We start from the raw sequence: 144,179 nt of genomic DNA on the forward strand, positions 1-144,179 counted from the left end.
GTTTTGGTCATAGTATTGGTGCATGAGGCTTTCCATCTTCATGGAATCAACAAGGTCTCAAGGAGCACAAAGAATATAGTGTACCAAGTCTCTCTTTATGGGAGAACATATAATACAAAATCCCTTTGAAGGGGGGACTGGCTCCAAGTAAATTTGGTCCTCAACTGTTATCAATTTCTCTAATTCTCTCTCTTTTACAAGTATTGTTCATGCCAAGCTAACTAGGTGTCATGTTATATTGCTATCTTTAATCAAGTACTCCCTCTCTACCTTTATTAGGAATTTTCTTAATGAAGTGCTCAGTACTGCCATTTTAATTCCTCTACAATCAATGTTATTAGCTTAATTACGTTACAGTATTAGTGGTGCTTCTAGTCCTGACATGGCTTGATATCCACCCTCTTTTGTGTTTAGTTTTGGTGTTGCAAACTGCTCGAGCCATGCTTGAAATGATAGTGGTGTGGTTTGCGACTTTTGAGGGTTGGGCAATGACGATCTATTTGATTGCGATGTGGTGTTGTAATCATTTTAAAAGGGAATTTTATATTTTCTAGGGGTTTATATGGGCTTTTGCTTCTCTTTAGAAGCCCGTGCCAACAACTTTGGCATAATCACTCTCCCTATACCTTCTGGGTGGATTGACTCATATTTTTGTTCATACTTATCGACAAATATGATATGGGTTCCAGTTTCCAAATCATATGAAAACAAGTACATGACTTTGTCTTTGCTTAACTCATTCACATGGGGTTCCATGCAATGGTATTAAGAGATTACTCTCCCATCCCCGTGCTTGTAAATCCTAATATTTTCATGAAATGTGGCCACTCTTGCTACACGCTTGTCATAAATGTAGAAGGTTGCAGGGAGATTAAGCTTAGGAGGTAGTTCTTGGGTCTCCATAACCATCTTCCCTTTTGCTACGTAATCTCCATAACGATTGTAATTTTTTGGGTCTTTGACAATGAGGTAGTGGTTTCCCTATCACCATCAATGTTTACTAGGATTACTGTTAATCCTCTAGCTAGCCGTTTTTCAATATAGATGCATTGACGTCCTCAACATCTGCATACACTAGGGCTCCATGAGTGTTTTTTCTTTTTAGGAAGATTGTTGTGTATTTTTATATGTGTAAGTGTTTTTGGAAAGTGTTATTCCCAAAGTCCCTTGCTATTGGAAGCCTCTAAGTTGTTGGTTAGCCATCCACTAATATGATTTGTTGGAAGAAGTGTCACTATCGCTGCCCTCTTCTATTATTGATGCTAAGGGATCTATTTTGGCTTGGTTTACATTCTCTTCTGTTGATACTAGACTCCCTTGGTAAGTCGTTACTCTACAGTGTCTTAGAAGATACCTGCCCAATTTTAAATACATGAAAAAAGACAGATACACTTCTGCAAAATCCAAGCCTCTGACTTGTGAGGTTAGTTAACTCCTAGTGTAGCTTTTGCTTTTGATACCATGGATACCTATATACACAAGATTAAGCACTTTGCATCTTGGTCTCTTGAGTGATTCGTCCGAATTTCTCCCAAAAATCTTTATTGAAATTCAATATTTTGTGAAATTTTGAAACCTAGGTCGAGAATCTGCTGACAATTCAAAGCCTAATCCCTAATGAGATCTTTTCTGGTGATTTAGGAGTCTGTTTTATTCAACCAAGGTATTTTTAGAATCCTGGCACGATGGCCTACAAGCTGGTGGGGTCAAATTTCCCATCTGGACCAGATGGCAGCTCTTGTGGTAGCTCTCGCTGGTGAGCTTTTTGAGTCTAGTCACTTTTTGTTGGTTGTTCTTTGCCTGGTGGGTCTTTTGACACCCTCCTTGAATTGTTTTGACACTTTTTGATGTCTGTAGGGTTAATTATCAAAAGGTTTTTGTAGACCTTCAGTTTCTAGGTGATTAGAGGGGCTTCTATTGGTCTAAATGAGTCAAGGATGGTATATTTGGGATCCGTGAACTACCAGGAATCAGATGACGCCAAGATGGTCCTAGTCTAGCATAGTTGGCAACTACCATGGTAGCTGGATTTTGTGAAATTTTGGACTTTAACACGTCTAGCGGTTTTGTTATCACCTGTGTAGTCTTTTGCACCTATGTTTCACCTGCAATTTTCGGTTTTGTCCTATCAAAAGAAAAGTTAACTCTCTAGGCTTGGTCACTTAAGCAATTTTTGAACTTTTTTGAACTAAGGAAAGTAGATTTGGCAAGTAAAGAGTCTCAACATCCTGATGGTATGTCCAAGCTCCAAAAACATGGTAGGTAGCAACAATTGTGTTAGCTGCCATTGGGGTCTGATTTGAGCCTGGTCACTTCCTGCTGATTTCTTACCTCTAGGGCGTCCCGATGCCTTGTATGACTCAAAATGATCAATTTTTTGTCTATGTCCAAAGTTTCAAGTTTGGCTTGGTCAATTACTTCAAAATCTGCTTTATCTCACAGATGATGACTCAAGTTTTACTCAAAATTTATAGATATGCTCATCTTGAGTGTATGCAAGTACACAAGCTAGAATTCCTGAAATCACACACTTTGTTTTTTAGTCATGCATATTTCTTGCCTTTTCAGTCATTTTTGCCAGCAAAAGTCGCAATATGGCATTCAAAAAAAACTTTGGCTCGTTCAAGAAAGACTAGAATGTAACATTAACCTAACTACTATTCCTATACTAATCTAAAAACCAAACAATAAAATATTAAAAAAAATGAAGTAAAAAAAAGTGATAGCGGGGTAGATAATTGTGGGACGCATGTCTAACCTCACCATCCTATCTTATTGCAGTATTGTTACCATATACATGTGGTAGTGATGTGTGTGAACACACTAGGACCGCCGGGGCATTTTTTCCCTCTTTAGGAGGTTTTTTCCCCCGTGCATTGTATATACGCCCATCACTCTAGGGCTATCTATCTTTCCATTGCACACTAAGGAATACACTCTCTATTGTGTGCCTTGAGCTTCCTTCGTCTTCTCCAAGCTGTGTGTGTTTCTCTGCAACCCTAATTCCAACAATTGGTATCAGAGCAGGTCACGTCCTCCCGGGCTTAGTGGTCAGCACACGCCTGCTCACTTTCTCCGATTTCAGTGAGCTTTGGCAAGCGTTCGCAGGTCGACAAATATTTTGGGAGAGCTCGAAGAGCTTGGGCTGCTCAGAATTTTGATTTGGGCTCATTTCGGCCTCCGTTTCCACTACGGGCAGTACTGCACAAGCTATTTCGTCATTTTGTGCAGATTTTCTGTCAGTGCCGTTTTCTGCATAACAGGTGCCTTATAGTCTTCTACGGTTTGTGCTATATAGCACAAGTTATTCCCGCTCCATTTCTCCTATTTTCGGGCAGTTTTCACATCAGGTGCAGCATTTACCATGGCTGACAACAACAACACAGATGTGTTCAAGATGTTTGCTGCTGAGGACAGGTTGGATGGGGACAACTACCCTATGTGGGCTTATATGATGCAACACGTTCTTGTGTCAAAAGGTGTCTGGAACATTGTGCAGGGCATTGATGTACGTCCTGGTTCTGAAGATGTAGGCGATATTGAGGATGTTGCAGGTCTTGCTGCAAGGATTGCAGCTGTTAGAGTTGTTTTGCCTACAGCAGAACAAGCTCGTTGGGATGTTAAGGATGCGCAGGCTCATGCATTGATTGCGTTGTCTGTGAAGCGCACCATTATTCCTCACATCCGTTCAGCAAAATCTGCAAAACAGGCTTGGGATATTCTAGCAGGTCTTTATGCAAGCCGCAATGAGGCTAAAATTGCTTTGCTGCGTAAAGAGCTAGAGTCGAAGATTATGCATGAGGAAGATGATATGGACACTTTCCTTGCTAGTGTCAAGGATATCAATGAGCAACTCATTTCTGCAGGTGAAGTCATTTCTGACAGTTCCCTTGTGCAGACTGTTCTTGATGCCTTACCAGATTCCTACCAGACTTTCGCTAGTACTTGGAGACTGATGACCCAAGGAAATCCTGAAGTTGTCAAGTTTGATGCATTATGCACATTGCTGTTGCAAGAGTCACTTTCTAGAAAAAACAGGACTAGGCAGCGTGCAGTTGAACAGGCTTTTATTGCTTCTCAAAGAAAGGGTGGTAACAGTAATGCAGCCACTTCTTATGGTTCTGCTGCGAGTGGCAAAATTTCTGTTCCTAATGCTTCTGCTGGCAGCACTTCGTCTGGCAATTCTGGTGATAAGGGCAAAAAGAAGATGCGTTGCCATTATTGTAAAGCCAATGATCACTTGATCAAGTCGTGTCCTAAGTTGAAGGCCAAAGAGGCTAAGAAGAAAGAGGGTGGTTCCACTGCAAATGCTGGTTCCACTACAAATGCAGCCATTGTTGAGTCTTCTGTGAAAGGAGATTGTGATGCTGATGTTGATGCAGAATGGGCTTTTAGCGCAGAGTGCACTTACAATCCTGCTGTCCATGATGCATGCTTGTCAGTTGCTACAGATTCACATGTGTGGTATTTCGACAGTGGTGCTACAAAGCACATTACCTCACATCGTGAATTGTTTACCTCTCTCGAGTCTGTCCCTCATGGGAATTCAGTCACTTGTGCCAACAACGCCTCTTATCCAGTTCAGGGAGTTGGAAAGATTGTGCTCACTGCTGCTAATGGCAGTTCCTTCACACTTGTTGATGCACTTTATGTACCTGGGATCAAGAAGAATCTCTTGTCTGTATCCGCACTTGCTAGACTTGGACTTGTAGTCAAATTTGTGGATGACAGATGTACAGTTCATGATCTCAGTTTTGGTGATGAAATTGTTGCATCTGGGCTTTTGTGCCGTGGGCTGTATAAGCTCACTTTGTATGACAAGTGTGGACAAAATTTTGCAAATGCTGTTGCAGATTCAAGGGCTATTTCAGATGCAAAACTTTGGCATGCACGTTTTGGTCATCTGAATTTTGCCAGTTTGCTGCGTTTGCAGAAATCTGATATGGTTGCTTCTTTGCCGCCTCTTGAAGCACCTATCAAACATGTTTGTGAAGGCTGTATTCTGGGTAAAATGCAGCGTTCTAAGTTTCCAAAGGATGGTTCAGTTAGGGCCACATGCAGGTTGCAGCTTGTGCATAGTGACGTTTGTGGGCCCATGCAAACTCCGTCCTTGGGCAATTACCTGTACTTCGTGACTTTCATTGATGATTACTCCAGGCATGCATGGGTATTTCCGCTTAAAGCAAAGTCCGAAGTTTTTATGTGCTTCAAACAATTTTTGGCTATGGCTGAAAATGTCTCAAAATGTACTATGGGCACCCTCCGTTCCGATCGAGGGGGGGAGTATATGTCTCATGAATTTAATGCATTTCTGGCTAGTCGTGGGATAAAACACCAATGTACAGTGCCTTATACACCTCAGCAAAATGGTGTTGCTGAGAGGAAAAACAGGTCACTAACGGAAATGGCACGATGTATGGTCAAAAGTCAAGCTTTGCCGCATTCTTTTTGGCTTGAGGCCATCATGTGTGCCACTTATGTACTTAACAGGTGTCCTACGAAAGCTTTGCAGTCTATTACTCCATATGAAGCATGGCATGATAGAAAACCTTCTATTGAGCACATGCGTGTTTTTGGCTGTTTGGCATATGCTTTGGTGCCACAAGTGCAGCGCAGAAAATTGGATGATAAGGCTGTCAAATGTATTTTTGTTGGTTATAGTGCTGAAAGCAAAGGTTACAGGTTGTATCATCCGCAAACAAAACGTATTTTGGTTTCACGGGATGTAGTGTTTGTGGAAGATTCTGTTCAACCCTTGCTGTCATGTACTAGAGACAGTAATGTAAGCTCACAGGACATTTATGACACTTTGTTGCCTCTTTTCAGTGGTGGAAATACGAATGTAAGTTCCAATGAGGCAAATGTACAGCCTATGGGGGTTTCTGAAAATGTTTTAGAACAGCCTATTACTGATGCAGATGTACATGATGTACTTGATGAGGAAAGGGCTGAAAATGAGCAGGCTAGAGGTATGCCAAAATGGCTGGTGCACACTTTGCGTGATAGTAAATTGGATGCACCTTTATCTAGTCGTACTCGTTCAGGCTCTCGCCATGCATCTTATGCATCAGATTGTTATGCTTTGGCTGTGTCTAGTTTACATGATGTTGAGGAGCCTCTGTCTTTTGATGAAGCACAGAATTCAGAAAATTGGATTGCTGCCATGAAATCAGAATATGATGCACTTATAGAGAATGACACATGGACTTTATGTGATTTGCCTCCTGGCAAAAAGGCCATTGGTACCAAGTGGGTTTACAAGTTGAAACGCAAGCCGGATGGTGAGATCGATCGCCATAAGGCTCGACTTGTTGCAAAGGGTTATGCACAACAAAAAGGCATAGATTATGAAGAGACTTTTGCTCCCACTTGTCGTATGACTACTGTGCGTTTTCTATGTGCATTGGCAGCTCATTTTGGTTGGGATGTACATCAATCAGACATTGTTACTGCTTTCTTGAATGGTGACATATTTGAGGAAGTTTATGTAACGCAGCCTCGCGGTTTTGTCATAAAAGGACAAGAGGACAAAGTGTGCAAATGTAAGAAGGCTTTGTATGGGTTGAAGCAATCTCCTCGTGCTTGGTATGAGAAAGCTGACACTCATTTGGTTAAACGAGGCTTTCGTAACAGTCCAACAGAAAGCACATTGTATGTAAAGCGTGAGGATGATGTATTTCTCATTGTGGTTCTTTATGTTGATGATTTGCTGATCACTGGACCAAATGAGAGACATATTGCTGAATTTAAGGCTGATTTGAATGCTACTTTCAAGATGAAAGATTTGGGGCTGTTGCATCATTACTTGGGTATACAGTTTAAGCAGTGTGATGGTGGTATTGCCTTGTGTCAGAAAAGTTACATAGAGACATTGCTATGTAAGTTTGGACTTGAGGATTGCAAACCTATTGCCACTCCCATGGAAACAGGTTTGAAGTTGAGTCTACATGATGCTGGCGATCCTGCTGATGTCACTCTTTACCAAACTGCTGTTGGCTGCCTCATTTATGTATGCAACACGAGGCCAGATATTCAGTTTGCAGTCTCGCAGGTCAGCAGATTTATGCATAGCCCAGGGTCTAAGCATTGGCAGGCTGTCAAGAGGATTTTCCGCTACCTTAGTGGCACTTTACATCTTGGCTTATTTTATCCCAAGGGGGGATCATTGCCGCCAGACTTACATGCTTTTTCGGACTCAGATTGGGCTGGTTGTTTTGACACGCGAGTGTCCACAAGTGGTTTTTGTTTCTTGCTTGGCAGTTCATGTATATCATGGTTGAGCAAGAAGCAACCTACTGTGGCCACTTCGAGTTGTGAGGCTGAGTACAGGGCAGTCTTCACAGCTACGGTTGAGTGTGTATGGCTCAGACGCCTTATGGCTGACTTGGGTGTTGGACAGGACACTGCCAACACTATCTACACTGACAGTCAGAGCGCATTGGCAGTTGCGAGGAACCCAGTTTTTCATGCTCGCACAAAGCACATTGAGGTGCATTACCACTATGTCAGGGAGAGGCTCTCAGCAGGAGAGATCAGCTTGGCTTATGTGCCAACACAGGACAACCTTGCAGATCTTTTCACAAAGGCATTGTCTCGTGAGAAGCTTGAAGCTTTCCGCAAAGCTTTGGGCTTACTCCCCTTTGTGGACTGATCCTGTCCTCAGGGCATGGCACTTCCCTTTACTCATGTGCCAGCTCTCGTTCACCGCATCACTCCAGGGGGGATTTGTTACCATATACATGTGGTAGTGATGTGTGTGAACACACTAGGACCGCCGGGGCATTTTTTCCCTCTTTAGGAGGTTTTTTCCCCCGTGCATTGTATATACGCCCATCACTCTAGGGCTATCTATCTTTCCATTGCACACTAAGGAATACACTCTCTATTGTGTGCCTTGAGCTTCCTTCGTCTTCTCCAAGCTGTGTGTGTTTCTCTGCAACCCTAATTCCAACAAGTATTAGTGAGAACCACGATTAATTTGTCAAACCATGGGATGAAGCTGACTCGACTAGTGCATAGAGGCTACAAGACGTTGTCAATCTCTTGGAAAACAACTAACAACTCGCATCTAACTCAGGCTACACCCAAGTGACTGAAATCACCAAAAGCCAATCGCTCATCGACAAGCAAATCACATCCGTTACAACATCAAATGACATCCAAACGTAATGAAACTTCTAGGACAAGTTTATAAGACCTAAGCACACATGCCTATGGTCTCAAACCCCACTTTAGGTCAAGTTCCAAAATCGCGATTATTAACAGCAGTGGATGTTTGACCTAGTCGTTTTCGACCCAAAATGCATCTAAATGCTTAGCAATGATGCCCCAATACCCCACCTATGCGTAGTTTTCAATTTAAAAGTGTAAATTCCTAGTTATGATGAAATTAGGCCGCGGATTGACGATGCCAAAAGCTACGAAATATTGTGAATGGCTCACGTCAATGCGTAGAGCTCTTACCTGCGGGTTGCAATGCAACGAACGCAATTGCAATGTGACAATTGGAGAGGGAGTAGAAAGCACGAGAAGGAGAGAAGTGAGCGCCATTAGCTCACGCTATGTATTTCTTATCCAAAAACTTATTAAAAACTTACAAAATTTGTCTTTTATACCTTAGCCAAGGTTTTTGGGTGGTCAAAACTAATAATATGGAGTTCTACCAAAGCTGGGTGATGACTGGCTGATACAATTTGGAAGCTTGTAGCCCCGGCTCATTAATTACAGAGTTTATTCGAGAAAGTAGAAGTTACAGTATTCCCAATTTATCAAAATAATAAATGTTTTACAAAGAGAACTCCGAAAAATGGTGTCCGTGTTAGCTTGCTGCTAACATCCCCCCCTCCTCGCTTGTGTCGTCCCTTGACACAACTTTATGGACTGAAATAGTCTTCGGGTTGACGGCTGGCGAGGTGGTCTTCAAGCACGTCTAGTGCCTTCTGGTATCTGATTCTTCGTTCTTTGTCAGACACTTGCAGAAATTGCATTTTACCTGATTCTTCAGCTCCAAGTTGAGTAGCCTACAAACCTCGATGTTAGGTTACTGATCACCGGCGCAAATATCTTCGTTCACCAAGTGAACAATCCTGTGTAGAATGCTTCTTCAAAAGCTAGCATATTATTCGATGGCAGGAACATGCATCTGGCATAGAATCCGTAAAGGACCTCTTCTGAAGGTTACCCACTCAGATCGTAGCAAGAGATGATAGCCATGGGGATCCTGTTTTCTCAGGCTCATTCAAAACTTGTATACATGTTAGCAACATTCTGCAGATTTTATACAACATGGCACAGGAGAGATCTGGCAGGATCTTGAAGAAAGACATGGCGCCCGTTAGGGTTTTCACCATGTATTCCTCTGTCGCTTGGCCTCTCTCTAGAGCTAGCAGCCTGGGGAAGTTAAGCAAAGTTGGCCTCTTCTTTTTTAGTGCTTCATGCGCTTGCCATGTCCTTACTCTGGGTACAAGACAGAAGGTTAGATCTCTTTGAAGGGCTGCAGGTGCTCTTGTGAATAGAATCAGGTATCTCGGATTCTTGTTCAGCTAGCTTAACCTCCACTTTGGGTGGTCTTTATCTGCGCCATCTTCTTGCATATCCTTGTACAGCCTTTCTTTCACCTGTAATAGTTCTACTTTGATGAGAGGGCACGGCAAGGATTGTTGGTGCCATTGAGCGTTGATCTCATGTGGAGTGAGTTGAGTGATGTTGACAGAGTGTAAAACTCTCAACTCCCAATCCATTGTGGCTTTCCACTCCTCATCCACCTCTAAGGTGATCTTCTCCTTCAGTGTGTCTTCTTCGGCTTTTGACAGCTGGACCATTGGCATTGTGTTTGCATCTGTGATGTGAACCTGAAAATCCTCATCACCACTCGGCTCTGTTGTGTACTGTGTCTCAAACTCACCAAATGAGACCGAGGGTATGTCTATCTATGGCCGCTCTGAAGTGTCGGCCTCTTCCTGCGTGTCTGGTTTCCCATCTCTGAGGAGTTGATTAATTCGCTTTAGTTCTGGTATCTCCTTTAGAAGCACCTCCTCTCTTTGAGGCCGCATCAGTGCCAGGTCCCTCCTGCGTTGTGATTGTTCTAACTTTAATTCCAATTCTAGGTCTTTGTTTTTATTTTCAAGTGCCTTATACACTTCGTTAGTTCCTTCGATCGAGGCCATGGCTGGATTTTCTATGATTTTCCCTAAGAGAATGGCCTGATCATTGATCCTCTGTTCAGAATACTGCAGAGAAGCGTTGGCAACATCTAATTGCACTTGAATTTTTTGAGCTGACAGAGAGGTCGTAAGAAGTTCATTCGTAACTTCTGTCAGTTGCTCATCTTTTGCTTTGCAGGCATCAGATAATTTGGTAAGTAGATCACCTAATTCCTCCATTTCTTTTTATTGCCTATCTCCGGCTAACTGATGTTGTTCCGCTTCTGCCTTCAGCTCTTGCACCTACCTTTGGAGATCAGTGATGACAGTCATCTTGTCTTCTAACTCTCCTTGGAGAGCACCGATCACCATTTCAAGTTCCTTGGCCTTGGTGCTGCGTTTTAATGCTGCTGAACGGAGTCTCTCCATCATTCCTATATCTGACGTACATATTCGTTGACTTGGACTATTACCTCGTTGTTTGACTACCACTCCTCCTCTCGTGCCAGTTGAGATGTGCCTGCAACCTCATGTGTTGCTTCTTGCTGCGTCATAATTGCTGGTGGTTCTTGTGTGGAGGTAGATGGTCGGGCGGTCTTCTTCTTGGCCATCCTGAGGCTTTGATGCCTTGGCAGTTTCTGGCTGAGTAGAAGTAGAGGGTGTTGTCTCAACCCTTGTTGTCTCTTCAGGTGCCGGCCTTTTTTCCTTCTCTGGCTCAGGTTATGTCTCATGTGCAGTGGTAGACTCTTTTCCCGCATCTGCTTCTTTATCAATCTCTTGTTCAGATCCATTTGCCTTTTCCTCTTCTGGCTTTTAAGTATCTTCTACTTCCTTCTCTGGTTCCGGCTCGTGTTCTTTTTATTTTTGTGATCGGAGTGGTCAATCTCTTGTGCAGATTCTGTTTGTTGGGTGGACTCGTAATCTTTCTCTTTCTCAGGCTCTGCTTCTTCATTAGTGTCTTTGCCTGCAGGTGATGGTGGTGGGCTAGGCATGGGATGGTCTTGTTGTTCTGTATGTGGTGAGATGGGTCAGGGATATCCATGACTTTGCTCTTGGCTAGCCGTTTCCTTGGTTTGACTTTGGTCTTCCTCTTCCTTGGCTTTCTTTGCAGTTTCTCCTCCCTCCTTCACCTTTAGAGCTTCAGCTTCTTGGTACATTCTTTCTAAATGCTCCGTTGGATCATCCGCCTCTTTTCTTGTATGATGCTTTGCTCGAGGGCCTTTAAGTCTTGCAGGTACCCATTTTTCTGGGTCCTTCCCTTGTGCTTGCCTACTATGCTGGTACGCTTGTTTCTGTCTTTCAAAGCGCACTTGTTTTTGAGCTGGCTCTTCTTGGTGTGCGGCCACAACTTTTCTTTTCATCTCTTCTCTCCGAGCTCTCTTTTCTTCGTTGTCAGAGCTCTCGCTTTTGTGCCATTCCGGTGTGTTGTCAGCTAACTCATCATCAGATTTATATGATCTTTTACCTGACCTTTTAGCTCTTTGAGAGGGTTGTGCTGCCAATATCCATGTATTCTGATCAGGGGCAGGTGGTAGGTTGTTGGTCATGCTGATGGCATGATATGCTATTCGATTCAAGACCTCTAGCGCACCCAAGTACGTGATTTTGCCTTCCTTATTGGTGCCCTTCAAGGTTGTCAAGACATACTGCACATGGTCCACGGGCTGTCTTGTTGTCGACTTGAGAACCTGAGTGAATGTGGTGGCCACGGCGTGATTTGGTGTGGTGTACCTTGGTGGCCTTTTTGCCAGAAAATGGAAGTGTTGGTGGTACAAACGAGCTAGCTCTTCCACCTGTTTGTGGATAAGATCGATGGTTGTAGCCGTGGCTGTCTCTTTGGTAAATGTGCCTGCGGTCTTCTTGTCTCTTGTCCGCATGGTCATTCCTTCAGTGGGCAGTCTAAGTGCCTCTGCCACTATCTCTTTGTGATCACTACTTCAACCTTGTTCCCTTGGGTGTCTGAAATCTGTGCGGTTCCGTCTTCTTTGATGGTGGATAGAAGCTCGTAAGATTTCTGAAAGTCCACTTCGCAAGGCTCTTGTTCATAGAAATGCTTGAGCCCCAACCTGCGGTTAGCCTCTTTTGTCTTTGGCTTGGCAGCTATATCATAGACTTCTTTGGGTAGGAGTTGCAACTCCACCTGATGCCCTTTCACTTTTAAACCTGCCAGTGAAAATTGTAGTGTGGTGCTCTTCTAGCTCTTCTCTAGAAAGGTAGGATGCCTTTGCTGCTTTGACTGACTCGGGGTCTAGTTGACACGCGGGCAGTTCTTGTAGTTTCTCTTTTTGGTTTAGCTTCTTCTTGGCCCTCTCTACTGCTTGCATAGCTCCTGTTCAATGAATAGGGTGCAAAGTTAACATATTTGTCAGAATTTTCTTTCAAATGTCCTTTTAGACTGAAATGATGACAATTTGGTCCAATTTGCTTCAAATCAATTTTTGAACAAGCAAAGATGCATAAAAACATGCAAGGAACAAAACTATATGGTCAAAACAAAAATTTGCAACCAAAGTAAATAATCGCGATTATTTATAGCTGAGGAAAATTTTCAACTTTTCGCAAACTTGGCTTTATAGGCTTGAACTATATACCAAATACATGCTCTGAGTGAAATATGGGCTCATTTGGATGCACAGGGTGAAAATGGTACCAGATTTTGGCTTTAGGTCTCTCAAACAGTAGATATAAAGGAAATTTTGAGATTTTGAACTCCAAATTGATTCAAAATTGGCTAGTGGGCTTAGCACATCATGTACTTTGGATGTAAGATGACAAAATATCCAAATTCCCCAATTTTTTATCAGAAAGTAAATAATCACGATTATTAACTTTTCTTCCAAAATTGACAATTTTTTGTACAAATTGATTCTAGGCATTGTATGGACCTTGGATATGAGATATGAAGTGATTTGGATCAAGAAATGTGGTCCATAACCTAGATTTTGGCTTTGCAAAGACTTCTTTGCGTTTTTTGACAATTTTACAAGTAATGGGTGGTCATCTTGGCTCATACTTGATTTTTGGCATGTAATAGGTGTATACACATGATAGGTGAGATGATTTGACAATTTCCAAGCAAAACTGATGCAAAAGCAAATAATCGTGATTATTTACAACAGTGATAAAAACTTTGCAAAACCTACAAATTTTGACCTAGACACGTTTCATACACCTAATACAAGTCAAAAATTGAATTTGGTCAAGTTTGGTCATGCCGGCATCACTTTGTGCTTTGTCAACTCTGAAATCCCCGTTTTTTGTGACTGCTCTATCTGTTGGGTTGGTCGGTCAACTTTAAGGCTTTGGTCTTGTCCGTAACATAGTCATGAAGCAACTCGTCCAATTCTGGCTCATTTGGAGTCAGTTTGACCTCGTATGTCGAATTTGACGCTTTGTAACCTTCGAACCATTTTTTGCTTTTCGAGGGCTTTGCTTGATGGATTTCACCAAAACAATCATATACATTGTATATGGACGTCACTAGTTTAGTATTTTCTAATATATTTTTCATGTATATATATTATTCCACCCTACCAAATATTTTATTCACTAGTTTTCATTTTCAAACCTCAACCCCACTTTCAAATTTCAATAATACCTCCATCTAGATGATTGCCAATCTTTTCAAAACTCTAGGTCATGTTTTCATACACATGAAGGAGCTTACACTTGAAGGCAAGAGAGAAGTCCACTCAAAGGGGACCACCAAAAGACCTTTGCAGCCACAAATAATACATTATTTGGCTGAATTTTTTAAGTAGAGAAGAACCCCGAAATTGAAGGAGCGTTCAACATGAAAGATGTAGCTCGTGATCTCAACTTTTAGCTTAATTTTTTTCAGAATTTTTGAAGTTATAAACACGAAGATATGATTTTTGTAGTGGATCCCATTTTTCTCGTGTAATGGTGACACAGGCCATCCCCAATTTTCTTCCCTCTAGAATGGCTATGGTTCTACAAGTCTTCAAGCATGATTACAAGAGACAAGGCTCTTTTAATGAGGTCTTGGCAAGTCTAGAGTGATTCTATCACCATTTTTGGAGGATCCATCCTCATCAACAACTATCCACCTTTGACAATCTCTCTTGTAAATTTCTTACCTCTCTCTTCTCTCCCTAATAAGCTTATGTCTAGCCAAAGCTAGACTATTGTAAATATCTCCTATCCTCTACATCCTACCCACATTCTCTCATCTTCTCTCTCTATTGACTCTGGTATTTTAAATAATGAGGAGACAAGATGGGAGCCACAGTCACCTGCACCCCATTTTCCTAGTCACTAAAGTGGGACACTCACCTCAAACAGAAATATTGCTAAATCCTCCCCTCCTTCCCTATATAAGGAGGCCATGAGAGCTCAAAAACACACACACACACACACCTATCCATACACACTCTTGTGCTACATGCTTGTAGCATGAACCCTAATCACATAATCACAACACCATCATCATCACCATCACCATGCACAAAAGATGAGCACCACACCTCCACACCACTTGTAATTAAGGGTTGAAGGCACAATTTCAAGAAGAAGAAGGGTGGACACACTTATGATATTCCTCGCCATCAACTCCCATCTCTCCATTATGCCTCCTACGATCTTGTCCCCTTCTCATTTTCCTGCCACACGCTACCTATTGTATTCATCTTTTGCAAGCAATCAACGCACTCCATCTTGGTGCCATACTTTGTGTCGCTTTGGATACATCTCATTGTGAGTATGGTATATGCTTGTTCCTTGCCTTTTTTTTCTGCTTATGTAAAGGTGTGCGGATTTGCCACCATACACACACACACTCTCTCTCCCTCTCATATTCCTATCATCTTGCTACTTTCATCTTGAGGTGTGCGGATTCGCCACCTCTTGTATGATGAGTGAGCATACTCGCAAGTTTCCCCTACCTCATTATCTTCCTTACTAACATGTACGAGTAGCAAGCCCATTCTCACTCATTCACCACTCCTCTCACCTTATTCTCCGACCACCCCATTCCACATTTGGGCGTGGATCTTGAAATTGTTTTCCATGGCATGCTTCATTGTGTATATGTATGCGTCCTAGCCGCATATCTTGCTAGGTGGTGCCCCTATTGCATATTCCCCATGATGAGGCCATTGTGCATAGTCTTGGTGTAGAGGCCACCGGGTCTATTTTTTCACTTCCGCCTCTCACCTCGAATTCTAAAGTTGGTGGTCCTTCTTTTGCTAACATATTTGGGATTATGGTGTTTACTTCTAACCCCCATTTGTTTATCACGTCAGGGTTTTTGACTTGTAAATACTGAGTTCCGTTTTGATCCATTTACATTTTTTCTTGTTTGTTTGCCCTAATCTCTTCTTCGAACTCAATACCATGGTCATCAATGCGAATAGCATACTCCTCGTTAGGGTCCAAGTAAACCTGGGCACCATGACGGTTAGTCTTGTAAAAAGATAGTATATGCTTATAGCGCACTGTCGTTTTGGTTTCCGAGTGAGTCGAGTAAGAAGACATTTCGGATGTTGAATCTGAAAAAGTGTCTGAGACTTCTTCAGGAATTGTGTGCAAGGAATTGCCTTAATTCACGCTTTCTTCAGTAGATACTCTACTGGAGGTTTCTACGAGTATGCCCTGATTTCCTAGTACCCGACCGGACCTAAGGTTCATATAGACTTATGAAGCCCTGGATAGAGTACTCACCTTTGGATTGACTTGTCGTCGATTTCCACTTGATTCAATTGCAACTTTCTGTCAAGTCATGGATTCCTCGTCTACAACCTGATTCCTGTACAAACTGAATCAAGTTAGCTATTCTTCTATAAAAACAGTAGAGTTTTTGCTAACTCTCATGATTGGTCTCTGTGTATCACTTCAAATCGAGCTATGAGAGTCAAAATTTGACTTTCAAATTTGACTTTAGCAAAAATTAAAGGTTTGATCAGTAACCTATAAAATGAGTGTACATGTATCAATTTTAATCCAATTGAACCCAAAATTTCCCTGTGGCTTTATATCATGTTGGTCTATCACTCTATAAGTTCAAAAGTAAAAATGATGTCTCTGGATAGCAGAAGTAAATAATCGTAATTATTTACTTTTGTCAATTTTTTGCACTTTTTTATTGGTTTGGCAAGTATACAACTAGTTAAAGTCTCTAGACAAGTTTTATCAAGTTTGGACAAAATCTGATCAAGTTTATCAATTGTTTGGTGTCCGCAGACTCTGATTTCGAGAATCTGGCTTATGTCTCATTTTTGGGACCCAAATTTCACCAAAATAGATTTGTGAGGTCTACTTGATATGCTTGACCTTGTGATGCACTCAAATTTGCAAAATCATCAAGTTTTGAAGCAGATATAAATAATCGAGATTATTTACTCCAGCTAGATTTTTGCAAGTTTTTGCCCCAACTTTGACACAGATCTTTTAAGCACCTTAAGTTAAGGTCACTAGCCAATTTTCATCAAGTTTGGACAATTTTTGGTCAAATGGTGATCAATTATCTGTCTGCAGACTAACTTTGCAATTTTAGTTACAAATTTCACTCCAATGGTTCAAATCTTACCAAATTTGGTTTGTGGGCTTATTACAACATGGTGAAACTAGTGGTATGCAAACTTGATCCAAAAAGTTGAAAAATAGGATAGATGTAAATAATCGTGATTATTTACTTCTCATAAATTTTTGCAAATTTTTGGTCAACTGAGCATATACACATGTTTATCACATCAACATAAGCCTATGGAACAAATTTCAACAAGTTTGGATAAATTTTCCCCAATTTATACTCAAGATTCAAAAAGTCAGTACAGACTTTAGTTTTTTCCCAGTTTTTTGCAAATTTAGTGATCCAAATCTCTTGGGCCTTTACAAAAGTTGTTTGTACACATGCAATGAGTTAATGGTATGAACCTTTGGCCAATTTAGAGCAGAAAGTTAATAATCACGATTATTAACTTTAGGCTTAAAATGAGCACTTTTTTTCAATTTTCTCAAAGACAGACTTTATATGATGTATTTTAAGCCTATGAATCAAGTCAAAACTTAATTTAGCCTAAAATGTCAAGAAAAAGTAAATATTTTGAGTTTTGGCCAACTCTTGAATTGTTTTACTTCGAAGTGTCTTTGAGCTTACCCATTGGTTCAGACACTCTTAGGCTTACTCTCCAGTCGGATTGAGTGGATTCGAGTCTTTTCGAGATATTTCTAGCCGTAGACCTGAATTCCTGCAACTTCCAATAACAACTCACACTTGATTCTTTCAGAGAGAGCAATGTTCTGAAATCCACCTCGGATCCTACTTACCTCTACTCCTAGATTCTCATGCAATGGGGTTGTGGAAAGTGTCCACAAACACTCGTTTTCTTGTGTTTTTTATGTTTTCCAGAGCCTTGATCTTAAGACTTGTTTCTTCTACCAATCATTCTCCAAATCCTAATCTAAATAAATCTACAGTCCTACAATCCTAAAGGTACTCAGCAAGTACGATTACTTCCAAGCTACCTCTACACAACAAAAGACGACAATCTTAAGCTATGCGATTTCTAAAAGAAAGTTTTGAACTCTAGGTGAACCTAAAGAAAGTTAAAGGATAGCTACACAAGACGCTCGTGTTTTTCCCTAGTTTAGGTTTCTTCAATTCCCGGCAACGGCGCCAAATGTGCGACGCATTTCTAACCTCACCATCCTATCTTATTGCAGTATTAGCGAGAAGCACGATTAACTTGTCAAACCATGGGACGAAGCTGACTCGACTAGTGTATAGAGGCTACAAGAGGTTGTGAATCTCTTGGAAAACAACTAACAACTCGCATCTAACTCAGGCTACACTCAAGTGACTGAAATCATCAAAATCCAATCGGTCATCGGCAAGCAAATCACATTCGTCACAGCATCAAATGACACCAAAGGTAACGAAACCTCTAGGACAAGTTTATAAGACCTAAGCACACATGCCTATGGTTTCAAACCCCACTTTAGGTCAAGTTCCAAAATTGCGATTATTAACAGCAGTGGATTTTTGACCTAGTCGTTTTCGACCCAGAATGCATCTAAATGCTTAGCAATAATTCTCCAATACCCGCCTATACTTAGTTTTTGATTTAAAAGTGTAAATTCCTAGTTATGATGAAATTAGGTCGTGGGTCAGTGACGCCAAAAACTATGAAATATTGTGAATGGCTTACGTCAATGCGTAGAGCTCTTACCTGCGGGGTTGCAATCCAACAAAAACGCAATCGCAATGTGACAACTGGAGAGGGAGTAGGAAGCGCGAGAAGGAGAGAAGTGAGCGTCGTTAGCTCATGCTGTGTATTTCTTATCCAAAAACTTACAAAAATTGGCTTTTATACCTTAGCCAAGGTTTTTTAGTGGTCAAAACTAATAATCTAGAGTTCTACCAAAGCTTGGTAATGACTGGCTGATACAATCTGGAAGCTTGTAACCCCGGCTCATTAATTACAGAGTTTATTAAAGAAAGTAGAAGTTACAATATTCTCGATTTATCAAAATAATAAATGTTTTACAAAGAGAACTCCGAAAAATGGTATCTGTGTTAGCTTGCTGCTAACAATAATAGCAGAAGTTTTGAATCTTGCCTCTTCTTACCACAGTCGTCTACTAAACACAGTTTACACAAGACTCAAAGCACAGACTCAATGCAAAATGCACTAAACCAACAACTAAGGTCGACCTAACCTACAAGGTAACCAAAAGAGGACACACGGCTCTTCAGTCTACGGGAGAAATCAACAAGTCTCACTGATTCTCCTACCAAAAGATAAATTTAATCAATGGTAACACTTGGGAATTGAGTAAAGAAGAACCTCACCGCAACCTCCTCCACTAGTGTAAGTCCTACATCCCTAGCATTGGCGCCAATGATGGCAGATCGCCGCAATCAGACAATGTAGCTTAGCAAGAACTCAAACCAACATAAATTTCTCAACGCGAGGATGTAGCCGACCTAACTAGTGCATGGAAACATTGAATGAAATGCCCAAATAGCAAAGCATTAAGAAGAGAGTTGTCACCCTCAAGCAAGGAAGCAACTAAGTGGAAAATACCTATGTCTCATGTGTGGTCTAACTAACACTCAAATGGTCGTATGTTGGGAAAGACAATGTTCTACAACATCGAAAGCAATCTTGCCTTTTTCACTAGAAGCAAAGGATGGTGGCACACACAACAAAGTACATTATGTCTTCATCTCAACAAATGCACAAAGACATGTGCAAAAAGTGGTGTTTAGCCTCCTCTAGAGAGGTAGCTACAGCAGAGTCTCATCTCCTTCAACAATGGTGGCGTAATCAACATTGCATGGATAATAACATCCCCTCAATGGACTCCTGGTTGCGTTGGTGGGAGGTGCGTATTTTACATTGGATGAGCATTGTACTGATGGGGCAAATACTCCAAGAACCAACTTGGCCAAGAGTAAGCATGGGAGCTGGCTTGCAGGCAAGAGATTTGAAAAAAAATCTCATTGTATGATGCATGTTGGCGTCGCTAAAACCGTCGCTAACAGCGTCGATACGGGAACTTCGCTATGAGCATCGCTATAGCTGTTGCTATATAGCAATGCCTATAGCGACAATCATAGCGATGTTTACAGGCCACCTATAGCGACGTTTATAGCGACGCTGTAGAGCCTTATATAGTGACGGTCATAGCGACGTCCGAGAGAAAAAAAAAATTGATGGCAGGGCATTCAAAAAAATTTGGTGGATGCCCTACCACCCATCAACCATATTGAGTGTTTCAATAATTGAGTAAACCTAAATGAATCCAAGATAAACCCAGATTCACCTTTGAAAGAAAGTGCAAGCTTAGATATAGACCCAAAGTAGTCACCCACGAGACAATATAACCATTAACTCCATTATCCATAGTATTGTTTGCAGAATAAAGATACAAAACTAACAAAAGTAAATTGATGAAAGTAAATCAATGACAATTGTACACATCATTGGCAAAATCACTTCATTATTAAACTTTGCAAATGTAATAGTTACAACACCATTGTCATTATTAAAAAAATATACATGGTTTTCCAATAGTTACAAAAAGACGTAGAAACGTCATCTCACGATAAAAAGAAACTAATGCTATCTAGCTACGGCTAGACTAAGGTCGTCTATCATGAGATGACATAGAAACGTCATCTCATGATAAAAAGAAACTAATGCTATCTAGCTACGGCTAGACTAAGGTCGTCTAATCAGACGTCTCATCGCGTCCAAGCGATATATCTGTCAAATTCTGTTTAAAAAAAAAACAATAAGACAGCTTTCTGTAAGTATAAACATATAATTTATAAAACTATACAACAAATAGAAAAGAGTAAACCCTAATGCTAACCATGCCGCCGTGAGAACTCAAAATGTCCACCATCAGGGCTTTTAAGCCCTTCTTGCCTGCGAACTCGCGCTCGTATGGTGTGGGGTCACGTCTTGTCATCAACCACTGTCAAAACATACAAAGAATCCATTATGTTAGAAATTAAAAACCCCTAAACCCTAAACTATCAAACCTAAAGAGCAATGCAAAAACACTTACAAAATCGGCCTCAAATGATGCCCACCCGCCCCTCCCCAAGTGGTGCGAGCTCCTTGCCTCTACTCACGCTCTGGCTGCCTCCTTTTGTTGCTTCCACTTGTCGGGATTCTTGCGCGCTGCTTTCTTCGCATTCTTTCAATCTTCTTTGGCCAGCCAATCTGGTGTGTTCCACCCATGCTTTATTGCTTTTTGCACTCCTGTCAAAATCCATGGCGCTTTAGGGAGTTCTATCGATCCATCCGATGCTGTCTGCGGCCAATATTGCTCCATACGATCCACATTTCTAAGGTCAATCCTAGCTTCCAAAGTATCTTTCTTACCGGTCAGATGGTCCCATAGCAGATTACCCACATTCTTGAATATGTGCATTGGATCGAGCAAGTGATTGATCATGAGTCGGGGCCAATATGGTAACTCGTACCATAGAGAGAGTCTCTTCCTCCCTGGGGGCAAACCGTCATCACACATCTCCTTATGCTCTAACCATGCTTGTGCAAACATCCTCAGTGGCTCTCTTTCCAAAAAATCGTCGCGTAACACATGATTCTCTAGAAGATACGCTTGATGACCTTCGTAGGTTTGCTTCTTCAATGAGGACGACCTGCATTAAGTCTAGGTCCACATGTGACACATGCTCTGTATCCGCTTGTTTGAAGCCCTGCATGTATACACATGATAATAGATAAGCTTGAGAAAAAACTAGATTTACAGTGTTTGATTTTAAGTGTAACTCACTTGTGCATTCTGTTAGTTCGAGATAGTCATGCATGGTCCACATTAGAATGCCTCTGATCAAAGCATTCCGTCGACCTGTGTGTCGGCTCATATCTACCACTTCTATGCCAATCCACAATTGTTGTATATCTTCCAATAGTGGACGAAGATACATATCCATATTCTTCACGTTATACCGCCCTGGCACAATCAAGCTTAGCCATAGGTGCCCCTTCTTCGTAGTCAACCACGGGGGAATGTTGTAGTTGACGATTACAACGGGCCATACACTGTAAGATGTTGATCTTTGAACAAATGGATATACGCCATCCATAGCCAGCAGACCTAGGCGCAAATTTCGAGCTTCCCTGGCAAAATCCGACCATGTTTCATCTATATGTTTTCAGGTTGTGCAATCTGCAGGAATCCATAGCACACCATCCGAAGATTTATTCTCCTCATGCCATGATGCTAGGGCGGCCATGGACTTACATTCGAAGAATCGCTTGATGCGAGGAAGCAGAGGAAAATGTCCCAAAACCTTTTGTGGAATTTTTGTTCCGTGGAGATCTACTCGATACCTCTCGGAATCACATTTCGTACACTTCTCCATGTCTATGTATTTCCTATTGAAAAGAATGCAGCCGTTAGGACAAGCGTGGATCGAATTGTAATCCATCCCCAAGTTTTGCAAGATCTTTCTTGCTTCCTCTCTGGAATCTGGCATCACATTATCAGATGGCAATATGTGCTCTTTGAGCAATCTACACAACGAAAAAAATACGGTACAATTGTGTAAAAATATATCAGATCATTATACATCTAGAGTTTTTTTTTACAGTAAACACATTGTTGTCGATCACCTGAAAAGCGCTGTGACGCTAGTGTCACTCCATCCAAAATTTGTTTGCATGTTGAGAAGAACCAAGAGCACCTTCAATCTAGACACACGTGCTCCATCATACAATGGCGTATCGGCTTCACTTTTCATATCATCATAGATAAGCCTTTCTGAATCCATGATTGTCTCAATCATTTCATCAATCTCGGACTCAAACATTGCCTCATTGGGAATGTGGTCTGCATGATCATCCCCCAAGCTATCAGAGGATACATCTTGTGGCCTCACATATGCTGCTTGACCAAAGCGCCTGCGAACACATCTATTGGGTTGCAAGATTGCTGCCTGCTGGCCAGTGTCAGAGTCCAACGAGTTATAATTGGCAACAACTCAATTATAATAGATGGATCGTACTCGCCAAATTCACGAATGTGCTACAAAGAAACGCATCTTGTCCGTCGCACAACATGCTTGCATTGATTACAAGGACATAAGATCCTCGTTGAGAGATAGGTGTTTCGGTTGGACGGCCCCACATCCTCGTCACTACTCATAATGAGGGTAAAAACCTTATAACTTGGACAACAAATTTAATCTTCTATTGGTATTCTCCGTCTTTTATCTCTCTCTCTCTCTCTCTCTCTCTCTCTCTCTCTCTCTCTCTCTCTCTCTCTCTCTCTCTCTCTCTCTTTATTCACACTATAAACTACCTCACATTCTCTAGTCATGTCCAATACCCGCACACACCTCGGTCTAGAGGTGCACGGAGATCAGAACCACCGGGTTATAATCTCGTATTTATTAGTCAATGCCTATATTTGTGGGTACAAGAAATCTACACACCCACGTCTACATGATAGTGCATGTAGTGGACAAAACCCCTTTGCCTCTTCTCTAACTGTAGCATTTCACAGCATCTTAACATCTTTTCAAAGTAGATCTTTGTTCGAGGGTTTACTTAACACATTACTTGTTGGCCTCCAATCTGAGTATCATGCCGTTGAAAGCTTTCCAGCTTAAGGTCGTATCCGTAGAGAGGAAGAGAGGGATCACCGTTCGTCTAACTCTAATTTTTTTACCGTAATCTTGAAGGTAGACTCTAATATAAAAACTCAATCCAAAATCTAATCTTAAATCTAACTTAATTGAACATGTGGTGATTCGCTCCATTGAAGGGTAAAAGACATACCAATGGGGCTACTACCTGCGTAGATGTGAATGGGCCTCACTTCATAACACGATTTTAAATTTCAAATTCGTCGTTTGCTCTCTCTCTCTCTCTCTCTCTCTCTCTCTCTCTCTAAATTGAATCTTCTATTGGCATCCTCCGTCTTATCTCTCTCTCTCTCTCTCTCTCTCTCTCTCTCTCTCTAAAAAAAGGTAATCCATCGAACATAAATCTAGATCTAATTTAATCTTAAACTCAAAATAAACTTAAATCTAATTTAATCTAACGTAAATAAACCTAAATCTAATCTAACTCAAAATAAACCTAAATCTAATCTAACTCAAAATAAACCTAAACTAATTTAATCTAACCTAAATCTAAATCTAACCTAATCTTAAACTCAACATAAACATAAATCTAAATGTAATATAACCTGATCTAATTTAAATTTTAACATAATCTCTTTCTCTCTTTGTTTTTTTCCCTTACCTCTCTCTTTCGTCTTCTCCCCCTCTCTCTCTCTCTTTGGTTTTTTATTCTCTCTCTCTTTCTCTTTGTTCAACAGTCTTGATTTCAACTCCTGTCGGGGCTAGATCTTTAAGGTCTCCTGGGATAGTTCCCTACTACGTTAAAACTCTCTTCTTCTCAGGTGTGTGTGTGTGGGTGTGGGTGTGTGTATGTGTGTGCCAATAAAAAGAGAAAAATGGTATAACCTTTCTATCACCCAAGTGTGGTAGATTGGTTATGCCATTTCCCTCCTGAATAACAAGTCTTGAGTTCAACTCCTTGTCGGCTAGATCTTTAAGGTCTCTTGGGAGAGTTTCCTACGATGTTAAAACTCTCTTCTTCTCGGGTGTGTGGGTGTGTGTGTGTGTGTGTGTCAATAAAAAGAGAAAAATGGTATAACCTTTCTATCACCCAAGTGTGGTAGATTGGTTATGCCATTTCCCTCTTGAATAACAAGTCTTGAGTTCAACTCCTCGTCGGCTAGATCTTTAAGGTCTCTTGCGATAGTTTCCTACGACGTTCAAACTCTCTCTCTCTCTCTCTCTCTCTCTCTCTCTCTCTCTCTCTCTCTCTTCTCTCTCTCTCTCTCTCTCTCTCTCTCTTTTCCTCTCTCAATGTGTGCGTGTATGCATTCTTTGTTTATGCATGTGAGTGTGTGTTTTGTTTATGCATGTGCTCTCTCTCTCTCTCTCTCTCTCTCTCTCTCTCTCTCTCTCTCTCTCTCTCTCAAATATAATGTGTGTGTGTGAGAGAGAGAGAGAGGGGGGGGGGAGAGAGAGAGAAAGAGGGGAAGGGAACATGAGAGAGAGGAGAGGGGAGGAGCATACCTAGCTCTCCTTCCTCTCCTCGTGTGTGTGTGTGTGTGTGTGTGTGTGTGTGTGTGTGTGTGTGTGTGTGTGTGTGTGTGGAGAAAGAGAGAGAGAGAGAGAGGGAGAGTGCGGGTTACCTCTTTGCTTGCTTGAGTGCCGAAAGATCTGAGTTTCTGGGCGCTCTCGGTTTTTTTAAACCCCTGTCGGCGTCGCTATGGGCATCACTACATGCGTTGCTATGTTACAAGTAAACTAGCGATGCCCATAGAGACGCCGTGAATTTTCACTTTTAAGCGTCGCACTACGAGCATCGCTAATGTGAAGTACCTCTTGTAGTGATCGCTTCAACAAAAGCAAGTAGTAGTGGTTTAATACGGCAAGATGTCATAATAGTCAAAAATTTTACTTCCATTTCGGAGGAGGCATCAAAGAAAATTGGTTTGGCTCTTTGCTTAAATTCTAAGATGCTTGAAGAGAAATCCATCGTAGACAATGTATATGAAGTGTTCAAGGTGGAGTCTCCTGCAAGAGACTGTGGGGGTGTATGAGATGCACATCAAGGATGAGCCCTACTACACATGCCCCAATTTCATCGACAAGGAGTCCAAGACAAAATCTTATTTGGCTTGCAAGTACTTGTACTTCCATTTTCTTGAGAATGCTTGGATTGAGCCAAAACGAAAGCATGTTCATACATCAGTGTGTGCTACGTAAACTAGATGTCTACAATGCTCTTAGTCATGAATGCACATATCCAAACCTAGAATAAAGCTCCATATTTGGTTAATTTTGTGACAATTTTTCCACCATGTGTTGAATTTGGCAAAGTTGATTTGGATTGTTTTGGTATTGGAACTAGCGGGTGATGATTTGGATTATCTACGTTTAGCAGTTACTCTATCTCTCAACTTGTTAGCATTAATCAAGTGGTGAAAAATGATTTAGGTGTATACTTGTCCTTGTGTGTGTGTGTGTGTGTGTGTGTGTGTGTGTGTGTGTGTGTGTGTGTGTGTGTGTGTGTGTGTGTGTGTGTGTGTGTGTGTGTGTGTTGGGGGGAGAGAGAGAGAGAGAGAGAGAGAGAGAGATACTGAGAGATTGTGCTTGTGTATGAGTGTACATGAATGAGGGAGAGAATATCTTGAGGTGTAGCATTGTCTAGTTGGTGGTTGAACTTGATGATCGACATAGATTATAATGTTTGAGAGAGAGAGACAGAGAGAGAGAGAGAGAGAGAGAGAGAGAGAGAGAGAGAGAGAGAGAGAGAGAGAGCATGCGCAATGATTCAGGTCTATTTATGTGCTTGTATGAGTGTACATGAGAGAGGCAAAAAAAGAGGGAGATTTGTAAATGATCGAGGTGTGTTCTCCAAGGGAACAATTGTGTGTGTGTGTGTGTGTGTGTGTGTGCACCCGTGCGTGGAGAGAGAGAGAGAGAGAGAGAGAGAGAGAGAGAGAGAGAGAGCCATAGGATGGGGCGGAGGGAGGATCAAGCGACAGAAAGAAGGAGTGGATCCTCAACTATGAAGGGTTGATAAAGGAAAGAGCATGTCTATGGAATGCCACACCTCACCCTTGGCATTGGAAGTATCTAGTTTCCCAATAAACTTTCTAGCTAGATTCCCATGCTTTGCGTGTTCATTGTAATCAAATCTCTAATATGTGGACCCCCATTAGGGATGACATACTCTAGGACCCTGCTCAAAACTTGTATTATAGTTGGATGAGAAGGTATATGTATTTCTTCCTTATCATGTAAGCTTTGAGCTTTCAACTTTGCTACCATTCTCTAGCATTTAAAATCTTTGCAGATTGGAGTGACATCATCATCATTTAAATAAGTCTAAATTGTGAGCTTCTTTTCCCTTCTCATCAGGTGAACATGTGGACTCAGTAATTCACTCAAGATAAGGACTTGGATTGGGTATCTAAGTCCTTCTCAATCTAGACCACTTTACCTTATCCATCTTTGCTAAAATCAACGGTTTCTATGTCTGACAATCTACTGTTTATGAGTCTGATTAGGTTTTTGGCTTGGTTGTCTAGAGCTGGTTGTTTCTACTTTTGAGGTAGATCATGCTTTGGTTCATCCTATAAATGATCACTATTTTACCTTCCTAATAAATTTGACATTGATTGCACTACTAGTTACAATGAAGAATATGGCTTTGTCTGATTATTTCATATGATTTCTATATATTAGGCTGAGTCTTCAACTTTTATGGTTGCTAGAATTTATGTTTATTGTTTTTTAGATCAAATCTTACTGAGAATAATTCAAGTGGCTGAATTTCAAAATCGGATTGATCATTGGATTGTGCTAAAAGATTTTCTAAATCCAAAAAGTATAAGTTAATTTTTGCTCCATTATATAATTTGGGTAGAATTAATCAAGACAAGTCCTTGAGCCTTACTATACCATTAAAAATTACCAATTCAACCACATATGGTCTAAACCATGCAATTTTTAAATTTCTCTTCTTAGTGCGAGTTTGGACTGATAAAATAAGGTTAAAGCCCCTTTTTGAAATTCTCAAACCTTCAACTTACTATCATGCCATTAAATCCTTCTTTGTTGTACCACCTCTTATTTTAGCATTCCTCATTGTCTGATTTTTTTCAACTTAAGTAAATCCTCTAGTGTCTTCTTTAGATTGATGTTCTAATCTAGATCAAACTTAGCAGTGACTCTTATACTAGGATCTATGAATTCCTAGTCTCAACGGTGACTTTGAGACTAGGAACTATGACTCTGAGACTACAAACTATGACTTCAAATGAAACTACAACTTGTGTCCCATACGCCATTCTGAAAGGTATCATTCTAGTAGTGATTTTCTAGGCCGTTCGGTATGCCCTTAACACAATCTAAAGCTTGAAATTCTAGTTATGAGGGTCCTTGTAAGCTTGAAACTCTAGTTATAATTTATGATGCTTTATGAAGAATATCTCAGTTGGAATATGAATAGTTTTTTTATGAAATGGCCTCCCTTGTATGAGACTATTTCTAGAGGACAGGCATGTTGATAGATGATGTGTTCATAAATGAAACATTCAATGGATTTTGGTGTAATTTTTGGAGTACCTTGGCTCCAACCCATTTTCTTACATAGTACATTGCCAGAACTATGTACTTCTTGAGGGTTCACTTTATGTAGATGTTAGAGAAACTACCTACACTACCAAAACTACCTTGACAACCATGGACTACCATAAGTAGATACCTAACCTTGTCTTTGATGCTAGAGGTGCTTGACGTAGCCCCAAGAGTAGTCAATGCAGTTAAAAGAGTCCCAATCTTTGCCTCAACAACTAAACTTCTGAATATGTCCTTCATGCTAGCTTGTAGAGTTTGCAATTCCATCGACTGGCCTTGACACATAGCATCCAACCAAAGAGGTGCCCTCTATATTCCACATGCTCTGGCTTTTCTCTTGTAACTACACTTTCACTACATCTAATGTGCTTTTTAGTGTAAGTAATATAGTTTTTTTGGAAATCGGCATCTGCTCCACTTTAGCCATAACCTGGAGGTTGATAGAGAAGGAGCCCTATTTGTCTGAAGGCTTATAATAGTTGGAAAACATGTAATTGAATCCCCCATGCTTTGGTCTTGACTTTGGAGTGGAATACAAGGCTTCAATCTATGGCATGGAAGAGAGCTCATTGCATTCAATCTAATTCTTTATCTTCTTGTCCACTTTGCTTGGGAGTTTCTGGCAATACTCAAGGACTTGCTCGCATTAACCAAAGACCATGCAAATTTCAAACCTCATGGGCTCTGCATGGGAATTAGGCATCTCTCATAAATGAATAAATTTGCAAGATTTGTTGTAATCTTCATGTTCAAAGGCATGCCTTGGTAGAAATTGTGAAATAGTAGCCTACACTCTTCCACATGGTGGGGCCGCAGCATACGCAAGAAGATCTTTCACCCCTTCTCCCTTCTTCTTGTGAATATCTCTGTAGCTAATCCTCACCTTTCACATCATCATCGGAAGAGTTTTGGTAGATCTTTCCTTCCAAGCTCAAATCGTACTCTCATGTAGCTCATATCTTGTAAAGCAAAATCATTTTTTCTTGGGATACTGAGACCTTCAATTAGGTAATGATGGGAAAATCAAAATCAATGAGACAAGGATCAACGAGAAGCATATCTTTAGACATATGACTGAAAGAAAAGGTTATAGGTTATACCATCCTAAAATGAATTGTATCTGGTTTCACATGATGTTATGTTTGTGGAAGATTATGTTTAGCCTTTGATGTCATGTACTAGAGACAATAATGTGAGCTCACATGACATTTATGACAGTTTTTTTCCTCTTTTTAGTGGTGGAAGCATGAATGCACATTCAAATGAGGCAAATATACATCCTATGGGGGTTTCAAAAAATGCTACAGATCAGCCTATTTTTGATGCAGATGTACATGATGTACTTGATGTGGAAAGGGCTGAGAATGCACAGGCTAGAGGTATGCCAAAATGGTTGGTGCATACTTTGTATGACAGTAGATTGGATGCACCTTTGTCTAGTTGTACTTGTTTAGGTTCTCACCATGCATCTTATGCATCAAATTGTTATGCTTTTGCTATTTCTTGCTTATGTGATGTGGAGGAACCTCTGTCTTTTGGTGAAGCACATAGCTCAAAAAATTGGATGGCTTCCATGCAATCAAAATATGAGGCACTTATAGAAAATGACACATGGACTTTATGTGATTGGCCTCTTGGCAAAAATGCCATTGGTACAAAGCAGGTTTACAAGTTGAAATGCAAGCTGGATGGTGAGATTGATCGCTGTAAGGCTCCCCTTGGTGAAGGGTTATGCAAAGCAAAAAGGCATAGATTATGAAGAGATTTTTTCTCCCACTTGTCGTATGATTACTGTGCATTTTCTATGTGCATTGGCACCTCATTACAGTGGGGATTCACATCAATCAAATAATGTTACTACTTTCTTGAATGGTGACATATTTGAGGAGATTTATGTAACGTAGCCTCGCAGTTTTTTCAAGAAAGGACAAGTGGATAAAGTGTGCAAATGTAAGAAATATTTGTATGGAGTGAAGCAATCTCCTTGTGCTTGTTATGAGAAAGCTAACGCTCATTTGGTTAAACGAGGCTTTTGTAACATTCCAATAGAAAGCACTTTGTATGTAAAGTGCGAGGGTGATGTACTTCTCATTGTTGTTCTATATGTGGATGATTTTCTAGTAATTAGTCCAAATGAAACACATAATGTTGAACTTAAGGCTGATTTGAATGTTACTTTCAAGATGAAATATTTGGGGCTATTTCATTATTTCTTGGGCATACTGTTTAACTAGTGTGATGGTGGTATCGCCTTGTGTCAAACACTTTACATAGAGACATTGGTATGTAAGTTTGTACTTGAAGACTACAAGCCTATTGCCACTCCCATGGAAACAAGTTTGAGGATGATTCTTCATGATGTTGGTGACCCTACCGATGTTACTCTTTACCAAACTATTGTTGGATGCATTATTTATGTACGCAATATGAGGCCAAATATTCAATTTGTAGTCTCACAAGTCAGCAAATTTATGCATAGCCCAAAGTCTAAGCATTGGCAGGATATTAAGAGGATCTTTTGCTTCTTGAGTGGCACTTTACATCTTGAGTTGTTTTTTCCCAAGGAAAGATCATTACCGCCAGATTTACATGCTTTTTCAGACTCATATTGGGCTAGTTTTTATGACACATGAGTGTCCACAAGTGGTTTTAATTTCAAGAAGCAACCTACTATGGCCACTTCTAGTTGTGAGTCTGAGTACATGGTTGTCTTCACAGCTATGGTTGAGAGTGTATGGCTCAGATGCCTTATGTGACTGATTTGGGTAGAGCGCATTGGTAGTTCCAAGGAACCATCAGTAATGCACAGAGCTTAGCAAAGAGTTGTTTTGACAGAAATTTCAGATTTGCATAGAACTAAAAAGCAAAATTTTCATATTTACACAGAACTCAAGCAAAAATTCGATTTGATAGAAAATTAAAAATGCCAGTGCAAACATAGATCGACAAACACAACCACACACACACACTCTCTCTCTCTTTCCAACCTTTCTCTATCTATAAAGGAAAATTTAACCTCAACAATGCAGTATGCAGGCTATAGGCGAAGCTTGGCGCAGAGCATTTCCCCAGCAACAGTGCCAAAAATGATTACTACTAGGGACTTGCTATGCGCTGTGTGTCAGCCACACGGCTACAAGCACACAACCTGACAGATGCAAACAAGCTCTACGTCTGTAGGGCGGTGTGTCACTCACCTCCTACATTGCTGCCGCCAAGAAACTCCGTGTGCGCGCAAAGAAGAGGAAGCCATCGCGTCGTCGCTCGTCCTTCTCCATGCCGCCGTGCTTGCTGATGCTCTCTCTCTCTCTCTGTCTCTCTCTCTCTCTCTCTCTCTCTCTCTCTCTCTCTCTCACACACACACACACACACACACACACACACACACACACACACACACACACTCACAGACTAGCAAGAACAAGTGAAGCAAGAGCAAAGCTTGCACGTTGAGAATAATTAAAAACCCTAGTTTACAGCTTTCTCTAAGGCTTGTCGTCCTTTTCACATACGGGCGTCCATATTTTGCCAGTCAGTGCTAAATGGGTATGGTGCGTCTTTCATCAATGATCACCAGCCTTTTACTATAAACCTCTTGGACCAACAAGTGTGGCCCATGACTAAACATATACACTAAAGAATAATGGCATAATCATGGGTTAATAGGCACCTTGGCAAGGCATATTGGACCCAAAAAACCACATAAAGCACACATCCAGTGCCCTTTTCATGCCCTTGACCTTCATACCTCCTTCGCCACTTTAGCATGTACCTGTAAACATATATAGTTTTGCCTTGCACACTTCATAACGTGGACCAACTTTAGCTGCATTAGCGTATATCCACACAGTCTTGCAACATTTTACTATGCAAGGGGGGAAGGCTTCATTCAGTACCCCAATGCAAGTATATGAAAAACTTAGCAAGGATGATGCTCCCAAATTCAATGCTTGGAAGCTAAAATGGCAAAGGTGCCATACTCTTTCTCAAGAGACGTATATCCACACAGTCTTGCAATGTTTAACATGCAGGGGGGGAGGCTTTATTGATTCACCCAATGAAAGTATATAAAAACTTATCAAGGATGAGGCTCCAAAATTTTGCTTAGAAAGCAAAAATGGCAAAGGTGCCATATTCTTTAGTAGTGGGCAGTCAATGTACGCCATGGTAGCCACCATACCAGACATTGCATTTACAGTGGAAGCAGTTAACTCATTTATGAAAAATCTTGGCAGAAAGCACTAAGAAGCAGTGAAGCACATTTTGAGATACCTTAAGGGTACAATGAGAAAGTGCTTATGCTTTAGGAATAGCGATGCATACATAGCGAGTTACACACATGCAGACTATGCAGGTTATGTGGATAGTCAAAAATCCACATTTGGCTATGCATTCTTATTTGTTGGAGTAGCCATTTTGTGGAGGTCATGTCTCCATTGCAATTTCTAATGCTCACAAGAAAGTTGTATGGTTAGCTCATCTAGCGGGAGATCTTGCATTCATTAGCCCCAGTGCTACATTGTGATAGTCATAATGCTATAGCATTAGCTAAGAACCATGTGTTTCACTCAAAGTCAAAACACACAAAGTCAAGTATCATGTGATACGAGATATATTGGCTAGCAAATCATATCAAGCTTGTCAATGTCCATATGGATTATAACCCTGTGGATGCTCTTACAAAGATCTTAGCCTCAAGAGGGGTTTGCACATTGCATTGAGATGATGGTGTTAGGCCAAGGACCAGAGGCCAGGGGTAGTCTCCACCGAGCTTGGGGGTTCCCTATATAAGGGAAAGAGGTTGGGAGGCAAGGGAGGTTCTAGACATCCTAGTCTCATAGTGGTATCAGAACTTATTTAAGCAAATCAAGTTGTGGTCCTATTTTTAGCAAACTTTTATGTGAAGCCATAGTGGAGAACAAGTCAATAGGGAATGCAAAACGAGAACAACCGCTTGGACGAGGAGGAGAGCTGGAGGCGACTTGCACAAAATTGGGAGCTTTTAACTCGGTGGTTACACGCAATAGAGAGGAGAAAATCACACTTCATTGACTCTCTCCCTCAACCTCTGTATCACATTGTGCTCTCTCTCTCCCCCCCTCGTTGTGCTACCAAGCCTTGCCCACCATCGTTGTGGGCAATGTTTTCAAACGAGCCACCCAAGGGGGTGACCTTTTCCATGAAAAAATTTGTATAAGGGAGCATGCCCACACGGTACACCCCCTTGTAAAGCTGGAGATCAACACCAAAGATGTGCTACAGAATTTTAAAAAGTTAAGAAAATTTGAAAGACAATTTTTCGCCTTTGTTCATCTCTTTCTCAACAAAGTTTCATACTACGCTAAAGTCGGCTACACCTAGCAAGTGAATTGAAGGTTTTGTCTCCCTCAAAATTGACATGGTCTTTTTTGAGGGGCTTTCAAAGATTATCAATAAGTTTCCAACTAGACGGCGACTTTTGACGTTCACCGTTCACAATTGACATCGACAACTAATTAAAAATTGAAGTTTTTGATTTAGCAAGGCTAATTGATTTTGTTTGCGGTTGCTCATAATTGATTATTGGTTGATTTTGCTAGGCAACTTTACCCGCAAGGTACATCTTTTTTTTTGTTAGCACGGCATGTTATTCAATGAATCTAGATATTGACATGCAGCATACATTTGATTTTGAGAACCCTACACCAATTTTGCATGTTGGTGCCCCGCCGTCAGCCACTCTCATGGAGGGTGCCCAAGTGGAAATGGGGCCGGATGATAGCATTGAATTGCTAAGATTTTGTTGTAAACATGTATGACTGTTTAAGAGTCTAATTTTGCACAATTAAATGAAAATATCACTAAGATGTCTGACATGCTTGTGCAATTCATGCAACAATCGATCAAGGGCCAAGTTAGTGAGCAGAATAGGTTTTCTATGACACCTGTGCTAGATTGTAGGTGCAAGGGTCCAATCTAGAGGGGTTGCACCTTCGCTCTCAAAAAGAGGTGGATGACTTGTTAAAGATACCAAGTCATCAATTTTTCAAGGAGAGGAAAAGGAGTACAACAAAGATACGATGAATATATTCCTGAGCAAAGGGGATGTGATTTATGATCTTAGATGCAGTCAAGGCAGTGCAAACAAGGGTAAGGTTTACAAATGATGGATGTCGTTGAAAGTGAAGGGTATCATACCACAGACTTGGGCCTTCAAGGATGTGTTCAGAAAGGAATTTTTGCCTACGAATGAAGCAGACAAAAATTGTTTTTCATGGGACAAGTGCTCTATGCATCAGCATAAGACACTATTGGAGTATATCTTGCACTATCATGATCTGATTCTCAAGCTCGAGGGTTTAGAAACCTTTCAGCAAGTGGATGGGTTCATCCATGGGTTAACACAAGAGAGTAAGAAGCATGTTAAAACCCAGGATCTCAAGACACTTGAGGAAGCCATAGTGCAAGCGCATATACACAATGACCTTGATGAAAAAGTATTGCATAAACAAAAATGGGCATAATAAAAGGAAATTTATAGTATCTACCTTTGATGCATCTACGAAGCCCAAGGAGACCAGGTGCCATCTGTCTGGTGAAGAGTTTCAGAAAGCTAAGAAGGAAAATTTATAGTAGCCATCTTTGATGCATCCAAGAAGCCCAAGAAGCCTAGGTGCCGTCTATCTAATAAAGAGTTTGAAAAGGCTAAGATGGAAAAGCTATGTTTTACATGTTTAGGGAGTGGACATTAAAAAACAGATTGTCAAAAGGGAAAATCTACCGCCTAAGGTAAGACAAAAGCAGTGCACATGGTGGAATTGATGCCTCTTGAGTCTTCTTCTCAATTTTTCAATGTAGAAGTAACACACACCAAAGCGAATCACGAGTGTTGTATCATGGACTGAATGTCGCAGCCGACCTTTGGTCCACATGAGCTGGTGTGCATGCATGAGTTTATCTAAGGTCACAAGGTGAGAATCTTGGTAGACAATGGTGCTTTTCACAACTTCACTAACTATAAGTTAGTAAAAGGGATCAATTTTTACCAGACTCCTAGTTCCCACCGTTATAAGGTAGCAATGATTTAAGTGCCATGATGTCGAGGTGTGGGGTATTCAAGTAAAGGATGTACCACTAGAGATTAAGGAAATCACACATCCTTAAATTTCCAAGTCATGAATATGGATCCGGTAGATGTGGTCCTTAGTCGAGAGTGGTTACATGGGTTAGAGTCATCATTGGAACATAGCTATGAGCATAATAGTTTGATGTTCAAATTCAAATGCATGCACGTACTGCTATTGGGGAAGAAGGATGCTCCTTCCTCACCACTTATTTGTACAATCAAGCTTATGAAGCTTTCTTCTAAAGATAAAATAGAACCACCACACTTTGTCGAGCCCAACAACTCTGTCCACTAGACGATGCCCAAGGCACCAATATTATGGTCAAATCAAATATATCCTAGCCAAACACAAGAGAGACGATATCAAACACCGCAACAAGATTTCCGGGGCCCCACCTCATACTCAATCTCATGGGCTGCTCATGGGTAGAATTCCAAAAATTTGGCGCTTTTAAGTTTACAGATCTTTCCTCTAATTTAGGATGTTATTTTCAATTTTTGATGATGAGATGACAGGATGCATGTAATACATCAGCCATGTAATTTGGTACTTGTGTCACAAGCCACAGAGGCGTTTCGTAGGAGATTATATATCGTTCTTCCTTCATTGCCTCCATTCCACAACTCCTTGGATGCACCCTCCCTATTTCTTACACAAACAGAGATCACTAGATTCATACGTCAGAATCTGATTCAGCTAGATACCAAGAGAACATGGATACAATCGGCACAAGAGTTGGGTACGAAGATGGCTTTCTATAGAGAGCATCTTCTCCAACTCACGTAGATAGCTTTGTGACTAGGCTCGGATACATGGCCTTATCTTGGGATACGATGTGCTATTGGCCAGATACACACATCCTTGCATCAGCTTCAGATTGAGATTGGCAAATTTTGAGTACCAGCAGAGCTCAATATGTCACTGATGTCGTATAGAGCCAAAGACAGAGCTACACTATATATGTCACTGCCCGGTGTACTATGAGATATGAGGCAACTTTCACTGTCTATTCAAAGAGGGTTTTGGACCACTTTCTAACGTCATGTGATACGAGGACCAGAGATGTCTCAATTGTTTTTACTCAAGCTATGTAGATATATAGAGAGCTTGCTAAGGACATCAGGGGAGAGCCAGTCTCACAAGCAAATCACAGATTTCTTTACATCAACCAGTGGGTAGCTAGAGGAGCAGTTGTCACACAAGATTTTAGATCTCACCCACACCAGAGATATGTTGATCGATTGAGTGATTCAGCTAGGGAGGTCAAAGTGCCCACGACCTCGGGAAAGAGGGGGGGCGGGGGGGGGGGGGCGCATCACGAAGGCTGCATGTACTCATGTACTCGGACATTGTTTCAGATTCATCACTTGTAACTTTTGGGTATGGTAGGTCACTTTGGCCTTTTGAAGACATTAATATAACATTTCATCTCATCTCATCTCATCTCTCTCACTCTCTCTCTCTCTCTCTCTCTCTCTCTCTTTCAAGTGTGTGTGTGTGGGTGTGTAAGCTAATAAAAAGAGGAAAATGGTATCACCTTTCTATCACCCAAGTGTGGTAAATTGAATATGCCATTTCCCTCTTGAATAACAAGTCTTGAGTGCAGCTCTCCTCATCGGATAGACCTCTAAGGTCTCTTGGGAAAGTTCCCTACGACGATAAAAATCCTCTTCTTCTTCTTCTTCTCTCTCTCTCTCTCTCTCTCTCTCTCTCTCTCTCTCTCTCTCTCTCTATTTCCCGAATGATTAGAGCCAAGGCCTCAATACCTCATGAGATTAATAGAGCAAAGCTAGTTGCCGCTCTGGTGGTGATTGAGGCACTTACTAGATCGGTCTCTTTCATACATAGCTTGTGGTACCTTCCTAGAAACAAATACTCTCGACTTGCTCTTGAGTCTTCCCGACAATTGGCCTTACTGGGAGAGACGGCCTGCTGGTATGGACATATGACTTCTTGGTTCCATATGCATGGTTCTAGCATGGACAAAGTGTCATTCTGACCAAGGCTTAGGTATGTCATGTATACCATAGGGAGCCATAGACACAATTTCATTACACGTCATTGCTCCGCATAGAATGAGATTCACGGGCAATTCCATTGCTTATTTAGGGAGGGTTTTGGACCACTTTCCAGAGTTATGGGATACAAGGATCAGAGATGCTTGGGTCTATTCTTGCTTGAGTTGAGGCAACCAAAGAGAGACGCAACGGTAGATTATATACTATTTGGAGCTAGTCATTACCACTAGACAACTAAACTGATAGGTTCCTACGATAGAGTTCAGATCCCACCTTCACTAGAGGCACACTGATCGACCGTGCAATGGACCTAGGGAGATCCAAACATCCACGATTAGAAAGAAGGGCATCCCAACATAGACAAAGATTGCATAGGAGGATTCGGATTATTTAGACACCACGCGACACCCAATGAAGGTTTTGACCATGGAGGACATCGAGGCAATCCGACACTAGCCAATGCTGGATTTACTCTAAGCTAGGGGATTATCCCCTTCTAAGCAACTTAGGTTTCTTACATCCCTTAAGAGTCTCTAGTCTTTCCCCCACTTCGACATTCACTACAACATCTTTCTTTCAGCACACAAACTTTGTATTAGATTCACCAGTTTCACTTGTTGGTCCCATAGGTCATTTTGGCCCTTTGTAGATGTTAATAAATTATGTCATTTCATTTCATCTCTCTCTCTCTCTCTCTCTCTCTCTCTCTCTCTCTCTCTCTCCCCCTTAAATTCATTTGCGTGTAGCACCATGAAACCTCACACTACTAACATGGGCACCACTTACTGTGAGAATCTGACATTTCCAGTAACCAACAGTACCCCAAGGCTATTTTTAACACAAACAGAGTCACCATAAACTTCAATATTGGTGTGGAAAGGGAAACTAGCTGTTCATATTAACACCAACTGTTCACAGTTCCTGTGACATTGTGGACAAGATTACAAACTGTTTTTGAGCTCCTTTGCAGCTCAAAACTTCAACATTAATAGGCCTTACCTATGACGCACATGCTAGATATATAAGCACATTTCGATAGTGAAATGTGTGAATTTCACGTGTGCTTACACCAAACAAGATGAGTCGTTGCTTTTCTCACAGAATTTTAAATCATCCACAACTCTGCTTCATTTCCAAGGCATCCATAAGACGCTAACAAGCTTACTTTAGCCAGTGCCTTTTTAAAAGTAGCATGTCAATATTGCCTCCAACTGCAGAGAGCCATTTCCACACATAATCAAATATTGCTTCAATATCAGACACTCCATACATGAACCCATGCCCACTATGGCAGAAGAAGAAGAGAAAATAAGTTGTTAATGTCGTAGGAACAATCCCAAGAGACCTCAAAAGAGCAAGAAACAATGACAGTTTTACACATCTTCCAGCCACAAAACTCGATAGAACAATCGAATCAAACAATCTAGTAGCAATGGCCATACATGGATACAAAACAAAAAAGCTTTACAAAAGAATGCTTTGTAACGCCATCAAAAATCAACATCAACCATCTACCAAGAGACTTGAATTCGCCTTCCTTCACATCCATTGATGTATAAAACACTGCTCCGTATATCAAGCAATCCTTCATTTGCAAAAGGTCAAAATACATGATCAGGATGTAGATAGCAGATAGGTATTGCAGAATTTCCAATGCAAATGAATGGCTAATCTAAGCTCTCCCGACAACAGCTGCTAAGCTCATGCCGTGACCATGCTAAGCAATAAAATGCACCATGCCCATTTGCCATGACACAATCCTAACAAGAAATCGAGCAGGATGAGAAACTAGTCAAAAACACCAGAGCACATTGCCCTGCATCTCATCACAACTCGTGGACCTGTTTCCATACGCTTTCCATTGCCATGACAACGGTAAGCAACCAACCCGAGTGCGCAGCACGACCCAAAAGTTGTGACTGCACAATCATTTCACCTGATATGATGGCCTAAAGATGTAGCTTTTATAACCAAACTGTCAAAAAGTACATGTACTACATCAGAGATTATTGCAATCACCAGAGGGCCTTCATAGTCTACATAAGCTCTGCAAAGGCAGCCTTGAAACAGCAAAGCATCCACTCCAAACCTCTCAATTGCAACTTCATGCCTGCAAAAACAAGAAGCTTGAGAACACAGATAAGGCTGGAAAACAACATGAATATGAATCCCGGAAACCATGCTAGTATGTGAATGTGGAGTGGTCTGCTTGCAAATTAGGGAAGAAAATCATACTGGAGAATGAGACTCTGAGCGTGATTTTGACAGACTGCGACTCTTGCTGCGCTCCTTTTCCCTCTGCACCCATCATCCATAACCAGTTACCACAGTGCAAACGCACAGGCTCAGGTCAATTTAAGTCATTAAATAGTACACAGGTAAGTACAATCTACCTTGTGAGATGGGGACCTTGAACGAGATCTGAAATGAGCAAACATTAAACCACAAATAAGCCGCCCTGATTTCTGTAAAGAAATGTAGGCTCTCTCTCAACAACTCTCACCTAGAAATTGAAGGAGATTGAGAACGCGATCGCGGAGAAGTACGCCTGCGAGATCGTGACCTTGACCTTGATCGTGAAACAGAGCGACTGGCATGATAGAACAGAGTGATTTGATATCAGTCACAGTAACAAAATCAGCTATTCTAGAAAACTTATCTGAACTGTCATTAAAAACCTACACTAGAAAGAGCACAATTTTTACGGCATCTCATTGAAAGGCCATTTACAAATCTTGCCCAGCAGACTACTCAAGTTGGTTAACCCTTTTCTGTGGCTTGCCAAATCATTACGCAGGATGCGGCGGCAGGAAGTATACCTTCGACTAGGGCTATGCGTGCGGCTCCTTTGAGAAACGCCGTCTCTGGTTTCATGCACCTGAAACGTTTACGTGCTTACTTTTCAGAGCTTCCAATTGATCCACGAGTAATTTTTGTAGATTAATCTCAAGAGAATCTCCACACACACATCCAACTTACTCTAATATATGCACGAGTGTAACGATTGCGAAATTCTGAATCATCCAATTTTCGAATCTGGCCCAATAATGGACATCATTAGTTGACAACACTAATGACACAAGTTGATGTGGCAGGCACCAGAGTCTTACTTACAGCATACTTCATGTCTTCGTAGTTTGTATAATCTACCAAACCCTTCATACCTGCGTGCAGCAACAAAAAATAGAAGGCGCAGGGCTTCATGTGTGCACTGAGTCCTGAATCAAGTAGATTGCCTCCCTCATGTAAAACCACTGAATTGAACGGAAGTACTCTACTCTGTACCAAGTGAGGCCACATTAGATATATGCCCATAAGCAATGCCCAGAGTTTCAGCAAAGTGGTCAGAAAGGAGATTCTCCGTAGCTCCAAGATCGAAAAAACCAAAGCTTTTTCTCCTCAACTTGTCCCCATGCTCTACAAACTCTCGAGACTCATCAGTGATGAAAGATCCAATCATATCAACAATCAACCAGATAGAGGGTTCTGATGATTAGGAGGTTCAGGGTTAGGGGTATATTAGTTTGTCGATGAGTAGGGCAAGTATGTATGCCTTGTTTCAAAACATTGGTAGCATTGATTCTCTCTTCTCAAATCTTCCCGTTGCAAAGCAACCAATTGTAGACATTGAAAAGCTTGTCGATTTGTGCGAGGAGGTGCAGCTGGTGTAGTGGTAGAAACAGAAAGAGTAGGTGTAGGAAGAAGAGGTGCAGCTGTTGAAAGAAGAGGAAACTTTTGCAAAATTAAGCATTTTGACCATCATCTTGTAATCAACGCCTACCTGATCCATCAGTTCTTGCATGCTAGAAACTTTAATGCTAAGGCAATTTTCCTGCAATGGGGAAGGAAGTCCACAACAATACTTGCATTGAACTATCTTTGAAGATTGACGCGGGTAGGTAAACATCTCAAAATTCTTTAGTGTATTCATCGAGGGTCTCAGTAGGATACATCGTCAACTGCTTCCAAGCAGAGAGAATCTCCAATTCAAAAGCACCACTCAGATAATTTCTGGCACAAGCAGTCTTGAATTGTGCCCAAGTCTTTGGGGCTCCACCATTGCCAAGCCTTTTTGTTGAGAAAACCGGAAACTTAAGAAAGTTTATACTCTTCGGTGTAGTAGCTGTGATTGAAGACAATATCAAATTGTTCGATAAACTGTAGAGCTTTTGAGCGGTCCTGATGTAACCAGCTTGGACACTCCAAGCGAGAAATCAATAGCAGCACACGTGGGAAACTGTTAACAACAGAACTTGAAAGAGAGAGAGAGAGAGAGAGAGAGAGAGAGAGAGAGAGAGAGAGAAGGAGAGTTTTAACGTCGTAGGAAACTATCCCAAGAGACCTTAAAGATCTAGCCCACGAGGAGAGTTGAATTCAAGACCTGTTATTCAAGAAGGAAATGGCATGACCAATCTACCCCACTTGGGTGATAGAAAGGTTATACCATTTTCCTATTTTTATTAGCGCACACACACGCACACACCCCAGAGAGAGAGAGAGAGAGAGAGAGAGAGAGAGAGAGAGAGAGAGAGAGTGAAAACGCGAAGCAGAGGCTACCGGGAGATGCGCACGGCGAAGGAGTGCAGGATTGGGCCGGCTAGAGCCAGGCACAGATACAGGAGAGCGCTAGCACTAGGGATCAAAATCACAGAGAGAGAGAGAGAGAGAGAGAGAGAGAGAGAGAGCACGTTTTTGGGGAAAACTCAATAAGTGAGTTTTTGGGCTTTCCCACTTTTATTATGAGTGACTTTAAAAAATGTTTCCAGGTTCAGATAAAGTATAAAAATGTACATAAAGTGTACATAAGGGGTTATTTAGAGCCTTTAACCCAACAACCTCCCACTTAAAGGCATAAATGACGCCTTTAAGTTAACCAACTCCCACCAGCTGTATGCAATGCTCGCGTTAGCCTTAGCAAGACTCTTGGTGAGAACATCTGCAGGGTTATCCTATGTATGGATCTTAGTCAAAGTGACTAGACCATCCTCCATTACCTGACATATGAAGTGGTAAAGCACATCTATGTGTTTGGTACGAGCATGAAACACGGCATTTTTGGCTAAATAGACAGCACTTTGGCTATCACATCCCATCACGGGAGTATGAGCACGCATGCCAAGTTCTTATGCTAGTCTGCCCAACCAAATGGCTTCCTTTGAAGCTTCTGTGGCTGAAATGTATTCAGCCTCAATAGTACTCAATGCCACAATTTTCTGCAACCTAGAACACCAAGAGACTGCACCACTAGCAATAGCAAATACATATCCACTGGTAGATTTCCTGGTATCCATGTCACTTGCCATGTCGGCATCACAATATTCCTGCAACTTTAAATCTCTTTTACCATAACAAATACACTTTGATTGTGTACCTTGCAAATATCTCAGAATGCATTTGACAACTTCCCAACGCGCTTTGCCAGGATTCGACATGTATCAAACCACACTCTATAGCTCATTTCATCTTCTTCCCCATAACCAAGGAAGACTCTCTTAATGGACTTCATATCAAGCTTTATTCTCAAGTCATTGCGTACGTGAACAAAAGCTTCGCAGCCAAATACTCTCAAATGATCATAAGAGGCAGGTTTGCCAGACCCAAACCTCCTCTGAAATGTCATTTTTCAACGTACTATTAGGAGAGCGATTGCAAATATGAACTGCAGTTTTTAATGCCTCTCCCCAAAACTCTTGGAAAAGATTAACGGTGGACAACATGCAACGCACTCTCACATAAAGTACGGTTGTACCTCTCAGCCACACCATTTGAAGAGGATAATAAGGGGCTGTCAACTCCCTTTTAATCCCATTATCATCACAAAAACGCTGAAATTCAACAGATACATATTCTCCTCCATTGTCCGACCTGAGACATTTAAGCTTAGCACTCTTTTGAGTAGTAACAAAAGCATGAAACTTCTTAAAAGCATTAAGAGTCCTACTCTTACTTTTCAACAAATGCACCCATCCTTTCCTAGTACAATCATCAATGAATGTAACGTAATACAATGCACCACCAAAAGACTTAACATGCATAGTACATACATTGGAGTGAATAAGATCAAGAGGATTAGCTGTGCGAGAGACACTAGAGTAAGAAGATTTCTTTTGCTTTCCATACAGACAATCGTTACAAAAATCCAAGTTTCTCTGCCTTTTACATTAACTCTCTTCAGAGAGGAAAGCACATCAATATCCTTTTGGCTCATATGGCTAAGTCTCTTATGCCACAATTCCGTATGTGAAGCAACTTCAGCAACAGCAAGAAACTTGTCAGGCAAAGCTTTACATCGAAGATAGTACAAAGTACCTCTTTCAAACTCTTTTGCAACAAGCATAGAGCCCTTAAGCAACTTCCATGAACCCCCAGCAAAGATGGTGGTAAAACCATGTGCATCTAACTGGCCAACAGATAGCAAACTTTTCTTAATACCTGGTACGGACCTGACATCATTCAATATAAGCTCTTGACCATTATTAAGAGCCAAACGCTACATGGAAAGAGGCACCTGAATATACTATCCAAGATTGAGATAGGCCATCATTAGCACTAAGCAATGCATCAATGACATCTTTCTTCGAAATAAGCATGTCTTCTGTATTAGCTATCACCAAATCTGAGAAACATGAAGCCGCAACCAAAATTTCATCAATGCCTGACAACTCCTTAATGACCACACTAGAGGATACATTTGCATTTTCAGCATCCTTGGAGGAATCACCTGCTGATTTTTCCCCTTTCTTCTCATCTTTCTTCTTCCTATCCTACTCTTTCTTGAAATATCTGCAATCGGGTTTCTTGTGACCCTTTCTACCACATTGATAGCAAGTGACATCCTTATCCTTTGTCTTGCTCTTACTTCTATTTTGAGACTTGTTGCCCGCATCACGCTTTTGATTTCCACCTCTTGCATTGTAGGCAGAACTGCCACCTTCTCCACTTGACTTGCGTCTAATCTCTTCATTGAAGAATAGACCCTCTCACACCGTCATACGTGAGATTGGGACTGTTACTCAAGGAGACAACCAATGTTTCCCAAGTAACTGGCAATGTCATAAGCAAGAAATTAGCTTTCAGCTTATCATCAAATTGCTGAAGCCCACTGTCCTGCAACTGACTCAACACACCTGTAAAAGCACTCAAATGCTCAAAAGCTAACTTCGAGTCATCAAGCTGCATATTCACCAACTTTCGTATCAAATGCACCTGCTTTACAGGCGTGGTGTTCTCATAATTTGACTTTAGCTTTTGCCATATTAGGTATGCAGAGTCCAAACGCTTGATGTCCGTCAAAATGTCATCATTGATAGACATTTTGATGTAGGCCATTGCCTTCTTATTCAACTTGGCCCACTCTTCGTCAGACAAACCTTACGGCTTATTCTCTTCCAATGCATCTTCACTTGCCAAAGCTCGAAGCAAGAGATAGAAGCCATCTTAACTCAACCACAAGTGTATATAAGAGAGATACAATAGGTTGAAAATTTCAGCAAATAGGAGCAACTACAGACTTTGCATATGATAGACCACAATTTCTTTACATGAAACTGTCCAAATCTGAATTTTCAGCTGAATATGCGATTTAGATCACCTGTACTCAGCTTTTCACTCAAATCCTCGCACAAAACATCAATACATGTGATCCCACAAATTTGGTACACCTGTGTATTGTTGTTTTAACATGTAATAACCTGTAAATCACATGTTTTGACCTAAAAACAACCTGTTTTGGGCTGTTTTGGCAGTTTTGGTGACCTTGAACCCGGAAGCGAGGGGCTTCGCGATGGAAGCGAAATTGGTCGCAAGAGTGCAAATTTAACTTGTTGTCCAACAGACTTCACAGGGTCTGTTTTGGACCCTAGGGCTCTGATACCAGTTGAAAGCCTGAAGCAAAGGCTACCGAGAGATGCACGCAGTGAAGGAGTGCATGATTGGACCGGGTAGAGCCAGGCACAGATGCAGGAGAGCACTAGCGCTAGGGATCGAAATCAGAGAGAGAGAGAGAGAGAGAGAGAGAGAGAGAGAGAGAGAGAGAGAGAGAGAAAGAGAGAGCTCGCACGTTTTTGGGAAAAACTCAATAAGTGAGTTTTTGGGCTTTCCCACTTTTATTATAAGTGACTTTAAAAAATGTGTCCAGGTTCAATGTTTCACATTGAACCTTTCGGTACTTCTTTGTTTATTGCTTCACAAAGGTACAATAGCCGGGAGGGGGAGGCTCTCACTTTGCTTCCGCAACTGGAATGCCACAGTGAGACCCCCAAGGCCGTATTTAAAGGCCCTTGGCCTAAAAGCTTACAACACGAAAAGCTTCACATCCAAAAACTCTTAGCTAGCACCGCTATTCTACAAATCATGGAAGTTCCGTACAGATGCCACGTCAAGAACTGGTTCGCTTTTGCGTTGATCCATACAATTGTCCACGTCAGCAACGTGCGTATCTTGGTTTAGGCCCCTCAGCCGACAAGTCCAAAGTTGTTCGGGTTAGGGTTTTTAATCCCTAACTCCATGTGCAACGTCACTAACTTGGACATACCCCCCTCTTGAAAGAAGAGCGATTGCCCTTTCGGTACTTCTTTGTTTATTGCTTTCGGACACCCCTTTCGGTACTTCTTTGTTTATTGCTTCACAAAGGTACAATAGCCGGGAGGGGGAGGCTCTCACCCCTTTAGGCCCCTCAGCCGACAAGTCCAAAGTTGTTCGGGTTAGGGTTTTTAATCCCTAACTCCATGTGCAACGTCACTAACTTGGACATACCCCCCTCTTGAAAGAAGAGCGATTGCCCTTTCGGTACTTCTTTGTTTATTGATTTCAGACACCCCTTTCGGTACTTCTTTGTTTATTGCTTCACAAAGGTACAATAGCCGGGAGGGGGAGGCTCTCACTTTGCTTCCGCAACTGGAATGCCACAGTGAGACCCCCAAGACCGTATTTAAAGGCCCTTGGCCTAAAAGCTTACAACACGAAAAGCTTCACATCCAAAAACTCTTAGCTAGCGTCGCTATTCTACAAATCATCGAAGTTCCGTACAGATGCCACGTCAAGAACTGGTTCGCTTTTGCGTTGATCCATACAATTGTCCACGTCAGCAACGTGCGTATCTTGGTTTAGGCCCCTCAGCCGACAAGTCCAAAGTTGTTCGGGTTAGGGTTTTTAATCCCTAACTCCATGTGCAACGTCACTAACTTGGACATACCCCCCTCTTGAAAGAAGAGCGATTGCCCTTTCGGTACTTCTTTGTTTATTGCTTTCGGACACCCCTTTCGGTACTTCTTTGTTTATTGCTTCACAAAGGTACAATAGCCGGGAGGGGGAGGCTCTCACCCCTTTAGGCCCCTCAGCCGACAAGTCCAAAGTTGTTCGGGTTAGGGTTTTTAATCCCTAACTCCATGTGCAACGTCACTAACTTGGACATACCCCCCTCTTGAAAGAAGAGCGATTGCCCTTTCGGTACTTCTTTGTTTATTGATTTCAGACACCCCTTTCGGTACTTCTTTGTTTATTGCTTCACAAAGGTACAATAGCCGGGAGGGGGAGGCTCTCACTTTGCTTCCGCAACTGGAATGCCACAGTGAGACCCCCAAGGCCGTATTTAAAGGCCCTTGGCCTAAAAGCTTACAACACGAAAAGCTTCACATCCAAAAACTCTTAGCTAGCGTCGCTATTCTACAAATCATCGAAGTTCCGTACAGATGCCACGTCAAGAACTGGTTCGCTTTTGCGTTGATCCATACAATTGTCCACGTCAGCAACGTGCGTATCTTGGTTTAGGCCCCTCAGCCGACAAGTCCAAAGTTGTTCGGGTTAGGATTTTTAATCCCTAACTCCATGTGCAACGTCACTAACTTGGACATACCCCCCTCTTGAAAGAAGAGCGATTGCCCTTTCGGTACTTCTTTGTTTATTGCTTTCGGACACCCCTTTCGGTACTTCTTTGTTTATTGCTTCACAAAGGTACAATAGCCGGGAGGGGGAGGCTCTCACCCCTTTAGGCCCCTCAGCCGACAAGTCCAAAGTTGTTCGGGTTAGGGTTTTTAATCCCTAACTCCATGTGCAACGTCACTAACTTGGACATACCCCCCTCTTGAAAGAAGAGAGATTGCCCATTCGGTACTTCTTTGTTTATTGATTTCAGACACCCCTTTCGGTACTTCTTTGTTTATTGCTTCACAAAGGTACAATAGCCGGGAGGGGGAGGCTTTCACTTTGCTTCCGCAACTGGAATGCCACAGTGAGACCCCCAAGGCCGTATTTAAAGGCCCTTGGCCTAAAAGCTTACAACACGAAAAGCTTCACATCCAAAAACTCTTAGCTAGCGTCGCTATTCTACAAATCATCGAAGTTCCGTACAGATGCCACGTCAAGAACTGGTTCGCTTTTGCGTTGATCCATACAATTGTCCACGTCAGCAACGTGCGTATCTTGGTTTAGGCCCCTCAGCCGACAAGTCCAAAGTTGTTCGGGTTAGGATTTTTAATCCCTAACTCCATGTGCAACGTCACTAACTTGGACATACCCCCCTCTTGAAAGAAGAGCGATTGCCCTTTCGGTACTTCTTTGTTTATTGCTTTCGGACACCCCTTTCGGTACTTCTTTGTTTATTGCTTCACAAAGGTACAATAGCCGGGAGGGGGAGGCTCTCACCCCTTTAGGCCCCTCAGCCGACAAGTCCAAAGTTGTTCGGGTTAGGGTTTTTAATCCCTAACTCCATGTGCAACGTCACTAACTTGGACATACCCCCCTCTTGAAAGAAGAGAGATTGCCCTTTCGGTACTTCTTTGTTTATTGATTTCAGACACCCCTTTCGGTACTTCTTTGTTTATTGCTTCACAAAGGTACAATAGCAGGGAGGGGGAGGCTCTCACTTTGCTTCCGCAACTGGAATGCCACAGTGAGACCCCCAAGGCCGTATTTAAAGGCCCTTGGCCTAAAAGCTTACAACACGAAAAGCTTCACATCCAAAAACTCTTAGCTAGCGTCGCTATTCTACAAATCATCGAAGTTCCGTACAGATGCCACGTCAAGAACTGGTTCGCTTTTGCGTTGATCCATACAATTGTCCACGTCAGCAACGTGCGTATCTTGGTTTAGGCCCCTCAGACGACAAGTCCAAAGTTGTTCGGGTTAGGGTTTTTAATCCCTAACTCCATGTGCAACGTCACTAACTTGGACATACCCCCCTCTTGAAAGAAGAGCGATTGCCCTTGATTACGCCTGCAAAATAGAAAGAACATAAACTAACTCAATAGACACTAACTCTAAGTACCCGTGCACTGTACTACACACATTCACCACTTGCACAAAGGAAGCAGGCACTGAACATTCATATCACATTCACATCATTATCCCCGTGAGATCTCAGACGAGAATCATGATCATTGTAACTTATTTAGCAATCACATCTAGGCCGCGCTGATCTTTTCACGGATGTTTCGATCCACTAAATCTCGTTACTATGAAATTCACATCATTGGTCATGTGAAACAGATCAAATGTTGCAGTCATTTCATCTTTTCGACTCGTACTCAAACAGTACACACATGAGCGGACACATGTAACAAGTTCATTTTAAAGATTCCCATTTCAATGTGCATCTTCTCATAAAGTCATTCAGTAAAAAAACAGTCAACCTAGCAGTATCCCTAAAATCTCATAGAGAAACTAGTGACTTCATTCCTTTCTAGAAAACGTGCGACAAGGGAGTGGAAAGGCTTCCCTCTTGTGCAGTCCACACTGCACCAAATTCAACATGCTGATTCATTGATCACTTTCAAAATAGTCGGTGCTAAATCAAAAGCCTCAAGGTGAAGCTGTATTATTTGCTAAGTCCTCCTCCTCCATCCACTTTGCATCAAGAGCGGGATAGTTCCTGAACTTGATCAAATATCAATAGACCAGCTTACTCTTCACTTTCCTTTCCTTGTGTCACAAACTAATGACGTGGCATGACCACCCGCGGACAAATGCTGACATATGGACAGACAACACGGTAGCTGATATGGCAGACAATACGAACGTCCGAAAATTGCACTGACATGTTGTTGACGTGGCAATATGGACCCCTGTAAAACGCATTGCTGACGTGGCAAACTGTACAGAATTCCGCAAAAAGCACCAAAGCTTTTGAGTCAGTTTTTGGGGATTATTGCTTTTGGATCCCTCTGCTTTTGAGTTTACTGCTCTTGGGGCTCTGCTTTTGGCATCCCTTCCCTTGTAAGAATAAAAGGAATCCAAGGGCCTCACTCTTCAGAGCATCTGGAAGCAGAGTCTAAGAGCCGAGGACCCGTGGGGGTTGTAACTATGATCAAGCATTAATATAAAAATAAATACCGAAAGGGGTGCCAGTCTTTGGGGCCAATACCTCTGGGCACGGAACTACACCGGGCCGTATCGACTCAAATTGTGAAACTATGATAAAGTTTTGAAGTATTTGGAGTGATTCTCTCGTGTGTCGTGTCAAATTCTCTGCTTGGGGTGCCCAAGCCTGTGACACCTTGTGCCCAAGGATCTGTTCTAGAACGAGACTCTCTTTCGCCTCTTCTACTTCTGGTTGCTCCTTAGGCAGCAGGCTCCCTATCCTTTGGCACTTCACCTCTCAAAGGTCTCAATAGACTCACATGAAATGCATTGTGAATCTTTCAAGTATCTGGCAACTTCAATTGAAAGGATACATCTTTTGATCTTTTCTTGTATCACATACTAAGCTTAGGAAAAACCCTCTCCTTACCCTTCCTCTTCCGTAGGCGTGCTTTCTCAAACTGTAGTAGCACCCAGTCATTCTCCTTCAACTGTAAGCCACGTCGATCCTTGTCTGCTAGCTTCTTATGCCGTGCTTGAGACTTCTGCAAAGCCTTCTCTACCTTGGCAATAGGAGTGTCTAGATCCTGTGTGTACTGTTCAGCTTCGAAAATGCTTGGTGCTAAGAATCGATGGAACCTTTCTGTCACCCTCAACAATCTCAATCGGCCTCTTCCCCGTAGACGTGTGAGCAAATTTGTTGTAAGCAAACTCCACCAGAGGCAAATACTTGCCCCATTGAGTCTTATGATCAGAGACATAAGACTTCAAAATGTCCAAAACCACTGAGTTGGCTATCTCCCATTGCTCGTCTATCTGTGGATGAAGACAATGAGAATTTAAGCAAAGTGTCTATATTCTCCTACACTGTTCTCCAAAACAAACTCGTATATCGGTATATCTGTACAACCCTCACAAGTCTAGAGAACATTCTACTGTCGCAAGCTATGGCATGGCCTTCTTGCATTAAGACTGTTCCAAAACTGCTACCACAAGCATCATAGTAAAGTTCAAAATGCTTCTACAAATCTGATAATATCAAAACATGACCAATCGTCAACTTTTCCTTGAATGTATTGAACGGTGCAATTTTTTAGGGTCCCCAAGTGAACGGAAAACCTTTCTAAGTCAAGTATACAAAGGCAAAGCAATCTCCGCAAACATTCTAAAGATCCGCTTGCAATACGAGGACAAACCCAACAAGCTGCGAGCTTCATGAACATTCTTTAGTTCTCGCCAATTCCGAATAGTCTCTATCTTGGATGGGTCCATCTGTACACCCTCTGTTGGGTTAAAGGCCCAAATGGCCCCCTTTTAATGTATATTTTAAAGGTTACTAACCTTTGGCCAAGTTCACATTGAACTTGGCCACTAACTTATTAAATTGTTCCTTATATAATAATAAAGGGATAGTGAGTTTTTATCAACTCACTCACTTACCCCCTTGAAAACTAATGAGCGCTCTCTCTCTCTCTCTGCTCTTCGTTCTGCTAGCGCCTCCTACACTGCAAGCACTCGCCCCTCTCCAAGGTGCACACCCCGCACACTCTCGCGTGCTCTTTCACTTGCACACACCGCCGCGCGCTCATCAACTGGTATCAGAGCCCGATTAGGGTTTGCCCCCAAACCTGCAAACGCTGAATTTCAGCCAAGAAGGTCAACTTTCACACGAGCTTTTGCAATTTCGTCGCCAAAGGACTCGTCCCCGGACACTAGAGAGCTCCTGGCAACCCAAATTGACCCAAAACAGGCTGAAATTAGGTCAAAAACAGCAAATTACAGGTTATGACAGCAAAATACAGGTTTTGCAAATGATGTATTAAGGTGTGGGAACACTTTTGCTAAGTCCCCGCTACCGGAAAACACTGAAATTACCGAAAAACAGGTCCTAAAACAGGTGTTTTCAGCAAATTTCAGATTTACGCAGGTTTTCGCAAGTGTTTTTATGATGCGACTACATTGGGGAAAGTGCAAATTGATGCAATCTACGCACGTTTGACAAATTTTGGCTATGTATGACCATTTGTGGTTCAATTTCATGCAATTTTGATGCTACAAATTGGGGCTTTTGCTCTTACATGCTTCTAAAGGTTGTGTATCGCTCACTGAAAATTTCCTGCGCATAAATTTCAAAAATTGATTTTTGTGCCCAAATCGACCTATTTTGCCCAAAATTGCTCATGTGACCATTTGGAGCTGTAGAGCACATCTCTGTGAGGCTATACTCCAGTTTTTGTGCATTTTGCCCAAAAATTCAATGCATTAGCCCTCTTATTCGTGCAACTATGGACTCATTCTTCGGATGTGAAGAATCTCTTCGAGATTAGGAGGTTCGATGGAACATGCTTCGACCTTTGGAAAGACAGGATTCAGGGAATCCTATTTTTTAAGGATTGTGAAGGGGCACTTAAACAGGTAAAGCCACAGACTATGACGGATGAAGCATGGGTTAGCCTGAACAGGAAGGCTGTTACATACATTAACATGGTCATGACCGATGAGACAGTCATTGATGTGAAAGGTCTCACAACTGCTTTTGATGTGTGGGAGAAGTTAAAGGGAATGTATGAAAATACAACGCCTGTCAATCAAGTGCAGTTGATGCGAAAACTTGTTGGCATGCAACTAGATGAGTCCAAGAGCGCTGCAGAGCACTTGTCGTTGTTCCCAGGTACTTTGTCGCAGTTACAAGATTCAGGCTTGCCCCCTTTTGATGATAAGCTGAAAGCTATCTTCTTGCTTATGACCTTACCTGAGTCATGGGAAACTTTGGTGGTTTCATTGTCCAATAACCCCAATTTGACCTTTGACGGTGTTAGGGGTTCCATCTTGAATGAGGAAATCAGGAGGAAAGCAAGTGGAGAGGGAGGCAGCTCTGCCAACATGGTTAGAGGCAAGACAGAAAAGAAGAATGCTTATGCACAAAGGAGTAAGAGTAAGAGTAAGGAAAGAGGAAATGCCAGCAAAGGCAAGTGTGATGTGACTTGCTATCAGTGTGGCAGGAAAGGTCACAAGAAACCCGATTGCAGTTACTATAGAGCCGAGTTAGAACGGAAAAAGAATGGCAGAGACAAAAAGAAAGAGAAGAAGGAAGTCAAGGCAAATGCACAGGATAGCTCAAAGGACAAAGAGAAGGCCAATGTGGCTTCTAATGTTGTGATTGAGGAGCTGTCAGATGTAGAGGACATCTTGTGTGTCACTTTGTCAGATGATGATGCTTATGACTTTGATGCCTCTCTAAATGTTCATTCACAGGACATGTAGATCACCAAGAGTGATCTTATTGATGCTTTGTTGACTATCAATGATGCATTGTCCCAGACTTGGATTGTTGATTTCGGTGCTTCGTTTCATGTTACTCCTATCAAGGAGTGTTTCTCTACTTTTGATGCAGGAAAGCGTGGCCATGTATACCTTGGAAACAATCATGCATGTTCCATTGAGGGTATTCGCACTCTGCATCTCTCCATAGATGGCACAAATGAGCTTGTCTTGCATGATGTTAGATATGTGCCAGGAATCAAGAAGAGTCTACTTTCTGTTGGTCAGATGGATATGCATGGTTACAGCATCTTGTTTGAGAGAGGATCATGGAAAATGACCAAAGGCTCAAGGCTGATTGTAAAGGGCACAAAGAAAGGGACACTTTACTGCATGCATGGAAAGGCCGTGTTGGGCAAGCTTATTGCATTGGTTGAAATTAACTCACATGGAGTTGTGGCACAAGAGGCTTGGCCATATGAGCCAAAAGGACCTTTCTAAACTTTGTACTTTGAACAAGCTAGATGCTAAAGGCACAAAGCTTGACTTTTGTAATGAATGTCAATATGGTAAGCAAGTAAAGCGTTCTTATTACTCTGGTGTCTCTCGTAAATCTTGTGTGCTTGATCTTGTACATTCTGATGTATGTAGCATGCCTACTAAGTCTATGGGAGGTGCATGCTATTTTGTCTCCTTTGTTGATGATCATTCTAGGAAAATTTGGGTTTATTTGCTTAAATCTAAGGATGAAGCCTTTGTTGCGTTTAAGAGATTTCATGCATTTGTGACCACCCAAACAGGTAGAAAGCTAAAATGCTTGCGTACAGACAATGGGGGGGAGTACACAAGTGCTGAATTTAACAAGTTTTGCGAAAATTTCGGCATTAAGAGCGAGCTTACTGTGCCATACAGCCCCTCTTCTAATGGTGTGGTTGAAAGATTCAATAGGACACTTTGTGAGACGGTGAGATGCATGCTGTCAACAGCTAATCTCTCTCATGGATTTGGGGAGAAGCTTTGAAAACTGCAGTGCATATATGCAATCGATCCCCTCACATGTCTTTGAAAGGTGACATCCCTGAAGAGGTTTGGTCTGGCAAGCATGCTTCACATGATCACTTACGCATTTTTGGTTGCGAGGCTTTTGTGCATATTAGACCTGAGTTGAGGAGCGAACTAGATGCGAAGTCCATTAAAGGCCTCTTCATGGGATATGGTGAAGAAGGCGAAATGGGTTATAGGATTTTACCTCAGCTCAAAAGGGTTGTACACAGCCGCGATGTTGTTTTTAATGAGGCAAGGCTGCTTCAAAACAATTGTGCCTCAAAGCATGACCGTATGTTAGGTGCAGCGGAATGAATGTTGTATTTTCTCAAGATTAGTGATCTTTATTGCTCAAGGTTCCTTTGAGTTCTTTAGGGAAAGAGAGAGCTTTCCGTCTTGTAGAGTGTTGTGGTCACGAACAAAGTGAGTGGATATTGTGCGTGCAAGTGAATGAGACTGAGAGAAGGAGAGAGAAGAGATACGACACCCGAGAGGTTGTAAAACCCTCCTCCGAAGGCCCCACTCTCGTCCGGGAGAGTGGTCTACTTGATTGCACGAAAGAGTACAATGCAAATGCAATGGACTGATGCAATGGGACTATGCCGATGACGACGACGGTGATGACGACGGTGACCTAACGGCTGAAATCTGAGATCTTCTAATTGCTGAATTTCGGGACTGTTTCGGTGGCTGAAAATGACTGTTTTGGCTGCGTTTTTATGGCTGAAAATGGGGGAACATCTGCAACCATTCGGGGGCTGATCTGCTACGGTACCATAGGCTGAAAACGCCATGTGTTTGCTGCAGATTTGGGCTGAATATCAAAAACGCTGACCTGCTCCTGTTCTTGCCAAAAACGCTGGGCTGTGGAGATGCAAAAACGCTGATGGGCTGCTTGTGAAAAACGCTAGCAAAGCTGAGGTTTTAGGAGCAAAATCGTTATGGACTTGATCTGCTGCTGATGGTTAAAACGCCAGCAATGCTGAGGTTCTGTTGTGGATGAAAACGCCAAGGGAAGTGGGAGGATGGCGAGGATCTACTGCTAAGGGGGGTACTACTGAGAAGTTGCCTGTTGAGCGGGAAGCTCCTACTGCCTCTTCTGCCAGAAAGTGTGAACTTGGGTTTGCTTATATTAACTTAGCAAAATTGCCCTACCTACTTTTGTTGGAAAGTCACTTAAAAATAGTAAGTGAAAATCCCAATAAATAGGAAAATAGGCTAAATGCACTCAAAATTCCCCTAACTGATGCTAATGGATTCTGATGGGAATTCCGATGATCATGCTGTGTGCAACCGGAGGATATGCATCTATGCTAAGTGACTGGGCATGCACGGTCTACGAATAGACTCACAAAAGTGCCAGATCACTGCTAATCTAGACTTGACTGAACTGACTGAACCCTGCTGTGGTGTAGCTTGTCCACGGACACATAGGGTTTGGATGTGTCACGTGACACCATAAAAGGGTCAAATTTCAGCATGACCAGCCACCTGTTAGGCCTATTTTTTACCCTCAAGATGCACCACAAATGGCTGAAAATGTAGATTATCCAGTGGTGTTTGAGCCAGATGATGTTGGACAGCAAATTGAGGCTCCTCAAGGGCATTTGCAGCCAAGAAACAATGCTGAAAATGGGGCTGAAAATGATATACAGCAGCCCATTGTTGATGATTTTATCGTGCCACCTGATGTAACCCCATTGCCAGATAATGTGGATCATTGGGTGAGGCGGTCTACTCGACAAAGACGGCCTGTGAGTCGATATAACCCCTCTTTGCACTACATTATGTTGACAGATGAGGGAGAGCCTCTTACGTATAAAGAGGCAAAGACATGTGAGCACAGCAACAAGTGGGAGCTTGCTATGCAGGAAGAGATTAAAGCTTTGCATGCTAATCATACTTGGGATTTGGTTGAATTGCCCAAAGGAAGGAAGGCTATTCCTAACAAATGGGTCTATGAAATCAAGACTGTTGATGCAAAACCCAAGTATAAGGCAAGGCTCGTTGCAAAGGGATATGTTCAAACCAAGGGCATAGACTTTCAGGAAGTGTTCTCCCCTGTTGTGAAGATGACCACTTTGCGTGTACTGTTTGCCATAGTGGCTGCTCTTGATTTGGAAATGGACCAAATGGATGTACATACCGCATTCTTGCATGGTGATGTGGAAGAAGAGCTTTACATGAAGCAACCCGAGGGTTTTGTTATCCCTGGCAAGGAACATTTGGTATGTATGCTCAATAGAAGCTTGTATGGGCTGAAACAATCATGTAGACAGTGGTACAAGAAGTTTGATCGCTTCATGCTTAAACATGGTTACAAAAGAAGCCATGCAGACCATTGTTTGTATACCAAACGTGATGAGGATGGCAGCCCTATCATTCTTGTGCTCTATGTAGACGATATGTTGATAGCTCCAAAGAAAAGAAGCACTGTTGATGCTGTTAAAGGACAGCTGAAATCTGCGTTTTCAATGAAAGACCTTGGGGCAGCTGAACATATACTAGGAGTGCGTGTTACACGGCAAAGAGACAAGCGCCAATTGTATTTGTCGCAAGAAAAGTACATTGAAAAGGTGCTGGACAGATTTAACATGGCTGAAGCAAAGCCTCTTGGTGTGCCATTACAACCATATGTCAAAATCTCCAAGGATGATTGTCCCAAGTCAAAGAAAGAAGCCAATGACATGCAAAGTGTGCCTTATGCTTCAGCTTGTGGTTCACTTATGTATGCTATGGTTGCTACTAGGCCTGACATAGCCCATGCAGTGGGAGTTGTGAGCCGATTTATGGCTAATCCAGGCAGGTTGCATTGGGATGCAGTGAAATCCATTATGAGGTACTTGAAAGGGACTAAAAACAAATACCTCTGCTATGGTAAAGGACCAATGGAGTTCAAGAGATTTTGTGACTCTGACATGGCTGGTGATGTGGATACACGGAAATCCACAAGTGGCTATGTATTTACTCTTGCGGGAGGTGCTGTTTCATGGTGTTCTAGATTGCAAAAGCTATTGCATTGTCTACGACAAAGGCTGAATATATTTCAGCTACTGAGGCTTCCAAAGAAGCTATTTGGTTAGCACGCCTATGCAGTGAGTTTGGTTTGCTTGCCAAGGCACCTATGCTTGGTTGTGATAGCCAGAGTGCTATATGTCTGGCAAAGAACGCCATGTTCGCACAAAGCATATTGATGTGCGGTATCACTTCATACGAGAAGTGCTTGAGGATGGCCTTATTACATTGGTTAAGGTCCATACATCACAAAATCCAGCCAATGCTCTCACTAAGTGCTTACCCAAAGCACATCATCATCTATGCATAGAGATGGTGGGAGTCACGTAGATTAAAGGCACCATTTATGCCTTTAAGTGGGAGGTTGTTGGATTAAAGGCCCAAATGGCCCCCTTTTAATGTATATTTTAAAGGTTACTAACCTTTGGCCAAGTTCACATTGAACTTGGCCACTAACTTATTAAATTGGTCCTTATACAAATAATAAAGGGATAGTGAGTTTTTATCAACTCACTCACTTATCCCCTTGAAAACTAACGAGCGCTCTCTCTCTCTGCTCTTCGTTCTGCTAGCGCCTCCTACACTGCAAGCACTCGCCCCTCTCCAAGGTGCACACCCCGCACACTCTCGCGTGCTCTTTCACTTGCACACACCGCCGCGTGCTCATCACCCTCTACTGAGACGATGCGTCCCAAAAAGTGTATCTCTAGCAGGAAAAACTCACCTTTTTCCCCGTTGTTCACCAATTTGTGTTTCCATAGTGCCTAAAAAATCTGTAAGAGAGGGTGTCTATGTTCTGCTTCGCTCTTGGGAAGCAAGATGATGTCGTCGAAAAAGGTGCCTACAAATGACTTGCACTCTCTAAAATTCTTGGCCATCATCTTCTAAATATTGCGAGAGCATTTGTACAATCCGAAGGATGTTTTAAGCGCGGCCTTGTATACATCTCCAAGAGAGATCCTGATCTGATGATAGCCAATTTTCACGTTGCTGCTGCCAAAACACAAAGACCCTTGTAGTCTGTCAAGCATATCATCGATAGGTGTTGAAAACCTATTCTTGATGGTAATTTTGTTGAGAGCTCTCTGGTCAATGCACATTCTCCAAGATCCGTCTTTCTTCAAAACTAGAAGCACTTGTGGACAAAAAGGCGATGTACTAGGTTGAATTGGACCCTTCAAGAAGTTCTTTTACTTAGTTCATTCTTTCCTCATTTTGGGCATGGCCTGGCCACTTCGGTCACGTATGGACGGGGATTAAATCAATCGTATGTATCATCTTCATGTCTCTCAAGAGGTAGCTCTCAAGGCAAACCCTTCGAGAAACACTAGGCTTGGGCTTGCGCAAATTCTTGTCATTCTTGTTCTAACTCTAACAAATTTGACTTGTTATGTTCTTCGAACTCTCTCAAAAAGATTGAATAAACAAAAAAGTTGGATTTCATTAATTTAGAAATGGCCGAGGTGTCACAAATGCGGGCACCACGTGCCAATAGAAAAGAACAGACTGAACAACTTTAAGCACTTCAAATAACAACTGAACTGAAATGGAGAGAGACGACACGCGACACGGAGTGGCGGAATTCCACCCCAGAGAGTATTGGCCCCAAACCTTGGCGCCCCTTTCGGTATTTCTTTATATTGCATCAACACAGTACAAGCCGGTACTCCAAACTCTGCACCTTCGTACTGAAGCATGCCAGAGAATGAGCCCTAGCCTCATATTTAAAGGCCCTTGGCCTGAAAAGCAGTTTACATGAAAAGCTTTCAAACTCAAAAGCTTATGGTCCAAAAAGCAGTTTACATGAAAAACTTTCAAACTCAAAAGCTTCTGGTCCAAAAAGCAATGCCAAAAGCTGCCAGCGCAATTTACGGAAATCCGTACAGCCTGCCACGTCATCATGTCAACGCAATTTTCGGAATTTGTTTGCTGCCTTAGGGTTAGGGTTAGGGTTTTTGGCAGAAATTAGGGTTGCAGGTTTTAGGGTTAGGGTTTCAGCAGTTAGGGTTTTTGGCAGAAATTAGGGTTTGCAGGTTTAGGGTTAGGGTTTCCAGGATTAGGGTTTCAGCAGTTAGGGTTTCTGGCAGAAATTAGGATTTGCAAGTTTTAGGGTTAGGGTTTCCAGAATTAGGGTTTCAGCAATTAGGGTTACCACGTCCTCACTCTGTGACACTTCTTCTACTGCTTCTTAGGGTTTAGGCCCCTCAGCCGGCATCTGTAAGTTGGCTCCATTCTTTAGGCTTTGACACGTCAGCAGTTTGTTACACGAGGCGATACAACTGGGACAAAGATTTTACATCTAGAATGATTTTTGTCTTTCTCGTTCTTCAATGTTGCCTTTCTTGCCCAATAATCTACCACAACATGGTTCTTGTGGAACCAAGGTACCCCCAAGAGCACATCACACTCTTCCAATGGCATGCTATAGAAGTCCTTGTGCCCTAGATATCCATTGCAATGCAACCGCAGTTTGCAAATGACAATGCCTCGGTGTCTATGGTCCCATTTCTTCAGGCATTATCCCAAGTCGAGCCGCCAATTCAAGTGACATGAACTTGGCCTTGCCACCTCCATTGAAGAATATAAGAATTTCATGGTCTCGTACTCTGTCCAACGCTTTGCAAAGCTCAATACTCTCATCCTTCTACTCTAAGGTCGCTCACACAAAATCTGAAACCAATCAAGCCTTTGTCTTTCCTTTCTTTGCTCGCTCGTCTGCCGATTCGAAGCTTCCAATTTGTCCTCTTCTTCGAACACTTTGCAACAAGGATGTGCCCTTGTTCCCTACAACCGTAACACTTGCCCTCTTTGTAGTACTCTGCAGCACGCTGCTCTAGTCTCAATTTTGGGCCCTTGGGTTTCTTCTTCTGTTGATTGCCCTTCTTCTTTTTGTCGTCCGAAGACGCTTTCCCTATGGAAGTGGTAACTGGTTTGTCCAGGGTAAGTCAAAGAGCCGAAATGTCACATGCACATCTAATCCTATGTGCATGTGAACAAGATAACTCCTACTTCTAGGGTTTAGGACAGTCTTGGAAGCGTTTTGGCACGCTTGTGAGCCTGTACGTAGGACATGCATGTCCAAGCCCTTAGATTAGTTGCATACCCTCTGATTGTACCATGAGCACACCCAGTGTCTGCTAGGTGTAGGCACTAGGGAGTGTCCCCATACAGTAGCATAGTACCAAGCCTAGGTAGTTTCCCTGCATGTGAAGCACCTCTTATAAAGTAAGTTAGATACTTCTTATTAAGTGACATTTAGCATTTTACTAGCAGGTCGTGGGATATTTCTATAGCCCTGCTCGACCCAAGAATAGGCGTCATCATTACACACATTGTATCAACATGTGTGCAACCTAAAGCAAATACCTCTCTAGAGATAGAGAGGGGGGGGAGTTTGGGACCCCATCCGGTGTTAGTCTTCTTCTCTCTCTATCACTCATAGAACCTTCACTCACAATATCATTCTCTCTTCTCTCTCTAGTCTTCGCACATCTCTCACATGAAGTAAAAGGAACCGTGAGTACGCATTGAGCACCCACTTTGAGCATTCACCATAAATCACTTCCACTACACATAATCTAGATCCATTGTATCAACATTTGTGCAATCTAAAGCAAATACCTCTCTAGCGATAGAGAGGGAAGCCCTAGGAGGCGGGTTTGCGACCCCATTTGGTGTTAGTCTTCTTCTCTCTATATCACTCTCAGAACCTTCACTCACAGTATGATTCTCTCTTCTCTCTCTAGTCTTTTGCACATCTCTCACATGAAGTCAAAGGAACCTTGAGTACGCACTGAGCACTCATCTTCACCATTCACCATAAATCACTTCCGCTGCACATAACATTGGGGTAAGTCAAAGAGCCGGAATGCATAGCAAAGCCATCCTTGGTGTCTACAATAATCTTCTGAATGCTATGAGACTTTTCCTTCAAGCAATAATGCCGGATCTCTTTTGGAAGACCACAACAAACCGCTCCATCTACTCTAGAAAGGCATCTTCCGAAAAGAAGCTATCGGCAGAAATGCATCCCAAAACAACCTGCAATAAGTAGCCACAGTGTCGTCCTTCCTCATCCTTAGATGATTACAAGCTGTGATGACACACTCTTCATACTCCTCCGTTAACCATGCCAAGTGAAGAGTTTTAAACTTTACCCATGACTTAGGGGCTTTCTTGTGTAACACCAAGATCGACCACCATGTTTGTGCATTACCTTAAAGAAAAGGCGCCGCCTTTCGTACCTTGGAGGCTTTCGAGAAATGACCTCCAAAAAAAGCAATGTCAAACTGCTGTATGAATGCAAGGGCTCGATGAGTATCCTTGACGCCTTAAAAAGTGTCAACCCATATGGCTTGACCCCCATCGTTGAACTCCTTGGTCTTCTTTCTCTCTTTGTCTAGATAATCATACTGGGTTGATAGCATCAGGTGATTCTGCTGTCAAAGGTGGCAACGGAAGATGCAATGAAGACAAGAACTAGCTCGTGATCCGGTGGTCACCTAGACTCTGATGTAGAACACCTGCAATGCCACACACATGAACAAGGCACACCTGTGGAGAAGAGAGATCACTGAGGTAGAAAGAGACAAGACATCTCAGAATGAGAGAGAGAGAGAGAGAGAGAGAGAGAGAGAGATCTGGGAAAGGCTCTATATGCTGATAACAAGCTGCTCATACAAGTGACCAAGGGTGGTCCGGTATAAATTTGACATACCAACTAGATAGACCCGAGGTACACACAGCTACGACTACTACTGACACTGAAAATTGCTCCTGCACACAAGACCGCCTTCACGGTCTCAACATGGGCTGCCCAAGCCTCTTGTGAAAGAGAGGGTCTGACGATATCTCCTCCTAGCAAGAGAACAGATCCGGAGAAAGAGGGAAACGTGTCTTGAGTAGAGAGCATGGAACTTCCTCTCCGATGCCTACACCTCTGCTGTGGTGCTCTACATCCTGGTGATCACATCGTCTCCGTATAAATGCTCTGAGAAGAAAAACGCTAGGGGAATGCCCCTACTGCCCATCATCTGCCTAGCGGTGCCACCCTGCTCATGGTGAAGCAAAACGCTAGGGATGGGAGCAGCCAGCAAAAATGCTAGGGATGCTGCCCCCCCCCCTCGCCTTCCATACACCTCCTAGGGCTGCCCAATGGGGGGCACCCTGCACCACAGGGACACTGCACACACACCACCTCTTGTGCCCTGCCCACACCTATATTCCCACACATGTAATAGACTTGGACACTCTAAGCGGAGGATCTACCACCACACATGAGAAAACTTAAAGAATTGAACAAAACTAAAAGAGAGAGAAGACGGCACGGCGAAGTTCTGCGCGCAAAGATACTGGCCCCAAGGAATGGCTCCCCTTTCGTTATTTCTTTATTAATGCTTCATAAAGTACAATGTCCAAGGGTCCTCTTCTCAGCAACGCTCCCAAGCTCATCGGCCTGAGACTAAGGCCCTAGCAATTAATTTATAGGCCCTTGGCCTTCCCAAAAGCAGTGTACATGAAAAGCTTCAAGTCTAACAGCATCTTGGCCCAAAAGCGAGCTAGACACAATCTGACATGAGAAACCTACCTCACACTTGCCGGGCACAGCCATAAAACAGCCCTCACTCCCTAACACATCAATTTGCTATTTTGGGTGGAGAATACGCCTTGTAGAGGAAGTTTTGATGAAAAGGAGAAGAAGATCATCTTCTTCTTTGTCTTCTTGTTCATATGCATAGCAACGGATGATGCATCTTACTCAAGGGCTATGAGGAGGTGTTCATGGAGAAGGGCATGAAAGACTATGCGACTGCTTGTCTACCGATCAGGTTCAACTATATGATGAGGGCTTGAGTGTGTGCCGCTACGATGGCTTAAGCACACATTGGGATGGGACTCAACTGTGTCGCTACGATGTTGAGCCCACATTCACACATCAAATTCATTTTTGTATATTTGATACCGAGCAATAGCTCTGTCATCTTCTTTTTTCCGATTGTTTCTATTGAATAAACAACTTGGGTTCTCATCTACTTGTGCATCTCTTCTCTCATTCAAATTCAGTCTCACAACTCTCATAGCTAGAAGCCTGGAGCCTTCTCGAACGAGTTTATGTCCGATAATGCAAAAACCACAACACAATTGGCAACGTGATTCACGGCAAGAATTGCAGGATGCTGACAACGCACTGTACGAACAGGGTGGCGTGTCAAATTCTACTCATCGGAGCTTTTCGGCTTATTGAAAGCTTTGACTTTTAGGAGCACCAGTAATTAAAACAGTTGACTTTCAGGCTTTCAAGCCTCTGTAAAAGGAAGAGGCCAAGGGAATTTAGAAATGAGTCTTGGGAGAGTTACCTGGCACTCATGCAGTTGCAGATTGTTAGACAGGTGGTCTTCTCCCCAACAGCTGTATCTGTGAACATATATGAGCACAAAGGGCACCTAGTCACAGACCACTGCATCCGGGAGTGTAACTCTGCCACTTACGTGACTAGTCTCAAGTGTGAAGTATTCTTTCAGTTCGAGTTCTAATATGTTAAAAGTCCATTCCAGTTGATATTTCTCCGTCGGCACGTAGACCCTAGCGGTTAAAATGGTATCAGAGCGTCAGCCATTTGCTTTTTTCCGGCAAGCAAACCAATCCTGCATCAATTACAACGGACTCGGATGAATATCTACAATTTCTCGTCAACGAGTTGCATGATCTGCTTTCAAGGCATCCTTGGCACAATTGGCCACCTTTGCAAGATTTGCGGCAATTCTTCAACCCAATTATGCCTCACGAGTTACCTCCTCCGGCACTCAGCTTCAACTTATCATCAAATCATTGTTGTGCAGCAAAAAATGAAATGACAACGGCAACAAAATGTACACAAAACACTCTTAAGTTGCTATTCACAAAGACAACAAGATAAGAACAACAACATATCAGGCAGAGGGACAGATTGGGAAGCAAAAGGCATAGAATAGAGGATTATAATCATACACTTCATAAGTTCAGAATAGTCTGAACTCATGAATTATAAGAGGGGATAAAACACTCATACACTATAAAAGCAAGGGAGAGCATTATAATCAACCTGACTGTCTGAAAGTGATGCAAACTCAAATAAGATAATGCGTACAGTAATTTTGACTCATTCCAAAGTCAGGACCTATAAATGGACATGAAGAAGCAGCAAGAAGATATTATAGGCGCTAGAATATAGCTCGCAAGTAAATCATACCTCCTCCATCCCGATAAACTTGAGCAAATGTTACATCTCCTGCTTTTCTCATGTGATCCTACAAATTAAACATTGTGAAAACCAGTGGCCACACTGTTTAAAAGAACGAGACTCCAGAATACCAATACCTTCAGATCTTGCCAGGAAGCTGAAGCTGGCAATTTTGACACATAAACTGGAGGCAAAGGTCGAGCCTTTAGTACCAGACCTGCTAAATCTATAGCAGATAATTTTAGACTAACGATACATTAACAAACCTCTGAAATCTGACTGCCGAGGAACGACAGAGCGGCCACTGTTATGACTGTGATTACGATCACTCGACGGTGGTGGTCCTCGCCCTCCATGTGCAAATTCAACCTGCAGCATGTACATGAACTGGTTTCTAAAATCTGATAATCCTCCAAATTCTTGTAAGGTAATTTAAGAATGTACACAATTGCATCATTTGTTGGCCCAGCATATTTGTTAGCTAATTAGAAATAGTTCCTGAAGTGATGAGCAGAAACTCAAAATGTACATCAATCACGCAAGTGTAAATTTAATTAGAAGTAGCTATGATGCGAAACAAAACATGTGAATAATACCATTTCAGGCCTATATTGTCATGAGCAACTTTTTCTCTTACACTAAGTTCTTTTTTTCCAAGAAAGAGATCCTTCTATTAATTAATAAAACTGCCCATAGCGCTACAACCACCTCTCCTAGAGAGGGCTACATCGACCATGGAGGGAGACTCTCCCAATGAAAAAAAAGGCTAAATCAAGAGATGGAAGGAGGGAAAAGCCACACAGGTGGGCAGTAGTGCCATCTGGGTTCACCCCGGACCACGGTGAAGAAAGGCCCTGGGCGCCAAAGCAGTGTAATAGGGAATGGGCGGAACACAGCCCAAACGTTCCGAAACGGCGTTCCGGACGAGTCTCGTTCCCAAAACGGAGTCGGGAATGGAACGCCATTCCGGAACAAAGTGTAACCAGAATGGTGTTTTGGAACGGGAGGAACATGAGGCGGAACGGCAAAACGCGGAGCGGAACGAGCAAAAGTAGGCATTTGGGGGCAGTTTTTGGGTTGTTTAGGAGTTTATTTGGGACTAAGCTGAATGGAGGTAGTTCAAGCCTTACTTTAGCCCACCGTTCTCGCCCCGTTCCCGTTCCAGCCCCACCTCCTCCTCCCCATTCCTGTCCCGTTTTGTTCTCGTTCCCCGTTCCCGTTCCGGGTAACTATGCACCAAAGTCGAATGAACTCTTCTCTGCGCTCCTGCATGCGGTCGGAGCTACCCTGAAGTCTCTCGAACTGTCCCCTAAGAGTATGGATCCACTCCAACCAAAAATCTCAAACAGTCTCCATTGGTGGCACAAGGCGAGCCTCAAGGATACGAAAGCAGCGTGCCCGCGAAATGAACCAGAGTGTCAGGCCACAGACGACAGGGCTCCCAACACACCTCTCTCTGTAACAAACTGCTGACGTGTCAAAGCCTTGAAGAAGGGAGCCAACCTGCAGATGTCGGCCGAGGGGCCTAAACCCTAAGAAGAACAAGAAAGAGAAGAAGTCCTACCAACTTATGGGGACCCCGTCCGATGTGGCCCCAAGTGACAAAAGATTAAAATAAAGCAAGACCTACACACACATACACAAATTGATGACGTGGCAGATTTTTGAAAATTGCGTTGACATGATGATGTGGCAGGCTGTACAAATTTCCGCGTTTTGCGTTGGCTGATGACGTGGCAAGCTGTACGGATTTTCGTAAATTGCGTTGGAAGCTTTTTGGCTTTGCTTTTGGGACAGAAGCTTTTGAGTTTGAAGGCTTTTTACTGTAACTTCTTTTGGGGCCTAGGGCCTTTAAATATGAGGTTAGGGCTCATTCTCTGGGATGCTTCCTGGAGAAGGTGCAGAGTCTGGAGTACCGGCTTGTACTGTGTTGATGCAATATAAAGAAATACCGAAAGGGGCGCCAAGGTTGGGGCCAATACTCTCTGGGGTGGAATTCTACCACTCCATGTCACATGTCGTCTCTCTCTCTCTCAGTTATGTTGTTATTGAAGTGCTAAAAGTTTGTTCAGTCTGTTCTTTTCTATTGGCACGTGGTGCCCGTCTTATGACACTCTCTCACTGCACCACTCTTGCGGGGTAAGCTCCGTAGCAGGCTGGAGTGTAGGTCAATCCCCCTGTATCACTATCATCCTGTTGGTGGAGGATAGCTCAAACTGTAGTGCAGGGCCCGTGAGAGTGGACCAAGCAGCTACCCCCCAAGTGTAATGTCGTGCTATGGAAAGAGCTGGCATCAGTTGAAGGACCCGAAGCCAAACTTGTTGTGCCAAAGGACAGTCCCACAGACAGTGACGCTGACTCTCCAAAGGATGGTCACAAGCTGCGCATGCTGCCGGAAGGCCACTGTGTACTAGCCAACTCCCCATTGCTGTAGCTCTCTGTGCAACTAGCCACTGGAACAGAGTGACTCGCCCCGGTTGTCTGGCGTCCCACCACCTCGCCCAAAAGGCTGACAAGAACTCAGTTGTGAGACCCTCCTCTTGCCAATGAGGTGTTGCAACAGGACGAGCCTATCTCCGTGCTGCCAGTATCTGATGTTCCAGTCGAACTGTGTACTGAAAGAAAGGGACCCCTAGATGGTCGGCTCAGAAGAAAGGGTCCCTCCAAAACCACTCTCCAGGATCCCACTGCACTCGTGGCAGCTCTCCCAAGCCCACAACCTCCAATGGCCTGTCTCAAGAGCTGCTGGGTCAGGATCGATGACACAAGTCCTCCCGCAGATATCCACTACTCGATCCTTTGAAAACAGTACTCTGCAACCTGTGGAGCCTCTACTGAGACTCTGTGAAGTCGACCCTCGCCCTGTATCTCGTAGAACATGAGGGAACACTCTCTGAGCAAGCACGAACTACGATGAGGACCTCCAGTCGCATGAAAGTCCCCATCCATCTTGGAGTTGCTCACTCTAGAGGTGTGAGTCACTCAGCTAGTACTTGCCTCTCTGATGTCCCGACACATGCTTTGCATGTCAAGTGCACATCTAACCCTATGTGTACGTGGACAAGCTACTTCATGACATGGGTTCAGTTTAGTTAGATTAGGAAGTGATCTGGCACTTTTGTGAGTCTGTACGTAGACCGTGCATGTCAAGAAACTTAGATTAGATGCATATCCTCCGGTTGCACACAGCATGACCATCAGATTTCCATCAAAACCCATCAGGACCATTTCTACAGTTCATAGACCTATTTTCCCTATTTTTGACTTTTTTCACTTATTATTTTTAAGTGACTTTTGTTGGGAACTGGGTAGGGCAAATTCACTAAGCAAGTATATAAGCAAACTAGCGCTAGCCCTTTCTGGTAGAAGAGGCAGAAGGGACCTGACATCCACATTGCACCTTCTCAAGCAAGACCCCCCCCCCCCCGGCAAGAAGACTCAGCGTTTTCAGCCAAGAACAGCCAGCGTTTTCTCCAAGTGCAGAACCAGCCAAGCGTTTTGCATTTGCAACAGCACTAGCGACAGCAGAACAACAGGAACAACCTAGCGTTCTTGCAGCAGACCACACCTCAGCCTAGCGTTTTTGCAAACAGCAGATCCCCTAGCGTTTTGCAGATTTAGCGCAACGGAACCATCAGAAGCACCAACATTTTTAGTTTCAGCATAGACATACCGCAATAGAACCCCGAACCTGGCAGATCTCACCTTCCCGCAGCAGATCCTCGCCGCACGGTCAGATCTAGCGTAGTTTGCAGTTTCAGCCCGGAAAACGCAGATTTCAGCATCTGCGTTTTCAGCGCGTCGTTGTCACATCGTCACTGACAGAGTCAGAATTCAGCAGATACAAGATTTGCAGATTTCAGCCCTTAGCGTTTTCAGATTCCAGCCCGTCTCGTCGTCGTCGACATCGTCGGCAAGTCCAAGCATTGTAGAGATTTGTGCAATCAATAGTAGACCGCTCTCGCCATAGAGAGTGGGGCGTTCGAAGGAGGGTTTGTGTCGTATTCTTCTCTCTCTATCTCTCAATCTCAACACCTTCATTCACAGTGTTCACCACTTTGTTTGTGTCCATTGCACTCTCTCACTAAAGGAATGGAAGGCTCTCTCTTCCGTAGGTAAAAGGAACCCTTGAGCACAGTTCGGAGCACACATCTTGAGCAAAGTTCAACATTCACTTCCGCTGCACCTTACACTGCACCCCTCTCATGCCCTACAGCTGGATGCTCTGTAACTCCTCTGGCAAACTTGAGAACTGAAGCCAGTCACCTAGAGTGCGTGTTGGACCCTCTGCCATGGGAACCCAAGAAACATGAGGGCTACTACCAACCAAGTGGCCTCTCTGACTGCTAACCAAGCGGTTCCAAACAAGGGGCTATCTCAAGCACTCCTCCGTGCAGGTAGGTTGGTGTTGCTCCAGGCTCACAGCAAAACGATCCTCCAACCTCCTGCTTAGACCAACTCTGCGCATCTCTATGAAGATCCATCTGAGGGAAGGTCTCCAAGGGCCTCCTCAGGTACTCGAGCTCTAACCCGCTAAAGCAAAAACTCCCTCCAAGGCTCCTCCCATAAAAGCAGTCCTCTGACAAGAAACTTCCCAACAAGGGCTCTGCTCTGCTGTGCTGCAGTGTGACATGAAACGTTTCGTGGTTTCGGTTGTTTCGGGGTTTCGAGGTTTTGAAATGTTTCGTTTCATAGCGTCAAAAACATGAAACGGGTTTCATAAACGACATTAAATTATATATTAATAAAATATGATAAATATGTATACAATGTAGCACACATGACTCTAGACTTTAATGTCCACGAGAGAGAGAGAGAGATGCTCACTCATTAGAAGCGACTTCAAGCGAGCACGATCAAAGAGATGTTCAGTATTGATGAAAGTTAAAACACAGCCACTAGTTTCATGAATCATAACTGATGCATCATTGATTCATTTAGCAAAGTACTTCTATTGAACAAAGTTCAAACTTAATTCAATGTCACAAACCATAAGTTTTAGGGACCACAATCATCTGTTAATTGCAGCATTGGGTTTCTAGAAAAAAAAGCCCCAATTTTAAACGTTTCATAAAAAATGCCTGTCCGTTTCATGCGTTTCGGCAAAACGTTTCATAGGTTTCGGAGTTTCGGGGTTTGATCTACATGAAACACGTTTTTATGTCACACTGCTGTGCTGGGTCTATGATCCCCAAACCCCCCTGAGAACGAGGTAGAGTGATGGCCTGCCAGGCTACTTTGGCCGGGCTATCTGAGTGCCGCACCCTGACCAAAGGAAGTTTCTGATCAACCTCTTTACCTGGCTGATGCAAGAGCTCGAAAAGATCCAACAAGATGTAATGTACCACATAATAGCCAACAACCCCTGGTTGGCCACTACAACTCTGTCGGCAAAAGAAAGTCGTGTCAAACTCCAATATAACAACTTCCTCCTGATGGACAGGAGGAGGGGAGCAATCTGCTGCTCAGGAGACAAGTTCGGGCCAACCTGACAGCGATAGTATCGAACTGCAATCCTTAGGGGGATCCATCTAAAACCCTCACCTGCCAACCAATCAAGCGTAGGAGCACTTCCAACCGAGAAAGCCATTGTCTTCCTCCAGTTGATCAGTACGCCTCATGCACAACAAAAAGTCTGAAGAGCTTGTTCACACCTGTGCAAATTGGCCTCCTGGCCCTCCAAGTGCAAAGCTGAGTCGTTGACAGAAGAAAGTCGAAGACAAACACCTCTATAGCATGGCCTCTCTGCAAGTTCGGGATCCCAAACCTATCCACTCAAAACACCTGCAATTACCACTTTGAAGACCATACCCTGTTGTCAACCCAAACCTAGGTGCTCCACTAAACCACGAAACAATTATGCACTCACTTGTGGTTGACCAAAACAGATAATGAATCCCTCTCTTAAGTTTTTTGTATAAACTTACTACATGAAGGATCTTAAGAGAACAATGAAGCACTGAATTCCATACTTAATAGCATGAGCATACCACAAGACAAGATGTACAACGGACTCCCAATATAAATTTTCAGTGCATGAGAATATAGACAAATGCTACGTCATATCGGAAAACCCCATCCAGCTGGAGAAATTGAATTGCCTTTCGAAGTGCTCCATCTCGACCCCTTTGCTTCCAAGGTGAGTCTTCAATAGTATTGCTCCCTATGTCACTCACAGAACCCGGACACCTCCCTCTTAATTTAGTGGCGGCCTCTCCTCCCTTTAACTTCAAACTCAGGTTGCCCACGTTCTTGCAGCACCACAAAGTCGCCCTCCTTCTTGATAAGGCGGGCCCCCTTGGTTCTTTTAACAGATGGCGTAGCTCTCTGCAGCCGCTCCCTGCATTCATCTCCTGGCGACTCTCGGCCCTCTGCAGTATTAGCTCGTGAGCTCGTTCCAACACCTTCCCTTCTTGGCACTAGCAATACAGCGCCGTACAAGCCCTTCTCCTCTTACTTTAGACCCCCTCTCCCTTGATGTGGACGTGGCCCGATCAAGCTTGATGACCCCTTGGCTTGGAGACGGTTGTTTCCAGAGAGCTCTCCCTCGCTTCTCTCTATGGCTTCTCCTTCCTCTCAATACTTGCCTGTCCACTGCCCTCTTGAGCCTTATCAAGCTCACCTCGCCCAAGCTCCCTCTGTATTGCCCCCCTTCTGCAACGCATATCAAGTAGTGCTCAATTTTCCTCCTAGAGCCCCGAAGGCCTACCCTAGCAACAACTCAAGATAGTGTTTATGAGTCCAAGATAATTGAGCTTGGAACCTAATTCGCTTGAGTGATAATCTAGCCAACACACACTCACTTATGTGCACGATTTTTCTCTTTCATCCACGATACTAACACGATCCATTCCCATCACCTAATCCCAACATGTTCCATGAGACGATCCTCATGGAGAACGAGAGAGAACTGAGGCTACAACAGCAGCTAACCGTGATATCTTCGAGGCTGGCTTGGATGGGGAATAATCCGCATCTGAGCATCCCCAAGATAGACGTGACTGCAAAGAGTGTCTAGCCAAGGCCCAAGAAGAGAGCCGTGCGCATGGCAACCTCCTCTATCCAGGAGTCCTCATGTATATGTACATAGCATGGCGGGCTCTGCGTGTCAGCAAAGAAGTGTACCACAATGTGTCTACATCTTCCCGCGTCTGGAGGTGTCACTGAGAACTTGGCCAACGGCCACAGAGTTTGTACCAGGTCTGTAACCCCTAGGTCTTCCATGTGGTGAGAGAACTCGAGGACCTATGCCTGCAGCCACTCCATCACTGAGTCCAGAGTCCATTCAGACTGGTCCCTGCCACATTGGGGAAAAGAGAAGCCAACCGCTGAGTCCAAGGCCTCTATCCCTCTAGCTGCAAGGAACAATACATGAACTCTAAAACAAGCTGCCTCAAATTTTGGTGAAAGGTCGCCAAGAAAACGGGTGAAGTCGTAGGCTAAGAAGTCCCACCGACGACAAATGTTGAAGCTCGTCAATCCACGAGGAGCTGCTACAAAGCGAAATGTCTGCACCGGAAGCGGGGTTCGCAAGAAGGGTTGTCCCTCTCTCGCCAAGCGACTCGTGACAAAAGCGCTACCAAGAGATCACCTAGCAGCCAAGGAAGGTCCTACCCCTTGGGTCGGTTGCGAGGTAGCAACGGGAGGAGATGTGGCGGGGGGGTAGTGGGAGAGGGAGGAGTGGGAGGGTGGGGAGCGAAAGAGGAAGAAGGGCAAGGTGGAGAGGAGGAAGGAGGCGGGGGGGGGGGGGGGGGGGGGGGGGGGGGGGGCGAAGGAAGGTGAGGCTGAGGTGGAGGGTGGAGCTGAACCTGATCCTGTTGAAGAGGGTCGAAATGGTTCCATGTGGAAACCCATTGCTACTGGCTTGGAGCCTGGCACCCACCCTGAGTGCCACGCTAACATGGCGGCCCTTGTCGCGACGTCAACCACGAACCTGCTGCCAGCCCTCCTCTGCCTGAGCCCCAGGCTCGCAGCAGTGGATCTGCCAGAGTACCCTATGACTGTTGGGACCTCCTCCGTGGACAAGCCTTCGCAAGATGGCCCATCTGACAACAACAGAACACTGATCCGGGAGGCCCGAATACTCCACGCTCTAGCGGAACCAACCACCACTCACCCAAGGTAGTAGAATGACCTTCGAAAGGGTGTGGGTGTCCCGAACCAGAACACGTACTGTGGGAATGCCAGCCGCCTTGGCAGCTACAAAGGCTGTTGTGCGAGGTGTCTCCAGGACAGTCCCAATCTCTGAGCCTAAGGTACTCCCTTCTCAGGCCAAGGTAGCATACTGAGATGGGCAGGTTTGCCTCCTCGACAAGAACGTCGATAGCTGGATCGAAACCATGGCGCCACTGTCGAAAGTGTGCCCAAACTACTCGGATGGCCAGGGGGCTCATCGCAATGACCTTGGACGCCATCTCGGAAGTCTCAAACTCTATCTGGTAGTAGCCACGCCCGAGAAGCTGAACGCCGAGGATCTTGCCCGCCTCTGCTAAAAGGCGGTCCTGAAGGAGATCACGCACCTCTCCTTTGTTGGGTCAGGTGCCGATGATCTTGCAGATGACGGAGCTCGCCTGGAGGCGCTTCACCTTTGCGGCTAGGCAAGCTTGCTCTGTCGGCAAGAGAGCAAGTCGGATGGTGGGCTCTGCAGGGTCGGGCGAGGGGGCTTCTGGAGAATCCCTCGTGGGCGGAGTATGAGCCTCCTTTTGTATCTACTGATGTGAGTGCTGATGAAAAGAACCAAACCACTTCCGAGAGAACTCCGACGGTGAAGGACAAGCCCTCAAGGTTGAGGCGCCAGCAGAAACCGAAGGCACTAGGGGAGGGGGGTTGCGCGAGGAAGAAGCGGGAGGGGGGAGACAGCGAGAGCGCAATGGGCGGGGGGCGTTGGGGGGGGGGGGGGAGGGAGGCTGGGGCGATGGGCAGGCGGTGTGAGCTGCGCAGGGTGGCGACGAGACAGCAACAGCGAGCGCGTCGTGGCGCTTATCGGGAGTTGTGTGTGCTGAATATCTTGGATCACCACAACGTCTCTTACACTAAGTTAATGTTTTTGTTTATTGGCATGCCTTATCTGATAGAAAGGATCGTAAACCAATGTAACTAAAAGCCCAAAAATTCCCATTTCGAAACATGCGTGCTTTTTCAATCAAGAACGCCCCATGAGCATGTAATCTCCCTCCAAATTCAGGAAAAGCCACAATGAGTTTGCCACCAATATCCATAGCAAAATAAAAACGTTCAACTACTTGACAGAACACTAGCCCTGCTTAATTGAGACGTTTCCTGTCTAAGCTCCAACGTGCCTTGCCTTCTGGGAGCACCTGTATTGTTCTGAATCTCTGTGATTGACGGTAAAAATTTCACCCAAATATTCAAGCCCATGACGTTTAAAACAATATAACAATTTAAGCTTTCAAAAGCAAGATCTACTTCAATAGCAGCACCTACATTAGGACAATAAAACCTCGCATCAGTAGCTAAAGTGTCAGTTGAATGGAAATGGAAATTCTGATGACCATGTAAGCACACTATTGTTCCAAACAGGAAAATAACCGGACTTAAAATCAAGTTCGTTTCATGCCAGTATAAACAAAATATATAGAAGGTTGAAGGGAACTGAGAATAGGACCCGGAGATGGTTTCCATCAAAGTTGTAATTATCCCGACCATTAAGAGCATCTTCAGCATCTCTGGGATCCTCAAACTGAAAAAGAGTAAACTTAGCTCTAGAAACTATCATCCACCATTATGGTGTCCTCCCAAGTAAACTTACCTCAACAAAACAGTATCCAGGTGGCCGAGGAGGCATCTTCAGATCAATGTCCACAATTGGCCCATACTGCTCAAGAAGACTGAAGAACATCATTAAATAAGAAAATTAATATCTTTAAGAAACCAAAAAGAACAGCTCTAGATAGTTTTTAAAACCTTTCGAAACAAGTCTTCAATCTCATGCTCCCTCGTATCTCCCGGCAAATTACCAACATAGAGCGTACAGCTTGAGCGTCTGCTCATATTCACTGCAGGTAAAAAAAGGGCATGTTAGCATGGACATTGACGTTATAAACCAATTATCTGTGAAAAAACACCTTGAATTAAAATGAGCTCTGTAGGATAAGTGCACTTTTTAAAGTAGATGCCAGGAGACAACCTTAAACATGCTACTCCTCCCTAATCTCTCCTACAACTTCATGACTCAATTGCATATCTTGATTTGAATATCAGTAGCACCATTTAAAGGTTCCCCTGACTCAGCAACGCCACACTCTTCTTTAAATGAGCAAGTCTCTTAGTCTCTTCCCTCAACAACTAGATTGCCTGGAACATCAGCAAAGGAGATAAATTTCACAACCTAATATGCACTCCTTCATGCCTTTAGCCAATAGAAAGTGCCACTTTAACTGAAAAAAGCAGTGCCACATCAGTAAGGCAACACGAACAGTATGAGGGCAAAGCCAAAAGCATCCCCTTGCACCAATCAACTGAAACTGCAGCCAGATCGGGCTAATTTTTGAAGCTATGTTTTCTGGAAGTTTATGCTTTTTCAGAAAATGCTTTTGGAGCCTATAAAAGAGGCCATAGGTTGTACTTTGATCTCATTTCAAAAGGGGCTTTTGGAGCCTATAAAAGAGGCCATAGGTTGTACTTAAATCGCACTTCAAAAGAATGTCTTTTGAAAAGTCACAAGCATTCACGCGCTCAGAAAATTCTTGTGATTCACGGTAAATCATACAGTATGCGCTTCAGAATGAAATGAGTTACTTAAAAACTAAAATGCCCTGCCATTTATGTTTTTGTTATCAACAAAATACTAAAAAATAAAACAGCTGTGTAAAAAAATAATCTCTCTCTCTCTCTCTCTCTCTCTCTCTCTCTCTCTCTCTCTCTCTGTGTGTGTGTGTGTGTGTGTGTGTGTGTGTGTGTGTGTGTGTGTGTGAGAGAGAGAGCCTGATGAGAGGAGAGGCTAGCCAGCCTCAGAGACGGATCAGACTTCTTTAGAGTGGACACTCGGCAGCCAGAGGTGCAGCTACCACAGCAGAGCTCACATTCTCCTCACACAAGAGGCACGTTGATCGATCGAGCGACCGAGCTAGGGAGATCTAGACGCCCACGACTACGTAGAACTACACAGCATCAACGGAGGCTGCATCAGAGGATTCACATGCACTACACCCAGTCATACTATTGACCATGGAGGAGATTGATGAGATCCGCCAACGGCCGACGATGGATCTCAGATAATTTAGCTCTGTTGAGGATTGTACATCCTGCTCATCTTCTCTCACCCATTATATTCCCACAGGCACACCCACATTGTGTTGTATTAGGCTTTAGCCCCCAGTCACTACGTTCACACCCCCCCTACTCATATCCTACACAGTTCCAGCTAGCTGCTTAGTTCACATCTAGCAGTTAAGATTTTAGTTTTTCACTTTACTTCATTTTAATTTTGTACCCAAACATTGTATTAGATCCACCAAGATTGTATCAGTTTGGTCTCATAGGTCATTTTGGCCATTTGAAGACATTTAACATAACATTTCATCTCTTCTCTCTCTCTCTCTCTCTCTCTCTCTCTCTCTCTCTCTCTTTTTTCTGTATTTTTGTTCTAGTCTTTTTGTACCCAGACATGGCATCAGATTCACACTTTTGTAACAGTTTGGTCTCATAGGTCATTTTGGCCTTTTGAAGACGTTAATATAACATTTCATTTCATTTCTCTCTCTTTTCTTGGAGGGGAGGGGGGGAGGTTGTATTCTACCTGAAACAACTTCAACCACAACTTCATAGACACATCTTTTACGTTTCTAAATAACTCAGGATGGAATGCAAATGAAAAATGTGACGAAGTGCCAAACTTTTCAACAAAAACTTGCAGAAAATGCGATAGCTTCTCTTTTCTACCTAAGACAATCAACTTTGGCAGACCACAAAGGGAATACCAATGCTTGATGGACAATCATGCTAATGCTTTTGTTGTGATTGTGTCTTACCAAGAAATGAGCATACAAACCTATAGACATGATCTACAATGGTGAAACATTGGCTATTCCTTGAATGTAAACTCTCTCCCTATAGAGATTTGTGCAATCATAAGTAGACCGCTCTCGGCATAGAGAGTGGGGCCTTCGGAGGAGGGTTTTGACAACATTCTGGTGTCGTATTCTTCTCTCTCTATCTCTCAGTCTCATGCACCTTCATTCACAGTGTTCATCCACTTTGTTTGTGTCCATTGCACTCTCTCACTAAGGGAACGGAAGGCTCTCCCTTCCATAAGTAAAAGGAACCCTTGAGCACAGTTTGGAGCACTCATCTTGAGCAAAGTTCAACATTCACTTCCGCTGCACCTTACATTGGAATCAGAGCTTTGGTAGTGTTCTGTATCACTCAAGGAAAGAACCACAAGAACCACAGAATTTTTTTGCTTGTTGAGGTCGCACGTAACCCAAGTCCACTTGGGCGTGTCGATTCCTAATCGTGTTTTTGAAGAGTGACAGGAAACCCAAGAAAGAAGGGCTTGTCAACCTCCCCTTGTTTCTCTTTTCACTCATTAAGAGCGGACCGTGCACTTAGCCGCCGGCCAATCGACGTGAGGTGGTAAAAACAACATTGGTGTGAGCGCAAGGCCGCCAAGGGGTGCGCCCGCGGAAAAGAGAAGAGCTCGGGTGAAGAGAAGATCCTCCTCTAACACAGATTACAAGCTAAAGAAGAACTCACGAACTCAAGACCCTCAAGAACCTCAAGACCCCCTCAAGAACCTCAAGAACTCAAGAACCAAGACCCCCAAGAACACAAGTTCCTCGTGAACTGAAGAACCAAAGATCTCAGTGTATGGTCATCACCCGAAGCAGAATGGATAATTTGCATGAAGGTGGTGAGCATGAAGAAGGTGAAGAAGAATTTTCCCCACCAACAAGTTTTTCTGACCCTCCCCCTTCCCCATCTACGCAACGGTTTGCGCCAAATCCTATGGAGGCTTTGGTCAAGTCGATGATGGACATGATGGCACAACAACAAGAAGTGACTCATGTTGCAATGGCACGTGTAACAGACTTGGACACTCCAAGTCAAGAATCAACCGCGACAGCACCAAATAACCACTTCAAAACAAATCACAGATCACAATAGATGTACACTGGCCCGGCGGAGTTCCGTGCCTAGAGATATTGGCCCCGAAGACTAGCGCCCCTTTCGGTATTTCTTTTTATATTAATCAAATCAAAGTACAAGAGAGCAGTTAGGGTTTCACTCTCAGACTCTGCGTCCAGATGCTCTTAGAAGTGAGGCCCTCACCACTAATTTAAAGGTTACAAGGGATGCCCAAAAGCAGAGCCCCAAAAGCTTGAAAGCAAAAGCAGATTCTCTCTCTCTCTCAATGAGAGTCAGTAAAAAGCAAGTTCTCTTTTTCTCTTTCTTTCTCCCAAATCAAAGCGAAAAGCTGAGATTTGCGTCGCTCAAAATTTCCCAAAAAATAATAATAATAATAATAATATTTCGCCTCCACGATTTCCAGAAATTAGGGTTTTTGGCAAAAATTAGGGTTTGCAGGAATTTTAGGATTTCTAGCAGAAATTAGGGTTTCTGTTGTCCGCCACGTCATCACTTTGTGACATACCCCCCTCTTGAAAGCATTGTAATCGACCGCGATTACGCCTGCAAAACCGACAAAAGCCATAAACCGTCTTAACAGACACTCACTGTTAGTACCTACGTACTAGGAACACACATCTAGCACATGTACAAAAATCGACAGTCACATCACAGGACATCACCAGACATCACAGGACATCACATGACATTCAACATTCATTCGGATCTTAGACCATGATTTATCGGCAATGTAGCTAGCAATCACATCTAGGTCCAATCGGGACCTCAACGATGTCCGATTGTCTAACCCCTATTGCAACCATGTCTATTCGAGATCAATCAGACCAAAATGCTGCAGTCATTTCGGCTATCAGTTCTTGCACTCAAAAGAAGTGAAGAAACAAATCAGTATCATTATCAAGAATTCCATTTCATAAAGTCATCCAGCAGAATACTGTCGGCTCTCAGTATCCCTGAAGCTCAAAGAGACATCAGTGACTTTAGTATCAAAATCGAGGCATCTGTTGACAAAGGAGTGGAGTAACTCCCCTCTTGTGCATCCCACTGCACCAGATCTCCGGCCAAGCTGAATTCTGGGTTCCGTTTGGAGTAGACTATGCTAAACCAAAGCATCGAGGTAAAGTTTCACAATCCGAGAAGTATCTGCTAGGTCCTCCTCCTCCATCCACTTCACATCAAATGCAGGAAAGTTCTTGAACTTAACCAAGAAGCACCTTCGGACTTTACCTTTCTTCGTATCATTATGTGCCAAAATCTGTTCAGGAACAAGGATCTCCTCGTTTTCTTCCACTTCGGGTTGCTCATCAGGCTCCCCATCATCAGGCACATCACCCTTAACAGGGTTCAAGAGACTCACATGCAATGCATTATGAATCCTCCAAGTATCTGGCACTTTCAATCGGAAGGAGACATCATTTATCTTGTCAGTGATCTGAAAAGGTCCGTAGTATCGCATACTAAGCTTTGGAAAAAGCCTCTCCTTTCCCTTTTTCTTTCGTAGGCGTGCCTCCTCAAAACGTAAGAGCACCCAATCATCCTCCTTCAGTTTCAACTCGCGACGATGGCGATCCACTACCTTTTTCTGTCGTTCTTGAGACTCCTGCAAAGTCTCGCGAACCTCGGCAAAAGCCGTATCCAAATCTCGCGAATATTCATCCGCTTCAAATGTCTAATCTTTCGTGCTCAGGAAGGATGGAACCTTCGCAGCACTTTCAACAATCTCACATGGCGTCTTCCCCGTCGAAGAGTGTATCGTGTTATTGTAGGCAAATTCCACCAAAGGTAAGTTCTTTTCCCATTGAGTCTTCTGATCCGAGATACAAGACTTCAATAAATCTAAAATCATTGAATTGGCAATCTCAAATTGCCCGTCAGTCTGCAAGTGGAACGATGACGAGAACTGCAACTGCGTGCCAATGTTCTCCCAAATTGCCTTCCAAAACAAACTCATAAATCTGGGGTCTCTGTCGGAGACAATCGTCTCAGACGTGCCATGTAATCGGGATCATTCTATGTTCTAGAGAGATCAAAAATGAAATCCATTGCAATACTTTCCCAGGGGTGGGTGGGTAAAGGCTGTAACAATCCCTGTGCCTTATGCCTGTCAAACTTGACCTTCTGGCATACCAAGCAACTGCGCACAAACTCTTCCACATCCTTTTTGAGTCTCGGCCCAAAGAAGTATCTCTCTACCCCCTTCATGGTGGTAGCAATGCCGCGGTGACCCGTAAAAGGTGGACAGTGGCATTCGGTCATAACCTTATCCCTCAGCGGCTGTGTAACGCACAACAGTCTTTTTCATCAAGTAGCCTTCCCGAAGGGAGTATCCAACTACTGTCTCCCCATCCCGTAGCCGTGTGAAAATATCTGCAAAATCTGTATCTGTGGCATACTGATCGACCATATCCTCGAAGCTCCTATGATGTATCGCGGAAATAGCCAGAACCAACGGTTTCCGAGACAAAGTATCTGCCACCACATTCTTCTGTCCTTGCACATGAACAATCTAGAGGTGGAACTGTGACAAGATGTTCGCCCACCGCATCTGCTTTTCAGAAAGCTGCTTCTGTGACAAGAAGTAGCGCAAACTCTGATGGTCTGTAAAGACAGTAAAATCCGCTCCGAGTAGGTAATGCCGCCACTGAGTAAGAGCATGGATAACCACCAAAAGCTCTTTCTCATAAATCTATGTTGTCATCTCCGGCCTAGAGAACAAACGGCTCTCGTAAGCTACGACATGGCCTTCTTGCATCAAGACCGCACCCAGACTACGACCACAAGCATCACAATATACTTCAAATGACTTCTGCAAGTCCGGCAAAGTCAAAATAGGTCACATAGTCAATTTCTCTTTCAATGTCCGAAAGGCAGTCACCTCTGTGGGTCCCCACGAAAAAGGTACTCCTTTCCGTGTCAAGGTATGCAAAGGAGAAGCAACCTCTACAAGCTTTCGTATGAACCGCCTGTAGTACGAACACAGTCCCAAGAAGCTTCTAACTTCGGGGACATTCCTCAAATCGGGCCAATCACGGATAGTCTCTATCTTGGCCGGGTCCATTTGCACTCCTGCTGCTGACACAATGTGTCCCAAAAAGTGTATCTCTAGTAGGAAAAATTCACTTTTCCTTTGCATTAATCACTACCGTGTGATCTCGTAATGCCTGAAAGATTTGAAGCAGATGATCTCTGTGTTCTGCCTCATTCTTGGAGAAAACAATGATGTCGTCAAAGAAAGTGCCAACAAATAGCATGTACTCTCGAAAAATCATGTCCATCATCCGGTTAAATGTCGCAGGAGCATTGGTTAAGCCAAAAGGCATCACCAAAAACTCAAATAACCCAAAAGTCGTCCGAATAGTTGTCTTGTAGACATCTCCTCGCGCTATCCTGATCTGATGATATCCACTCTTCAAGTCAATCCTCCTAAAGCACGAGGATCCCTGTAACCTGTCGAGTATATCATCGATCCTAGGAATCAGAAATCTGTTCTTGATGGTGATTTCGTTGAGAGTGCTATAATCGATGCACATTCTCCAAGATCCGTCTTTCTTCAAAACCAACAACACTGGAGAGCAATACGGTGAAGTACTAGGCTGGACAAGACCCTTTTCCAAGAGGTCTTTCACTGGGTTCATAATCTTTTCATTCTATACTCGGCTCACACGGTAAGGTGACCGATTCGGTGGCGTGCTTCCAAGTATTAGATCAATGGTTTGATCTTCAGGCCCTCTGAAAAGCAATCGGCATGAGTGGAGAAAAATCTTGGCGTTCTTTTGATCAGGTCAAAACATATTCATCCTTTATCCAGCGTTCAATTCTCCCAAAAGAATGAGTAAGAAAACTGAAGTTCATCAAGTACAATCTCTAAGCCCTTCATTTATCAAAGTCGCTTTCTCGGCCCGGTAGTCAACCACGGCGTAGTTCTTGTGGTACCAAGGGATCCCGAGTAGAACGTCACTCGCGTGCCCTGAACACCCCTGTCATTGCAAACAAAGTTTGCCAATGCTCGGTGTAATGGCAACATCCCATCCGGGTGCCAGTCGAACTACCACCGCCTATGGCGTCAGTCTGTTGGGCGTATTTCCAAATCGAGCCGCCAATTCCAAGTGAAAAGAAGTTGGCCTTGGCTCCTTCAAAAGAGCTTCCTGATCCTTTACTTTGCCCCAAAAGCGGCAAAGTTTGTACTTTCATTCATTTAATTCGGTTCAGGTCCCACGCCATGTTGCACCAGTTCTGCTTTTCTATCTGCCTTTTCTACCACATTCCTCAGCTGCTCTCGAACTCTGAGGCCTGTCGTCGTCTTTATCATTCTGTTCTTTCTGTGCCTTTTTAGGACACTTCGCGGAGATATGTCCATGTTCCCCGCATCCAAAGCACTTCCCCTCTCTGATGAAGCGAGCTCTCTCCTCAGGAGTAAGCTTGGGTCGTGCATCCTTTTTTTCTCTGGGTTGCTCTTTTTCTTTCTACTTTCATTCCCAGAAGTCTGTTCGGCTCGTTGTGTCATGGCCTCATCTGTGGGGTAGGTCAGACTGCCAAAGTGAATGGCAAAGCCCCGCTTCGCATGACTCATCAACTCCTAAATAGAAGCTGACTTCTATTCCAAGCAGTGATCTCGGATCTCTGTAGGTAGACCCAAGGTAAACCGCTCAATCTGTTCTCTGAACGAGATCTTCTTAAATGAAGAGGCGGGTAGAAAAGAGCTCCAAAATCTTTCACAATAAGAATTCACTGTATCGCTCTTGGTCATCCGGAGATGGTTCCAAGCAGCTCGTACATCTCGTTCATATTCTTGCGTCAACCAAGAAGAAATAAAAAGCTTCTTAAATTTCAGCCATTTAACTGGCGCTCTCTTGTTAAAAGAAGCGTGGACCACCAAGTACGAGCATTTCCGTTAAAGTAAGAGGCAGCTCTCCGAATCTTGGAGTGCTCTGAATAGCATCCTCCCGCAAAAGCGATGTCAAACTGTTGTATAAAAGACAAAGCCTTCGAAGCATCTGAGTATCCTGAAAAAGTATCAAACTTGATCGAGTGGCCACCTTCCTTAAACTCTCGGACTTTCTTGCTTTCATCTTCGAGAAAGTCATACTGGTTGGCTTTGTAAAAATTCTTCTTGTTCGCATAAAACTTTCCGTCATCGGAATCTGAGCTGTCTGTAGACGAGTCCTCAGTAGAACTGTCAGTCTCTGGGCGAGATGTAGCCTTCTTTGCCTTTTTCTTGCCCTTTCCGAAGCTTTGTTTCTTGCTTCGCTTTTTACTTTTCCTGTCTTCTTCACTCGAATCCGAGGAGCTAGAAGAACTGTCAGAAGAAGAAGAAGAAGAAGAACTGGGTAGGTCTTCAAACTTGACGCGCTTCTTCAATTTCTTTGCCTTGTCAAATGTCGACCGACAACCCAAAAATCCCGGGAAGTCAATGCTTTTCTTTTGCTTTTTGCCGTGCTTTTTGCCTTTCTTTTGCACGTCGAAAAGTTGAGCAATCCGTGGATCAACCACGTTCTCTAGTTCCTTCTCCGTATATTCCTTGGAGGCAGAAGGTTTCTTGAGAGCGGGTTTCGGGAGTGGTGTTGTGGTTCTCTGCCACTCCATCTGTACCTCTTCCAAAGAGGTCTGGTTCATATATTTTGCCATCTTCGGGTCCTTGGCAAAATTGAGCATCATCTTTGTTGCATCGCCGATCAACTGGCGACGCTCTATCTCTCGCCGCTCCGCCTAAGGAGGCCAAGGCGGGCCATACTCTCTGCCTGAATCTTCGTTGTGATCCCAGCCCGCATCTCCAGATGCAAAGGGAGTCGACTGATCATTGCCTGAAGCCATAGGTGCCACGAGAAAAAAAAATTCGGGGATCGGATTTCCCGTAGAAGAGAAATCGGCCGTGCTCTGATACCACTGTAACAGACTTGGACACTCCAAGTCAAGAATCAACCGCGACAGCACCAAATAACCACTTCAAAACAAATCACAGATCACAATAGATGTACACTGGCCCGGCGGAGTTCCGTGCCTAGAGATATTGGCCCAAAGACTGGCGCCCCTTTCGGTATTTCTTTTTATATTAATCAAATCAAAGTACAAGAGAGCGGTTAGGGTTTCAATCTCAGACTCTGCGTCCAGATGCTCTCAGAAGTGAGGCCCTCACCACTAATTTAAAGGTTACAAGGGATGCCCAAAAGCAGAGCCCCAAAAGCTTGAAAGCAAAAGCAGATTCTCTCTCTCTCTCAATGAGAGTCAGTAAAAAGCAAGTTCTCTTTTTCTCTTTCTTTCTCCCAAATCAAAGCGAAAAGCTGAGATTTGCGTCGCTCAAAATTTCCCAAAAAAAAAAATAATAATAATAATAATATTCCGCCTCCACGATTTCCGAAAATTAGGATTTCTGGCAAAAATTAGGGTTTGCAAGAATTTTAGGGTTTCTGCTGTCCGCCACGTCATCACTTTGTGACAGCACGACTAGAAAGAAAAGCAAAACGACGAGAAGCCGTGGAGCGTGAACGCCAATACAGACAAGAAACCTTGGATCACGAAGCGCGTTTCGCGTCCGAGGAATGAAAAGAAAGAAAAGCAGAAAGAAAGGAAGCTTTGTAGCGTGAGCGCGATCAAGCACGGTTGGCGGCTAAAGAAAGACAAGCGGCCTTGGAGGCTGAGAGTGAGATACAGAGAGACCTACGCATGCAAGAGTTGGTCCAACAGGTTCACCTTGAAGTCCGAGCCGGACAAAGATGTTGGTGGTTCATCAAGTGGCGCACGCCGAGATTCGGACTCCAACAACCCCGTCTCACAGAGAAGATCACGTTCAGTAAGTATGATGGTAAGATGGATGTTGTCACAAGACGGACACCACGTGCCAATAGAAAAGAACAAACTGAACAGACTTTTAGCACTTCAATAAAAACATGACTGAGACACAGAGAGAGAGAGAGAGAGACGACACGCGACACGGAGTGGCATAATTCCACCCTTGAGAGTAATGGCCCCAAACCTTGGCGCCCCTTTCGGTATTTCTTTATATTGCATCAACACAGTACAAGCCGATACTCCAGACTCTACACCTTCTCCAAGAAGCATGCCAAAGAATGAGCCCTAACCTCATATTTATAGACTCTAGGCCCCAAAAGCAGTTTACAGTGAAAAGCCTTCAAACTCAAAAGCATCTAGTGCAAAAGTAATGCCAAAAAGCTATCAGCATAAATCACGAAAATCCATACAGCTTGCCACGTCATCAGCCAGCGCAAAACGCAAAAATCCGTACAACCTGCCACGTCATCATGCCAACGCAATTTTCGGAAATCTGCCACGTCATCAGCAACTACGCAATTTTCAGTGTGTGTGGGTCTTGCTTTAATTTAATCCTTTATGTCACTTGGGGCCCATCAGACGGGGTCCCCATAAGTTGGTAGGACTTCTTCTTCAGCTACTTGTTCTTTTTCAACCTCGACCACACAGTATGAACTCTTGGAGATGCAACATCGACAGCAGGTTGTTGACGAGTGCACAAAGCAGATGCTTCAGTTTGCTAAGGATCTCCAATTTGTTGGGTTAAAGGCCTAAATAACCCCTTTTTGTACATTTTTTTACTTTCTCCAGGTTCAATGAACCAGGTTCAATGAACCAGGTTCAATGAACCAGGTTCAATGAACCAGGTTCAATGAACCAGGTTCAATGAACCAGGTTCAATGAACCTGGACACATTTTTTAAAGATCACTTATAATAAAAGTGGGAAAACCCAAAACTCACTTATTGAGTTTTTCCCAAAAATGTGAGCTCTCTCTCTCTTCCTCTTCGTTCTGTTAGCGCTTCCCTTCTGCAGCATAGTGCCTCCGCTTCAAGCCTCAAGGCCTGCACATCTTCGCGTGCTCTATCACTTGCACACACCGCCGCGCGCTTATCAACTGGTATCAGAGCCAGATTAGGGTTTTAGAAGCTTTGCGCAGGAGGCTGGACAGCAGGCGTAAGGCTTCTCTCGCGTCAAATTTCCACTTTCATCCTTGCTTCCGGTGTCACGTAGGGTGATTAGGGTTCCCCAAACAGACTGAAATTAGGTCAAAACAGGTAAAAACCAAAAAATTACAGGTCAAAACAACAAAACGCAGGTGTTCTAAATCGATTCCCATGAATGCCCCTTGCTTTTCCCACTCAAAACATGTCCATTTGATGCAAATTGATGCGCCAAAACAGTAAATTTGCAGAAAATTCAAAATTGGATTGTTTTTATGTACACAAATTGAGGTTTATGTACGCCTTTTGTGGGTTTAGGCAAGTACGCATTGGGGATACTTGTTAATTGCTGAAATTTTCAGCACATTGTATGCAACGTGCGGTCCATTGTGATCACTGGAAATTTTCAGATTTTGTGTAGACACTTTTTGCTGCATTTTTATCCGTGCAAATGGCGTCTACTTCCTCGTCGTCTAATGCCAAGAGCTTGATGGAAATCAAGCGATTTGACGGTACAGGTTTCGACCTATGGCAGGACAGGATGCAGGGGATTTTGTTTCTCAAGAATTGTGAGGACGCCCTTTTGACTGTAAAGCCTGAGGATATGCCGGATGAGGATTGGGCCAAGCTCAACAAGAGGGCAAAGGCCTATATCAAAATGGCTGTGACCGATGACATTCTGGTGGACATAAAGGGCTTGGACATTGCACATGCAATTTGGCATAAGTTGAAGGCAACTTATGAGAATGCCACCCCTGTGAATCAGGTGCATTTGATGCGCAAACTGGTGAACATGATGCTTGACGAAGCCAAGTCGGCTTCTGAGCACTTAAGTGCTTTCACCAGTGTTATGAGTCAGCTATAGGATACTGGGCTTCAACCTTTTGATGACAAGTTGAAAGCCATATTTTTGTTGATGGCTTTGCCAGACTCTTGGGAAACGCTTGTGGTTTCTTTGAGTAATAGCCCCAACCTCACATATGATGGAGTGCGAGGCTCCATCTTAAATGAGAAAATTAGACACAAGTCTAGTGGTGGGGAAGGTGACAGTTTTGCTTACAATGCGAGAGGCAGAAGTCAGAAGCAAAATACAGGTACCAAGACTCAAGACAGCAGCAAAAGCAAGTCTAGGGATAAGGATGTGACTTGTTACCAGTGTGGCAGAAAAGGCCAAAAGAAGCCACATTGCAGGTATTTCAAGAAAGAGCAGGAAAGAAAGAAGGAATCACAGGAGAAGAAGAAGACAGAGGATAAGAAAGGGGAAAAATCAGCAGGTACCTCCTCCAAGGATTCGGAGACTGTCAATGTATCCTCTAGTGTGGTTATCACAGAGTTATCCGACAGTGAGGAGATCTTGGTTGCAGCTTCATGCCCCTCAGATTTTGTTATAGCAAATGCAGAAGACATGCTTATCTCACGTAGAGATGTCATTGATGCATTGCTAAGTGCAAATGATGGCCTTACACAGTCTTGGATAGTAGACTCGGGTGCCTCATTTCATGTGACTCCATCTGTGGAGTGTTTTGCTTCTTATCATGCAGGCAAGTATGGCAAGGTTTACCTTGAGGATAACCATGCTTGTGACATTGAAGGAATGGGAACTGTGCGCTTGGCATTAAACAATGGCCAAGAGTTTATGCTTAAAGATGTAAGGTATGTACCAGGCATCAAGAAGAGTCTATTGTCAGTTGGCCACGTGGATGCACAGGGTTATACAACCATTTTTGTTGGGGGTTCATGGAAGTTGCTTAGGATCAATGCTCATTGTCAAGGGATGCAAGAGTGATACATTGTACTATTTACATGGCAAAGCTTTGCCTGGCAAGTTTCTTGCAGTGGCCGAAGTTGCTTCTCATTTGGAGTTGTGGCACAAAAGACTTGGCCATATGAGCCAGAAGGGACTTGATGTGCTCTCCTCTCTGAAGAGGGTTGATGTAAAGGGCATCAAGTTAGATTTTTGTAATGACTGTTTGTATGGTAAACAAAAGAAGTCTTCTTATTATTCTTGTGTCTCGCGCAAAGCTAATTCTCTTGATTTAATTCACTCCGATGTATGTTCAATGCCTGTTAAGTCTTTTGGTGGTGCATTATACTTTGTTACATAATACATTCATTGATGATTGCACTAGGAAAGGCTGGGCATATTTGTTAAAGAATAAGAGTGAGACATTTAATGCATTTAAGAGGTTTCATGCTTTTGTGACCACGCAAAAGGGTAGTAAGCTTAAATGTTTGAGATCTGACAATGGGGGGGAGTACACGTCTGTTGAATTTCAACGTTATTGCGAAGGATATGGGATTAAAAGGGAGTTGACAGCCCCTTATAATCCATCTTCTAATGGTGTGGCTGAGAGGTATAACCGTACTTTATGTGAGAGAGTACGTTGCATGTTGTCCACGGCTAATCTCCCTCATGGGTTTTGGGGAGAGGCTTTGAAAACTGCAATTCATGTATGCAATCGCTCTCCTAACAGTACGCTGAAAAATGACATTCCAGAGGAGGTTTGGTCTGGCAAACCTGCCTCTTATGATCATTTGAGAGTGTTTGGCTGCGAGGCTTTTGTCCATGTTCGTAATGACTTGAGGACAAAGCTAGATGCCAAGTCCATCCAAGGACTCTTCCTAGGTTATGGGGAAGAGGGTGAAATGGGCTACGGGATATGGTTGCCTCAGTTTAAGAGGGTTGTACGCAACCGAGATATAGTGTTCAATGAGGCTAAATTACTGAAAAATGCTACATCTTATGGAATTGACAAGAAATCGGTCAATTTCAGCCTCTCCTGCCACCTATTGATGTTGAAAAAGAGCCTCAGGATGCATTACCGCAAGCTGAAATTGATAATCAGCCGGTTAACCTTGAGCCAGAAGAGGTAGGACATGATTTAGATGCTCCAAATGAGGATGGACAGCCACCTGTCATGGCTGAAAATGATTTTCAGCAACATGAGCATGCTGAAAATGAGTTGCCTCCTGATGTAGAACCTGTGCCTGAGAATGTAGATCATTGGGTACGCAGGTCTACTCGTGTCAGAAGGTTGATACAGCGCTTTGACCCTCTTTGCATAATGTTATGTTGACAGATGAGGGTGAGCCTCTTACATATAAAGAGGCAAAATCATGTGAGTTAAGCAGTAAGTGGGAGCTTGCGATGCAAGAGGAAATCAAATCTTTGCATGCAAACAATACTTGGGATCTTGTGCCATTGCCTAAAGGAAGAAAGGCTCTTCCTAACAAATGGGTTTATAAGGTCAAATGTGTTGATGGAAAGCCCAAGTTTAAAGCAAGGTTAGTTGCCAAAGGGTATGCACAGAAAGAGGGGATTGACTTTCAAGAGATCTTTTCTCCTGCTGTAAAGCTTACGACATTGTGTGTCCTTTTTGCTCTCGCTGCAGTGCTTGACTTAGAATTGAATCAAATGGATGTAAAAACAGCTTTTCTTCACGGTGACATTGATGAAGATATCTACATGAAGCAACCTGAGGGTTTTGTAGTTCCTGACAGAAAGGAACTTGTATGCAAACTAAGAAGGGCACTGTATGGTTTGAGGCAGTCATCATGTCAGTGGTACAAAACGTTTGATACTTTTATGCTGTCTCAAGGCTTTAAACGCAGCCATTCAGACCATTGTTTGTATACAAAGAAGGATAATGATGGAAGTCCTATAATCCTTGTGCTATATGTAGATGATATGTTGATTGCTGAGAAACATAAGACTAGCCTTGATGCTCTGAAACGTAAGCTAAATTCAACATTTGCTATGAAGGATTTGGGTGATGCAGAGCATATTTTGGGCATGCGTATTAGAAGAGATAGAAAGCTGAAATTGTTGTTTTTATCTCAAGAAAGATACATTGCAAAAGTACTTGATAGGTTTAATATGGCTGATGCTAAGCCTCTTGGAGTACCTTTACCTCCATACACTAAGCTTAGCAAAGTAGATTGCCCAAAGGATAAGGTAACATTGAAAGCAATGAAGGGAATCCCTTATGCATCAGCTTGTGGTTCTCTTATGTATGCTATGGTTGCCACTCGTCCCGACATTGCTTATGCAATGGGAGTTGTTAGTCGATACATGTCGAATCCTAGCAAAGCGCATTGGGAAGCTGTCAAATGCATTTTGAGATATTTGAAAGGTACACAATCAAAGTGTATCTATTATGGCAAAAGTGACTTAAAGTTGCAGGGATATTGTGATGCAGACATGGCAGGTGACATGGATACCAAGAAATCTACCAGGGGATATGTATTTGCCATTGCTGGTGGTGCAGCCTCTTGGTGTTCTAGGTTACAGAAAATTGTGGCATTGAGTACTACTGAGGCTGAATATATTTCAGCCACTGAGGCTTCTAAAGAGACCATATGGTTGGGCAGACTTGTCAAAGAGCTTGGTATGCCTGCTAGTACTCCTGTCCTGGGATGTGATAGCCAGAGTGCTGTCTATTTGGCCAAGAATGCCATGTTTCATGCACGGACAAAGCACATTGATGTGCGATACCACTTCATACGACAGGTATTGGAGGATGGTCTAGTCACCTTGACTAAGATTCACACACAGGATAACCCTGCAGATGTTCTCGCCAAGAGTCTTGCTAAGGCTCAACATGAGCATTGCATACAGCTGGTGGGAGTTGGTTAACTTAAAGGCATCATTTATGCTTTTAAGTGGGAGGTTGTTGGGTTAAAGGCCTAAATAACCCCTTCTTGTACATTTTTATACTTTGTCCAGGTTCAATATGAACCTGGACACATTTTTTAAAGGTCACTTATAATAAAAGTGGAAGAACCCAAAACCATAGTTACCAGGAACGGGAAACCGGAACGGGAACGGGGAACGGGAACGCGGAACAAAATGCCATTCCCTGTTACGGGTACTCACGTTTGAAACACGGAACGGGGATTCGGAACGGGAACTTGGAATGGGAACGGGGAACGGAGACCTGAAAACGGCCATTCCCTGTTACTATGCCCAAAACTCACTTATTAAGTTTTCCCCAAAAAAACGTGAGCTCTCTCTCTCTCCCTCTTCGTTCTGTTAGCGCTTCCCTTCTGCAACACAGTGCCTCCGCTTCAAGCCTCAAGGCCTACACATCTTCGCGTGCTCTATCACTTGCACACACCGCCGCGCGCTCATCACAATTTGCAAAATTTTTGACCCAGCAGCAGTCGATGGCTGAAGTGCATACTCAGTGGCAAAAATCATCGAACCACCAATCAAACCGGCAATCAAGAAGCCTCCTGCTCCGAATAAGTTCACTGAACAAGAACTCCATGATGTGATCCAAACCCAAATCAGTAAGCTTCTGAACACATCGAAGAAGCAATTGAAGAAGCAATTGAAGAAGGGGACTGAATACCTCGGTTACCTGGCCGTCAATTTTCTTTTGCATCTACACTAAAACAAAATAAGCGTGTGCGTTTTGAAGGACTACTTCCTCTTCTTCCAACAATTCTTCTAGCTCTTCTCTCTCTCTCTCTCTCTCTCTCTCTCTCTCTCTCTCTCTCTCTCATTGTGTTTAGTTCCTTTTCAAGTGAAGCAAAGTAACCTTGTGGTTGTGTGAAGTATTCAAAATCCTTAAACCCTTCCACTACACATGGCACCATCTCTCTCGTGTCCATTAGTTTCACACATGCTCCTTACCACTTCTTTTCTCACTTTGATTATGTTTTAACTACCTTGACAAGCTATTGTAACTACACTATCTTTATCAGTGATTCAATAGCCCATTATTCCCTTCTCTTTCTTTTCGTGCAAAAGCGATACAATGTAGTTTGCATCAAATGTAGAGATGTGCCATTGCAACGCAATTTTCTCATAAAACAGTTCGTAGCTTGAACTTGATCAAATGATTTGAACTGGCCACCTATATGAACAGCATCCCAGGGGTCTCTTTGTTAGTAGCAGATGAGTGATTTATAAAAAAGGAGGGTCAACAAGGTTGCGGGTCAGCCCAGAGAACATCACATTGCTTCATGTTTAGAATAATCACAAGTGAAACTCTTTGGCATAGGAGCATTGCATCTGTTAGACTAACATTTCCCACAGGGAGCAGTAACAAGGCTCCTTTTCAGAGCCCCCTTCAAGGAAGAGACTACATAGCAAAGAGCAAAAAGGGTCTGGACAGAGACATCAGCGAGCGCTCTCTCTCTCTCTCTCTCTCTCTCTCTCAACGCAGAGAAACACCAAAACCGAGGATCATAATCATGGAAGCAGAGAAATACGCGAACTAACCAATTCACCGCACTCCAGAAAGCTGTGCGAGCTGCAGTAAGATGTTCGACCGCCTTTAGGTTGGATCGGTGTAGACCAGTGAAAAAATTCATAGAGCTCTTCAGACTTCTGCAGTAAAATTAAACAACCTTTTAGAAGATAAATTGCATAAGCGAAGGGTGAGTTTAGGAAACGAAAAGTCCCATGGAAATGGAAAGTCATCTCCATATAAAAAGAAGTGGTCCAGTATCTATTTCGTCATCCTTACCTTTCGTTCAGCATTTAGATTCCATGCATTATTTAAGTGTAAAGTAGTGAATTTAATTTTTTTAAGCCAATAATTACGCGCTAACGATTTTAAAAAAAATGCTTATTGATACGAATCTTAGGAGATCCTTTGATACTGCAGGTTGCAATGAGATGGTAGGAGGGAAGAATGAAGCCAAGTGCGGCACGAGCAGGAGCATTGGACTAGGAGCAAGGAATGGTGATGGCGACAGGAGCAGGAGGGGTTGGAGTCAAAACGAGTCGCAGCAGGAGTGAGCAAGGGATGGCGATGGCGACGAGAGAGGAGGGACTGGAGTGTTCTTTTTTGTTTTATAAAAATACAATTTTGTTACCAGCGTTACAGGAGAGTGTAGTGGCTAGAGTAGTTGTCATCGACATCCTCGACTGTCCTACCCGTGGTCGATCACTGGTTTTGGCATGTGTTGTTGGGGTTTTAGTTCGAGTAATAGGATTTAGGTATCTGCGAAGATTTTGCTAATAAAATAAGAACCCATTAATCTCGAAAAATTATAAAGCATTTCAAAACGTCTTAAGTACATAAGTGAAGGGTGAGTTTAGAAAATGAAAAGACCTATGGAAGTGGAAAATCAAAAGACTTTTTTTGTCCATATAAATAGAGATGGTCTAGTGCATTTGTGTTTTCTTAGAGTGTCCTTGCACTATGTAAGTAGTGAATAGAAGCCATTAGGAGAGCTTGTTAAGCCATTAAAGCCATTTGGGAATGCCATTTTATTTAGTTTCCTTGCATTATGTGCAGACTTCAATATAGACAGTGGGCAGTGGCAAACTAATGTTGATTTAATTAATTTTGTAAAAATCACAACGTTAGTAATTAGGGGTCTATATGGCAAATCCATTGATAAAGACCATCAAGGAAACAAAAACTTCATTCATTTTGTAAAAATTGCAATGATAGTAACTAGGAGTCTATGGCAAATCCATTGACAAAGACCATCAAAGACACAAAAACTTAACAAGTTGCACTTATGCACAATGGCACTACCCAAAGGAGAACAAGTGCCCTTGAACAAGTGATGCTGGCTTACGCAAATGCATCATTGCTTATGCATTCAGCTGACATGCCTTACGGCAAAAAACTTGTAGTTATGATGGACCATCTATGCAAGAAAAGGCAAAAGTTTAAGAGAAAAGGTGGCCCAAGCTTGCAAGGGGAAAGTGCACGACCGTTCATGTAGGCTATCAGTTTATTGAGCACTATGTAAAAAGGATCTTTGTAGAGCTCAAATTCTAGGCATGGGTTGTAGTTATGGGTTTATCTTCCCTTCAAATAAAGCCCCATAAGAAAAACATTTTTTGAGTAGTGGTCGAGATTACTGGCTTGCTAGAAAGGCCTTAGAGGAAGAGAGACTTGGACGTACATTTACATGGGAGTGCCATGTGTCCACCGTTTCTGAGCTTATTTGATCAGTCGTACATGTCTCTACATGCACTCTTGTTAAAGAAGTCAAATATTTTGAAGTTTGTGCGGCTTCAAAGACTCACCAATCCATTCTTTATCGTGATTTGTGATGTTGTAAAGTAAGCTTTCATGCCTCTAGCTCTACACATGCAAGTTTGCAACACTCTACTTTTCACCTCACTAGAGACTAGCCCAGCTGCTTCCCTTCTATTCTTATTCAATCCGTTTTGTTTCTAAATTTTAAAATGTCAAATATCTCCATCACATTCCTCTCTGTTGAAATTGGGTCACCTTTGTCTCACTCACCCTTCTGCATTTGTGTTCTGATGCTCATAGGAGTTTAATGTCCATCTCGCAGCTTAGAGATCATGGGTATCATGTTCATTTGATTGATGAATCTTACTTGATGAGGAGAGGTTCGTTTGTGATAGCGCGAGGCCATCATGGTGCTCGTTTGACTCTTCTCTTTGTTCTTGGTGTCAGAGACACCATAGTCTTTGTGAGTCCATTGCCATGCAGACTTTTGCAGTCTAGGCAAGTACACTTTGTTGAGGAGCAGTGAGACACTTTGCTCGTTGTGCATGCAGGGTCTGAGGACAGACATGTAGAGTAGGACAACTCTTTGAGTACACAACTAGAGCAATCACCGATGGTAGTGACAGATTTCGATGCTTTGCCACGGAGCAGAGCAATGAATCACATGTGCGAGACGGTGCAGTCTCAATGACTTTGCAAACATGTACTTTTGTGGATGAGCTCCAGAGTGATGTGCATGCCATGTCTATAGATACAGAGTTAGAGCTGGCATGCTCTAGCGAGACACAACGGATTGATCCTCTTAGGACAGAGATGCCTCCTACCACAAAGATGAGCAATATGAAGTTCTTTGACATGCTCATGCTAGAGGTTGATATGGTGATGTGAGGACAGGTGGATACAATCTCTATGGATGATGAGGGAGTGATGACCCTCGAGTCGGGATTGACACATTCATATGCGACTAGTTCTAGTGGTGATGCAGCGATGGTTGAGATACCGATGCAGATAGATTGGTAGAGGTCATTGCACATGGCTGATGCGATTGGCATGGATATGCTGACAAAGATTTCGTATTTGTCGTCGATGTTTGAGACTCTCATGTACAACCTCTTAGTGTCGAGACCCAATATAACAGTTGCAGTGGGAGCATTTGCAGTTGGGGTTGTCAATTGTGCGATGATTAACACTAGCATGATGCATCATGGAGTAATACACATCATTACATGATACTTGTAGAGTATGCATGTTGATTCTAGAAGGATATACGCTTTCACACGACATCCATTGGCTTCGAGTGAGCTAGTGGGCATAGGTTGAGACGAGTTTCCTCCCTTACTTATTCTACATACTACTAGTTCCTATAATAGTACCACTTATCAGCACATTTGCCTTTAAGTGGGAGATTGGTGGGGTAAAGGTGGCATGCCTCTTATCCCGATTGGACATGCCAGAGACGTCCGACCGCCCATTACTTGTACACACCTTATTATTTACTAGTTAGAGGAATAAGGGGCTCTCTCACACACATTGTAAAGCAGCTCCACTCACATCCTACTCTCTCTCTCTCTCTCTCTCTCTCTCTCTCTCTCTCTCTCTCTCTCTCTCTCTCTCATCGCATTTGTGCACTCACAGGTGGGTCAAGCCCTTTTGCTGGTTAGTGGACACAAAGCAACATATTTGAAGCTGGTAAAAAAGGGCAGTCAACACGAGGCACAATGTGCAAGGGTTTTGGGTAGAATGAAATAGTAGGTTGAGGAGGGTGGACCAACAGTTGGGAGAACCCATGTCTCACACATGATACTACAAGGAGTCAATAAGTATCAATGGACCTTGGATGCAGTGGAGCAGACCTAGGGGTTACACTAGGTAGGTTGAGCTTAATATGGCAATTATGGTGCAAGGTGAGTAGCCTCTGTCAACAAAGGGAGGGTTGCTAGTGTCATTGCTAGAGATTGGAGAGATACATGTGAGACTAGGGCTCTAGATTTTCAAAGTGAGATGGCAATAGTAGGCTTTACATATACTTTGGTGCCACAAATGCACCGCAAAAAATTGGATGATAAGATTGAAAAATGTATTTTTGTTAGTTATAATACTGAAAGCAAAGGTTACACGTTACACCATCCGCAAACAAAGCGCGTCTTGGGATCATGTGATGTTGTATTTGTGGAAGATCCTGTTCAACCTTTGTTGTCATGTAATAGAGACAATAATGTAAGCTCACCGAACATTTATGACAATTTGTTGCCTCTTTTTAGTGGTGGAAACTTAAATGTAAATTCCAATGAGGCAAATGTACAACCTATGGGGTTTCTGAAAATGCTACGAATCATCCTATTTCTGATTCAGATGTACATGATGTACTTGATGTGGAAAGGGTTGAGAATGAGCAAGCTAGAGGTATAACAGAATGGCTTGTGCATACTTTATGTGACATTAAATTGGATGCACCTTTGTCTAGTCGTACTTGTTCAGGTTCTCACCATGCATCTTATGCATATGATTGCTATGCTTTGGCTATTTCTAGTTTATGTGATGTGGAGGAACCTTTGTCTTCTTATGAAGTATGGAATTCAAAAAATTGGATGGCTTCCATGCAATCAAAATATGATGCACTTATAGAAAATGATACATAGACTTTATGTGATTTCCCTCCTGGAAAAAATACCATTGGTACGAAGTGGGTTGACAAGTTGAGACGCAAGCCAGATGGTGAGATTGATCGCTATAAGGATCGACTTGATCGCTATAAGGATCGCTATAAGGCATAGATTATAAAGAGATTTTTGTTCCCACTTGTCGTACGACTACAATGCGTTTTCTATGTTCATTGGCAGCTCATTTTGGATGGGATGCACATCAATCATACATTGCTACTGCTTTCTTGAATGGTGACATATTCGAGGAATTTTATGTCACGCAGCCTCGCGATTTTGTCAAGAAAAAACAAGAGGAGAAAGTATGCAAATGTAAGAAAGATTTGTATGGGTTGAAGCAATCCCCTCGTGCTTGGTATAAAAAAGCTGACACTCATTTGGTTAAAAGGCTTTCTTAATAGTCCAAACAGAAAGAACTTTGTATGTAAAGGGAAGGGGGGGGGGGGGGGGGGGGGGGGTGATGTACTTCTCATTGTTGTTCTATATGTGGATGATTTGTTGATCACTGGTTCGAAGGAGACACATATTGTTGAATTTAAGGTTGATGTGAATGCTACTTTCAAGATGAAAGATTTGGGTTTGTTGCATCATTATTAGGGCATACAATTTAAGCAGTGTGATGGTGGTATTGCTTTGTGTTAGACACGTTACATAGAGACATTGCTATGTAAGTTTGGACGTGTGGACTGTAAACCTATTGCCATTCCCATGCAAATAGGTTTGAAGTTGAGTCTTCATGATGCCGGTGATCCTATCGATGTCACTCTTTACCAGATTGTTGTTGGATGCCTTATTTATGTATGCAATATGAAGCCAGATATTTAGTTTTCAATCTCATAGGTCAATAGATTTATGCATAGCCCGGGTCTAAGCATTGGCAGGGTTGTCAAGAGGATCTTTCGCTACTTAAGTGGCGCTTTACATCTTGGGTTGTTTTTTCCCAAGGGAAATCATTGCCGCTAGATTTACATGATTTTTCAGACTCATATGGACCTCGAGTGTCCACGAACGATTTCAGTTTCATACTGGACAGTTCATGCTTATATTGATTGAACAAGAAGCAACCTATTGTGGCCACTTCAAGTTGTAAAGCTAAGTACATGGCATTCTTCATAGCTATGGTTGAGTGTGTATGGCTTAGACGCCTTATGGTTGTTTTGGGTGTCAGACAGGACACTGCCAACATCATCTACACTGACAGTCAGAGCACATTGGCAGTTGTGAGGAACCTATTTTTTCATGCTCGTACAAAGCACATTGAGGTGCATTACCACTATGTCAGAGAGACACTCTCAGCAGGAGAGATCAACTTGGCTTATGTGCCAACACAAGACAACCTTGCAAATATTTTCACAAAGGCATTGTCTTGTGAGAAGTACGAAGCTTTCTACAAAGCACATTGAGGTGCATTACCACTATGTTAGAGAAAGACTCTCAGAAGGAGAAATCAGCTTGGCTTATGTGCCAACACCTGACAACCTTGCAAATATTTTCACAAAGGCATTGTCTTGTGAGAAGTTCGAAGCTTTCCACAAAGCATTGGGCTTACTCCCCTTTGTGGACTAATCATGTGCTCAAGGCATGGCACTTCCCTATACTCTATGTGCCAACTCTCATTCACTGCACCACTCCTAGGGGGGATTTGTTGCCATACATATGTGGTAGTGATGTGTGTGAACACACTTAGGACAGTCGGGGCATGGTTTCCCTCACTAGGAGGTTTTTCCCCACGTGAATTGTATATACGGCCATCACTCTAGGGATAACTTATCTTTCATTTTGTGAACTCAGCAATACATAGTGGCTTGTATGCTAGATAACAATAAAAATATCATACCTAGTGGTTTAATCATGATATGTAACATAGGTACAATGCTAGATAGCAATTCCACAATTCTAGTTAGGAGTGTCATCATGCTTCTAGCATAACAACAATGTTAGATACAAGTGACTTAATGCTGCTTAATAGTGTCACCATGCTAGTTAATTCTACCTCATATGCTAGTTAACACTCCGACATCATAGTTAGCAGTGTCATCATCCTTCTTAGCATAGAAACTATGTTAGATATAAGTTATATGCCTCATATGCCAGTCAAAACTCCAGCATCATAGTCAGCATTGTCATCACATTCATTGGCATAGCCCCAATGCTAGATACACATGTTTCTTACTAGGCCACCATGTTGGTTACTACCACTCCCTCATATGCTAGTTAGCACTCTATTTTCATAGTTAGCATTGCCATTGTACTTCTTACCAAAGAAACTATGCTAGATAACAATGTCATCATGCTAGCTAACATTTGGCTCCTAAGATTGTTAGTAGTAGCAGTATGCTACCTAACAATGCCACCATGGTAGTTAACATTTCCATATGCTAGTTATGCTAACAGTCTTACCTAATAGTCCCTATATGTTAACAATCACATGCTATTGTGCTAGTTAATAGTGTCTTCATGCTACTTAAGGCTAAAATTCCATATGACATGACATGCTACTTAGGCTAACATTCCATACGACATGCTTAAATTTTATTGCAACACATATGACATGTAGCTCATCAGGGAGGAGCCAAGTGTTCTTATTCGGGAAGACAAAGGGAAACCCATATTACACATATGACATGTAGCTCATCAGGGAGGAGCCAAGTGTTCTCATTTGGGAAGGCTATAGTAGGTGAGAAGGTGAATATATTGGGGGACAAGGTCATGGTCAACTGCAAGTATGGCCAATTTGAAGCCTACAACAATGAGCACGAATGTGACTGCCTTTGCAATTGAGATGTGGATATAAATTGAGCTGAAATATTGGAGAAGATGGTGAAGGAACTAAAGGTTGTAGGTGCAGAGGAAGACAATAAAGAGGAACAACCAGTGGGAAGCAATTGAAGACACAAATGAAGGTATAATCAAGGTGTTTGGGGACTTGAGAAGCAAGGAACTAAAGGTTATAGGTGCAGAGGAAGACAATAAAGAGGAACAACCAGTGGGAAGCAATGCAAGACACAAATGAAGGTATAATCAAGGTGTTTGGGGACTTGAGAAGCCAAGGCTTTGACATGGACACAATCAACAAAGGAGAGGACTCCCCACTAGGCCATTTCTTAGGCCAGCTTACAAGGAAGAAGGGCCATTGGCACTTGGGCAGTCAAACATTTCCTGCAAAAAATGGAAACCCTTTGTTGGTAGACTTAATTTTGCTAGTTCACTTTTGTAGTGAAAACATGTGCTTGAAAGAAGCTTTGAATTTCCACATCTAGGTGTTTGTGCATCCAAGAACTTATCTTTGGATGTTTCGATTCTAACAAATCAAGACCTTTGTTATGTAAATAGTACCTATAATGCAAAATTTCCATTTGTATCAAAAGCAGGTGTATGAGTGTCTAAGTGTTAAATTACTATGTGCAGGTGGCTATGTGCTAGTTATGTGGGTGCATACACATTTATATGTTGTTGATTTCTCCAGAGAGGGTATAATGAATGTGATATCACTACAAGAGATCGCTTAAATTTTGAGGTTAGATTACCGGCGTCAATGGCAGGCGTCAGTATATCTATAGGTAAATCTAGAGGGAGATCAAGTTTTGAAAAAAAATTATTTTTCAAATTTTTGACGCATATATCTGCGCTCATACCGACGCGCACATTGATGTAAATAATGGCGCGCATACCGACACCTGTACCAGCGTCCATACCGACACTTGTACCGATGGATTCTGCAAAAATAGAATCGTGGATTTTTTCCTACGCATTTCGCTCCTTTCTTCTCTTCCTCTCTTGCCCTCCTCCTCACTTGCTACAGATTTGCTACCTCAAGACTTGCCGGAGGTGAGATTTTCACTCGTATGCCCCATCAACAAGGTAAATAAAAATGCACACTAAACAATATAAACACACTATATACGGCACACACACACATATTATTCAATTAAAAATAAAGTAAAATGTTATTTTATAAGTAGTATTAATTAAAAATCAACATTAGCTAAGAAAGGTAACTACATGTTATCATTAAAAGAAATATTTATTTTGATTTATGTTATTTTATAATTAGTTTTGTTGTTTTTGTGTAAATAAATTTAGAAATAAAAAAATTTATTTTTATTTTTATAATTGTGACTTATTCTAAGCTATTCAACTCATTAGGTTTAGTCCTTTAACACTAATCGTTTAAGTAATAAGTGGTTTCGTCGCTTAGGACAGGTCCGCATTTAGATCGGTGAAGGTTGACTGCTTAAGTAGAGCGTGTAGCTGCTTACGTATTGAATCATTTAGCTGAGCCCGCTTAGTTCTATACACGGCTCGACTAGTTTCGTTATTTAGTCTCTTAGCGACTTAGGGCTAGTCGTGTAGGTTTAATTTGTATTCAAACGATTTATTAGGGTTTGTCACTTATAGGTAACCGCTTAGGTATTTAGTCGCTTACCGCTTAGGAAGGACTACTCCTTATTTAGGACCTTGAAGGCTACACGCTTAGGGCTAGCCGTTTAGTGTTAGCCGCTCAGTGTTAGCTACAAAAGGACTTCGAAAAACGAAGTAAACTAACACAATTGGACTTCAATAGCGCACACAGACTTCAAAAACGCATAAAGATTTCAAAAACAGACTTTTGTCAAACCCTAATATATAGTCATTGACCAATAAAGACGAGATTATTACCCGATGGTCCTGATCTTCATGCACCTCTAGATCGAGGTGTGCGAAGATCAGGCATGGCTAGAGAATGTGAGGTTTTTAAAGCTATCCGCAAATGGTAGAAAAACCGCAAACAGACTACAAAAACGCAACGGTCTTAAGAAGTAACTTGTGTACTTCAAAAATGCAAACGGACTTCGACAAACGAAGTAAAATAACGCAGTAAGACGTCAATAGCGCACACAGCCTTCAAAAAAGCAAACAAAATTCAAAAAAGACGTATGTCAAACCCTAATATATAGGCATTGACCAATAAAGACGAGATTATTATCCGATGGTCCTGATCTTTGTGCACCTCTAGATTGAGGTGTGCAGGATCAGGCATGGCTAGAGAATGTGAGTTTTTTAGAGCTAGTGGCAAATGGTTGAAAAACCGCGAACAAACTTAAGAAACGCAAAAGTCTTCATAAATGACTTGTGTACTTCAAAAACGTAAACGGACTTCGACAAACGAAGTAAAATAATGCAATTGAATTTCAATAGCGCACACGAACTTCCAAAACCCTAATATATAGTCATTGACCAATAAAGACAAGATTATTATCCTATGGTCATGATCTCCGTGCACCTCTAGACGTAGGTGTGCAGGGATCGGGCATGGCTAGAGAATGTGAGGTTGTTAGAGCTAGTGACAAATAGTGGAAAAACCACAAACGGACTTCAGAAACGCAAGTCTTTTGAAATGACGTGTACTTAAAAAAAACGCAAATGGATTTCAACAAACGAAGTAACATAACACAATCGGGACTTCAATAGCGCTCACAGACTTCAAAAATCCTAATATATAAGTCATTGAACAATGAAGATGAGATTATTACCTTGTGGTCCTGATCTTCGTGCACCTCTAGACCGAGGTGCGCGCGGATTGGCATGGCTAGAGAATGTGAGGTTGTTAGAGCTAGCGGCAAATAGTAGAAAAATTGCAAACGGACTTCAGAAATGCAAAAAGTCTTCAGAAATGACGTGTACTTCAAAAACGCAAATGGACTTCGACAAACGAAGCAAAATAATGCAAACGGACTTTCAATAGCGCACAAAGACTTAAAAAACCCTAATATATAGTCACTCATCAATAAAGACGAGATTATTACCCTGTGGTCCTGATCTCCGTGCACCTCTAGACCGAGGTGTGTGGGGATCGAGCATGGCTAGAGAATGTGAGGTTGTTAGAGCTAGCGGCAAATAGTAGAATAATCGCAAACGAACTCCAGAAACGCAAAAGTCTTTAGAAATGACTTGTGTACTTAAAAAATGCAAATGGACTTCGACAAACGAAGTAAGATTATGCAATCAAACTTCAATAGCGCACACAGACTTCAAAAACCCTAATATATGGTCATTGATCAATAAAGACGAGATTATTACCCTGTGGTCCTGATCTCCGTGTACCTCTAGACCGAGGTGTGCGGGGATCGGGCATGGCTAGAGAATGTGAGGTTGTCATGTATTGTCATGTAGTTAGTGGTGGTGTATACTTATAACAAGAGTGATTTATTTATTTGTTGCATCATTGGTAGATAAAGTGTGGACGGTAGGATGGATGTCCTTGTGTGCATTGGAAGCATCAAGATCTTTCAAAAAAAAAATCTGCGACCAGCACATATGCAATAACGGTCTCTTTCCCATAGAGCAACTACAAGACCTGCATTATCGATCCCATGGTCCGGAGGTACTAGATCAACCTTTGCAAGTAGATATTGCTCCAAATTCATCCAGAGAAGACGATTTTCAAACAAAAAGCCTTCGCGACTGAGTCCACCTAGCCAATACCCGATTCCACATTTCAAGAAGTAGAGATGGAGCAGATGTTAGATGCGTTCTTTGACATGCATCCCATCATTGAAAACCTAGACATTCAAGGCAACACTACGAACCAACCTCAATCATCTCGTCCATATCGACAGCATGATAGCAATAAAGAGGGTGAGATAATGCAAACTCTTGCATGTATGCCGCTTTACAATGGTGCAAAAATCTCAGTTCTCTATACCGCTTTGGCAATGCTTAATTTGCAGTTTGTCTATGAGTGGTCTGACGCCTCCATCACATAGATTTTTAGGTAAATACATTGTATCCTAAGCATGCCAAAGTACAAATTACAATTCAATAATATGATCGTTGTGTTCACTTGTTGATGTAACGACAGGTTGCTCAACGAGAAAATCTTGCAGGAAGGCAATTAGATGCCCCCTACCCGTCCAGCCGCTAAAAAGCTTCTTACTAACTTGGGCTTGGATTATCACAAAATACATGCATGCCCTAATGATGATTGTATACTCTTTTGCAATGAGTATGCAAATTTGGAACAGTGTCCCAATTGTGGATCAAACAGGTATAGAGAGGACACACAAGAAAATTTATCCCTACAAAGGTCCTTCAACACTTTCCTTCCATTCCAAGAATAAAGAGCATGTTCAGGTGCAAGCCTATAGCCGCTTTGATGACATGGCACTCAAATACTAGATCGACAAATGATGTGATGAGAGTACTTGCTAACTCTCGTGCATGGAAGCACATAGAGGAAAGTTGGCCTACATTTAAGGCTTAGCCTGGATGTATTCGCTTTGGTCTGGCAATGGACGGAGTAAACCCATTTGGATTATGGAGTTCGTCATGGAGCACGTGGCCTATATACTTGGTTAATTATAATCTTCCACCATGGCTAGCTATCAAGAAGGGCCATCTGTTGTGGTCAATGATTGTCCCAAGAAAGTACAAAGCAAAGAACAAGGATGTCTATCTAGCACCACGTATAGAAGAGCTCCAAATCTTGTGGACAGGGATCGATGTGGTTGATATGTCCCAACCAATTGGACGACAAAGTGTACATGTGCAAGGCATTCTCATGTGGACCATGCACGATTGGCTAGGCTTTGGTGAGCGATCAGGTAAGTATATTTGAAATCCTCACATACATGCTATTCATGGCTATGCCAACGCTTTTATATTTTAATTTTATGATTTTTTAGGCTTGAGTTACTCGGGCAATCGTGCATGTCCGAAATGTGGTCCTCGACTTGGCTTCCATCGCTCTGATCATTTGAGCAAGACAGTTTACGATGAGCATGGTAGAATTTTGCCTGAAGGACAAGAGCTACATGGACCAAACATATGCAAACATGATATGCATCCACCAAAAGCGAGCGATTGGAAAAACATGTGGCTGGAGAGGGGAGATTTGCCATCAGGAATGAAAAGACTTTCTATTTTCCATGAACTCCCATATTGAAGTGACCCGCTGATTAATCATCTGCTTGACCCAATGCACATCTTCAAGAATGTGGGGGAGATCTTATGGAAAACCATCACTAGAAAAAGGGAGAGCAAGGACCAAAGAGATAACCTACAGGTTGTGGATCAAATGCCAGAGATGTGGCCTTGACTTAAACCCAATGGAAAGTTTGCTATACCAAAAGGTCCATGGGTTTTGAGTCGTGCAGAAGAGCAACAAGTGAAGAAAACTATATCTTCATTCAAGACTCCCACTGAGTGCATGCGATGCTTGAAAACAGCTTTTATGAGAGATGGCAATCTTAATGGTCTTTAAGTTTCACGATTGGCACAAGTTTTTACAATTTATCTTACTAATTGCCATAAAGGATTTTGTGACAGATGACATTAGAAGAAAAATCTATAAAATCAGTGAGTTGGTACGTTGGATCAGCTCAAAAGAGATAAGAAAAGACAGCATCAATGCAGCATGCTGAAATGCTATTGAAGCAGTGTGTATGGTGGAGAAGTACTTTCCAACAAACATTCTTACCATCCAAATGCATCTACTTGTGCATGTGGTCAATGAAGTTACAATTGTTGGGGTAGTCCATACCAGGTGGATGTTCTTCTTGGAGAGATTCATGAAGACTTTAAAGGGGTTCGTTCGTCAAAGGGCTCGCCTTGAGGGTAGCATGGCCGAAGGATGGCTTGTACAAGAGTCTCTTGTCCTCATCAGTGAATTTTTGGGCTCAATTCATCTAGAGATGCCCCGAATGTGGACTACTGAGGTCAACATCAAGGTGATAGGGGATGAGCCGCAGGGACAAGGCATCATTAGGAAGATGGATATCACAATGCGAGAAAAGGTTATGAGATTTTGCCTTCTCAACTCAGACATCATGCAAAAGTGGCTAGAGAGGTACAAAGGGGAAAAGCACCAACGCTTGACATATTGCTTGCAATTCAAGCGCAACCGTGCCACTAGAAACCTTCCTTTTCTAGATCATCTTTAGAAATTGCCTAACTTTCCAACTGGGCGGTGGTTAGATGCGACAATCTCAGAGGCCAATAGAAACGAAGTGTTGATTACTGAAGAGGAAAGGAGATGTCAAAGGGTTGCGATTGGCATGTAATTTTTCACAAATTTCTTTTTGAGCTCCACATGATCACATTACTTTAGTAACTTTAAGTTTGATTCAATTTTGTGGTTGCAGTATCACAAATATGGAGCTTTGTGGTCGCATGGGGGACACTTTAGAGTGCAATGGATAGACGAACAAAGGGTCACCTTCGACAGTGGTGTTAGGGCAAGCTTTGTCCAAGAAAGTAGGAGTAGTGCCAGGGATGAGAACACAGAAAATAGCCAATTTGAATACTTTGGCTACATCCAAGACATCTTGAAGATTAGCTTTAAGAAGTTTGATATTTTTATCTTTGATGTCAAGTGGTTCAAAGCTATTACCAGTGACCCTAATGCAATTGTGCGCAAAGATAAAAGTGGATTGATTCAAGTGAACTCTAGGTGGGTGTGGACAGATGCGTGGGATACATTTGTACTATTGCAGCAATGTGAACAAGTTATGTTCACAATAGATCCACTATGGAGAGAAAATGATGAAAAAGATTTGTCTAAACCGCGTTGGCTCTATGTTGTTCAAGTTGTTCCACGGAGCAAGCATGTGTGTGAAGCATTGGAAGTTGAGGTCAAAGAGCTTCATGAACAAAGTGCACGATCGACGAATGATGTAATTTTGGATTCTGAGCTGGAGGTCAGTGATGAGCAGATGTCTGAACATAGAAACGAGCTTTCAAATATTGAAGTGGATGCGGAGAGCGACGAAGAAGTGGAGTTTGATGACGAAGATGCAAGAGTACAGATTGAGAGTAGACATCTTTGGTGCATCAACTCTCATAGAAGATGAGATATTGACTACTGATTTTTGTTAGGAACTCTTTTGTAAAACTCTTTTAATTGGTCTACAATACTGGATAGATTCAATGAGTTGTATTGCAGCTTTCTTTTTTGTTATTTGCATTGCTTAATCTTTTCTTTTGTGAATTAACATATTGTATCTGTGTATCTGTAGCCATGGCCGATGACGACGATACATACTCTCCTAGTATTAGTTTTCGTGTCACTCCGATTGGCATGTCACCCGAGCAAATGGGCTCCTTTTGTCACAATTCTCACCAGAGCAGGTTAGTTATGCACAAAACCTTTGGGCAGCTGGCTCCTCTAGGCGGCCACCCCTACGCCTAGGACTAGTGTGCCCCCTACACCGATGCACCCCACACCTCAGTCGAGTGTGCCCCCTACACCGATGCACCCTACACCTCAGTCAAGTGTGCCCCGTACACCAATGGTTGGTTCATCTTCGAGACAAGGTAGACATCATCTAAAGGCGGTGGTTGTTGTGGTAGCGGTTCTACCGATGCGTCCACACCATCGAGAGAGCATCCACCGCTCTCTTCAGTAGATAGTTCACCGATTGGCACACCACGTACACCTTCGGGATCACACGAGCATGATCCTAGCAAGGTGTACAAAAGCAGGGATGGGGCTATTGTGGTGGATAGGGTCGGAAAGGCCATGCGACAGAGGATTTGACAGCTCTCTACAGTTCAGTTTGGCCACTCTCTGATGGAGACTTGGGATAATCAAGATGATGAAAGAAAGAATTGCATCGTCAAGGCCATTCACAGAGAGTACATGCCGACAAAGGGGTACGATCCAGTCTCGAATGACTGGATTTTGAGCGTAGCGATTGTCACAATGTCACACCATTGGTTAGAGGCGAGAGACAGGTACATGGACAACAATCCAAAGCCGGCATTGTTAGACGTAAAGGAGTGGGCAGGGATTGTACGAGACACAAGACAATCCTGAGAGATTTCAACAGCAGAGAGATGCAGCCAGAGCACGTTTGGAGTCTGTTGGAGCATCGCATCTTGGGAGTGGAGGCTACGACACACTTCGGCATGAGCTTGTGAGTATTATACGTATGTTTTAAATTGTCAAAAATGTATATGTTATTTGAAGATTTATCTGATGATTAAACCATAGTTTTGCACGAAGTTTCCATGAAGCGCCCTCCGACACACCGAGAGGAGAAGTATCGGTGCAAGCATAGTGGCCCTTTTGACCCAGCTGCTAGAGGAGGGAGAGACCGTCGACTAGGAGGCAAAATCCTCCATATATGTTTTTTTTTTTTGTAGCTGTGGTCTTCTTGATGCATTTGTACTCATTCATTGTATACATGTACAGTTTCACGCTTATGTTTATGGTTTTGTATTCCGTTTACGATTATGATTATGGTATGACAATGAGTTTATGGTTATGGTTTTGCAATTATGGTATGCCACAAAGGTTATGGTTATGGTTTTGCAATGAGGGTATGGCAATCATGTTATGGTTAGGGTTTGGCAATCAAGTTATGGTTATGGCTTTGCAATGATGGGATGTCAACCATGTTATGGTTATAGTTTGGCAATCAGGTCATGGTTATGGTTTTGCAATGATGGTATGGCTGTTATGGTTATGGTATGACAATCAGGTTATGGTTATGGTATGGTAAGAAGATTATGTTTATGGTTTTCCAAATACGGTTTGACAATCATGTTATGGTTATGGTTTGACATTCAGGTTATGGTTATGGTTTTGCAATGATGGTATGGATGTTATGGTTATGGTATGACAAGTAGGCTATAGTTATGGTATGACAAGCAGGTTATGGTTATGGTATGGCAAGTGGGTTATGTTTATGGTTTTGCGGTTTTGAAGTCATGTTTTAATTATGGCTAGAAAATATTCATGCCGTTGTGCCTATGGTTTGGGAGTCGATGTTATGGTTATGCTTTTGGGAACTTGTCATGTTTAAGCTTTTGATTTTGTGGTTTTATTCTTCTTACAATTTTGCTAATCTGTACTCACTCGCTCTTTAGTGTCAAACTGTAGGTGGAGTGTGGTTGCTTGTGCACTCTTCCTTTGGAAAGAGAGGACTGTTTCCTGCTACTTCAGTACATGTAGCATCAGTTCCCAGCCCTCTCTGCCCAAATTTTTTTGCAGGTTTTGCCGTTGGTACATGTATCGATATAAGCGTTGTTATACTCCTCAAAATATGCACCGATATGAAAAATATTTTCTGATGCATACTAGGGCGCATATACCAACGTATGTTCCATTACTTTTTCTGACTGCAGTAGCAGTTTCCAGCCCTCTCTGCCCATTTTTTTCTTTGCAGTTTTTGCCGCCGATACAGGTATCGGTATAAGAGTTGTTATACTCCTCAGAATACCCACCGGTATGAAAAAATATTTTTCGACACGTACTGGGGCACATATACCGGCGTATGCTCCATTACTTTTTCTGACGGTAGCTATACCGATACATATACTGATGATACGATGCCGACGGTTTTTTCAACGGTTATTTAAGGGATTTTTACTTTTAAAACAATCTTTAAGTCGTTAGTACTTGCATTGATTTTTGCGTGGCATGTTGTAGTGTGTGGCTATCAAAATTTTGTTGTTTGTGTGTTGCATCCCATCCCCCAACCACTTATGCAGTTTCTCTTACTATGGTGCTTGGATAATTTCACAATGTATATATGGAGTGGTGTACAATAATCCAATGTTTCCTACCTACTTTCTAAAGAGTTTCCCAAGTGTTCCAAAAGATTTTTGGGTGGCTTTTGTCTCAATCCCACTGAGGTAGGATGGTGATGCAATCATTCTTGGGATTGACAAGCCCATTCTTTACAAATGCTTGTCCAGTTTTTTGGGTAAAGAAACTGTTAGGAAATATGACGTAGCTAAATAGATATTTGAGTAGATTACTTAATGGAGAGAGATAGATTTCACACACAAGAGATGATGAGAGAGAGAGAGAGAGAGAGAGAGAGAGAGAGAGAGAGAGAGAGAGAGAGAGAGAGTGTACACACGATATACGTGGTTCACCCAATGTGGGCTACATCCACGGAAAAGCAGCCACTTGATGTGCTTTAGTACTTCAAAACAAGAAGTAGGTTACAAAGGGATTATATCCTTTTGGAGCTCCCGCCTTGCTTCACTCTCACCATCTCACACCCACCTTGTTGCATCAACTTCACACTATGAAATGTGTGTAGAAATGGCCTCCTTTTATAATCCAAAAGGGCTGCCCTCTCATGAGAGGCAACCATGTGTAGCCGCCCTTGTGTAGATAAGTCCAAATCGGACCCTCCAATCCGCCCATGTGTGGCCGCCCTTGAGAAGACAAGTTCGCTTTTGAATTCGGGAACCGGCCATTGACTTTCGACCACCGGCCAACCAACCGATCGTTTTCCGACCACTTTTCGGTCGTCGTTCGGCCATAATATTCCGACGAAAAGGAATATTCTCCGTGATTGGCCTTGAAATTTTTGGTTTCCGGCGAGTGATTTTATTTTTCGGCAAGTTATTTTTCTTCATGCACGATGGCTTCTCCTCATAATGGGGGCCTTACAAATGTGCCTTTTTACCACAAAAAAGTACAAGGGCTAAATCAGGCTCCATACTTAACATGAACTTAGTTCTCAAAATACATTAATTGTTGATGATTCCACATACAAGTGCTTTTATAATGTCCACCATTGCCGTGTGACTTTGTCAAACCTTGAAAATGTGCCAAAGGCTTAGTTTGATGGGTACATTCATGATAAAGTTGTGAAGTGTCTTTGGCTATGGTTGCTTGTGCCCATCCATAGTATGCTTGGGACAACATGATGCATAACCCCCTAGATGATGAGTGCCTCTCAGTGTTTTGGTTTGTAACTGAAACTTAGACTATACTTTGAAATGGAAAACCTCTATATCCCCTTTTTCCTAGCATAAGACTGCTATGCTGAGTATCCCCTCTGGCCCAAAGGCCCTGTACTTTTTGCTAAACATACAACTTACTATGTATACATGGTGTATCTATTATACATGATTTGCAAAGTGTAGTGTCTTGAAATTGGATAAATTGCCAGAAAACTATCATTTTGTAATCCAAGTAAACTATTTTTTTTAACTTTTGTAGAGGGGTCTCTAAAAAGCATGCTTTGTCTGTATGGCTAATGTTGCAAAATTAGAGGATTAATGAAATGCGATATGTTGGTTATTATCACTCATTGACATGTATGTTAATTATTCACTCAAACATGTACATATTGATCTCATTTACTCACACTAATACGTATATATTGGTCCATGCTAATGTTATTATGCTAATTAGTTTATAGTAATCATCCACACTTACTTGTGTGCTACCTAGCACAAAATATATGCTAACTAGCACATAAAATATACCTTTTCGCACATAGGTGTATGTTAACTTGAATACAACTTTGGGCTAGTTAGCATATATTAATACCCATGTATTTTTTTCTTCTCATTCCCAATGTTTGCTAGTTAGCAAAGACATATGTGCTAGTTACCACACTAGTCGCCATACACATTTGTGTTGTTATCATATATTAATATGCTAACCATCACACATGTATATGCTAACTAGCATACAAGTGTATTCTAGTTAGCATATTACTATGCTAACTGGCACACACTTGCACTAGTTAGCATACAACTCTATGCTAGCTAGCAAACAATTGTTGCTTGCTAGTATTAATGCATACTAGCTAGTATTAATTGCTTGCTTGCTAGTATTAATGCATACTAGCTAGCATAAACTTATATGTCACATGAGTACCCAGTTGCCACAAGTCCCAAGGCCTGTAAGCAATCGATCTTGCAAGCAAAAAAATCAAGGGTTACCTATAAGCCTCAAGCCCACATTAATTTTCCCATGAATTGAAGAGCCAACAATTTTTTCCAAATAAGTTCAAAAGGTTCTCCATTTGAACTTCAAAGACATCAAGGCAAATCCAAGAAAAAGTTTTCAAGGGCTACTCTCTCTCACTCTCTCTCCAAGAGGGAATTCAAGCCTCAAGCTTCAAGAACTCAAGTAAAAGGAATTTTTATCTTCTAAATTACTGTAATAAAAAGCCAATTCTTTTGCATTCAAGATCATCATGTATGTTTATGCATCCATCATTGAGGATACTATCATGTGCAGCTGTATGGACACTCGCTTTGGGATGAACAAAGGGAAAAATTCACTTTAAGGGGAGGAGCATTAGCATTACTAGCCATAATAGATCATTTTCATCAGCATTTTTTTAGCACTGCATCTAGTACTCTATCAAATAAAGGTGTGAACAAGAAGTACTACAATCCTTGACATTTAGCAGAGGATTGCTAGAGATTAAAACAATATTTGCACTATGAAAAGCTTGGGGCATCCCTCTTCCAAGTGTGGAAGCACTATTAGCATCCAGAGAGTAGCATTGTAGAAGGGATGGATGTGAAGCCTGTGTCTCGTGACTTGGTAGTGATAATGACAGCTTGTAGGAAAAATACAGGTGAACCTCAACCTCTTTTTTTTTTGGACTCATCTTTGAGGACAACTTGATCTCTGTGGATAGCTTGATCCTAAGAGACTCATAATTTGAGGGAGGATTCTTTGGCTTTCATGGCACCATAGTCCATTGAGTCATTATAACCCGTGTGGTCTAGCCTTCCTGGCAATTGAGCTCTTTGTAGTGGATCACTAGTCTAGTCCAAAGTCCAAGGGGAGGTTTGTTGGGATTGTGGCCTATATTGGCAGCTGATGTGTGAACCATCTCTTCTACAGTCAATAGCCCAATCATCATGTGATCATGTGAGGGCACATGGCCTAACACACACGGTAGGTGAGTTGCACAAGAGTCCAAAAAGGTATCCCAGTCACCCTAGTTTTCCACATTCTACGAATCCACTCTTGTCCTTTGTGAGTTTCCCCTCAACCCTTCAGAAGAAACCTAGATGAACCTTGAGAGGTGCACCTAGACACTTGCAACTACTATATATGTAGCCATTTCTTGTACACTTCAAGCATGGTGTTAGTTTATCATTAATGTAGTGATCTTTAACTCTACACTCTTGCTCTCTCTTGCATTGAGTAATTAGTGTGCTAATCAATTATGCTAGCATGAATGCTACGCTTGCTAATCCCCCCTAGACCTTTGACTCTGAATCTCTCTCTCTCTCTCTCTCTCTCTCTCTCTCTCTCTCTCTCTCTCTCTCTCTCTCTCTCTCTCTCTCTCTCTCCAATAAAGTGTATGTGTGGCATTGAGTGGTTGGATTGGTGTGTCAGCACTAATGCAAAATAGGCATGTTAACCACATTGCTTGTGTGTGTAGGATAAAAGAAGTGATAGGGGGATTAAGATAGAGAGGTTAACTGCAATGGCATAATGTGCACAATGTAGGTTGATAAGTAGATTTGCAATCTTGATTAGAGGAAGCACATTCCATGGATTCTCTCTATAAGGGTAGAAGAGTCCCTTGAATCCTCTCATTCTATACATCCCATGACTCTCGTACCTCCAAGTCCTAGTCGAGTTATGGCTCCATGGATTGATATTTTTGTTTGTCTTGGGCGACACCATTGCCTATGCTATGACAATCTTGTTGGAAATAGAATTGCAGGGAAACACACACAGATTGGAGAAAACGAGAAACTCGAGGAAGCCTTGATATGTAGCATAGAGGCAAAAAACATGAAACTAGAATATTGTAAAGCCCTTACCATCTCTCCATACCATATTGGTTTGGGAATCTCATGGAATTGCCTTGGAGCAGTCCCAAACCACACATCAATCCCTTTAAGCACACAAGGTTCCAAAGCAAATCAAGTGATTGTGCTTGCAGGGTAGCACCACCAACATGATAGCTTCATGGACATTGTATAGTCATGAAGTACGATCATCTTGGGTGGAAGAAGTACATAAGGTAGAGGTGGAAAGATGCAAACTTGACACCCCCCTTCTAACCTACTCATCATCTCTTGAAGTAGGGCATGCTGCATATCCAACTCCTTGATAGCATCAGCATGGAGCTCTATCTCATCCCCCTATAGCTAATCAAATGTACACATAAGGATTGCACGGATACATCCATGTATACATTCAATTTTTGGAAATCAAGCTCGACAATTAACTGTTAGCATGGAGACACTGTTTGCCTTGGTTGTTCCTCGTCCAAGCACCATCAACATTGAATCTTGCGTTTCTAGGTGCACAACAAGAGTGTTTCTTGTTGTTACCATATACATGTGGTAGTGATGTGTGTGAACACACTAGGACCGCCGGGGCATTTTTTCCCTCTTTAGGAGGTGTTTTCCCCCGAGCATTATATATACACCCATCACTCTAGGGCTATCTATCTTTCCATTGCACACTAAGTAACACACTCTCTATTGTGTGCCTTGAGCTTCCTTCGTCTTCTCCAAGCTGTGTGCGTTTCTCTGCAACCGTAATTCCATCAATTGGTATCAAAGCAGGTTGCGTCCTCCCGGGCTTAGTCGCCAACTGCTCTAGCACATGCCTGCTCACTTTCTCCGATTTCAGTGAGCTTTGGCTAGCGTTCGTAGGTTGACAAATATTTTGGGCTCGCTCGTAGAGCTCGGTCTGCTCAGATTTTGTATTCGGGCTCATCTCGGCCTCCGTTTCCACTACAGGCAGGTCTGCACAGGCTATTTTGTCATTTTGTGCAAAATTTATGTCAGTGTCATTTTTTGCATAATAGGTGCCTCACAGTCTTCTACAGTTTGTGCTATATAGCACGTGTTGTTCCCGCTTCGTTTCTCCTCTTTTTGGGCAATTTTCACATCAGGTGCATCATTTACCATGGCTGACAACAACACAGATGTGTTCAAGATGTTTGCTGTTGAGGACAGGTTGGTGGGGACAATTACCCTATGTGGGCTTACATGATGCAGCATGTTCTTGTGTCAAAGGGCGTATGGAATATTGTGTAGGGCATTGATGTACGTCCTGGTTCTGAGGATGCAGGCGATGTTGAGGATGCTGCAGGTCTTGCTACTATTAGAGTTGTTTTGCCTACGACAGAACAAGCTCGTTGGGATGTAAAGGATGCGCAGGCTCATGCATTGATTGCGTTTTCTATGAAGCGCACCATTGTTCCTCACATCCGTTCAGCAAAATCTGCAAAACAGGCTTGGGATATTTTGGCTGGTGTCTATGCAAGTCGCAATGAGGCTAAAATTGCTTTGTTGCGTAAAGAGCTGGAGCCGAAGATTATGCATGAGGAAGATGATATGGACACTTTCCTTGCTAGTGTCAAGGATATCAATGAGCAACTTATTTCTGTAGGTGAAGTCATTTCAAACAGTTCCCTTGTGCAGACTGTTCTTGATGCCTTACCAGATTCTTACCAGACTTTTGCTAGTACTTGGAGACTTATGACCCAAGGAAATCCAGAAGTTAAGTTTGATGCATTATGCACATTGCTGTTGCAAGAGTCACTTTCCAAAAAAAACAGGACTAGACAGTGTGCTTCTCAAAGAAAGGGTGGTAATAGCAACGCAGCCACTTCTTATGGTTCGGCTGCGAGTGGCAAAACTTCTGTTCCCAATGCAGCACTTCGTCGGGCAATTCTGGTGACAAGGGCAAAAAGAAGATGCGTTGCCATTATTGTAAAGCTAATGATCACTTGATCAAGTCGTGTCCTAAGTTGAAGGCCAAAGAGGCTAAGAAGAAAGAGGGTGGTTCCACTGCAAATGTTGGTTCCACTACAAATGCAGCCATTGTTGAATCTTCTGTGAAAGGAGACTGTGATGCTGATGTCGATGTAGAATGGGCTTTTAGCGCAGAGTGCACTTACAATCCTATTGTCCATGATACATGCTTATCAATTGCTGCAGATTCACATGTGTGGTATTTCGACAATGGTGCTACAAAGCACATTACCTCACATAGATGATGAGGAGACCTTTGCTCCCACTTGTCGTATGACTACTGTGCGTTTTCTATGTGCATTGGCAACTCATTTTGGTTGGGATGTACATCAATCAGACATTGTTACTGCTTTCTTGAATGATGACATATTTGAGGAAGTTTATGTAACGCAGCCTCCCGGTTTTGTCATAAAAGGACAAGAGGACAAAGTGTGCAGATGTAAGAAGGCTTTGTATGGGTTGAAGAAATCTCCTCGTGCTTGGTATGAGAAAGTTGACACTCATTTGGTCAAATGAGGCTTTCGTAACAATCCAACAAAAAGCAGATTGTATGTAAAGCATGAGGGTGATGTACTTCTCATTGTGGTTCTTTATGTCGATGATTTGCTGATCAGTGGATCAAATGAGAGACGTATTGTTGAATGCTACTTTCAAGATGAAAGATTTGGGGCTATTGCATCATCACTTGGGTATACACTTTCAGCAGTGTGATGGTGGTATTGCCTTGTGTCAAAAAAGTTACATACAGACATTGCTATGTAAGTTTGGACTTGAGGATTGCAAACCTATTGCCACTCCCATGGAAACAGGTTTGAAGTTGATTCTACATGATGTTGGCGATCCTGCTAATGTCACTCTTTACCAAACTGTTGTTGGCTGTCTCATTTATGTATGTAGCACGAGGCCGGATATTCAGTTTGCAGTCTCACAAGCTAGCAGATTTATGCATAGCCCAGGGTCTAAGCATTGGTAGGATGTCAAGAGGATTTTCCGCTACCTTAGTGGAATTTTACATCTTGGCTTGTTTTATCCCAAGGGGGGATCCTTGGCGCTCTTGCTAGAGGTGCTCTTAAGATAGGGGTCACTTCAATCTAGGGTTCTCCTTTAATATTCTCCACAATAGACTCGTCCAAACAATTGTTTAGCTTCGAATGCAAATAATTGGTATTGAAGTGGCTAGATTTGTAGAGGTTATTTGGGTCCTTGCTTTCTGTGTCAAGGCCATACTAGATATGAAAATATATTTTTTTATGAAAATTGATTGAGGGGGTAATGCACCTTGGGAAACCTCCATTCAAATTCAAAATAGAATTAAGGCATCAACTTAAAATACATAGTAGGATGTAGGCTATAGGCACCTTGGGCAACGTCCATCTAGATGCAAAAGATTAGAGCATCGGAATTAAGGCATTTACTAAAAGAACATAGTAGGGAGCTTTAGGCTACTATATATATATATATATATATATATATATATATATATATATATAGAGAGAGAGAGAGAGAGAGAGAGAGAGAGATCCATCCTTGACACACTCTTCTCGCTCTTATGTATCTATGTCGAGTCTCTGTCACTATCAACGTTGAGTGCCATAGATGCCCAGTTTTGCTTGCCTAGCCTAGGTCGAGTTGGGTGGCGAGCAGATGGTGTCCTCTCTTTAATGTGTATATCTTTTATAACCTTATTCATGCCACCCTTCCCAAAGTTTTTCTTAAGAGGTAGACGAATTTTCCTTAAATGAATTGTCTTGTCCTTCCAAAAGATCAATTTCAGCTTGTAGACCCTTTGAACTATTCAAAATTATTATGTATGTGATTGAGACTATCACAACACATACAATGAAAAGCCCCATTTCTTGTCATGTAGGTTGATAGTTTGGCCCCTGCTACAATGCCTTTTCATAAAACCTAACAAGTTTTACATTCAATTGCAATCCTTGTATGCCTTAAGAACCTCATCCAAAGTTGGTTCATCTATCTTCAATCCCGTATCTTTAGGTTCCAAATGTAAATCTTTGTTAAATGCATCAACACCTACACTAGCCACAATCGATCTATTAACCCATTTTTACCTCTTAACACTCATGTTAGTAGCTTCTATAACCTCCTTCTAGTTTGATTATACTCCCAATTCACCTATTGAATCCTCTAAAGGATCCACCAAACTCATATGCAGTTTTTGAGTACAACTTGTACATAAAGCTACACTTCCTCTAGATGATCTTTGTTCAGTTGTGGATAATTAATCAAACAACGTCTCAAATTCTCTTAACATTTCTAGTATAGAGAAAATTTTATTCCATCATTGAGCCCATTTTATAAAACTCTGTTTTGGAACCCTATCCTTGTGTTCAATTAAATACTCCTTTGTTAAAGCTTTCTTCTTGAATTTTTGTCCAAGTGGTGCTATGCGTGGTTTGAATTTCTTCAACACGTACTTGCAATTTCTAGGGTTAAATCAAAGTTTTCGAGTGTCATTTATCCCTCTGCTTCTTTATCCTCCATAGACTACTTGTAAACTTGGCAAGATTTTGATACATCATGCTCTTCGAACTGACTTGATTTATCATGCACCACTTGTTTCGCTTCCTAAATCCTAGTCTCCATATTCCAAACCACGCTTCATTTACCGATGTTGATGTAAAATTACAGAATTAAAATATTTGTTGCAAAACATTATCTTGGCTGGTGGGAAGACCGATTAGGGGCCAAGCCTTTGTCTTTGAGTAAAGTTTAAGCTAGATTAATAAGCGCATAGAAATAGCAATTTATGATAATTAAACACTAATGTAGATACTCAGGGAGGTTAAGGAAAGTTCAAAGATAGATAGATAATAATCAAGAGCCAATGCAAATTAATACTAATCTAAGAATCTAAAATACCAATCACATCACATCAACCATATACTCAAAATTTTGTTGGTATAGACACCTCAACGCCTCAACCAAACCCTAGAACCATCTTAATTAAACTATTTAGCTCCAAATTTGCTTCACAACACTCCAAAAAAAGGTATAACCACCTATAAAAGCCATCTACAAATCTATTCACCACACTCCAAACAAAGGTATAACACCTATAAAAGCCACCACAACAAAGCTCACTGTGATGCAAGCTTTTGTAACCTAGAACCATCTCATAGATGGTTGAATGAGAGGGAGAATTTCCTTGATTATTCTCCCTTCTTCTTGCTTCCAAAAATGAAAATAAAACAGCCCAAAAAATACTTCACCCTCCCTTTTTGCAATTGTTGTCCCCAAAATAGCAAAAAGATGGCATGCTTCTAACATGAATTCTCTATATGCATGAGGAGTAGTCACACTGATCGTAAATGTCCCTTCATTTGTGTGGAAAAAGGCCCCAATTAGGAGTGCCTAGTAAAAGGGCCGACCTTGATCGCGTGGGTGTGATCACTCCTCATATATGAACTCGGCCAATGGGTGCTCACGATGGTGCATCGCCAATGGGAACACTACAAGCACCACCACACCACCCCACATTGATGCCATGCATGCCTACTTGCGAGGGGGGCTCAACAGCTGCACACACCATAGCCAACATAAGGTGAGCTCTCTCTAAGGAGGATCTCTCTCCTTTGAGATGCTTATAAAGGGAGTTCAATTTCACTTATATGTGGGCTTATATACCATCAAAAGTATTGCTAAAAGTCACATGTGCCATTAAGGGTGTCACATGACACTCCCATGTTGTCCCCTCCCTTTAATTCTCCAATTTCTGTGAGATATAACTCAAAAATAGTCCAATTTTGGACCTAGTTGACGACCCTTGAAAGCAACTGATTGGACCTTGGCTTTGAGGAATGTATAGCCATTTCAAAATTTGACTGTTTTTATCTTTTTTTCCACAATCAATATTCAAAGGAAAAAACCTAAATGGAATCATATTCTTTGCATTTCATCCTATGGACATAAAGTGACATGACATTTTGTCTGAGCATCAAGTGGCTTGTATGTGCTTTGCATGGTTGTCCCTGTGCATACTAGCCTTCTTACTATGGATTGCAAAAGTACTCCATCTACAAGCATGTGTGTGTATAGAGGTGTGTGTCTAACATTTGATGCATACTAAAGAAGCCTACTCAATATGTGTGTACACTTGTTGATGCATACTAAATCAGTTTAATCAATATGTGTGTACACTTGTTGAAGAAATTTGGCATGGTAAGTAGAGTAGATAGTGCACACATTCCTATTTGTGTGCTAAGGGAGAGGGACACACAACATAAAAGATTCAAAGGAGAGTTAGGCATTGTCATAAATAGGCATTTAATTTGGCCATAAAAAAACACCTTTGGAAGCAATAAAAAAATACGCTTTGTTTTTATTGTCACAAAAAAGTAATGTACAGCTGATGTGGCTTGCCTCATCATGACTATAATTATTAGCAAATTACTTATAGATCATGCGCCAGAGCCTATGCTTAGCCATACATTGTGTTGGCCAATATTTTTTAGCACAAGCAACAATCCCCTCCTAGGAAGGTAGAATAGGTAAAAAGGCACAAACAAGGCTTAACAAAAGGAGTAACCGTAATGAAATGGATATTTGAGTAATAGCTTATTATTTTGAGTTTTTATGGGTATGTTCAAGACTATGTCTTTCATTGCAAAAAATGTCAAGTGAATAAAGCAGGGTGCCTAAAAGTGTCTCTTGAATCAAATGGAGATTCCCAGTGGTAAAGAAAAAAGTATCTCTATGGATTTCATTGTGGTTTAACCACAACCACTGTACAAGGTCACAACTCAGTATGGGTAGTAGATTGATTGACTACACTTTGTAAATTTATTTCAACCAAGTCCATAATTAAAACTCCAAAGCTAGCTAAGTTATTTGTTGACAATCTATATAAAATGTATGAGTTGCCCAACAATATTGTGAGTGATCGTGATCCCAACTTTAACAATCATTTTTGGAGGGCTGTGTTTAAACGATTCGGTACACAACTCAACATTAGTACTGCAGATCATCTTGAAACATATGGTCATACTCAAGTGCTATAGGATATGCTAAGAGCATACGTTGAAAAAGTGATTAAATTGGAAATATTATCCCCTTATTCTAGTGTTTTCTTATAATAGTGCCAAGCATGTGACGACTGGTTTTAGTCCTTTCATGCTTATGTATGCTTTTCAGCTTAGATCACCTGTTACAGTGGGGTTGGTAGCTGAGAAACTTCAACATGTCAAGGATTTTCTCCAAGCCCACATGGATATGCTGAAACTTGCTCATCAAAATGTTCTCTGAGACTAGAATAACTACTCATTACAAATGACGTTTATAGCCATAATCCGCAGCATTTCATAACTCGTAAAAGATAAGACTTTTGTACGAAACTTGAGTTATGTTGTGTTGTTGACCCAGCGGTCAACATTCCCCCCTTCCGCGTTCATGTCGTCCCCGACATGACCTGATTGTCGATGGCGATGTGGTCTTTGCTGTCGTTTTGTTGTTGTAAAGAAAGTATAGACTATAGCCTTTGCAGTAGCTTCTCTTGTTCGTCCAGTCCGATGTACATAGTCTTCACATGATTTAGGAAAATCATAATTGATGACGAACTTTATGTCTTTCACATCCACACTCCGTTGATGACTTCTTTGTTCTTGAGTTATGTTGTGTTGTTGACCCAACGGTCAACACTTTGCTGTTGTTTTGGCTTCATCTGTTGCATTGCTTGTATCTTTGTCGAACCACAACAAGAACTATGATCCATTAGAGTGGACATCTATCATCATAACCATTCATCTTTTGAGATCCTTTGATTACTTTTATGTCAGCTCTTCTTCATTGGGGACTTCTTTGTTCCTGAGTTATCATGTTGTTAGTGTTGTCTGTAGCTTTGTCATTGTAGGCCATTCTTCGACTCGCCATTGAGGAGAAGTTTGCTAGGATCTGAAATTGGTGCTCCAATTCATTTGTCAATTGATTTGAGTAGCATTTCCTTATTGTTGATGTAGAAGGAAAATGTACAAGAGGATGGTGATAGGTGTCTTTAGATTAGGGTCTAAAACCTGGATGACCAAAGGGAAAAAACCCGGTGGGAAAAAAATGCCTTTGGTATACGCTCTTATTGGAGTTGAGCAGTTGAACGTGAAGTACATGTTCATGAAAGGTGAGTGCTTGGGTGAAACACGGAAAGAGTGCCTGATGCAAGTGCCAATTATGGGAAACTCTATATGCATATGAGAAATTTGTCAACAAAAGCATGCAATGTGAAAGAAGGAGATGATGGGTGTTTCGAGGAATAAATGTAGCACATGTGACATCAAAAGATGTCTCAATAGCTTCCACCTTTCCAAGAAGGGTTGTCGATGTAGAAGTTTCTCCACTCGTATCTCACTGTGCTCAGTACGTGAGTGTCTTTTGGACCTTCTCCTTCACTTCACTAGACTTAAGTACTTAGACTTCGACTCTTTTGCTCACCTATACCAGCATGAGCAACACAATGTAAATATGCTCAACTCTTCCAGCTTGAGCAGTACCTAGAATAGCTAAGACGCTTAGACCACAGAGAATATTACTTGAAGCTTTGGGACTAACACCTCACTCATTTTGTGGCTTAGCTACTTGACTCTAACTTGTATGACTTGTTGGTTGCATGTTGACACTGCTTTGTGACAAGTTCTTCGGCTGTTGTAGTGGCTGCTGAGACATACTTCGTGAAGTTTCATTGTTTCCCTGTACCTTCTTCTCTTTGTAGTGCTCATGCCTCTCGTCGGTCTTTTCTTCATGTGGATTATGGATTTTTTTATTTTTTCTTAATAATAAACAAAGAAAATCTTAAAACAACTTAACAAAAGAAAAATCATTCAAATAGAAATCTAAATGCTATGTACACTATACACATGTCCCTAGGGGCTCATATATGGATTTTGTCCCCATACTCCTCTGTAACACTACTATGAGGGCATATACTCTAAATTTTGTCAAAAAATTATCACAATAAAACGCAAAAATTCAATGCCTCTCACAAAACATTGCCCTCTAATAGTCATAATGTTAGGTCCGCATTCAGAATGCCTCCCCCCTTCCTATTTGGAGTCATCCTTTACGACAGGGTATCGCAAAGGGTATGTGTTGTGCTTGGGCAATTAAAAGTTGTGCCTATGCAGGCTTTGTAATGTGGCCCTATTATGCATACACAGTCAATGCATGGAAAAGATTTACGTTGTGCAAGATGTGGGTATAAGCAATTTGCTTATTGGCATTTGTTGGCGAGGCTTCCTATTCTAAGCAATGTAATGGTCTATGAAGCTCCTGTATCGTTGCTTGATTGAAGCAACTTGCTCTCTTCTAACTGTACTGTAATCGTAGGAAGAATTGTAAGAATTCAAGCGGCGATGCACTGACAGCAGTTTTGTTGTTCTTCTTTGGGACCCATTTCTTTGCGATTATTGGCTGTTTTGTTGCTGGCTCTCATTTGGGAACCCATACTTGCCCGTGCTTCGTTTGTGTTTGAAGAGACTTCTTTGGGATCCACCTTTTTGTTGTGTGAGTCGATAGTGGTCTTTGCTTCAGCCCTTGTACGCTTGGTTGGGGACGGGGTTCAGGCTTTGAAAGTTGATATTGTGGTTGTTTTGGAATCCAAATGAATTCCTGACTTTTTTGTGCTTGAATCAACTTCTTTGGAGCCCAAACCTGAGTTGTGAAAGCTTGTGACTTTGTGATATTCTTACCCGTTCGTGCACGCTTTCCTTGTTTTTGTTTGGGTGTTGGATCTTGGGATTTGTCATTAGAGATCTTTGTCTTCTTGATCCATATCTGTTTTTGGCCGATCTGGCTTTTTGGTATCCAGATTTGTCGAGCTTTTTGGCTTTGACTTGTTGTCCTGTTCTTTTGACATGTCATGGTTGTTGCTGAAGGGGTTGGTGATAATGATGGCCTGAGTTGATGATAGGGGATGTCGTAAGATTCATCACTATCGCTACTATCCTCAGCAAGGTTGACTTCTTGTACTTTCCCTTGATTTTTTGGCTGGTAGTGGAAAGTTACTGTCTGTTTGCTCGTGGGTGGTAGTTTCTTGGAGGACTTTTCTAGCCCATTGATTGAAGCATTGTTAGCTTGTTGCTCTGGTCGTATTCCTCCTAGTTGAGTCTTTGCATCCTTATTAGGAGCCATGTATGAGGATGCTTGTGGTGGCTGTGTCTTCACCGAGGACTTTGGAATCCACTTTTGATGCACTTTATTTGTGTAGCGATGGCATTGATTCCCGGGTCGTTGATCTTCTTGAAGCTTGAAGTGTTCTATAGAGTCATAGAACTCGTCGTCTTCTTCATCTTTTGATTCTCCACATTTCTTTGTTTTCTCCTTATGTCGAGAGCTTGTTGATGTCTGGATATCTTCATTTTCCTGGATTACACTCACTGCAAAATAAGGAACGACATCATAGCCATTTTCATCACAAAAATTTGTTGTGGGAGCATCCTCCACGGCGCACACGTCCAGAGTAGCCAAGATGTGTTCCTATCCAAAAGGCTCTAACTCTTCTTCAGGAAATGGTTCTGGGATATAGTCCAGATCCTCTATAACACGCTCTAGGATACATTCCTCACGTTTCAAGCTATCACATTGTGAAGCTCCACACATCCACAGTTCTTTAGGCTTACCTAACCAAGCTGGAAGTTCTGATCGTGCTACTGTGGCGGAATCAAACTCCTCAACCGGTGTTCTCGTCACATCCCTATAGCTATGGTCCCTCAAGTTTACCTTTTTTATGGTTTCCATATGTCTCAGGTATATATGGTCAAATCCCCAATCTTGGACCATTTTCAATTGTCGCATGAATGGTCTTCCCAGAATGATGTCATAGTTGTTCTTCTTGCCAAAGTCAACAACAGCAAAAGTGTGTTCATATTCAATGCCACAAGAAGTAACAAGTACTTTTTCTAGCAGTCCTAGGGGCTTCTCCTTGTGTCCGTCTGCAAGCTACATGGTCATTCGTGTGGATATCAAGGCAGGTTTTCCCCATTTTTTCCAAACCTCTTTGGTTGCAATGGACACACCAGCTCCACTGTCAAGGATTGCCATGGTTTTTACACCATTGAATTCCATAGGAAGGGTGGTGTTTCCATCTTCTCCCTCGTAATACTCGCCTACCTTGTATAATGGCACCGGCCTAGTATTTAGTTGAGGCATTTCAAGCTCTTTGATGCCTTGCTTGATTTGAGTCGTTGGGGTTTTTACACCAAATTTCTCTAGACATTTACCCACATTAGCCCACATGTTTGGTCTTATTCTGAGCAACTCGGCTAACATTATTGTACAGGTGACTGGGGTATAGAATATCTACTAGCCCCTTTGAATCGATGGCTTTGTTGGGAGACAGTATCTGTGATGGGACTGCAACCACATCTGACTTGGTTTCGTACTCTCCCATGTAGGACGGTAGTGTTCTTAGCGAATGGGGTTGACTATCCATAGATTGTACAGATCCTTTGTCGCCCCAATACAATCGCACATCCAGATTCATTTGAGATCCAGTCTCAAATTCCTCTATTGGTGGAAGAAAGACTACTCGTTCATCACCAGTCTTGTCTACTCCTCTTCTTAGGTCATCGGCTTCATTGGCCTCTCTGACTTGTTTCCACAATTCGTCAAGACCATCTATCTCTTTACAATCCTCAGGTATAGCTTGGTGAAATCCCTCAGAAGAGTTATCCGTGGTATTCAGTACTATCCTTGGTTCTAATGCTGGGTCTTTGAGGTTTGGTCTGTGCTCATGACTAGAATCTGGCTCTTTTAGTTCCTGGTTTGGTGGGATTACTTGTGTAGGCATGACACGGATCACATCCTCAGGTTTTGCAACTGGTGGTTCTAGTAAAGCTTGGGCTATTTGAATCATTTTCTTACACATTTCAAACCTTTGCTTTTCTAGTTCCGCATAGGGATATGTCATCCACCTGTGTTCTTGGGTTTGGTTGTTTTTGAGCCTTTCATCATAGGCTTTCAAGAGGGCATTTAATGTCTCATTAACCTTCTCTGCCAACACAGATGCTCCTAAACTAGCACTTCTCGGTTTCTCATCTGTTGATGGTTCTTCTAGAGGTTTAACCATCTGTGTAAGAGAAGGTGCCTCCTTTTCCTCATGTTGTTTTATCTTCTCCCGAGCTTCGGAAAGCTTCTCAGCTAGGGATTTTTGCTCTCGTTCCCTGCGTGCTTTCATCCTAGTCTTTCTAGCTTTCCAACTATTTCGTTTGCTCTTGGTTTTCTGACTAGGTGCGTCTGTCTTTGGTCCATCATCTTTCTTTGGACTCATGTCACTTTCCGTGTTCTTTGTCTCTTGATTCTCATTAGCTTTCTTTTGAGCTTGTGTTCTCGTAACCACTTGAACTACAACATTTTCATTTTCTGAGCTACTAGGGAGCTGAACAATCCCTGATACATTTGTCATGATTTTCCTGACTTGGTTTGGTTTTTTCGGGCAATCGGGGATCAAGTGAGTGATGCCACACTCAAGACAATAGGCATTTACTTCAATGATCTCTGTATGAGGACGTTGTTTGACCAAGTGATTGTCACGACTTTTGTGACAATCTATCTCTGGTTGAGGAGATTCTTTTAGCATTTCCTGTTGGCTATAAGCAAGCTTTGACCTAAATAAGCCGCTATTTGCAATGAATCGCAATGTCCTTTCGTCCATTTCATACCTTCTTTCTTTCGACTGAAACCCAGGAGGTGGAGGTTGTACCGGCCTCACCACTCCATGTGTTTCTCTCACATTTTGTTGCTTCGAAGGGTAGTACTTACTTTGGTTGCTATACCACATTGTAGCTGGTACTAGCGTTGGTTTATTTGATGATTCCATCATTGGCATGTATCTCATGTCTACCTGCATTCTAGCAACTGGTAGCGGAGGTTGTTGTCCTAAGACAAGCTGTGGCCTTAAAACTCCTACTGGTCCTGGCGCATTCCCCGTAATGTATCTAGGTGGAGTAGGTGCTTCTGGAACAGGTTGTACATACCTCTCCCTAGCATTTTCCATGCTATAATAGCACTCTTCCCCTGTATAGTTCGTCCATTTTCTCTCAATTTTACACCACTTCGGCTCTCCCAAATTAGACCTTACAAGAGGAATCAACCTCTCGTCGATAAGCTTTTCTTGATCAATAGGTGCCGTTGGCTTGGCAATGGACTCACTTATCTGTGAAACACTGTGCGGAGAGGGTGTGTCATCTCCTTGACTCTTTAAGTCCGTTTCTTTGTATGCCTCACAATTATCCACCATATAAAGGGCTTCTTTGATCAACTCGTTTAGCGTCATCCTCCTTATCATATGCAAATCCTTTTGAAGGCCCGCATGTCTCATTCCCTGGATAAAGATCAGCATCAGTCGTGCTTGCGTAGGTAATTCTGCTCTCGGACAGAGCTTAACATATTTCTTGAGCCGTAATGATGCTTTGCGTACTGATTCATTCTCTTTTTGTTTGAATCTATGGATTTGCGAGACCGTGTTGTGAGCAATGCCTTTTGGCGAGAATTCTTCAATAAACTCCTCAAACAGCTCATCTAGGGTCTCAAAATCCCATTTTTCCATCGAGTCGAACCATGTAGCTGCATCATCTTCTAGAGTCAATCCAAATCCCGCAAACTGTGTCGCAAAATCTAAAACTTCCTCTGCTCTAATCACTCTTCTAAAAGCTGCTACGTGATCTCTCGGATCTTTATCTTCGGAGTATTTTCTGTTTACCCATTTTTGTACTTGGGATGGTCTAACTCGTCGATTGTCCACAAGTCTAACCAGAGACTCTCTCAATCCTTCTCTCGTTATCTCTCTTGAAGGGAATCCTGGTGGCTCTCTTCTTGGAATTCCTATAGGAATTCTCGTGTTTGGTGGAGGCATTTGTGGTCCTTCATTGACCAAATATCCACCTCTTTCTAGTACAGTCTGTGGATTTGTGCTTTCTACAACTCTGTATTCTCGTCCATACTTGTCGACAACTATAGATCTCCATTGACAGTCGACTCCGTATGTGTAGACATATAAGAGCTTGTAATCCGTTATCTCTTCTAGGTATGGATCTGAGCACCTATAAAGATTGACCTCATTGTCGTCAATGTGTCTATATAGTCCTTCACTCTCATGATCAATCATCCAAACTCTCTCAACAAGATGGGTCTTTATCAATTGCAAGTTTGGAAGATCCATTGTGGGAGGATATTTCTCTATCGTCGGGATCTCCAAGCTTGTGTAAGTTGCGTTTGAATCTAGGGTAGACATGATTTCTGGGCTTAAGAGCTTTGGATTGGTTCAAGTAGACTTAGTCCACTGTGTTCAAGTGCTTTGGTTAGGGAAAAGTCGAAACTATGTCCAAAACCGCAACCGTTTCGTCACAATTCTCGCAAATTGTCGCTTTTAGACACCCCTGACTTCCGGATGAATTTTGAGGCCTCAAACGACGTTTTTTTTCAAAATAGAACTACATGGTTGCCATTGGCATACATTTAGTTCATGTTTTGCTCTAAGATCTGTAGAGCCACTCTCAGGCTACGTTTTGATATAAAAACTTTTTCGATCCGATACCGTTTGTGAAAGTTATGGCCAAAACAGTGAAATGCAGTTTAGAATGGTCAAAATGAGTCCAAATTCAATTTTAAAAGAATATTTGGGATCTCTGTGACACTGTGAACACTCCTGTATGGTCAAAGGTACAGTTGGACCCTAAAACTGGCTTAGAGATATCCTACGCGTAGTATGTCTATATGCTCAGAATTTAACAAAATTTGGTCCAGAGACTCCCCTTGAGTCCAGCAACACAATGGTATGCTCAGAATTTCATTTGGACCTAAAAATGGCCTTGAGACATTCTACGCGTAGGATGTCTTTTTGCTCAGAATGACTTGAAATTTTCATCCCAGCTTCTCCTTGATGTGCTGATCACAGTGGTGTGCTCATAAGTCGGTTTGGAGTCCTAAATCAAGCTGGAGACATCCTACGCGAAGGATGTCTAACTACTCAGATTTTGTCCAAACTTGCACTATAGCTTCCCCTTGATGTGCTAAACTCACATCTATTTTTACTTTTTGATTCTGACACCTATAGGTTGGTCAAATGATCAAGAATCTGTTCCAAAAGCCTGATGTCTGTTCTAATGAATTCCTAAGTCAAATCAACTCCAATTTGGACCAAAATTGACTAGGAGGCTTGCCTAAGTCTATACAACACCGTGCTATGTCCACAGTTTGAATTTGGCCAAATGATCAAGAATCTGTTCCAAAAGCCTGATGTCTGTTCTGATGAATTCCTAAGTCAAATCAACTCCAATTTGGACCAAAATTTGACTAAGAGGCTTGCCTAAGGCTATACAACACCCTGCTATGTCCACAGTTTGAATTTGGCATCTAAATCATGCCTTAGACATCCTACACATAGGATGTCTAACTGCTCAGAATTGCCCCAAATTTGAACCACATACTCTCCTTAAGGTGCTGATCACTGTGGTATGCTCAGAATTTATTTTAGAGTCCAAAATCACACAGAAGACATCTCACGCGTAGGATGTCTTTTTGGCCTGTTTGACCCCAGACTTGACCCAAAGCTTCCCCTTGATGTTAGCAACCCAATGCTATGCTTAGATTTGAGTTTGGATGTCAAAAGACCCCAAATTTTAGTTGTTCTTTCCTTTTTCAGTCAAAATGCTAAAGTCCGCTCAATCTTCCCTTTCACTGACCCAAATGAGATGAAATTTATCACATGCACTCAATACAACATTTAGAACATGCCTATGGAATCATCCTATGGTTTGGTCTCAAAATTAGGCCTTGGGCACAATTTGGGTAGGATGTCTGGCACTTCTCGTCTTTTGGCTTTGATCTGTCAAAATTTGGTCAAATTTCCATTTTCAAGGTGAAAATAGGGTAAAACCTACCTTCTAAACACACTGGTAACCTCAGAATTTCAAAAAAGTGCCGAGATCACCCTGTAGACATCCTACGCGTAGGATGTCTACTACTGATTTTTTGAGACTGACGTGTCCCTGATGCTTCCTTATGCTCTCAACAAGTGCAAGTATGCTTCACAATTGCAAAAACATGCAAAAATCACTCAATTTAAGCCTTTTCTGAAATTTTACGTTTTTTGACTCTGCCTTTTGGCTTTTGGTCAACAAAAACAGGGAAAAACACCCAAGTCAATATGTTACTAGGGTAAAACCTACCCTCTGAACCCACTGGTGCAGTCAGAATTTTCAAATTTGGTCTCCAGAACCCCCTTGAGACATCCTACGCGTAGGATGTCTAAGTTTACAGAATTGCAGGTTTTCTTCACAGAACCCTTGCAAATGCTCTTTTATATGCACAACATCAGTCAGTCATACAAAAATATCCACAAAAGCTTGTTTAATGCATTTTTACCCTCAAAAGCACACTTTTCCGTGATTTCTAATGCAATCCAGCACTTTAGCAAATAATTCAATGCTGAATAGCTCTAGATCAGAATCAGATCACTTACCTAAAGCTACTCCTACAAATCATATGGGGTTTTGCATCTATGAGTAGAAAAACGCTTCTCTGCCACACACGGACTAGTAAACGCTTTTATCACCTCACAAATCACTTGACCACCAACAACTACTCTAATCCATAGATCCTAACTAAATCTATCTAGTCGCAGACCCTCGGCAAGACACACGCTTCCTGGCTATCCACTTGATCGCGGAATATCCTCTTCCGGATCCACTTAAGAAAAACGCTTTCTTTAGCCGAAACTAAATCAAGCAACCATCACACGAGTGTTAGTAGGAAACCTACTTAGGTCTTTGTGTCCCCGGCAACGGCGCCAATGTTGGATGGGAGAGACTCACACACCCATGAAGTGCATGCAAACACTACCTAGATCAACATAATGTCAATCGAGGACACAGATGACACGATAGGCACACGGAGGAAATCTCTTAAGCTTGTCAGGCTGAGACCATCCTACACATACAACACTCAGGAAGGCCAACTAAACCACAATCAAGAACCTCACTGCTCTCGACTACACCACCTAGCATCATACACACATACGAAAGGTAACTCACCTAATCATGCCAGATTCGTATGAAACTTAAGGAACACCATCCCCTCACTAGGATACACCTGTCCCTAAGCTTCTACACTCAAAACCCTCACTCTAAACCCATCTGCGGAAAACGCATAGGATGACATAGCAAAATTTTGAAAGTGCCCGAAACTAAAATTTATGAGTACCTATGTGTAGCTTATGTCACCACGATTCTATAGACTACTAGCACGCAGAAAACAGACATCGTTTGATACACTTACGGCCACAAATAGCTCGTAGATGCGTCGGTGTGTGCGCTTCTTCTCGCGTGGAATGCTTGGCGTTGTCGCGTAGCTCTCCTCGAGCCTACAACAATGGTGCAGTCGGATCTCCAATGCGTTGAGCGAGCCGGGCGTAGCGAGAGGATGAAGCTCACGCTCTCTCTCTTTCTCTCTCACACACAATAGACGACATCGCTAAAGTTTTGATTATGATAAAAGTCTCCTTTACAAAATGACCTAGGTACCTTATATACTAATGCTACCTTAGGTTTAACCAAAAATGGGGTTGAAAGGGTCAAATGGATTTGTATTTACAATCTGGAAGTGCCATTGCACCCCGGCTTCTGAAACTAGAATAACTACTCATTACAAATGACGTTTATAGCCATAATCCGCAGCATTTCATAACTCGCAAAAGATAAGACTTTGGTACGAAACTTGAGTTATGTTGTGTTGTTGACCCAGCGGTCAACAACAACTTGTCAAACAGAGCTACCAAGCCCAAGATATTGAAGTTTGAAGGTGCAGTGCATTTCAAATCCAAGCCGGATAGGGCGGCTGAGGACAGGTGTCCCTAGTGGATGTTAGTGTATAGACGCATAGTGCTTGAATTACAGAGCATGCCCGTCTTTTCAGATTGCAGATCGGAGCAATGGATTGCAGGTGATGGCCATTTGAAGTTTTCTCGGGGCCAGGTTGGTGCCCATCTGATCACATGAGGAGCCGTGCCATCAGGTGTTTTCGGGACCTCAAGAGAGTTTGAGAAGGTGCTATGCAGTGTATGGAGCCAACATGAATTGACTGCTTATCAAATGGAGTTTGCAGCGGAAAGTTATAGCAGTTGCAAGGTTCGGTACAGTTGCTCGAGATTGGTTGCAAATGAAATCTAGCATTTTTGCGGCCTCGGTTCAGAGTCTTGGGGAATCTTGAAGTGCGGCAAGGTCGTGGAGGAGCAAAGTTGATCATGTGTGCTTTCCATTGGGTTTTGCGGCCCGACAATCGGATCACCAAGTGACAGTTGGCAGGCAGGGTAAGTAGGGGAAAATAAAATTGGATTGTATGGGGGGGGGGGGGGTTAAATGAAAGGGTTTTTGAATTTTGTTGAGGCTGGGATGGGAGGGCTCCATAGGCTGCCACATGGCCATATAAAACCCACATGCGGGCTAGTGGCCTTGGGCCGCAAGTTATATATACAGGAACGTGCCCTATTAGTGGGTATGCAAGTGACAGAGAGAGATTGCTCTTGTGGTGGTTTTGGGATGCGTCGGTGGCATGCTGGCCGGTCAAGGTGACGAGGCCGCATTTGGTAGCGATGTGCAGTGATGACATGGCATGCCCGCGGGTGGTAGTTCCCACGCCGATGAGGGTTCTCCCCTTTTCAAAAAAAAAATGCATCCCCCCCACTAGCGATATCGCCAGTGGCGAGGTGAGGGGAGGTGTCCGGTGGCGGTCAAATGAGAGGGAAAGAGAGAGTCTTAAGGGGCATTCCCACGCGAGTGGAGAGAAAGAGAGAGGGAGGGAGTTTAAAGGTGCTCAAGGACGCACCATGTGCAAAGGGGGCCCAAAGGGTAGGTGAATGGCCAAATCGAGCGGACAAGAACATAGCAAGGTTTCCACCATGCAATCATGCTAGAAAGGGATAGACCAAGTGTATGCCAAATAAAAAAAATAATGTGAGCTTCACTTGAATGCACGAGCTTGAGAGCTCCCTTCTTTTCTTTTTTTGGCCTTAGACAACCCCTATAAAAGGAGCTGTACGAGATTTTCAAAGGGCTTTTTTTCTAGGAGGATTTTTTGAAGGCCTACAAGCCTGTGTATTGGAGGTTTTCCATTAGAGCTGCAAAATTGATTGTACCATTTCCTTGCTCAATACTACTAAGCCTTTACCCCACTTTCTGGTGTTGCTTCTCCCCATCCCCCTCCTTTTCTCTTGCTCTTTGTGTGTATGTCGATGCTTGCAGAGGTGTGTGCCTGCAGCGTGTAGTGTGTTGCAAAGAGGGCAGAATCGGGGTGCTGTGTGAGTTGGGAAGGGTGAGTTGAGCTATATAGGTGCATTCGTGCTGAGTGATGTTTTTACAGAGTAGGAGGTTGTTGTTTTGTGTGCAAAGGTGGTTCTGTTAGTGCAAATTAGCCAATTTGAAGGTGTTATTCAAGAGATTAGGGGTTTTGTGGATACCCTCAGCTCTAGGGAGGCATTGTACTGCGTGTCGGGTGTATTCCTCGTTCCTCCTCTCCATATTTTGGTGCCCCCACTAAAGATCAACTGATTGCTTGTCGGTTTTGATCAAAGAAGGCTGTTTTCATCAAGGAGAAATGGCAATGTGCAGTTATGGTCCAGTTTTTACTAGAGAAGAAGATTCAGAGGAGTGGATGACCGATTTCAAGTTGTATATGTTATCATTGCATATGCCAAATGAAGATAGGAAGATGCAAACAATTCCTTTGTTGATGCGAGGAAGAGCAAAGACATGGTTCTATGCCCTGGAAGGGGAGCCAAGACTTATGTGGCCGGAATTGGGCCCCCGTTTTCTGTATGATTTCTGTAAAGAGGTGTCCCCTGTTGATCTAGACACAAAATTGAAGAATTTGAAGCAAGATGTGAATGAGGAGTTCAGTGTTTTCCTCAACCGCTTCGAGGAATGCTGGAGAGACTTTGCAGTTGCCAAGCAATTGGTTAATGGTGGTGAGTACTTTAAATTGGAAAAATTTATGGCTTGTTTGCATGCCAAAGTTTGTGAAAAGGTGGATATCAAGAGCCCTGAGAATTACAACGGGGCTGTCACTATTACATGGGAAAAGAGCCAGAAAATTAAAAAAGACGATTGAGCAAGGTGCATTGGGATACGAAGCGATGGTTCCCAATCCTACCTCAAGTCCAAGGGAAGAAGTTCAAGTGGAGAATCAGACGAATCAAGGGGTGTCAACCATTCCAACAATGGGTACATACAATTCAAGATTTATGTGAGCAAATGTAATAGTTGCGTTTAAGTGTTATGGACAAAGGCCAGGCAAGGAAAGGAAGAGGCAGAGCTAGGCAGTTTCCTGGCAGGTGTTATAATTGCGGAGAGGAGGGACACTATGCTCCAGATTGCCCTCATCCGATGAGGGAAAGGAGCAGTATGTATCCTTTGTTTGGTCGAGGCAGGGTCATGCACAATTTAATAGTCAAAGGGAGCAGCAAGCAGTCAAAAACCAAGTACAGGCAGCTCTGCCAGGTAATGATGAAGTGCAAAGGGTTAATATTATTGGTGTCGACAAGCAGAAGGTCTGTCATATTAATCAATATCTAATTCTCCTAAATGATTTTCTCATGTTAAACTGATCATTTAATATGGGGAAGTGCCAGGGGAGAAAAAGCTAGAATATTGGTTAAGCTAGCAGACCGGCCACAATAGGGATCCAAAGGGGGGGCCATCTGCAAAAGAGCCATGTGAAACAATGGGCTAAAAAGACCCTAAGGTTCAGCCCATTAAGACTTCCAAAATGCTAAGGTTCCAAAATTCAAAGGTTGTGTCCAAAGGTCAACCCTAGGGAAATTGGATGCTTTGTGTGTGACCAAAAAAGTCTTTGAATATCCCTACATAGGAGGGGGCGAGCCTAGCAAGTAGGGGATGAGAGAGAAGGCCACACACACACACACACACACACACACACACACACACACACACACACACACACACACACACACACACACACACACACACACACACACACACACACAAGCTCCCTTTACACAAAGGGAATGAGGGACACATGTCAGCTCCCTAGGCCAGATGCCCACAAGGTGTACCCAATTCCTATTGGATGACCCTTGAAGTGGACCAATGAGAATTAGGCTAGAGTAAATGTAGCCTGATTAATTTTAAAACACTTAATAAAAAGAACCAATGAAAATTAAGTCTCCTGGATGATTATTGGACAGCCTGTGAAGGGGTCCAATAGGAGTTGAGCAGCCCAATGGGCTACTTAATTCCTATTGGTCAGAATGGGGAAAGGTCCAATGGGGATTTAATTCATTTGAATCAATTAAGTTTAATTGATTAATCTCTCACAAAAGGGGAAAGGGGGACACATGTCAGAAGGCTATCACTTATGCTGCTTAATAGCCATTGGCTTTGACTTGGGGAGGTCCAATGGGAAGCCTACAAGAGCAAATAGCAAGAGGGCTTGCCCAAGAGAGAGAGGGGGCTGATTTTTGCAAGGCATTATCACACACACACTCACACAATCTCATGTGTGAAGAAAGAGAAGACTATCTCTTCCCAAGCTTTAATGGAGAGCTCATCACCTACTCCAAGCTTGTGAGATAGAAGCCTACATCGACACACTCTTGGCTTGTGGATGCAAATCCAACCAAGAGCCAAGATTCAATGCATGCTCATCTCCTCTACCAAGCTAATTACTAAGCTAAAGCTATGCTAATATGGGTGATTATGTGAGGAGATGTACATCTTTCTCGTAAGATACTCCTTCGTCTCAATCTACTCTCATACCCTGCTAGCTCTCACCATCTTCGAAGGTGTGTGAGGTCTTGGGTCTGAGAACGGGGATGTGTTTACTAAGTGTTTTGCTTAGTGCATGAAGCTTTCATCTTCATTGCACTAGCTAGTCTTGAAGGAACACAAAGAATTGTATTGTACAATGTCTCTCTTGATGGGAGAAACCATAATACAAAGCCTTTTGGAGGGGGGACCGGCTCCATGAAAATCCAGTCCTCAACTGTTGTCAATAGCTTAATTTCTCTCTCTTTTGAAGTATTGTTGATGATATCTAACTAGGTGTTATGCTTTTTGTTGCTCTCTCCACCCAAGCACTCTTGTAATTCTCATTAGGAATCTATTCTAATGAAATGCCCACTATGTTCATGCTAATTTCCGCTACACACAAGTTATTAGGCCATTAAATGTTACAAGGTCGATATTATGGCCAACAAAAGAGCAAGAGGCGGAATGAGAAACTAGAGCAAGGAAAGGTAAAGAGAAGGTAAACGAAGGTCAAGAGCGACCAGAGCCAATGATGATGAAGAAGTTGAAGCTATTCCTAGGAGCTACTATTCACAAAGTCACTCGGCAAGGGTTACTACAAAAACTTTGGTCAAGGTAGGTGATCTTGAAGAGACATTTGTTGCCTTGATTGACCATGGTTTAAAAATAAACATAATGTCAAAGAGTCTCTACAACAAGTGCGAATGGCCGATGGACACAGATCATGGTTGGATGGTAAAAGTGGAAAACAAATCATTCGGTGAATTGTATGCAGCATGTCTAGGTGTGAAGGTGACAATAGGCGATGTAAAAATTGACCAAAACTTCTTTGTACAGGATACATCTTCATATCATCTCATCCTTGGACAGCCCTACATTGTGGGAGTTCGAATGGAAACAAAGGTAATTGGTGATGGTTCAACATATGCTAGAATACCAAACAAAGATGGTAAACGTGCTGATATTTGAGATTTTTTGCACAACTGAGTGTACCACAAGGAAAAGCATATAAAGTAGACTACTCATATCAAATTTGGTGAAATTTGGATCACAAAAGTGAGACTTAAAGCAAGATTCTTGAAAATTGAGTCTGCGGACACTTAAACAATTGTAATAACTTGGACAAATCTTGTTCAAACTCATTGAAACTTGTCCAAAGACTACAACAAGGTGTCTGTATGGAAAAAAAATCCTAAAAAGTGAGAAAAATTGAGAAAAGTAAATAAGCAGATTATAACTTTTGAGCCCTAGAGACAAGATTTTTGACTTTTGAGCTTGTACAATGTTAGAACAACATAATACAAGGCCACTCGTCAAATTTGGTTCCATCGGATCCAAATTAGTATATGTTAACTCAATTTCCAAGTTGCAGATTAGTCCTTTAGCTCTTTGCAAGGGTAGAATCTGGAAGTCTCACTTGCTGACTCACGTAGCTCAGATTGAAGTGTTATACACGAACCAATCACAATAGCTAGAAAAACATTGTACAGTCCTTAAGAGAAAATTGCTTACTTGATTAAAACTGACACATGCACCAAGTTGCAGGCAAGGAATTGGGAGCTTGACAAGAGTTGAATTCAAGTCAAGTGGAAAAATGGATAACAATTCAATCCGCCGGTAAGTACTAGATATCCAGGGCTTAACAAGTCTATATGAACCTTATATCTGGTCATATACTAGCAACAAGGCATATTTAGAGAGACTGCTAGTAAGACATCCATTGAAAAGAGTGTGAATCAAGGTGATCACTTGGGCACTATCTTTGAAGAAGTCCCAGACACTTATTCCGACTCAACATCTGAAATGTCTTCCTATTCGACTAAATTAGGAGCCGGAACGATAGTGCAATATAAGCACATACTCACCTTTTATATGACTAATGTCCAGCTTACTTGTATCCCAATGAAGAATATTTTATTTGCATTGATGACCATGACATAGAGTTTGAAGAGGAAATTAGGGAAAACAAACAAGGAGAAATGTATATGGATTAAAACGGGACTTAGTATGTAATAGTTGAAAATCTTGATGCGATAGACAAATTGGGGTTAGAAGTGAATACAATAATTCTGGATATGGCAGTAAAGGGAGGTCCACTGCCTCTAGAATTTGAGGGATACGATCAAGTTGATTTGAAACCTTTGAACGGCTTAGTAGTGATAATCCTAGGATTGGAGTTCACAGTGTTGGGAGGATAGGAACGTCAAGGATCTTTTATGGGCCTCTCATGCCAAACCAGGGCAGTTAACACCTATGAAGATCATCTATATCTTCAAGATCAAGGACAAAGGTTCAACAGATGTATCATCTTACCTATTTAGGGATTTTTATAACAATAACTTTGTTATGATGAGTCCTAAGGAGGTAGATCATACCAGATACCAAGGGTACTCTATAAGAGATTGGATATTGGGGCAAGGACCTGATCCTATTCCAAGAGAGGAAATCTGTGAGAGATATTTTGGGAGCAATGTTAAATAACCCAAACCCACCTCATAACGAAGAAAACCGAGTGACACTAGAGCTAGTGGAGGGCTAGATGAGTCACTATTTCCAACAGACTGGTTTGGAGGACTCGGGACATGACCAACTGCCAAAAGAGTTGGAGCAGAACCAAATAGATGTGTCACACCATTTTTTTTAAAAAAAAATTGGTTAGAAAATACAGTGGATTTGGGGATCCATATGACCACTTAGCCAGCTTTAAGAAAGTGCTAAGAGCAGAACACATGTTTAATTTCCACACTCAATTTGAGGGATTTGGAATGACTTTAGAAGGAAAAGCTTTGACATGGTTCCAAAACATTCCACCAAGGTCAATCATGGATTTAAATACATCAGCTCAGCGATTTGTAGTTGCATGTTCCAAAATTGGGATACAAAATAATACAGTAGCTCAAATCTATAGCTTCAAATAGAAACAATGTGATTTTGTTAGGGATTGTGCAACTAGGATGAAGAAATACATTGCAAGATGCCCAGAATTAGAAATACCAATAGAAGAAAGATTGGTGTCATCGTTTCTAGAAGGATTGCTAAACAAAGAACTTCATGCTATACTGTATAGCAAGAAGCATATGAACCTAGAAGAGTGTGTATCATATGCTATTAACTTGGGAGACAATTGTGATATTTTCAATGAAGGAGATGTCCCTAAGGATACTCAGAGTGAGAAAACAGCATCCAAAAAACCAACACAAGTGGGAACAACTGCTGCAGCACCACTCACAACCATAGAAGACACGTTCAAAAGGATGAACTAAATGATGAATAATATGCAATAAGCTCCTATGAGAGGACCTGGTAAAGGGATACCTCAACAAGGACAACCAATTAGGCTACAAAAATGTGTACTATTGAGGATGAATGGACAAACCATGAGACCAATGAGTACTATTACCGACCAAAGTATAATGGAAATGTTCAATATGTGCCTATGAGACCACAAGGACAACCCATGTTCAGATATCAGCCCAATAAAGCCCCAACACAAAGATCACTGATGGTTATGGAAAGACCACAACCAGTGTTGGGTCAACAACCTCCATCTCCTGGACATATTGCAGTGCCTATAAAGTACATGCATTCAGAAGGAGTCATAGATGAACAAGCACTAGTGCCTGTTACACCTTATGTTGAGCCTAGTCCATCTACAATAATGGTGGAAGGAGAGTGGTATAATTCATATCCACCTTCAATGGAAGAACCTATGAGTTATGCTACACCAAAGCTGTACTTTGTAGCTAATCAAGGTGTTAGCCAAATACTCGAAACTGCCATAATTGTGGTGCAGATGATCATTGGAAAAATGAATGCCCAGAACCTGATAAGAACACTAAGCCAGTTGAAGCTTTTTGTACACAATGCTGCAAAAAAAAGGACACTTTCTTGAAGACTGTCCAAAAAAATTGGAAAAGCAGTGGTGAATGTAGTCCAAGTGATACCTAGTAGCTCTTTGGAAAGTGAACCTATTGTTCCAATCAAGGTGATAACTAGAGCCCAAGCTAAGAAAAAGAAACACAAGTCCTCTTATGAATCAGAGAATACTAAAAATTCCTCGCAAAAGAACAAGAAAAGAAGAAGTCAAAGATATGAGATGAGAAAACAAAAACAAAAGGATAAAATTGAGAAAAAAGTCAAAGAACTATTCCAAGAAAAAGTGAAAGAAATTGGGAGTGAAATCAAGGAAAGCACAATAAAATCTGGAGAATGAGTTTTGGTAGACAACATTTTTGAGCCAATCAATGAAGCCTTGAAAGATTTCCAAGCGGGACGTAAAGCAGACTAACATATAGAAAACAAATGGAAAAACTATCCTTGTCCATACATAAAAGCAGCTTAGCTTAAAACTTATCAAAATGTGGTAAGAATTCCTCAAGAAATGCTAGAAAAACAAAAACCCAAGCTTGAGAGTATAGAAAAACAAGAGGAGATTGTGGTAGAAACCAATAAAGAGAAATCCAAAGTGGTGGTAGAACCCCACTATGAAACTAAAGAGCCAAAAATCATAGTGTCTGACAGTGAAGATGCTTTAGATGGAATTCTATTTGTAGAGGAGGACTGACCGGGACATTTATGGCAAAAAGTGAGAGAGATTAATGATGGGAGCATAACTTTGAAATCAGCTTCTATAGAGGAAGTTTGGTTATACAATTTACCTCATGGTATGGACATTGATATACAATCCTTGTATGGGGATTGCGGCTCTGAAGCTTTCAGGAATGTATAAACAATTGACTGTAAAAACACTACCCTCTTACTTAAGAGACAACGAAGATGAGTTCATAGTGTGCAAAACCACTTAGATAAAAAGAGCAAAACAGACAGGTAGAGAACATCCATTCAATCATGTGAACACCCATTCAATGTACTCCTACCTTGGGAGAACTGTTAAAAATGAGACCATATTTATGGAATGATTTACAAAAAACTCTAGAGAAGGTGGGGATAACAGGGTTAATTGCAAAAATATTAGGTAAATTGAAACACAAATTGGATAATAAGGAGATTAGATCCGTCCCTATGAACAAAATTGGAGAATACTACGAGGGGGAAGAAGGAAAGACAACCCTTTTGATGAGATATAATGATGTAGAAACCATGGCAATATTGGACAGAGGGACTGGCATAGCCATAGCCACAAAATTAGTATGGGAATCATGGGGAAAACCAGCCATTAGACAAACTCAAATGAAATTAAAATTAGCGGCGGGCGGACACACAGAAAAACCCCTAAGATTGCTTGAAAAAGTGATAGTTAGCTCCCGTGAACTGATTATCAACATACTTTTGCAACAGTGGACTTTGGAAAGAAAATTAATTATGAAACTATCTTGGGAAGGCCATTCATGTGACAAGTACATCTCATTCAAGATTGGGGAAACAATTACTTATACTTGAACCAAATGGGATCAATCACAAGGGTTAATCTGAAAGATCACACTTATAGAGATGTAATGAAAACACTCAGTCAAGAATTTGACTCAGTCTCTTCAGCTGAATCAAAGCTTCCATCTTGGTTAAACAAAGACACACCTATTTGGATGTGTGGAGCCTCAAAAAACGAGAGTTTAAAATGAGAAGAATGTATCTTAGAAAGGGATTGGACAAATGAAGCATATATACATGAACCCTTTCAAGAGCATATGTTTGAGCCATTTGAATGGACTCAAATTTTGGCAACAATGGAGGTGTGTGTGAATATGTCTATGCCTACTCAATTTTGCAATGAGAATAGTTATGACATAATTCCCATACAAATGATCTCAACCCCTCAAACTGAAGATGAAGTTCTGGAACCCAAGGACTTACCAAAAGCTCCACAAGTCTTTTTAGACCTCTATTGTAATGCTATTGATGAGTTTGAAGAACACTCAGCTACATCCAAAGATTTTGGCTCAGAAAAAGAATATGTGAGAGCACAACTACTCCTAAAAGCAGGAGAGGAAAAGTTTTTGACTTTCCAAACCAAACAACAAGAAGACAGAAAAGGTATACAAGAAAAAGAGACACAAAAAACTTGAAATCTAAACCTATACGATCAGTTTCTAGCAGAACATAGTGTCTGATGTGGATAGATGCACATGATTGTGTCAAAAACAAAATCATGGGTAGATATCCTTCAGGCAACAAACAAGGAACATCAAAAACATCAAGAAAAAGGAGAAAGGAAACTCAATCAAAGCCTAAACACCATGATGATGAATCATCCATGATACAGGTTGAACGAAAGAAAAAATATCAAGAGTTGAACAAAACTCTAAAGGAGGTGTATACCACTGAAATGGAAACAATCGAGGAAGAGAGTAAATATGTAATGAGTGTTCTATCCCATGACAAGAAATATACCCTCCAAGACTGAAAGATCATAGTAGAAAAACCTATAAGGGAACTAAGAAAGCAAGGTGAGTCATATGAAGGGCCTAAAAATGCAAAGAAATTAGATTTAGCCAAACCAGGAGAAGAGCCCATACCTGCCTACATTGAGAACAACTTGACTGAAGAAGAAGAAGAGCTTTTTCTAAGCTTACTGAAAGAATACCGAGGTATCTTTGCTTGGTATTAAAAAGATTCAAGGGTGTTGATCCAGAAATTTGTCAACATACCATATCTATAAGAGATGATGCAAAAACAAGTAGACAAACGGCTTTATACTTATAATGAAACATTTGCCAAAAAGATCAAAGAAGAGATAGAGAAGCTCAAGGAAGCCGACTTCATTTATGATGTCTCCAATTGTGGTGGTACCCAAGAAAAATGAAAAATTAAGAGTGTGTGTCAATCTCAAAAAAGTGAATGCAACCACCATTAGAGATAACTAGCCTCTTCCAATCATTGAGCATGTTTTAGAATGAGTTGCAAGAAAAGAAGCTTACAGCTTTTTAGACAACTTTTTGAGATACAATCAACTTTTGATTGATCCCAAAGATTAGTATAAAACTGCCTTTGCAACTGAATGGGGTATTTTTGCCTATAGGGTTATGCCTTTTGGGCTAACTAAAACTCTTGCCACCTTTCAAAGATTGACGAGTCATGCTTTTAAAGAATATCTTAGGAATTTCTTGGAAGTATATATGGATGATTTATGTGTACATTCATCAATTTGGGCTGATAAAGAATATCTTAGGAATTTCTTGGAAGTATATATGGATGATTTATGTGTACATTCATCAATTTGGGCTGATAATTTTAAACATCTCAAAAAGGTATATGAAAAATGTATACTTTAGAGGATTTGCTTAAATCCTAAAAAGTGCATATTTATGGGTAGACAAGAAAAACTTCTTGGACATATAGTGTCTAAAAATGGCATAGCAGCTGATATGGATAAATTTCATGCTATTGCTAAATTGCCTAGACCGACAACAGTCAAAGGGGTTCAAGCTTTCATGGGACATTGTGGATATTACGGACGATTCATTTACATGTATGCTGTGATTAAAAAACCCATGTATGACCTAATTACACTCTTTGTATGGACTGATGAGTGTGAAGAATCCTTCATGAAGCTTAAACAAGCTTTCACTTAAGCCCCAATATTGAAAGCACCAGACTGGAATAAGATATTCCATATATATGTTGATGCTTCCAGTTTTTCCATTGGGTGTATATTAGCTCAACCAAGAGACAAAAAAATTTATTTTTCCATTTCTTATGCTAGTAGACAACTGAATGTGGTAGAGAAAAACTATAAAACCACCAAAAGAGAAGGATTAGGGATGATCTATGCCGTAAAAAAGTATAGACATTACCTATTAGCTAGAAAATTTGTGTTCTTTGTGAATCACCAAGGTTTATTGTACTTGGTCAACAAGCCATGCAACACAGGGAGAATACTGAGATGGACGTTCATCATTCTTTTGGAAGTTGATTTCATTGTAGTTGTAAAAGGCACCACACACTAAAGAGAAGATCATTTATCAAGGATTATTTTAGGAGAACCACCAAAAGGGTAGACAATGATCTACCAGATGCATATCTGTTCTTCGTGGAAATGATACCCCGTTGGTCAAAAAAATGGTTTCATTGATGACTATAGCTCAAGTGGATTCTCAAATATCACTTCCTATTACACCAACATTAATTGGGCAATCGGCTATGTATCACTTACTACCTAGAAGGCTATACAAAATAAATTGAGATGGAATATTTCTTTTGTGTACTAATCCCGAGGAGAAAACCCAATACCTAAGTCAAGCACAATTACCATAGTAGGACTTCACTTTGCAGTGGATGACCAAACTAGCAATGGAATCATGAGACTTGAAGTATTTTGGCCAACCATGAAGAGTGATGTTCACTCATTTGTGAAAAGCTGTCTTCAATGTCAGAAACAAACACCCATACCTCATATAAGATTATTTTAAATATCATTCGTCCGTAAGTGGAGTAACTATTTAGTTACTTACTTATTAAGCAGAACATTTTCAAAGGATATGAATAAACACCACCAAAGATCTATTGAAACTGAAGCAAGAGACTATGTTCTTATTGGAAACCAATTGTATCAAAGAGGAAAGGATCAACATTTGTGTCTCTGTGAAAATGAAGATGAATATATACCCACTCTAGAACAAGCACATGCTGGATTAGCTAGAGGTTACTTTTCTAGTGAGACCACCACTAGAGCAATTTTAATGGTAGGCATATGGTGGCCAACATGTTTTGCAGATGCCAAAGAATATGTTCAAAGATGTGATGCATGGCAACGAGAAAAAATGCCAACAAGGGTAGATAGCATTTCTTTAAGACCAATGATGGGGGATAGAGCTTTTGCAAAATGGGCATAGATTTTGTCGGACCAATACAACCACCTGCTTATAAAACTCAAGATCAATATATCATTGTAGCTACGACCTATTTGACCAAGTGGGCAGAGGCTAAGGCAACCAGGAAGAATGATGCTAGAACCACAACTGCATTCTTGTATGAGAATGTATTCACAAGGTATAGACTTCCAATAGAGATTGTTAGTGATAGGGAAACTCATTCCTCAGTGAGGTAGTTGAGTATATGCTGAATGAATTTATGGTTATCCATAACAAATCCGCTCCATATCATCCACAAGAAAATGGACAAGCTGAGTACATGAATAAAATTCTTAGCTTGGTATTATCTAAAGTGGTTAGTTCAGGATGAACTGATTGGGAAATGAATCTACATGCTTCTCTATGGGCTTATAGAGTTTCATTCAAGATAACTTTAAATGCTAACCTTGATGACATACTACCGAGAGAATTTCTATTGCCTACACTAAGGGCAGCTAAAGATCTTGAGTGGACCAGACATGAATTGTTAGAGAGGCTTGAAGATTTAGAAAATCTTGATGGACAAAGACTAATGGCTGTAGTTCACATCTATGCACAAAAACGGAAGCAAAAACAATTTTTTGATTCACATCTAGTCACAAAAATATTCAAAAAAGGGGACCTAGTTTTTAGTTTATCCCCTTAAGCAACACATTTCCAAATTCAAGAAAAAGGGAAATGAACCGTTTATCATTGGAGATGTATAGTTGTCCACTATAGATGGTGAACCAATGGCTAACTGGATTAGTGGATGCCGCTTAAAGAAGTACCATTTGCCACTAACCAATGATTTGCTAGAAAAAATGCATGCAGCAAAGCAGAGAAGATTAAACGACAACAGGTTATTGATGAAGCTCAAGAGGAAGCTTGACTTCGAGTACTCAAAAGGAGAATTGCTTTTAGGAATCAACAAACACCTATTCCCTTCAATACTTTGGAGCCAGATGAAAGACTATGTGAATCACATAATGATGCAGTATCAACGGATGATTAATGGTTGGATGGAGTTGACCTTTGCATCATGGTACAACTGAACAATCATAGCACAAATACAGTAGTAGATATTGGCACTCAAATGAATGCAGTCAGTGATTTCACTTACAAGAAAGATACGAATGAGTCTTTAGCATCGAGAATATCTTCTATCAAAGGATGCAACAAAAACCCAACACTGACATTGGGAGTGGTTAACTTGAATGTGATAGTAAATGGATTTTCAAGCCCTCATCAATTTATATGCATACTAGATGAACATATGAATGAAATGATGATTCTTGGAATCTCATGGATGCAGACATACAAGGAAGTACCAGATTGGGAGACCAATCAACTCAAGCTATTACTTAAAGGAGGAAAAATCTTATCACTAGCCGTGTGAGTCGGGATGGAAACACACACAACACCTCTATAATCACCCAACACAACCTCTTGGGATGAATACACATACACACTATGGGGCAACACTTGGCTTACTCAACCCACCTGGTTGAGACAGGGAACACACCGATGGAGTGAGAGGAGAGAGCCTATTCATTTGCCCACTCAACACAGAGGTACACACACACACATGCACATGCACACGCACACGCACACGCGCGTGCACACACACACACACACACACACACACACACACACACACACACACACACACACACACACACACAAAAATCAGCTCAAAAGAGGAAGATTTCCGATGATTAGATACAACTGAGC

At 42.2% G+C, this 144,179-nt stretch overlaps 1 protein-coding gene across 10 annotated transcripts; it reads right to left on the minus strand.

Moving 5' to 3' along the window:
- Positions 1–38,308: 38,308 nt before the first annotated feature.
- LOC147446078 (serine/arginine-rich splicing factor SR30-like) lies at positions 38,309–91,205 on the minus strand. 10 transcript variants are annotated; one of them, XR_015189852.1, is made up of 15 exons: positions 91,034–91,190; positions 73,695–73,786; positions 73,540–73,605; positions 73,396–73,470; positions 64,037–64,139; positions 63,908–63,954; positions 63,780–63,837; positions 40,052–40,101; positions 39,917–39,973; positions 39,757–39,815; positions 39,441–39,527; positions 39,331–39,358; positions 39,173–39,235; positions 38,957–39,047; positions 38,450–38,522 (listed from the first exon to the last, which is right to left on the minus strand). XR_015189852.1 is itself a non-coding variant. In XM_086525391.1 (14 exons), exons 2-14 carry the CDS (start codon positions 73,779–73,781, stop codon positions 39,042–39,044), a joined length of 786 nt encoding a protein of 261 aa, XP_086381517.1. In that variant the 5' UTR covers positions 73,782–73,786; positions 91,034–91,190; the 3' UTR covers positions 38,909–39,041. The 10 variants fall into 10 exon arrangements, 7 of the variants coding, with proteins under 7 accessions (XP_086381514.1, XP_086381513.1, XP_086381515.1 ...); XR_015189850.1 differs by having other exon boundaries at positions 38,450–38,873; XR_015189851.1 differs by lacking the exon at positions 38,450–38,522 and adding an exon at positions 38,809–38,856.
- Positions 91,206–144,179: the final 52,974 nt, after the last annotated feature.

This window comes from Adiantum capillus-veneris, chromosome 12 (assembly GCF_014529385.1).
Source record: "Adiantum capillus-veneris isolate H3 chromosome 12, ASM1452938v2, whole genome shotgun sequence".
NCBI lineage: Eukaryota > Viridiplantae > Streptophyta > Polypodiopsida > Polypodiales > Pteridaceae > Adiantum > Adiantum capillus-veneris.

What these genes read in the sequence shown, in the direction of transcription:
- LOC147446078 (XM_086525388.1), bottom strand. Translation starts at nt 73,781, where the DNA reads ATGAGCAGACGCTCAAGCTGTACGCTCTATGTTGGTAATTTGCCGGGA. An exon ending in CTGGATACTGTTTTGTTGAG is followed by an intron (nt 73,471 to 73,539) that starts GTAAGTTTACTT and finishes ACTCTTTTTCAG; the next exon opens with TTTGAGGATCCCAGAGATGC. An exon ending in TAGACTATGAAGGCCCTCTG is followed by an intron (nt 38,523 to 38,956) that starts GTGATTGCAATA and finishes TTGCAAATGAAG; the next exon opens with GATTGCTTGATATACGGAGC.